This window comes from Electrona antarctica, assembly GCF_951216825.1.
Source record: "Electrona antarctica genome assembly, chromosome: 17".
NCBI lineage: Eukaryota > Metazoa > Chordata > Actinopteri > Myctophiformes > Myctophidae > Electrona > Electrona antarctica.
Window position 1 is genome coordinate 39,133,194 of NC_136798.1, and position 144,179 is coordinate 39,277,372.

General features: G+C 44.3%; 4 protein-coding genes and 1 long non-coding RNA gene across 9 annotated transcripts in view; 4 read left to right on the forward strand and 1 right to left on the reverse strand.

Annotated features, from left to right (window-relative positions):
• The first annotated feature begins 3,410 nt into the window (after positions 1-3,410).
• Positions 3,411-6,853, forward strand: LOC306941352 (nuclear factor 7, brain-like). Of its 2 annotated transcripts, none has more exons than XM_079526775.1 (2): positions 3,411-3,542; positions 4,617-6,853. In XM_079526775.1, the coding sequence occupies exon 2, from the start codon at positions 4,803-4,805 to the stop codon at positions 6,249-6,251; it is 1,449 nt and encodes a 482-aa protein (XP_079382901.1). In that variant the 5' UTR covers positions 3,411-3,542; positions 4,617-4,802; the 3' UTR covers positions 6,252-6,853. The 2 variants fall into 2 exon arrangements, with proteins under 2 accessions (XP_079382901.1, XP_079382902.1); XM_079526776.1 differs by lacking the exon at positions 3,411-3,542 and adding an exon at positions 3,792-3,896.
• A 3,034-nt stretch (positions 6,854-9,887) lies between these two features.
• On the forward strand, positions 9,888-62,468 carry cep170bb (centrosomal protein 170Bb). The gene is made up of 26 exons (XM_079526076.1): positions 9,888-10,060; positions 17,347-17,484; positions 20,428-20,517; positions 20,995-21,073; positions 21,608-21,666; positions 24,277-24,391; positions 25,252-25,341; positions 26,853-27,181; positions 28,869-29,040; positions 30,605-31,044; positions 33,397-33,468; positions 34,777-35,379; positions 38,024-38,182; positions 39,400-39,511; positions 41,418-41,783; positions 43,536-43,745; positions 44,666-44,883; positions 46,673-46,840; positions 47,609-48,464; positions 49,826-50,057; positions 50,608-50,737; positions 55,099-55,230; positions 57,169-57,257; positions 59,413-59,506; positions 59,617-59,668; positions 61,941-62,468. Exons 2-26 carry the CDS (start codon positions 17,380-17,382, stop codon positions 62,153-62,155), a joined length of 5,187 nt encoding a protein of 1,728 aa, XP_079382202.1. The 5' UTR covers positions 9,888-10,060; positions 17,347-17,379; the 3' UTR covers positions 62,156-62,468.
• Positions 62,469-69,596: 7,128 nt separating this feature from the next.
• LOC306941194 lies at positions 69,597-78,564 on the forward strand. Of its 4 annotated transcripts, none has more exons than XR_013792102.1 (8): positions 69,597-69,614; positions 69,758-69,821; positions 70,676-70,782; positions 71,282-71,412; positions 73,257-73,406; positions 75,014-75,130; positions 75,529-75,623; positions 77,283-78,564. It is a non-coding gene; the product is annotated as an uncharacterized lncRNA (long non-coding RNA). The 4 variants fall into 4 exon arrangements; XR_013792104.1 differs by having other exon boundaries at positions 69,601-69,614; positions 69,758-69,847; XR_013792105.1 differs by having other exon boundaries at positions 69,601-69,614; positions 69,758-69,847; positions 71,292-71,412.
• A 45,535-nt stretch (positions 78,565-124,099) lies between these two features.
• LOC306941111 (cdc42 effector protein 2-like) lies at positions 124,100-133,143 on the forward strand (the record flags this gene model as incomplete). Its single annotated transcript, XM_079526426.1, has 3 exons — positions 124,100-124,343; positions 131,464-131,740; positions 132,751-133,143. Exons 2-3 carry the CDS (start codon positions 131,558-131,560, stop codon positions 133,141-133,143), a joined length of 576 nt encoding a protein of 191 aa, XP_079382552.1. The 5' UTR covers positions 124,100-124,343; positions 131,464-131,557.
• A 9,988-nt stretch (positions 133,144-143,131) lies between these two features.
• The window catches only part of LOC306940884 (NADH dehydrogenase [ubiquinone] iron-sulfur protein 2, mitochondrial-like), a gene marked incomplete at both ends in the record, with an annotated part of 1,392 nt that continues 344 nt past the window's right edge, over positions 143,132-144,179 (reverse strand). Inside the window, one exon of the mRNA XM_079526132.1 lies at positions 143,132-144,179. This exon is cut by the window's right edge and continues 344 nt beyond it. Within this exon, the coding sequence (XP_079382258.1) occupies positions 143,132-144,179 (1,048 nt within the window).

A 144,179-nucleotide genomic window follows, 5' to 3' on the forward strand; every position in this document is an offset into this window, starting at 1 on the left:
GTGTTTTATTCACACACATGTTTCACAGACTGGCATGGCTTAGGGTTGGCGACAGAGTACAGCATCTTGCAATGGGTCTGGTCCACAAGATTCGATACTCCACCAAGATACCCATGTACCTGTCTAGATACTTCCTTAATGTTAACGAAGTCCACACCCACAACACCAGAGGGAGTGCAACGAACCATGTACAACCCAGATTCGGCACAAACAAGGGACTAAATTATTTTCGCTCCTATGCCACCAAAATGTGGAACGCCCTACCAACAGTCATTAAGACATGCGAATCCCTTGACTCCTTCAAAACCGCTCTCAAAGGGCACCTACGGATGGCTGCAATTCGAAACATGGCCCCCGTAAAATCTGAATCCCCCCCACCGCCCCCCCCTTTTCCCCTCACTGTATATGTTTCTTTTCCCTTTTTACCTCCATTATGATGAATTCCTGTTCTGTTCTTTGTCTATATAGAAGTGTCTATTTGTACGTCTCTAAATGTTTTGATGAATTGAACATGGTGGACCCTGTTGTAAACAAGTGTAATGCTTAATTGGGTCGTCCACTCACAGTTAACAGCCTTTGTATTGAGTTTGTGCTTGAAATGTACTATAATTCTGCAAACTGTTAATAAAATCAATGCCTCATCAAATAAACTAGGCTAAAGGAGCTATGATACACATCTTCACAAACTTCATAGGTTGCAAAAAGGATTCTGCAGGATGGATTGCACATTGATTGGTCTGCTCAGGCTGCCCTTTATCAAGTTTAAATTTAAATTAATTATGTTGTTTGGCGCGCAGCTACGGGTGGGCCTTAGAGAGATGGATCACCCATCGATTTTTCAAAAGAAAAATAATTATATATATATATATATTTTTTTTTATATAAATACATAAGTTTCATAATGTCTTTCTTTCTTTCAGTAAATATGTTTTTGTTGTGTTTTTTACATGATCATCTTGCTTAATATGAATAAACAGGCTGTCGGTTCTTTTTCACTAATGTGCCTATAGACAAGCCTTTTTAAGACCCAGGTTTTTGGCCTAGACTATAGTCCAAGAGGAGAATTAGCAAGAGAGGCCAACTTTGCTTTACTTCCTGTATCTGCGTGAGGTGGGCGGTAACATTATTAGGAGACAGGAAGAATGTTGGAGTCTATTCATTTCCAATGGGAGAGTGAATGTGAACACAGCTTCTGAACCATTCCTTAACTCCATGGTCACTGAACTAAATACTGGACCAAATCATCACAAGGCACACAATATTTACAAGATATTCATAGTAAAATGGCTTCTTTTAGCGAGACAAATCAGGAGAAAATCTACTTTGTTAATGACATTTCTTTATCCCAGCAACAAACTCTCGCGAGATTTGAGATGAGTCCGGAAGCCTCTCTCTGTCCATCTGCAATTTCACGGACAACACATAGGGGGCTCTGACCCCATATTTAAGATGATAATATGTGAATATTATAATGTGAAATGAATGGACATATTTAAAACGATTAGAAATGATCCTTATGTGCCCAAATTAGAGCTGGCATACTTGGTCTGCATATTGAGACAGGCAGATATGTAGGCACGGTTGAGGAGGATAGATTATGTAGTCTGTGTGATCTAAAGGAAATTTTTATTGTCCATTCTACACTCTATTAGGGAGAGACTTTTTAATGAGATAGATCCAAATCATGAATTTATATGGTTGGAGGACTTCGAGAAACTAAAACTCAAAAGTACACCTTGTCAGTTGTTTTCAATGTACTGTTAAGTGTTAAATGACTTGTCAGTGTTGTTGTCTTCTTCTTCTATCGGGTTTCATGGCGGTCAGCAAACCTAAATGGTGCATTACCGCCACCTACTAGACTGAGTGTGGAAATAGTGTTGTTGTCAGGGGGAGGGTGGAGGTCGGGGAGAAGCAAACCACGCCTACTATATTTAGGAGACCATTTGTAGGCTTTGTGTACCATTTCGCCTCTAGTGGCTCCAATGAAGTTGGCCCATCTTCATACATAACCATCTTTGCTATAGTCTATACTATAGACTACGGCCCAATCCCAATCCACTCCCTTGCTGACTCAATGAGCCCTCACTGATAGCTGCGCGTTCATGTGAAGTCTGCGAGGGCTTGAGGGATGTCCCATTTGAAATCGGTAAGTCAGTGAGGGCTCAGCCCGCCCCTTTATGTGCCCTTTGCCAAAGTCAGCATCGATGCTGACTTTAGCTGACTTTGGCAAAGAAATTACCCACAGTTCATAGCGTTACCAGGGGAATGAGGGGGATCCTCCGAACGTCAATCATTTAAGTATGCAAATTAGTTATTTACCGTGGTTAGAATGTCAACAAACACAATAGTGCTTTCTCACTGTTCTCAAAGGGAGACGGAATGGAAGGATAGGCTATATATTTAATAACAATAATAATAATAAGGGAAACATGATGAGAAATGACTAATGAGCAAAGTAAAATAATATGGTGTTGGAATGTATGATCATTAATTGCCTGTATATATATATCACTGTATGTATATTTATATATATACCTTTATTGAGAGCATGTGACCTGATACCGGTCACGTGATCATGTGATCTGTATATAAGGAAGTGAGAATAAACACACTGCTCTCTCAGCCATGGTCTAAGAAGCAAAGGCACATCTGCTCTCTGAGTCTCTTTATTGTCCTCCGTCATGTTTCCGGCTAGCTCTGGGTTGTTGTTTGTTTGACGCTATACGCTAGCTTTGTTTAACATATGGAAATGCAATTTATGATGAATATTATATATGAATATTACAATCACACAGGAAAGTGTATTTATGAAACTAATAATAAAACGACATAAATAGACATGATAGACATGTCATGCATGTAGGCACTGGCTGTGAATAAGGACAGGTTTTATAAAGTGATGCAAAGTGTCATGAATGGCGGACTCATCTTCAAAGTGCTGTCCCATTCCTTTCACAACAATTTGGAGCCCTTGCAGCCTCTATGCCTTTATGTGGCAGCGGTGGCCGAACGGATAGCGGCGCGGTCTTGATACCGGAAGGTTCCTAGTTCGAATCAGCCGTCCGACACGTTAAAATTACCACCGCTGAAGTGCCCTTGAACAAGGCATTGAACCACTACGATGAAATGTGTTCTATGAGCAGGGCCTGGCTGGAAACAAGTTCTTGAGCTTAGCCCAGATACCCTGGGTAAATATAGATTTCATTTCATTTCATTTCTCACCCTCAAGCACTTATACAGCTGACGTCACTAAAGTCAATGAGGGTTCAGGGCTTGAGGGAGGCAATTGGGATTGGGCCTACTAACAACTTGCATGATCGCATCCTATAGACTCTATCCCCCTTTTTGAAACCGTCTCCTCGGCACTCGCCCTACACACTTGCCCTCACGCGAGGCTGCGCCATATTAAGTGTCGTCCTAAACCAAGCAGCCTTGAGTGGAAGTGGCTTATAAGGCCCTCAAGAGCGAGTCTGTGCCGATCTAGACTTGATTGCCTTGTGCAGCCCTGCTCTCTGTCCGCATGGAAACCACGACCTACAAATGTAAGTACCACCACAAATAAATGATAAATAAACTGCTCCTAAACAATCTTCATCTGATGCAGAATAGACAACGCTCCAACTGATGTTCACAAGGGCTCTTTATTTACCCCACCGTGAAAAAACTATAAATGAAACCACACAAACAAAACAACTTTGAACACAATGAACACCATGGATGTATATGACATATGACATGTCATTTTTGACAGTCACGCTGTATTTCCTTTTTCCATATTAATGAAATCCACATGTCACACAAACGCAAATGCAATGCAATATAACGCGGTGACAATACTGTGAATTATGCTTTTCTAAATCTTCCAAAGTTCCGACGCCTCAGCAGTCAGCAACAAGGTATTTGGAATGGATTGGAAGCTTGTTTTGTGATTTTTCCACGTTGATGCTTTAGTTTCAAACAAAGGCTATTTATTTCTGCAGCTTGAAGAGATACGTTAGTGTGTGTGTGTGACGTGTGTGTGTGTGTGTGTGACGGGGACTGTAAACACTAAACGCCACAACTACGAGAGAGAGAGATTTCTTACTTAGTGACAATTGAGTCTGCATTTTCGCCACTCCTCCGACAGGCGTGCATGCATGTGTGTGAGACAGTATTTGAAGCGTTCCAGCGGGTCTGTCTTGTTAATGTTAACTAAAGCCGGTAAAAATAAGAACTGCCTGGCTGTCACTCTGGGGGTAATATAACCCGAAATACGCCAAATAAATAAATAAATAAATAATCGGCCCACCTAGCCATAGCGAGGCCCATCTAGAATCGCATTTCTGGCTGCGCCTCTATCAGCCACTTTCATTTTATTTGCCCTGTAAAACTTGTTTGGTGATGATGGCCTGTCGTTCAGGCCTTTCACATTGAAATTGACCAATGATGTTTTCTAAACTGGAGGAGAGGTGTGAGGAGAGGTGGGAGGACACACCGGTGAATGCCTTTAAGATAAAACCTGATCTGTTCAACAGATAGTGTATCTGTTGTCTATTCTGCATCAGATGAAGATTGTTTAGGAGCAGTTTATTTGAATATAAAACTTCTGAATATAAAAGCCTCTTTCACCTTTTCAGACCAAGCACACAACTTGCACTGCACTGCTACAGTGAGGGAGGAAACGGTCTCTCTGCAACTACAGGAGGCAATACTGAACCCAGACCACTGGAACCTGCTGCTTCTCAGTGAAAATAAACTCCAGGGAATTGTCTACAGGACGGACCTTTACCACCACTGTGTTTGTAGCGTAACCCAGAGTCTAAATGGCTTCCAACAAGTCATCTTTTTCAGAGGAAGATTTTTCCTGTCCTGTGTGCCGTGACGTCTTTAAAGATCCAGTTGTCCTGACGTGTAGCCACAGCTTCTGCAAAGCATGTCTGCAGGAATGGTGGAGAGAGAAGGGAACAAAGGAATGTCCTGTTTGTAAGAAAATAAATAAGAAGAAATCTCCACCCTGTAACCTGGCTCTGAAGAACCTGTGTGAGGCCTTCATACAGCAGAGACCTCCAAAGCGTCAGAGAACTTCATCAGGGTCTGAAGATCATCTCTGCGGTCTGCATGCTGAGAAACTCAAACTGTTCTGTCTGGAATGTCAACAGCCAGTGTGTGTCGTGTGCCTTCATTCAGAAAACCACACCGACCACTGTTTCAGACCCATCGATGAAGCTGCACTGGAGCACAAGGAGGAAGTCCAGAAAGCACTGAAGCCTTTACAGGAGAAACTGGAGATATTTAATGACGTTAAAGCAGAAAGTGACGAAACAGCAGAACACATTAAGCTCCAGGTCAGACACACAGAGAGGCAGATTAAAGAACAGTTTAAGACTCTTCATCAGTTTCTACAATATGAAGAAGAGGCCAGCATCGCTGCCCTGAGGGAGGAAGAGCAGCAGAAGAGTAAGATGATGAAGGAGAAGACTGAGGGTCAGAACAGAGACATATTAACCCTTTCAAGCACAATCAGAGCCATAGAGAAGGAGCTGAAAGCTGAACACATCTCATTCCTGCAGAACTACAAGACCACAATGGAAAGAGTCCAGTTGACACTGCAGGACCCACAGCCGGTCTCGGGACCACTGATAGATGTGGCCAAACACCTGGGCAACCTGACCTTCAGAGTCTGGAACAAGATGAAAGACATTGTCTCCTACACTCCTGTCATTCTGGACCCCAACACTGCACATCCAGTATACACTCTGTCTGATGATCTGACCAGCTGCGTGAGATTGGGAGAATATCAGGACCTTCCAGACAACCAAGAGAGGTTTGACCGTATTTCCTTCGTCGTGGGTTCTGAGGGCTTTAACTCAGGGACTCACAGCTGGACGGTTGAGGTTGGAGACAACACAGGCTGGTTAGTGGGTGTGTTAGCCGAGTCTTACCTGAGGAAAGGGAACAATTGGGGTCCAAACTGGGAAATAGGGCTCTGTAAAGGCAAATGTGAATACGTTGCAAGTTCTTCGGAAGAAGATATGGAAGAAGAGATGCTCTCATTGAAGCAGAAACCTCAGAGGATCAGAGTCCAGCTGGACTGGGATGAAGGAAAGCTGTCATTCTATGACCCTGATACTAACACACACATACACACCTACACATACACCTTCACCGAAACACTATTTCCATTCATTGCCAATTGTCATACTGTGCAGTGTGTGCACCCTCTGAAGATGTCACCTGGGAAGATCAGTGTAACTGTGGAACAATGCAGTTAGAGATGATGATGATAAGACGAGTCTTATCATCATCAGGGTGAATATTATGTTGTGGGTGATTATTTTGTTGTGGTCAAATGACAGTCACATCAACTCACATTTAATGACGATGAGCACTCATTTGCTGGTGCTACTTTTATGAATGGTACAGCCAAAATGTTCAAAATGTTGAGAGGCCTTAAATGTGTAGGCCTATAGGTGTCTTTTATAATTTAGGGGAATGAGGAAATAGCCAGCACAGAATGTCCCTTTCACATGGTTTGACCTCTCACAGTCTTTTAGGCCTTAGGGCACTTTTACCCAAACACTGGCCCATTTGTGGGCCGCAGACACATTTAGTATGGGTCCCTTTATTGTTTTGTCTCCTACATTTTGTGAAATGACAGTCGCATCAACAAGTGTTTACTATAAAGCAGTGATTTTTCAAACTTTTCACGTCAAGGACCCCCAAATGTATTTGACCATGGACCTCCATCTTAAAATATGTTGTGCCTTGAAGCGAAGATTTATGTTTATATAAAAAACAATTCAACATTTTTCAAAAACGTTTTTTATGTATATTTTTTCAATAATGTGGATTAAACTTTGATGTGAACTTTGAATTCTTGCCTGATGGTTTCTGTGTCGTGAGTGTCTGAGTCACTGAACGTTACATAAAGAGTTAAAATGTATGACGGATGGACACCAGCTGACTGAGCTGAGGACTTATGGCTCTGAACAGATCAACCGCTAGTCTCCTTTAATTTGTCTTCTAATACAAAAAATGCTGTAGCCTACCAGGTTTTGTGATGTTATCAGTAAATGATAGGCATCATCAATAAGGGTAACATTCTTGCCATCTGCACCATATAAGATATAGATAGATATACAATATCACTAGTAAATCCCTTGAGTAGCAGCAACTCCTTTTAAAGGAAGGGTCCCCATGCTGACTTACAAAGGTAATAGAGCATGCACATCCACTCTAGCCCAGGTGCTGGACAAATAAATAGAGTCCACAACACTGGTAATATACACTGGTAATAACTCTAACTTTATTAATTCAACGTTTCGATCACTGAGATGTTCTTCACTGAAGAACACCCCCTTCACTGAAGAATCTTCAGGGATCCAGTGATCAAAACGATGAATTAATATACCAGTGGTTATTCCTTACCAGTGTTGCGGACTCTATTTCTTTCTCCTCATGATGCCATTCCTATATGAGTTCTTATTGAATGATTTACAACTCAATGGTAAACCTGTATAGACCAATCAATGATAAATAAGCCAGCATCTATGCATAGCTCATTCATTACAAACACAACTCACATTTAATGACAATGAGCACTCATTTGCAGGTGCTACTTTTCTGAATGGTACAGCCAAAATGTTCAAAATGTTGAGAGGCCTTAAATGTGTAGGCCTATAGGTGTCTTTTATAATTTAGGGGAATGAGGAAAAAACCTCTCACAGTCTTTTAGGGCTTTGGGCACTTTTACCCAAACACTGGCCCATTTGTGGGCCACAGACACATTTAGTATGGGTCCCTTTATTGTTTTGTCTCCTACATTTTGTTTTTCATTCATTTATTTTATTTAAATTTATATTCCCCCCCAGTAATTTCATGAAGAAAAAAAATGAAGAAATTCCCTAAATTAGAAAACAAATGTTTAAGAAGTAGGCTATAGTGATAATAGCCGATCTACAAGTTCACAACACGTCGCAAAGCGCGGCCCTGGTCACAGCTATGCAGGTTTAAGTGTATTCACTTAACACTTCAGTCACATGCAGTGAACTTTTGTATGCTGTGTGTGCACTCCTCGTCCCAGCCCAGCATGAATTCTGTACTGGCCATATATGGAGGGTGTCTTGAGTGTACAGGGTTTGACGAGGTCAGATCAACTTATGGAATGTCAGAACAGGTCAGCTCCATATATCGTGGAGATCTAAGGGTGGCAGCGGGGGCAGTGTCTTGAGTGTACAGGGTTTGATGAGGGCCCAGGTAGGGCCGGGCCTTAATTTTTGGGCCTGTTGAGAACTCTAGTTTTTGCCGGCTGCCGGGCACAGCTGCATTAATAACTTTGGGGCAGGCCCTTCTAGAGTTTAAATTGACAGGTATCAGTCAAAAGGGAGACATCAAATGGATGGGGAAGGATCAACATCCATATATGGAGATCTAAGGGTTTGAGGTCAGCTGTAGAGTTGCTGGCCAATTGATGACATCAGGGATCTCCAAATATGGGCCTAATTGCGACAGCAAGTCGCATTTACTATGACATCAGGGATCTCTGGTGATGTCACGAGACATATGGGCACCGGGCTTTCCCATGTTTGAGGATTTTGAGTGATACACTGACTGATGGACAAAAATGTACGATTTCATAGTAAGACGGAGCATGTGGTTTTGACAGAAGTAGCCTACCTGTGATGTCATTTCTCTATATTATTTTTGATCTATTTTTTTGAGTGGTGCAAACCACTCCAACAACCAGCTTTGTTTGTACCTGTGTATGTGTGTACCTGTACGTGGGGCCCAAAAGAATGAGCATGGTTACTATGGTCACTGACATTGTCAGACCACAGCTGATCAGGCTATATAAGACCTTGCACCACTCAGTTCACATGGGTGTGATTTTTATTAGTAGGCTTGATTGATTGATTGAAAATTTTATTAACAGTTTGCAGAATTACAGTACATTTCAAGCACAAACTCAATACAAAGGCTGTTAACTGTGAGTGGACGACCCAATTAAGCATTACACTTGTTTACAACAGGGTCCACCATGTTCAATTCATCAAAACATTTAGAGACGTACAAATAGACACTTCTATATAGACAAAGAACAGTACAGGAATTCATTATAATGGAGGTAAAAAGGGAAAAGAAACATACAGTGAGGGGAAAAAGGGGGGGGGCGGTGGGGGGGGATTCAGATTTTACGGGGGCCAGTTTCGAATTGCAGCCATCCGTAGGTGCCCTTTGAGAGCGGTTTTGAAGGAGTCAAGGGATTCGCATGTCTTAATGACTGTTGGTAGGGCGTTCCACATTTTGGTGGCATAGGATGCATTGGAATGATAGATTATACATTAAAAAGCGAGTAAAGCGACTCAAAGGTTATTATTTTGTGTATTATTATTGGTCAGGTGCTGCTACTGTTGCGTCACAACCTGAGTCTGACACAAGAACCGTTTAGTTCTACTATGACCGGAAATAAAGCTGTCCTGTTTTCAAAATTAAGGCTTTATTTATTTGTGTATTTGTATTTATTTGTAATGGGGTGTATGGGATTTCAAACATGGCTTCATTACCGTATGTTGCGTGCATTTTCACACATCGTCGAATTACTATATGCACGTTATTTATTTAAAACTTGTAACATGTAAAATTTGATTTTACGTGCAGATTTATTTATTCATTTGTTCATTTGTCTTGCGGTGTATGCGTGGGGATACAAACATGGTTTCATTATGTCGTGTGCATTGTCGAATTTAGTAAACCCGAAATTACTATGCATATTATTTATTTCAAACGTTGTGAGTTGCAGGTAGATTTTACTTTGAAGGCAGTGAGCGGAAGCATCACACGTGTTCGGCGTGTGACTTGATGACGGCACCGCTGGATGAACGAACGAACCTCTCAGATTCATCAGCATCCACCCGAGGCTGCCAGACGGGAAAAATAACCAGCGGACGAGAAGAACAGTTTATTATGGAGAATAGATTACAATGACCGTTATGAAACCGTTATAATGGTGTCCACCACGGCGCGCTGGACAGACGCGGCGGGGGAACAGCGTTGATCTCCCGGTTTTGGATCCGAACTGGAGGTAAGGCTTCCCCGGGAGGGAGGGAGAGAGAGAGACAGACCCGCACATCACTGGGGCGTGGATGGGAGGGTGGATGGAAGCCCCCCCGAACCATAGCCGATTTGCAAGCCCTCAACCCGTCGCTTCCGCGACGCGTTGAGGGCTTGCAGATCGGCTATGGCTCGGCTGCGTGGTAACGTAGTACGGCGACATGACGGTGACTGAATGGGAGCTTAATTTTCTATGTCTAATTGGAGGAGAATGTTATATTTATTGATGGAGACCATGTTAGTGTGTCTTGTTACTCTGTATGGGCTGTTGCTCTTTTTATAGACGCCGATTTATAGCAGGCAGGGCAGGCCTGATCTCTCTCTCTCTCTCTCTCTCTCTCTCTCTCTCTCTCTCTCCTCTCATCTCTTGTCGCTCCACACTGAATAGATTATTTTAAAAAGACTTGATCATGTACATGGATGATGATGATGATGATGATGAAACATGTTACTTATTATTAAAGGTGTCAGGTGTGAATGAGTGGATCGATTGAATGAATGGACAGTTGGACACATTCAGGTTGAAAGATATCATTATGCCCAGCCTGTCAGATAGGCCTATAGCTGTTTCAACTGCACCTGCCTATTAATGTAACTACATTATATTATATGACTGTATCTATATATAGACTATCATGTATGCATGTATGTATGTATGTATGTATGTATGTATGTATGTATGTATGTATGTATGTATGTATGTATATGTGTCTGCACATGCTGGGGTTCTCATAGTGTCTACTATAGCAGACATTAGTGTAAAAAAAGTTAAAAACACAACAGATACACTACAAAGACTCTTTTTACAAAGACCAAAGGACAGACACAAACCACTGACACAAACCACAAGGGCCTTATGTAGTGCTTGTAGTAGGAGGCTCATGTCTGGATAAGAGTGTCTGCTCTGCTAAAATGCCTCATTGTAAATTTATGGTCGATGTAAATTGCAAAATAGGCACCCGTCCCTACGTGACCCTAAATGACTTTGTAGCAGATTGCTGTTAGAATGTTCTTCTTTTGGTTTGTTGATTAAATAGCATTCAGTGTATTGTTGTTTTAATAGTGTGTGTGTGTTAATGTTGTCAGGTGAGACGGGTGACATGGGCTCAACATGTCTGGACATTTGATGTCATCTCACAAGATGATTATAACCTCTGTCTCTTCAACATCTCTTGTCATCTCTCATTCAGTCACAATGTCTATGCCGTCCATTTCAGAATTAAATCCAGATTAGGGCTCATTAAGCTTCAGTGAATCAGAAAATAGATTTTCATATCAAGAAGAAAGGTTCAGATTATAGACAGCTAGGCGCTTATACTACACTGCTCTGTGGAAATGCAACATCATATACAGTTAACAATACATCTACTGATGCACAAACTTGGACACATCATCAGTGTTGTTTCCTGGAATCTTTGGGTGTTTTAGGGACACTGTCTTCGAGTCCAGGCGACCCGGCCAAGGCTGATCAGAACTGGCATGTGTCCAAGTGGCATGCTACAGCCCCCACTGTCTCTGTCCAAGTGGCATGCTACACTACAGCCCCCACTGTCTCTGCCCTGTTTCCAAGTGGCATGCTACAGCCCCACTGTCTCTGTCCAAGTGGCATGCTACACTACAGCCCCCACTGTCTCTGCCCTGTTTCCAAGTGGCATGCTACAGCCCCACTGTCTCTGTCCAAGTGGCATGCTACACTACAGCCCCCACTGTCTCTGCCCTGTTTCCAAGTGGCATGCTACAGCCCCACTGTCTCTGCCCTGTTTCCAAGTGGCATGCTACAGCCCCCACTGTCTCTGTCCTGTGTCCAAGTGGCATGCTACACTACAGCCCCCACTGTCTCTGCCCTGTTTCCAAGTGGCATGCTACAGCCCCCACTGTCTCTGTCCTGTGTCCAAGTGGCATGCTACAGCCCCCACTGTCTCTGTCCTGTGTCCAAGTGGCATGCTACACTACAGCCCCCACTGTCTCTGCCCTGTGTCCAAGTGGCATGCTAATGCCCCCACTGTCTCTGTCCTGTGTCCAAGTGGCATGCTACACTACAGCCCCCACTGTCTGTCCTGTGTCCAAGTGGCATGCTACTGCCCCCACTGTCTGTCCTGTGTCCAAGTGGCATGCTACACTACAGCCCCCACTGTCTCTGTCCTGTGTCCAAGTGGCATGCTACACTACAGCCCCCACTGTCTCTGCCCTGTGTCCAAGTGGCATGCTACTGCCCCCACTGTCTCTGTCCTGTGTCCAAGTGGCATGCTATACAGCCCCCACTGTCTCTGTCCTGTGTCCTAGTGGCATGCTACTGCCCCCACTGTCTCTGTCCTGTGTCCAAGTGGCATGCTACACTACAGCCCCCACTGTCTCTGCGCTGTGTCCAAGTGGCATGCTACAGCCCCCACTGTCTCTGTCCTGTGTCCAAGTGGCATGCTACACTACAGCCCCCACTGTCTCTGTCCTGTGTCCAAGTGGCATGCTACACTACTGCCCCCACTGTCTCTGTCCTGTGTCCAAGTGGCATGCTACTGCCCCCACTGTCTGTCCTGTGTCCAAGTGGCATGCTACACTACTGCCCCCACTGTCTCTGTCCTGTGTCCAAGTGGCATGCTACACTACTGCCCCCACTGTCTCTGTCCTGTGTCCAAGTGGCATGCTACTGCCCCCACTGTCTGTCCTGTGTCCAAGTGGCATGCTACACTACAGCCCCCACTGTCTCTGTCCTGTGTCCAAGTGGCATGCTACACTACAGCCCCCACTGTCTCTGCCCTGTGTCCAAGTGGCATGCTACTGCCCCCACTGTCTCTGTCCTGTGTCCAAGTGGCATGCTATACAGCCCCCACTGTCTCTGTCCTGTGTCCTAGTGGCATGCTACTGCCCCCACTGTCTCTGTCCTGTGTCCAAGTGGCATGCTATACAGCCCCCACTGTCTCTGTCCTGTGTCCTAGTGGCATGCTACAGCCCCCACTGTCGCTGTCCTGTGTCCTAGTGGCGTGCTACACTACAGCCCCCACTGTCTCTGTCCTGTGTCCTAGTGGCATGCTACAGCCCCCACTGTCTCTGTCCTGTGTCCAAGTGGCATGCTACACTACAGCCCCCACTGTCTCTGCTCTGTGTCCAAGTGGCATGCTACAGCCCCCACTGTCTCTGTCCTGTGTCCAAGTGGCATGCTACACTACAGCCCCCACTGTCTCTGTCCTGTGTCCAAGTGGCATGCTACACTACTGCCCCCACTGTCTCTGTCCTGTGTCCAAGTGGCATGCTACACTACAGCCCCCACTGTCTGTCTTGTGTCCAAGTGGCATGCTACTGCCCCCACTGTCTGTCCTGTGTCCAAGTGGCATGCTACACTACTGCCCCCACTGTCTCTGTCCTGTGTCCAAGTGGCATGCTACAGCCCCCACTGTCTCTGTCCTGTGTCCAAGTGGCATGCTACTGCCCCCACTGTCTCTGTCCTGTGTCCAAGTGGCATGCTACACTACTGCCCCCACTGTCTCTGTCCTGTGTCCAAGTGGCATGCTATACAGCCCCCACTGTCTCTGTCCTGTGTCCTAGTGGCATGCTACTGCCCCCACTGTCTCTGTCCTGTGTCCAAGTGGCATGCTATACAGCCCCCACTGTCTCTGTCCTGTGTCCTAGTGGCATGCTACAGCCCCCACTGTCGCTGTCCTGTGTCCTAGTGGCGTGCTACACTACAGCCCCCACTGTCTCTGTCCTGTGTCCTAGTGGCGTGCTACACTACAGCCCCCACTGTCTCTGTCCTGTGTCCTAGTGGCATGCTACAGCCCCCACTGTCTCTGTCCTGTGTCCAAGTGGCATGCTACACTACAGCCCCCACTGTCTCTGTCCTGTGTCCTAGTGGCGTGCTACACTACAGCCCCCACTGTCTCTGTTATGTGTCCAAGTGGCATGCTACACTACAGCCCCCACTGTCTCTGTCCTGTGTCCAAGTGGCATGCTACACTACAGCCCCCACTGTCTCTGTCCTGTGTCCAAGTGGCATGCTACAGCCCCCACTGTCTCTGTTATGTGTCCAAGTGGCATGCTACACTACAGCCCCCACTGTCTCTGTCCTGTGTCCAAGTGGCATGCTACACTACAGCCCCCACTGTCTGTCCTGTGTCCAAGTGGCATGCTACAGGCAGCCCCCACTGTCTCTGTCCTGTGTCCAAGTGGCATGCTACAGGCAGCCCCCACTGTCTCTGTCCTGTGTCCAAGTGGCATGCTACAGCCCCCACTGTCTCTGTTATGTGTCCAAGTGGCATGCTACACTACAGCCCCCACTGTCTCTGTCCTGTGTCCAAGTGGCATGCTACAGGCAGCCCCCACTGTCTCTGTCCTGTGTCCAAGTGGCATGCTACACTACAGCCCCCACTGTCTCTGTCCTGTGTCCAAGTGGCATGCTACACTACTGCCCCCACTGTCTCTGTCCTGTGTCCAAGTGGCATGCTACACTACAGCCCCCACTGTCTGTCCTGTGTCCAAGTGGCATGCTACTGCCCCCACTGTCTGTCCTGTGTCCAAGTGGCATGCTACACTACTGCCCCCACTGTCCCTGTCCTGTGTCCAAGTGGCATGCTACAGCCCCCACTGTCTCTGTCCTGTGTCCAAGTGGCATGCTACACTACAGCCCCCACTGTCTCTGTCCTGTGTCCAAGTGGCATGCTACACTACTGCCCCCACTGTCTCTGTCCTGTGTCCAAGTGGCATGCTATACAGCCCCCACTGTCTCTGTCCTGTGTCCTAGTGGCATGCTACTGCCCCCACTGTCTCTGTCCTGTGTCCAAGTGGCATGCTATACAGCCCCACTGTCTCTGTCCTGTGTCCTAGTGGCATGCTACAGCCCCCACTGTCGCTGTCCTGTGTCCTAGTGGCGTGCTACACTACAGCCCCCACTGTCTCTGTCCTGTGTCCTAGTGGCGTGCTACACTACAGCCCCCACTGTCTCTGTCCTGTGTCCAAGTGGCATGCTACACTACAGCCCCCACTGTCTCTGTCCTGTGTCCTAGTGGCGTGCTACACTACAGCCCCCACTGTCTCTGTCCTGTGTCCTAGTGGCGTGCTACACTACAGCCCCCACTGTCTCTGTCCTGTGTCCAAGTGGCATGCTACAGGCAGCCCCCACTGTCTCTGTTATGTGTCCAAGTGGCATGCTACACTACAGCCCCCACTGTCTCTGTCCTGTGTCAAAGTGGCATGCTACACTACAGCCCCCACTGTCTCTGTTATGTGTCCAAGTGGCATGCTACAGGCAGCCCCCACTGTCTCTGTCCTGTGTCCAAGTGGCATGCTACACTACAGCCCCACTGTCTGTCCTCTGTCCAAGTGGCATGCTACAGCCCCCCACTGTCTCTAGGGCAGCATAGAGACAGTCAGTGGGGAAGATGGCTGATGAGATGTTAGGACACTAGGATGCTCCAGGCTCTGTTGGTTGTCTCCGGGCCTGGCTCCTCCTTCGTCTGACCAAAAGTGCAGAATCCTTCTGCATGTGCGTTGTGTCGCCTGACAGGAAATGGGAGGAGAGATATGGGGAGTGATACACGGCAAAGGTCTTCGGGATCGGGAGTCGAACCAGCAACATGCTGTCAGGATTAGCAGCCTAGGTGACCGGACCGCCAGGTCGGCCCGGGCCACTGATAGTGATATTTTATCTCCTACCAGGACCTCTAGTACTGGTGGTTTTATCTCCTACCAGGACCTCTAGTACTGGTGGTTTCATCTCCTACCAGGACCTCTAGTACTGCTGGCTTTATCTCCTACCAGGACCTGTAGTACTACTGGTTTTATCTCCTACCAGGACCTCTAGTACTGCTGGCTTTATCTCCTACCAGGACCTGTATTACTGGTGGTTTTATCTCTTACCAGGACCTGTAGTACTGGTGGTTTTATCGCCTACCAGGACCTGTAGTACTGGTTTTTATCTCCTACCAGGACCTCCAGTACTGCTGGATTTCTATTTGACCATACGGCCCGGCTCGCTGACTCTGAGCCGGGCGTGGAATGCGAGCACCCAGTGGGCCACTTTTGGTAAGCAGAACTGGCGCTGCGGGATGAACCGAACGCCGGGTTTAGGCACCCGATGCCGACGCTCATCAGACCCCGCAAAAGGTGTTGGTTGATATAGACAGCAGGACGGTGGTGAATGAGTGGATCGATTGAATGAACGGAGTCAATGGACAGTTGGACACATTCAGGTTGAAAGATATTATGTTCAGCCTGTCAGATAGGCCTATAGGTGTTTCAACTGCATGGGCAATAGATAGATTCCTATCCTATCCTGCCTATTAATGTAACTACATAATGTTATATGACTGTATCTATATATAGACGTGTGTGTGTGTGTGTGTGTGTGTGTGTGTGTGTGTGTGTGCGTGTGCGTGTGTGCGCGTGCGTGCACGTACGTGCTGGGGTTCTCATAGTGTCTACTATAGCAGACATTAGTGTAAATAAAAATCACACCCGTGTGAACTGAGTGGTGTACGGTTTTATATAGCATGATCAGCTGTGGTCTGACGTAATGTCTGACGTAATGAAATCATTATTATTATATAAGGTAAGGTATTATATAGCCTGATCATCTCTGATCTGACGTAATGAAATCACACCTGGATGTGATTTCACAACTGGCTTTTTTTGTGCAGAGAAAATGACCACGGTTGCTACGGTCATCCAGTTCACCCGGGTGTGATTTAATTACGTCAGAAATTATTTTGAACATAGCAACCATGCTCATTTTTTTCTGCACACAAAAGCCAGTTGTAGGAGTGGTTTACACCACTCAAAAATAAAATAAGTTAAAAACATAATAGCTACACTACAGTGCAAAAACAGACAAAGACCAAAGGACAGATAGGCTAACAATGTTGACACAAACCACAAGGGCCTTATGTAGTGCTTGTAGTAGGAGGCTCATGTCTGGATAAGAGTGTCTGCTCTGCTAAAATGCCTCATTGTAAATGTATGGTCGATGTAAATTGCAAAATAGGCACCCTACGTGACCCTAAATGACTTTGTAGCAGATTGCTGTTAGAATGGTCTTCTTTTGGTTTGTTGATTAAATAGCATTCAGTGTATTGTTGTTTTAATAGTGTGCGTGTGTTAATGTTGTCAGAGAAGGATGACACGGGCTCAACATGGCTAGACATGTGATGTCATCACACAAGATGATTATAACCTCTCTCTCTTCAACATGCTTGTAGTAGGAGGTTCACGGGGCCTCTAACATGAGACGTAAACCCCTGTCAGTCAAACCCCTGCCCTACGTTTTCCCAGGATGCTCTGGGCTTTCCCAGGAGGATTGTGAAGATGAGCGTCACTTCCTGGTTCCTGGTGAGCAGCTCGGGGACGCGACACCGCCTCCCCAGAGAGCTCATCTTCGTGGGCCGCGAAGACTGCGAGCTCATGCTGCAGGTGAGACCTAAAGCAGTGGGGTCTGGGGACCCCCAGGGGTCCTTGAGAGAGTACCAGGGGGTCCCCTGGTACATTATAGTTTGGAACCAAATGGCCACTTATGGGTCTGTAGCCCTGAGAGTGTGCAAATGGACCCTATAACGGGTCCATTTGGTTCCATTTGTACACTCTCAGAGTTAAATGTGGCTGTGGCTGTGGCTCAGGAGGTAGAGCAGGTCGTCCAATGATCCATGGGTCGGAGGTTTGAATCCCGGCTCCTCCTGTCTACATGTCGAAGTGTCCTTGGGCAAGACACTGAACCCCAAATTGCTCCCGATGTGCTGGTTGGTACCTTGCATGGCTTCCGCTGCAATCGGTGTATGAATGTGTGTGTGAATGGGTGAATGTAATGCACAATCTATGTAAAGCGCCTTGGATAAAGGCGCTATATAAATGCACCATTTACCATTTACCATTTCAATTAACATTGATTTTGCTATATAAATTGGGTGTCCCAGAGATAAAAATGCCATTAAATGGGGGCCCGTAGACTAATGCATGTCAAACTGAGGGCTCCTTTAAATGAAACGGGTTGAGAATCACTGCTACGGCCGTAAAAATCGTCTCTTATGGAGGGTCCCTGGCATATCTCTTCAAATCAATTTGGGGGTCTTTGACATGAAAAAGTTAGGGAACCACTGACTGACCTAAAGCAGTGGTTGTCAACGTTTTAGGCCCGGGTCACCCCCATAAACAACCTTTTTAGGCCTGGGTCACCCCCATAAACAACCTTTTCAGTCCCGGGTCACCCCCATAAACAACCTTTTTAGGCCCGGGTCACCCCCATAAACAACCTTTTCAGGCCCGGGTCACCCCCATAAACAACCTTTTTAGGCCCGGGTCACCCCCATAAACAACCTTTTCAGGCCCGGGTCACCCCCATAAACAACCTTTTTAGGCCCGGGTCACCCCCATAAACAACCTTTTTAGGCCCGGGTAACCCCATAAACAACATTTTCAGGCCCGGGTCACCCCCATAAACAACCTTTTAACCCATTTTGGGCGGGAACCCCTTTTGGTGTTAGCATTATGTCATGCTTTAGCTATTGAAAAATAGCAGATCTACAAGCTCATAGTGCGCCACCGAGTGGCGCGCTACGAGCTTGTAGGTCTGCTATTTTTGAAAAATCGAAGAACGACTGACATAGTAACATAGCTTTTTCAGAAAACTGTCATTTTCAAACAGACATTTTTAGAATCTGATCTCAGGTCAAAATGGGTTAATTCACGGCACCTCTGAATTACATTGGTCCGACCTCCCGTTCTAGGTCCCCAGTCAGACCATTAAAGGACCACTTCACCACTTTTCAACTTCTCTTCCTATAATTGGTCCTAACTATCATTCATGATAAAATACCACCATTTTTTTCTACTCAGTCTGTGTCTCATAGGAAGGCTGTGCTCAGTTCAGAAACCCGTCCACCAGTGACATCATCGATGGTGAATCCAAGCTAATAGAAACGGCAGGCTTTCTTTTCCTGAAAAGTTGCAATGCAAAAGTTGAAGCCATCGTTCTCACGATGATACAAATCTAAATATATTTTAAAACAAATCTTGTTTTAAAAAAAATCTGCCTAATGATGATGTCACTGGTGGACGGGTGTCCGAACTGCCCAAAGCCCTCCTATGAGACACAGACTGAGTAGGAAAAAATGGTGGTGTTTTATCATGAACATTAGTGAGGACCTATTATATGAAGAGATGTTGAAAAGTGGTGAAGTGGTCCTTTAACCTCACAGGAAGCCACGGATTAGTTGTAACCTGGCCACGCAGGTCTGATTAACAGGGATGTCTGACTTATGGGCATTCCCCTTTTATAGCACCTTGCATTTATGTTTGATGCATTTGATGTTTAAATGGTAAATGGTGCATTCATGTAGCGCTTTACAGAGATTGTGCATTACATTATGGTGGCGGTGGCTCAGGGGTAGAGTGGCTGGATGGTAACCGCAAGGTTGCTAGTTCAAAGCGCCTTGGATAAAGGTGCTATATAAATGCACCATTTATATTCACACACCGATGCCGGAGGAGACCATGCAAGGCACCAACCTGCACATCAGGAGCAAACACACCCTAATTGAATTAATGTCTTGCTCAAGGACACTTCGACACTAACTCTGGGGGAGCCCTGGTTTGAACTGGGAACCTTACCATCCAGTCACTCTACCCCTGAGCCACTGCAACTGTTTATTATGTTTCATATAGCGCTAAATACAAATAATGTATTTTATCGTTTGACCACTTGAGCCCTAGCGTCATTCTGGGGGGGGGGGGGGGGGAGTGGCAAGTGGGGAACGTTCACCAACAATAGCAGATCTACAAGCTCGCAACGCATTACAATGTGTTGTGAGCTTGTAGAATTGGTGCAGATTGAAAACAACTCAAGTACAGTGGAACTTGTTTTATTAACCCATTCAGGACAGGAACCCCTTTTGGTGTTTTAAGCATTATGTTATACTTTAGCTATTGAAAAAATAGCAGATCTACAAGCTCATAGCGCAGCACAGAGTGCCGCGCTACGAGCTTGTAGATCTTTTTAGAAGACAATTTTGTTGAATCAGTTCTCATTTATAAATGGGTTAAGTATAGGCCTACATGGTCTGAAGTGGTTGAACTGAAGTGATATCGATTAATTCAGAATTAGAGTATTCTGTCAGCACCCCTGGACTTGTGTTACGGCACTCACTTTGAGAAACCCTGGTCACTAGTCTGCGTCACACGCCACAGCTTCTCTGCTCACTTCCATTGTCTGTCTGTCTGTCTGTCTGTCTGTCTGTCTGTCTGTCTGTCTGTCTGTCTGTCTGTCTGTCTGTCTGTCTGTCTGTCTGTCTGTCTGTCTGTCTGTCTGTCTGTCTGTCTGTCTGTCTGTCTGTCTGTCTGTCTGTCTGTCTGTCTGTCTCTCAGTCTCGCAGTGTGGACAAGCAGCATGCTGTCATCAACTACAACCCTTCCACCGACGAGCACCTCGTCAAAGACCTGGGCAGCCTCAACGGGGTGAGACACCTTAACTTAACACAGCTGAACACCCGTGATAATACCTTAACACACCTATGAACACACCTGAACAAACATGTACATACTCTTAACTGGATTCAGGTATCTTCAGACGTCTTTAGGTATAGTTAGGGCCGATTCATACTCCTTTTTTTACCGCTGTAGTGCCGAAATGATTTCGGCTCGTCGGAAATTTTCAGTAGCACCGAAGAGCTGACTTTAGGACGGTACCCGCCCCCCAGAACCTCAAATGACGTCACATTGTAGGCTCTACAGTACAGAGCCGAACCGACTTTTATTCGTCTCTAAAATAGGAGTATGAATCGCACCTTAGAGTCTAACTGTATACCTAAAGACACCTGAACATACCTGAATCCACCTGTACATACACCTAAACTGGATACTACTACTACTACTACTAACTACTAATATTTTTTTTATTTTTTTATGTGTTTCCTGTTGTGTGTTTTGTTGCAGACATTTGTGAATGACCTACGTATTCCTGACCAGACCTACATCACCCTGAAACTGTCCGACATCATCCGCTTTGGATATGATATCCTTCTTCTGCTTCATACTGCTTTCTATAGCTTCATAGTGCTTTCTATAGCTTCATAGTCCTTTCTATAGCTTTATACTGTTTTCTATAGCTTCATACTGCTTTCTATAGCTTCATAGTGCTTTCTATAGCTTTATACTGTTTTCTATTGCATTATACTGCATTATACTACTTTATACTGCTTTCTACTGGCTTATACCGCCTTGCAGTATATTACTTTGTACTGAAAGACATTATGACTGTGTCCAGCAGGTGGCACTATATTTCCATTATGAACTGGGGTCGTAACCACTTTAACTCTGGCATTCCAATTGGGGGAAATTAATATGTCACTATACTATTTGCAAAATAATAGTGAAAATCGCCGATGAACAGTCTCACAACAGGTCACTATGCAACACACTGTGAGCTTGTAGATTGGGTATTTTTTGTCACGTGACACTGTTGTTTGTATGCGTCAAATATGATCAGAGAAGTGGTGTTTTTAACCCCATGGCGTCAGTGGTTTTCTCCTTAACTTCTCGTGTTCACATTCTCATGTCTATGTTCTGGAGAAAAACACACACAAGGTCCCAGAGGAGGCACTCAAGGTGTGTGTGTGTGTGTGTGTGTGACTGTGTGTGTGTGTGTATGTGACTGTGCGTGTGTGCGTGCACGTGCGTGCATGCCAAAATGTGGGGGATTTATTTTTAATACTATTTTTGTGAATTGTAAGGCAAAACACTGACAACACAGAAAAGACGGCCACAGCAAAGCCAGCCACCCTTACCTGATTCGGATGTGAGAGACAGTGCAATGATGGCAGCGAAATAAATAACCATATATTCATGAAAAAATAAATATATATTATAAAATATACATTTCTGCATCAGGCAAGTGTCAAAGTCAAAGTCATACGATTAGTCACAGACGTTGCCGCAGTGAAATTTGTTTCCCGCATTTGACCCATCTCTTGGAACGGTGAGCCGCAGCGTGCGCCGCGCTCGGGAATCATTCGTTGATTTTTTTTGCGGCTTACGCCTTTTATTGTTTTTTTTTTAAGGGACAGACGGTAGGCTGACAATAAACGGGAGAGAGATGGGGGAAGACATGCAGTAAAGGCCGTGTCGGGCTCGGGAGTCGAACCCGCGGCACACTGCGACTGGATTACCAGTCGGGTGCCCAGACGGTTACGCCACCGCCTGGGCCTCATTCGTTGATTTGACCCCCCAATCCAACCCATTGATGCTGAGTGCCAAGCAGGGAGGCATTGGGTCCCATTTTTACAGTCTTTGGTATGACCCGGCCAGGGGATCGAACGGTCCCCGACCTCCCAGTTTCAGGGCGGACACTCTAACCACAAGGCCACTGCAAGGCCACTGCAAGGCCACTGCGGGGCTATAGCAGTGAAGGTTTTGCTGGCCCTGACGGCCCACCGCTGCCTAATTGTCCCCTAATAGATGGCATTCTTCATTCTGAGACATCCTCTTCTTAACATTGATGATTGACAACGTAGGCTTATTCAACTTCAACTTCATGATTTGGACATGGACTCAACTGTTCACTCTTTGTTTTCAATCCTTTTTAAAAAATATATATCCCAAAGATCCAGCTGTTTTAACCCATTTTGGGCGGGAACCCCTTTTGGTGTTAGCATTATGTTATGCTTTAGCTATTGAAAAATAGCAGATCTACAAGCTCATAGCGCGCCACCGAGTGGCGCGCTATAAGCTTGTAGGTCTGCTATTTTTGAAAAATCGAAGAACGACTGACATTATAAAAACATAGCTTTTTCAGAAAACTGTCAGGATTTGGAAGACATTTTTAGAATCTGATCTCGGGTCAAAATGGGTTAAATCCGACTGTCGCGTTTCCTAATCCCTTCCGTATTCCCATGAACACGGTGTGCTGGTCGTCATGACGACGCAGAGCGTTTGTCAGGAAGTAACATGCATAAGAGGCGCGTATATCTTTTCTACGTCCGAGCATAGACGTGGTAACGCCCCGCCTGCTTCTGATTGGCCTAGCGACACTGCCAGCCTTACCGGAGTTTCCTCAGAGGTGGAAGATGCATGCTGGATAGCAGTGGCGTGCACAGACATTTAGAGGGGCAGGTGCTCAAGTTAAAAAAGGGCACCTTGTGCAGCGCGTGGAACCGGCCGGTTGCCTTAATCCATTTTGGGCGGGAACCCCTTTTGGTGTTAGCATTATGTTATGCTTTAGCTATTGAAAAATAGCAGATCTACAAGCTCATAGCGCGCCACCGAGTGGCGCGCTACGAGCTTGTAGGTCTGCTATTTTTGAAAAATCAAAAAAAAAAAAGAGAAATAAATGTTTTTTTTTTTGTTTTTTTTTCAAAAGGGCACATTGCCAAAAGGGCAGGGGGTGCTCTAGCACCCCCTAGTGTCTATCTGTGCACGCCACTGCTGGATAGTCTGCCGGGAGGTTTTCTTTTCACAGATAAGTAAGCCTGGGGCCGAGGCTACGGGGTTACTCCGTGGTGGGAAATAAATAAATAATACAAGTACGATATAATACAAGAGAATGACAGCTTGGCACGCGCGCGACAGTAACTTTTATTTTTGTAGAAGAGGCAAACTAATATTGTTTGTTTATGCCGTTGGCCTGTTTATTTGTATACATGTGTAAACATTATTGTACTGTAAAAAGGTCTCTTTTCCCTTGATCTTTATCTTTTTTGAGTATAATCGTATTAGTTTACTATAATTAGATTAATACACGATTATCAACACTAACAAGGCTCGCAAGGCAACAACAGACACGATGTGAGCCTTGTGGATTAGTTGTTTTTGTTTGGTACGCATCACCAAGATCAACGAGAGTGTTGCTGTCATCGTTGTGCATTTTGATTTGTTAACCCCTCAACCCATGAAACTGAGTACGTCCGGACCACCCCCTCGTGTGTGCGTGTGCGCGCACGCGCGTGCGTGCGTGCGTGCGCAGTTTCAATGTATGTATTGAAGGATATTATTTGGATATTCTACTGTTAGATATGTTCTTGGTTTACTTATGGTCCTATAGATGACTATTTCTATGCGTTCGAGCGAGGTATTACCTTACATGTTGTCCGTGCTTACTGTAAATCACTCTGGATTAAGAGCGTCTGCTAAAGGCCTGAATTGTAAATTGTCTAAAGTGTGTACATGTGTGTGTGTGTGGGGTGTGTGTGTGTGTGTGTGTGCGCGCGCGCGTGTGTTCAGCATGAGAAATACACCAGCCAGTTGCAGATGAGTCTGAGAGCATCGGAGACAAAGAGGAGTGATGAAGATCAACTCAGACTGGACAAAACCGAACGAAACAAACCTCTGACCCAAGGTAACGTAACACACTACTACACTATAGAGACCTAACCCACTGGACCTCATTTATCAAAGTGGTGTAGACCAACGCTTTTTCATGTCTAGGTCCATTATGTATTTATTGGGCATTTGAGCCACGTACCACCATTTGTTGAGATTTAGCCTCTCAGACCCAAAACAAAATAATATTTTTATCGTTGGATGAGATTTTGTCCCCAATTCCTTATTGCCGTATTGATGTTGGTACCATAGGAGAGATAACAGGCACACGATGATCAAAATAACAATTAGTTTACATTCTCTAGACTTCTTGTAAATTTAGTAATGCAGATGTTTAACAATAATCTAACTATTGAGAGCATAACATGAAACCAAAATGGACCCGTAAGTGTCCATTTTGGTTTCATTTTACACCCTCAAGAGTTAAAGATCACGAAGGGTCTATTTGGTTAACAACTTTCCATCATTTAGCTGAGGACCACCTGGAATCCCCTCAAGGACCACTGGTTGAAAACCACTAGTGTAGACCAATTTTCTTTTGCGTATGGCGAAATCGCTGCAAATGTTGGCATTGTATCGTTCCAACGCGACTTTGACTTTTGACGTACCTCACGCCAAAGATCACGCCTGGTCGGCAGCTAGTGTAGGAGTTGTCTTGTCGTAGACGAGCGGAGCAGCATTGTCTGACCATTGTATATTAATATATTATAACTTCCATTTTAAAAAGTGTGTGTGTGTGTGTGTGTGTGTGTGTGTGTGTGTGTGTGTGTGTGTGTGTGTGTGTGTGTGTGTGTGTGTGTGTGTGTGTGTGTGTGTGTGTGTGTGTGTGTGTGTGTGTGTGTGTGTGTGTGTGTGTGTGTGTGTGTGTGTGTGCAGAGCCTCCAGCGACGCGGCCCACTCCGCTGTATGGTCAGCCATCATGGTGGGGAGAAGCAGATGCTGATAAACTAGACGCCAATCAAACAGGTAACATTGTTGTCGTTTTAGATTAAAAAAAATGGCTTCTAAACAGTTTTCAGAGAAACCTTTCATGTCCTTTCATGTCAGTGGTTCTCAACCTTTTCCATGTCAAGGACCCCCCGAATTATCTCTATTTGGCCGCCGACCCCCATCTGAAAATATGTTGTTCCAGGGACCCCCAAGAAGCAAAGATTTGAGTTAAAAAACGTTTGCTCTGAAAGAATATATATTCAATGATTTGTACCACGATTTTTCAAAAATAGCAGATCTACAAGCTCGTAGCGAGGCACTGAGTATTTCATTTACCGTTACCGTTAGCTGTTTTTAGCATCTGTCGCTAGACTCCAGTGGCTCCCATGGTGTGACGTCATCGAATATCCCCAAAATCTCCCCGTACACTGAAGCATCCTTAGGGGCACAGATTGAGATAAAGGACGATGTTTAGAGCTTAACACTTAGGCCGCTATCATTTATTGAAAAATTAGGATCTAATTCACGCCAGCATTTTTTAAATTTGAGCTCTTATTTTGAAAAGCTCCCATTTCCGGTCCATGAGCAGTAGTCATAACCTTGGAATCTACACGGAGCTAGGCAGGCCTTGTTTACAATCTGAATCCAGCCCGGAGCTCTGGAGAGCTCTACATCGTCAGATCTGTGCCGTCAAAGAAACGCTGTTTTGACCAAAATGCCATCTGGGACAAGGAATAGGAGATACAGGCGATTGAAAGAAATGGATAGAATGGATTCTTATGGCGACGACGATCTAAGATGGGCGATCCAGTGCTGTGCTAACAACACAGCTAGCTAACCGGCTAACGTGAGTAGCATTTTGGCTCGAGCAATCAAACGCGCTATAAAAGCTCAATTGCCGAAGGCCGTCGGCAATGGCGTTAAGCGTCGGTATCAAAATTAGGCGTCAATTGACTTTAATCGTCGGCAATGGCGCTGAAAGTATTAATAAAACTTTAATCCGACCTCGCTGTTTACATTGAGAGATGACTCTCTGGAGTGGAGCTATGACTCGTTAACCTCGCCTCACCAGGCTTTCCACCTCGGAGGAAAGCCTGGTCTCTGTTCCAAAAGTGCTGTGTGAAACAGGTCTGGAACGGATGATATCGCTACGTCATGTTGTAGTATTGTTTTGTTGTCATCAGGCAGGAACAATCAAACGGAACTTCCTTTCCCTCAAACCGGAAGAATAACAATAAAAGCTCTCGTGGGGGGGGGGGGGGGGGGGGGGGGGGGGGGGGTGGAAGGAAGTTCCGGAAGATTGCTGACTACAAAACAATACTACAACATGACGTAACGATATCATCCGCTCCCGACCGGTTCATGAACCCGAAATGGAATGGTGCCCAGGCTAATGACTCATCACACAATCGCTTCCGGTTCAACGAGGCTCAACGAGGCTGTCTAAAAAAAGTGTCATGCTATTGCATTTTCCTGGAACTGGTTCTGAGTGGAGCCATCTGGTGGCGGCATGTAATCAGTGAATTGTTTTATTTGTTATTACCTAGACATCCAGAAGGAGGCGGACTTGGGCGGTTGCCATGGCAGCTACAACAGAGAGCCCAGCTACTTTGAGATTCCCACCAAAGACCTGCAGCCGCCGCACCGCCCCGAGACCCCGCCCCTCGCGAGGGCGGAGCTTCACGAGATCCCCACCAAAGACACGGACCCGGCGCCCGCCCCGCCCCCCGCCCTGCCTGCCCCGACGCCGCCCGTGGTCCAAAGCCACGCCTCCTTCACCATCGAGTTTGACGACCTGACGCCCGGCAAGATGAAGATCAAGGACCACGTCACCAAGTTCTCCTCGCGCCAACAACGCAGGATGCACTCTCCCAAGGTTAGGATATCATGTTTGTAATGTAATTGCGACTGCAGGTCCGCATTTACTATGAAAGCGTACATTTCCCGTCAGTCACTCAATATCCCCATGTATGGGAATGCCCCCATATATGGTGCCCAGGTCTTATGACATCACGTGACATCGGTGCCCAGGTCTTGTGACATCACGTGACATCAATTCATCAGGGATGCCATAGTAAATGCGACCTGCTGTCGCAAATTAAGCCCATATATGGAGATCCCTGATGTCATGAATATTGGCCAGCAACTCTACATCTGCCCTCAAACCCTTAGATCTCCATATATGGATACCTGTTCTGACATTCCATGTGTTGATCCTTCCCCATCCAGCCTTCCTCTTCGATGTCTCCCTTTTGACTGATACCTGACGGAAAATACCCCCTTAGATAGCACTTTTTGTAGACTTAGATAGCATTTGATACAGACTTATAGCATGTTATGTAGACAGCACTAGAATTGCATTGTATGTAGTCATAGCACTTCATAGTACATACATACTACATACATACTATGCTATACTATGTATAGTATAGTATATATGTATAGTTTATATGTATAGTTTCATTATATAGATATTCCACTGTTACGTTCTTAGCTTACGCATTTTTTCATGATAACTACTTTTTATGTATGTGATGTACTGCCATGCTTTTTGTTCTTGCTTATTGTAAATCGCTCTGGATTAAGAGCGTCTGCTAAATGCCTAAATTGTAAGTAATTAGTGCAGCCGCGCCCGGCAGCAGGCGAAAACTAGAGTTCTCAACAGGACTGGAAATTAAGGCCCGGCCCTCAATGTCAAACCCTGTACCAGTGATGTAAATAGGATTTCAATGTAATGAGTCCCGGGATGCAGGGATGGTCTTTTAGATGAGTCCCAGGGACATTTTATGAGTCCCACTTCAATGACGTTAGGAGTCATATTTTGCCATTTTTACAAATTGCAGCATTTAACTCCCATTTCATTTTATATGGTTATAATGTGGTTATATTCATGTAGAAAACAGAAGAAAAAAATATTATTATAACTAAAGCTAGCAAAACGATGCAGAGGTCGTTGTTTTATTGCGTCCCTTAACTATACTGCTTTTTGGGATGCAAAATGCACCCTATTTTAATCTCTGCTGTACACTCAAGAGAATGTCCCCTCCACCACCCTTAGATCTCCATATTTGGAGCTGACATTCCATATGTTGATCTGACCTCATCAAACCCTGTACACTCAAGACATGCTCCTTATATGGTCAGTACAGAATTGATCTGACCCCCCCATGCCAAAGCGCCAGCGCTCGCCCAGCAGTCTGACGTCAACGAGGCGGATGCGTGCACGCGACCTCAGGCGTCTTAAGGCTCATTCATAGTCTGGATTTTCGGTGGTGAGGTGACCACCGGAGCTGAAATAACGTTGAGCGGTGGTGAGTAAAAACAGAGAGAAGGGCTGGAGCGGTGGCGGTGGTTTGCTCTTCACCGCGACTCGTGACGTCATGTTGTAGTTCGGTGGTCACCTAACCACCGAAAATCCAGACTATGAATGAGCCTTTAGGCTTCTCGCCCTTAGGCGTCTCACTGGCTTAATCATTTCACTAGTTTGAGTTAACTACAATTACTACAATACTATTACTACAATACTATTTCATTAGTTTTAATTAACTACAATGACCTTGCAGGCTCCGTCCACCAGAGGCATGGGTGCCACCCCCAGCGAGGTGATGTCATCACAGAGCAAGGTGGTCGATTGGCTGGTGCACAGTGATGTCAGCATGATGAGGAGGCGGCCTACGTGCGACGACGTTTACAGCACCAAGAGTGACCTGGAGGTCAACATCAAGACACTCAAAGGTCAAGTTCATTCACATGATCACATCACACTTTAATGTCACATCACCGTTTTTCGTAAACTCATGCTTTTTCCCTTCCATGCTTTCTGTTTAGTACAACCAGTTTTCATTTGGTTTAGCCAGAGCCATAGAGTAATAGACAGAGTTACGACAACTCTGTTCACTTCATGGGGCCAGTCCAATGGCGGCTCTCCTACATAGACTTCTATTGAATGGGGACAACCGCAAGTTTACGGAATGCATTGGAGTCTATGGGCTCCCGCGAGTACATGAACCACGTTTTCTGCCCCCTCAATGTCGTAACTCTGTCTTACTCTATGGCTCTGGGTTTAGCCATAGTCTTTTTAATAACATTCTATTTGGTTTTAGTCATCTGGAATGTATCCCACTTCGGACCGCTACGTTGCCCTCACACCTGCTAGTATACCTACCATAACCAGATGCTATGTGGTTGTGTTGCTAGGTAGACATAACTACCACTATGACAACATAAACAAACTACATCACCATGACAACATACACAAACTACATCGCCATGACAACATAAACAAACTACATCACCATGACAACATAAAGAAACTACGTCACTATGACAACATAAACATCTACGGCCACGTCACTATGACAACACAACCATAAACAAACCAGCCCAATATATTGGCATGCCCAAATATGGGCACATACTGATGACACCAGGGATCTCCATATATGGGCATAAAAGGGATGCAGGTAGACGGACAATTTGTTGATTGATTTGTTTGGGTCTGATGTCATGCTGACACAGTTAGTTTAGATGACCAGTCGACCACGCACACACCATATTTGGGCGTAGCTGCAGTGAACTCTATATACGGTGATGGCTGAGTCACAGTGACATCAGCGGGATGACGGTGACATAAGCAATACATCTCTCTGACGTCACACTAGCACAGCGACCGACTATCTTTCGACAGAGAAGAAAGGCAGAACTGAAACGTCTTACGAAGAAATGGCTACCATGGAGCATACATTCAAGCTGAGCGACGCTCTGGAGCACTCGAAGATGTTTCTCTCACACCTTCAGAAGAATGGTCCATTCCCCACGTTCCTCTCTGGGGAATTACCAGACGATCGCCGACTCCATTCGGCCGTCGGTGAGGAGCTACCGAGGCTCGGCGGAGTCCCTGCGGTCCTCCCTGGAGGCCGAGGCCAGGAGGGTGAAGAAGACGTCGTCGTCACTGCTCATGTGACCATGGCTCAGTCATAACCATATATGGATTTGCAAATGCAGCTACGCCCAAATATGGAGTGTGTTGTCTAACATGAATGTGTCGTCATGGCATCAGTCGCAAACAAATCAGTCAGCTCCATATATGGGCACAAAAGGGAAAACATACTTCATATAAGGGCATATACTTATTGACACATCACTATGAGAACATAAACAAACTAGTCACCATGACAACATAAACAAACAAACCACGGCCACGTCACCATGACAACATAAACTACGCCACCATGACAAGATACTATGGGGTTCTGTTGCTAAGATACCATAACCATATGCTATGTGGTTGTGTTGCTAGGTAGCCACCATGAGGATGGAACCCAGAGCGACTCCGAAGACACTGCCCTGCTCAACGGCAAGAAAAGCAAGTCCCACCATCACCCCTCCCACTCGCAGCACTCCATCCAATCGGAGCCTTTTTCTGAGCCGTCGCAGCAGCAGCAGCAGGCGGTCCAATCGGAGACGGGCTCGCAGAAGGTCGTCCAGCCCGCTCGCTATTCGCCGCCCGTGACTACGCCCACCTCCTCGGCCCCTGCAGAGAGGCCGCTGAGCGAGCACAGCCCCCATCCTCCTCGCAGCCCGCAGGGGGGCGTCGACACGGAGGCCCCGGCCCCGCCCCCCGAACACCTGAGCCAGCAGGCGTTCATCATCGAGTTCCTAGACGACAACCCTCGCAAGAAACGCTCGCAGTCCTTCACCCATAACCCCGCCCACGCCGACAACTACTCCACCCTGAAGGTGCGTAATAGGGCCATAACCCCGCCCACACGACAACTAGGTGCGTATAGGGCCATAACCCCGCCCACACGACAACTACTCCACCCTGAAGGTGTGTATAGGGCCATAACCCCGCCCACACCGACAACTACTCCACCCTGAAGGTGTATAGGGCCATAACCCCGCCCACGCCGACAACTACTCCACCCTGAAGGTGTGTATAGGGCCATAACCCCGCCCACGCTGACAACTACTCCACCCTGAAGGTGCGTAATAGGGCCATAACCCCGCCCACACCAACAACTAGGTGTATAGGGCCATAACCCCGCCCACACCAACAACTACTCCACCCTGAAGGTGTGTATAGGGCCATAACACCGCCCACACCAACAACTACTCCACCCTGAAGGTGTGTCTAGGGCCATAACACCGCCCACACCAACAACTACTCCACCCTGAAGGTGTGTATAGGGCCATAACCCCGCCCACACCAACAACTACTCCACCCTGAAGGTGTGTATAGGGCCATAACACCGCCCACACCAACAACTACTCCACCCTGAAGGTGTGTCTAGGGCCATAACACCGCCCACACCAACAACTACTCCACCCTGAAGGTGTGTATAGGGCCATAACCCCGCCCACACCAACAACTACTCCACCCTGAAGGTGTGTATAGGGCCATAACACCGCCCACACCAACAACTACTCCACCCTGAAGGTGTGTCTAGGGCCATAACACCGCCCACACCAACAACTACTCCACCCTGAAGGTGTGTATAGGGCCATAACACCGCCCACACCAACAACTACTCCACCCTGAAGGTGTGTATAGGGCCATAACCCCGCCCACACCAACAACTACTCCACCCTGAAGGTGTGTATAGGGCCATAACCCCGCCCACACCAACAACTACTCCACCCTGAAGGTGTGTATAGGGCCATAACACCGCCCACACCAACAACTACTCCACCCTGAAGGTGTGTATAGGGCCATAACACCGCCCACACCAACAACTACTCCACCCTGAAGGTGTGTATAGGGCCATAACACCGCCCACACCAACAACTACTCCACCCTGAAGGTGTGTATAGGGCCAAAACCCCGCCCACACCAACAACTACTCCACCCTGAAGGTGTGTATAGGGCCATAACCCCGCCCACACCAACAACTACTCCACCCTGAAGGTGCCCCAGTGGTTCCCAAACGTTTTAGACCGTGACCCAAAAGAGAAAGTTGATGCTTCCCCCGAGACCCAAACTAGTGAAAATAGCCGATCTACAAGCTCCCAACGCGTCACTTCGCGACGCGTTGGGAGCTTGTAGATATGCTAATTTGTGGAATTTATTTTCTTTTTCTTTTGTTCCTTCATGAAATCACTGAAAAAAAATATCTTTGGATTAGTTTTTAATTCATGAAATATGTTCCTTTTTTGGGAACATAAAAAAAAAAAAAAAAAAAAAAAAAACGTTTTGAAATGATATTAATTAAAAACCAAAAGTTCGGAAACAAACGATAAGGGGACCCATCACAATGTGTCCAGCAGGACCCACCACATGTATCCTGCCAGGCAGTGTTTGGGAAACAGTGGTATAGGCCTAAACCCCGCCCACATGATTGAATGTTACAGTATGATTGGAAAACCAGTCAGATTGAATTTGATCTGTGTAATCAACACTAGAGGGCGATGCAAGCCAAGGCATCTCATTCTCCGTTATGTGACAAGACCTGCGGTGAATGAACTAACCTGAGGTCCCCAGTTCAAATTTGATTATTTTGGGGGTCCTGACGGTATACCCGTTGACCGTTATTGCGTAATCGCCTGATAGCAATTATTAAACTATTACAATTATTTAACCCATTTTGACCTGAGATCAGATTCTAAAAATGTCTTCTACATCCTGACAGTTTTCTGAAAAAGCTATGTTTCTATGTCAGTCGTTCTTCGATTTTTCAAAAATAGCAGACCTACAAGCTCGTAGCGCGCCACTCGGTGGCGCGCTATGAGCTTGGCTTTACAATGGAAAACTATTTCTTATCATACACGCTCTCAATATTATTTGATGCTTGAGACCATACATACCTCCACTACATCTGGAAAATCTGCTTTCAAGTGCGCTGCCTCACACACTTGGAACACCTTACAGACTTCACTAAGTTATTCGTCATATCCGCCCTGTGCAATATTTGCTTTAACAATGCCTAGATGGCAAAACAGAAATATAATTGTCATCTATATGTTCCTAATGTTTGACGCAAAAACCATAAATACAATTAAATCATTAATCGCCATTATTTGTCACAACGGTGTCAATACAAATGATTTTGACAGCCCTAATTAGCATCTGTCTTGTTCCAACCCAACCTGAAGGCCAAACTGGAGAGGAGGAAGGGAGGGGAGAGGCCTGTCTCCATGCACGCACACATCCCTCCGACACAGCAGGTAAACTGTCTACTCTACGCAGTGGTTTTCAACCATTTTGATACCAGGGCCCACTATTTATTCAGCATTTGAGCCACGGACCACCATTTGATGACATTTAGCCACACATTACATGCTGTTTAACCCATTCAGGCCTGACGTCGAAATTTCTAAAATGTCTTCTAAATCCTGACAGTCTTCTGTCAGGATTTGCGCCACATTTTCACGATTTTTTTCAAAAATAGCAGACCTACAAGCTTGTAGAGCACCACTCGTGGCGCGCTATGAGCTAAATTATAACATAATGTTTAAAACGCCAAAAGGGGTTCCCGCCCAAAATGGGTTAAGAGAGATAACAGGCAAACGTTGACCAAAATAACAATTCTTCTACAGTACATTGTCTAATTGTGTAGACTTCTTGTAAATTAAGTCATTCAGATGTTTAACAATAACATATCTAAGGGTCCATTTGGTTACCAACTCTCCATAATTTAGCTGGGGACCACCTGGAAACCCCTGCTATTTGCACGTTCTGTTCACATATTATGATAGAATATTTTATCCTTTGAAAAATCTCAAACATTATTGCGATTGTCAATGTTAGATTGAAGTTATCGCTATTATTATACTATTATTGTCTCCACCACGCCAAGGGCATGGGGGGACTATGTTTTGCACCCTGACCGTCTGTCTGTTACCAGCTCAACTCTGGCACCGTTGGCCCAGTCGCTACGCAACTGTGCACACACACACTCCCTGGATGCCAATTCCGAACCTCTGCCCCACATTTTCCAGATCGGCCTGTCATAGCGCTACCAAGAGGCAGATTATTTTTTGCAAAACACGTGGTTTGCTATTAATCCTACCAGCTATAAACTCTGGCACCGTTTCCCCGGTCGCGACGAAACAGTGCGCACACACACACTCGCTGGATGCCAATTCCGAACCTCTGCCCTAAATTGTGTTCCGTACGCTTTTTTGGAAAATAATCTTCCTCCTAGTATAATCACGATTATGTTATAGGGGGGGGAAAAATCACGTCACTCCGGATTTTTACCCATTCTGGACGGGAACCCTATACTTTAGCGAATGAAAAATAGCAGATCTACACTCTGCTATTTTTGTAAAATCGTGAAAATGTGTGCAAATCTTTGAATATATATTCATTCCCAGTGAACGCTTTGAATTCAAATCTTTGCTTTGAATTCAAAACAACATATTTTGAGATTGGGGTCCCACATGAAAAAGTTTGAAAACCACTGATGGAAACATCTCAGGTCTCAGTCCTAAATGGGTAAAGCTGTGCTTCTGCCCCCCCCCCCCCCCCAGGTAACGGTTCCTTTGAAGGGCCAGGGGCCCGGCGGCGGCCCCCAGCGCTCCAGCTCCCTGAAGCGGGAGAAGGAGAAGACGACTGAGGCCGACGGCTCCTCCTCCTCCTCGCGGTCCTCCTCCTCCATCGTGGTCAGGCCATTCGGCAGCGTGGGCAAGAAGTCCAAGCTGGCCCAGGAGTTTGCCGCCGAGTTTCTCCTGGCGGACTGTGGTGGTCCGGCGGGAGACCGCGCCTCCCCTCCGCCCATGTCGGCTCCGCCCGTCATGATGTCACCCTCCCGGACCCTCCTCCCCTCCCCCCAGGAACCCCCGGCTCCGCCTCTCTCCGCCTCCTACCCCTCCTCCCCCCTCCTCCAGCCCGTCCCGTGCCACATCATCGCCGCCCCGGCGGCCGCCGCCGCCCCTTACCAGACCCCCTCCTCGCCCGCATGCCACATGCCCCACCCCCTGGAACTCCTGGCGGGAGACCACCCCGCGGCCTCCCCGCCCCAGCGGGCGGCGAGGAACGAGGAAGACGACAGTTTGAGCGACGCCGGGACGTACACCATCGAGACGGAGAGCCAGGACAAAGAGGTGGAGGATGCGCGGAGCATGATAGACCAGGTCAGACCCCCTCTGTACAAGACACTACTAGCATGATAGACCAGGTCAGACCCCCTCTGTAGAATACACTACTAACATGATAGACCAGGTCAGACCCCTTCTGTACGAGACACTACTAACATGATAGACCAGGTCAGACCCCCTCTGTACAAGACACTACTAGCATGATAGACCAGGTCAGACCCCCTCTGTACGAGACACTACTAGCATGATAGACCAGGTCAGACCCCCTCTGTACGAGACACTACTAACATGATAGACCAGTTCAGACCCCCTCTGTAGAAGACACTACTAACATGATAGACCAGGTCAGACCCCCTCTGTAGAAGACACTACTAACATGATATACCAGGTCAGACCCCCTCTGTACAAGACACTACTAACATGATAGACCAGGTCAGACCCCCTCTGTAGAAGACACTACTAGCATGATAGACCAGGTCAGACCCCCTCTGTACGAGACACTACTAGCATGATAGACCAGGTCAGACCCCCTCTGTAGAAGACACTACTAGCATGATAGACCAGGTCAGACCCCCTCTGTAGAAGACAATAGCGACTTTAAGGAATGACGGTTTACAGGACGGCTCCGCTAGGCGGAAGTACAGCTGCTATGACGTGACCGCCGTAGCAGTCAAAATCGTTAAGCAAACAGCCGTCGGCGACGGGTTCCCATCCCTTTTTGGTTCCCATGGTGACGCGTCTATGCAGTTAATAATAATAATAATAATAATAATAATAATAATGCATTGTTGTCGCTTCTCTGACGATGCAGAGCTCGCGGCAAGAGCTGGCATTCAACATGATCCGGTAAGATTGTAAGATCTTACTTTTGGACAGTTTGGTGAACAGTGAATTAGTAGACTAAAGTGTAATTAGCAGAGCTCATACAAACAACGCGTCCAAAGCACTCAAATCACTCGAGCAAGCAGGTTTATGTATCGAGCACTGATCCGTTTCCGCTTGCCGGAGCGGACTGCCGTAGCCGTCGTTGCTTAAAGTCCCTACTACTAAAATGATACACCAGGTCAGACCCTCTCTGTACAAGAGACTACTAAAATACACTGCTGGTATAATGTCTTGGACCCAGCTATTTGTTTTCTATTAACTGCTATTATTGAAATGTAACTATATACTAGATATATTGGCCTAGCGTATTAAAATACATAACCAACGAATGGCTAATACAAGTTCAAAAGGACAGAGTTCAAAAGGACAATGACAACCACTGCACTGCAATCACGAAGGACGTTTCCTGGAAGCCTACTGTAGAATCAACATGCAGTGGTACAAAGTGACTCTGTTAGTATAGCAATATAGCAGTAATATAGCTGCCCTATAGTTCCATAATCCACAAGTGCTATGCATGGTTCCTTCTTCCCGTAGTCAGACAACTATTAAAACAGTCTCCGAATGCTATACAGTGTCTGGAACTACACCTCCCATTAATGCTATACAGTGTCTGGAACTACACCTCCCATTAATGCTATACAGTGTCTGGAACTACACCTCCCATTAAACAGTCTCCGAATGCTATACAGTGTCTGGAACTACACCTCCCATTAATGCTATACAGTGTCTGGAACTACACCTCCCATTAAACAGTCTCCGAATGCTATACAGTGTCTGGAACTACACCTCCCATTAAACAGTCTCCGAATGCTATACAGTGTCTGGAACTACACCTCCCATTAATGCTATACAGTGTCTGGAACTACACCTCCCATTAAACAGTCTCCGAATGCTATACAGTGTCTGGAACTACACCTCCCATTAAACAGTCTCCGAATGCTATACAGTGTCTGGAACTACACCTCCCATTAAACAGTCTCCGAATGCTATACAGTGTCTGGAACTACACCTCCCATTAAACAGTCTCCGAATGCTATACAGTGTCTGGAACTACACCTCCCATTAATGCTATACAGTGTCTGGAACTACACCTCCCATTAAACAGTCTCCGAATGCTATACAGTGTCTGGAACTACACCTCCCATTAAACAGTCTCCGAATGCTATACAGTGTCTGGAACTACACCTCCCATTAAACCCGAGACAGGAAGTTGGCGTCTGCTCATTTCCTTTCACAAAAAATATATATTATACATACAAATACATTAGCTATGTTAGAAATAGCTTTACATTACATTGTTTCCATTTCTGCTAAGCAGCAAGCTACATATGCTGAGGTGATTTTTCGATTCATATTAGGACAAATTCGCACTGCTGTAAAGACGGAACGGAAGCGGGGAGGGAGGTGTCTCTTCCGCTTTATCGCGTACTCATTTTCAGAGCTTCCGTGCTGTACGACCGAAAGCATAAAAAATTGCGGGAGGCAACAGTCTGGCTTGCGTGACTATCCTTCCTTCCTCCCTTCCTTCCTTTCCTTGATGCGATAACATCCATACTGTTTTCCTGTGTCCCTGTGGCCGTGTCCTGTGTCCCTGTGGCTGTGTGTCCTCATGCGTACGTCATTTCCTGTCCCTTTCCCGTCTCCCCGTGTCACCTGGCTTTGTGTGTCCTCATGCATTACATCCTGTCCCGTTTCCCCCCATGTGTCACGGCGGCTGTGTCGTCATGCACGCGTCCCCGTGTCCCCCGTGTCCCCCCGTGTCCTCTCATGCATGCTGTGTCCCCACATGCAGGTGTTTGGTGTGCTGGACAGTCCAGAGTACAGCGGGGCTAGTAACCCTGCGACAGCGGCGTCGGCCTATAGGCCTGTAATAATGGACGCAGAGCAGGGTTACTTCTGTGTGGATTCTAAGCATGGCTTTAACCCGGCTGCACCCACCAGCCCCATGCAGGTAATCACTCCCCTTACACCCCCTTTTTGATTTGATTTGAGCTGGAAGTAATGCAACATGCTGCAGTTCTCATTTAAAGCCCAGGAGAAGAAGAGAAAATAAAGTAAATTCCACCCTCGCCAATGGGAATTTGACCAGAGTTTACACTTGGTTTTTATTACCAAGTAAACCTTTTCATAAAGAAACTGGGGCTACGAGGCTATCAAGGCAGGGGAAAAAACAAAGTTTGAGCAAAGCTGTAGCTTACAAGTAAAGGGCTTCCCCTGTATGGGTCCTAGTGTGCCTTCTCATATCAGATATTGACGAGCCTTAAGGATTGGTCGAGGTGACACTAGTGTAATCCGCGAGTGGTGTATGAGGTCGAGCAAAAAAAGATGGAGAGTCAAGTACCTTGTAGCAGGTATCGCCCACGGGTTCAAGGAAGAGATAAAGTCCAAGTCAACTTGTCCCTGGTGTAGCCCCCCTTGCCCTTCCGCGGGCGTTGTAGGGGGTTGAGCAATTTTGTGACTAAACGGACCATTACGGTTCTGTAACTCTGAGAGTATACACATGGAACCAAACGAACCCGTACGGGTCTGTAACTCTGACTTGCATATCGTTGCTGTCGGGAGGAAACCACCTAACTCCATTTTTTAGGTTTTTGTTTTTATTTCTTCTTTTTTTTTTGCATAAATCAGTGCTATACTTTACGTCTGTGTGTTGTTTCGATAATATTTAACCAATGAAAAGTAGTAAAAAGCGCTTCGGACAAAACCTCTAACCTCCATTGGACCCTCAAACTGTCTGCTAAAGCAACTAACTCCACCACCTCTCCCCCTCTCATGCAAGTACTTGACAATACACAACACTAACTTTGATGAGGCAGTATTGCTTTGTTTTAAAAATATACAGGTTTTCTTAATTTCCTGAAAAATGTTTTGGAGTTAGGTGGTTTCTTCCCGACAGCAGAGATCGATATACATATTCGTAGCGCTTCACTTCGTGCTATGCCACAAGCTTGTGGATATGCTATTATATATATTAAAAAAAAGAAAGCATTTTTTTAAAACTCAAATCCTTGCTTCTGGGGCTTTCTGGAACAACATTATGTTGACATGGGGGTCGTCGGACAAATACAGAAGTTTCTTAATGGGTTAAAGCGAATCACCCCCAATCATCCTAGGAATGAAAGCGGTCGAGTCCCACTGCTGTAGTCTTGTGGATGTGTTTACCACCAGGTGCCAGTGAACCCTGCAGCGATGGAGGGACCCAAGTGGGTTTCCCGCTGGGCCAGCCTGGCAGACAGCTATGAGCCTGGCAGTACACCCCCACAGGAAGAGCTCCTAGACGGTGAGTGTGTACTAGTACTAGTAATATACTGCGACCGTGGCTCAAGAGGTAGAGCAGGTCGTCCAATGATCCATGGGCCGGCGGTTCGAATCCCGGTTCCTCCTGTCTACATGTCGAAGTGTCCTTGGGCAAGACACTGAACCCCAAATTGCTCCCGATGTGCTGGTTGGTACCTTGCATGGTTTCCGCCGCAATCGGTGTATGAATGTGTGCGTGGATGGGTGAATGTAATGCACAATCGATGTAAAGCGCCTTGGATAAAGGCGCTATATAAATGCACCATTTACCATTTAATACTGTAATATGCACAGATGTTACTCTGCTTTTACTTGAGTTTTGTAATTCTTCAATACCACTTCTCTACAGTGGAGGCATAAATGTCTTGTCTCTTAGTGCCCAAGACGTCTATGGACGTCTTTGGTATTACCGCACGGGCAGAAAAAGAAGGAAAAAAAAATATATATATATATATATTTTTATTTTATTTTTTATTTTTTTCATTAAAAAAAATCAAAAAAATCAAAACTGATTTTTTTTTGTTTAATACGTGGTGCCAAAGTTTGTGTTTTCGCCATTGAGAATGCATTTGGCGTTTAAATTAAATAACTCAGAAACTATAAAACATTTCAAAGTAAAAAGTTCCAGCATGTGTCTCCACAGTCAGCTGAATTATAAAAAATGTGAATGGATTTTCTAGGTGAAAATGTGCTCTCAATGTGTTAATTACTAGACTAGATTTTCAAATCTATTCTTATATTGAGCTGATCAGAGCGATGGTCACCGAGTTATGGCCACTTGAAATGTTAAGACAATGCTGTGACAATGCTGTGACACACTGTGCCTGTGCTGGGGACCACAAGTGTCCCCTGGTGTCAGTATTGTCATGGTTTGACTGAACAGTGCTTGTGCCAATGGACCGACCCACCATTCGCAATGTCCAACGCGGCAACTTGTGCGCTCGGCGGTGTCTCTCGTGGCTCAAGTTGCATGAGACGGCGCACCTCCATCATGGTTTAACCCATTTTTAGGCCTGACCTCGAAATTTAAAAAAAATCTTCTAAATCCTCTAGTTTTATGAAATAAATATTTTCACGATTTTTCAAAAATAGCAGACCCACAAGCTCGTAGCGCGCCGCTATGAGCTTGTAGATCTGCTATTTTTCAATAGCTACATTATAACATAATGTTTAAAACACCAAAAGGGGTTCCCGCCCAAAATGGGTTAAAACTGTACTTGGTGGGGGGGTCGGACCATTTACTCAAACGCGAAGGCAATTCAGCACTCGCTTCCGGTCAAAAATGTTAAATTATATTATATTTATATCAAAACCACGGGGTGCTAAAGACATGTATAGGCGTCTTTTGGTCTTTTTTATTGATATAAAAAAAAGTATATATATATATTTTTTTTTTGGTTGGCCTCTCCAATTCTGCACCGAACCCCTTGTTGTTTTGCGCGTGCGCACTGCCGTTCACTTCCTTGTTTACGGCTCCAAAATAATGGCTCGTAACTCCAGGCGGTTTAGAGTCCCAAAATATAAGAAAAACAGGCTAAAGAACTCTTTTGTACACAAGTCTGTTCTGCTTTTAAACCAAAATCGGTAAACCAAGAGGATATGTTCTATTGTTCTTGTTCCTGTCTGCTTCTGTGATGTGTGTCCTGTAATGTACCTTGTGTATTGTATTGTGTATGTCCTGTCTGTATCTTGGACGCAAAGCAAATTTCAGTGAAAGCTGACAATAAAGTTGTATCGTATCGTATCGTATTTCTTACTTTTGTATCTCGTTTGGAATATTAACTAATAATTCGGCAAAAAAGAGTCGAGCCATTCAGGACCCTGATGATTCATGACCGTAAAACCCACATGGACACAGATGTTAACACCGTGTCATTCCCGCGTCACAGACTCTCATTTCCTGAGCGGCTCCGTGGCGAGCCGCGGCTACGACACCTCCGAGTCGGAGTCCCAGCAGGGCCACGCCGGCTCCCGCACCCGACGCCTCTTGCCCCAAGTCCCGCCGCCGCCGCCGCCCCCTGCTGGGGACAAGTCGGATAGCCCCGCCCCCTGCATCCTGATTCGCCACGAGCCTTGCCTGGCCCACGAGTCGTCGTCGTCGGATGGCGGTGGCGGCTTTGGTCCGCCCCGCCCCCAGGACTCGTCGGCCCAGCGTCTGTACGTCCAGGACGACGTGGACCCGGACAGTCTGAGCGACGCCAGCCGATCCGACGACAGCTCGCTGCGGGAGAAAGCCTGCAAAAGCCACGCCAAAGGTTCCACATTTTCTTTCTTTTTTATACAAAAAATTAAATAGAGTAGCCTGCAAAAGCCACACCAAAGGTTCCACTTTTCTTTTGTTTTAATACAAATAAAATAGAGTAGCCTGCAAAAGCCACACCAAAGGTTCCACTTTTCTTTTGTTTTAATACAAATAAAATAGAGTAGCCTGCAAAAGCCACACCAAAGGTTCAACTTTTTCTTTCTTTTTTATACAAAAAATAAAATAGAGTAGCCTGCAAATTCCACACTAGGCATGCCACGGTATACCGAATTTCGGTAATACCGCGACAGGAAAAGCCACGGTGTTGATACCGTGAGATTCCCGAGCTGACGGTATTTTAATACAGCGTCGGTGGGCTGCGCATGCTGCGCATATGCAGTGCAACTCCACTCGCAGACTAAGGCAAAACATTTATTTTCACCACACAGCTGCAGTAGATTGAAAAGTTGCTTCCTACCTTTGAGTTAGTGTTGCTGAAAGACACCCAGATCCAATTGTATATTCCATATTTCCATATGTAGCCTACTATGTGTGAAGTTGTGAACTGTCAACACGGCACACAGAGTTGTGATCATGCGCAGTTGAGATTACGCACTAGCTCTGCTGCAGCGAGCAGGGTACAAAACGGCCATTAGGGGGAGCCATAGTACAGTGAAATACAGTGGGGAATAGTTATTGATTAATTGATTGAATACTTTATTGGCAAATGTAATCAGTATAGGGTACAGTCAAACACATGTCCAAAGGGATCACTGAAAAAAGTCCTTGCAGTCTTGTTTCCATTCAGGTCCTGGCTAATCAATTCATAATCATGACAAGTCACATGACAAATAACAAAATTATCATAAAAGGTAAAAATACAAAATAATATATGTAGGCCTACAGGTTGGGGAACAAAGAAGGGCTTATAAGGAGGTAGGGGTAGTCACTATACATAGGTGGGGGGGGGGGGCAATCTTTTTTTATTTTGTATTATATATAAATACCGTGGAATACCGAGGTATAGGTTATCAATACCGGCACCGTACCGTACTGTAAAATATCATACCGTGGCATGCCTATTCCACACCAAAGGTTCCCCTTTTTTTATATATATAAAAATAAAATAGAGTAGCCTGCAAAAGCCACACCAAAGTTTCCACTTTTCTTTTTTTTTAATACAAATAAAATAGAGTAGCCTGCAAAAGCCACACCAAAGGTTCCACTTTTCTTTTTTTTAATACAAATAAAATAGAGTAGCCTGCAAAAGCCACACCAAAGCTTTTTTTTCTTTTTTTTAATAAAAATAAGTAGCCAATTATTTTTACCTCCTTTTTCTCACCCAATTCAGTCGTTACGCCAATTAATTGCCCAAACACATTTCTGTGTTAACTTGTCACTGCTGTTGTAGCCTTGGAAACCCAGACGTTTTTTTATTTCCAAGGAGAAAAAAAAAGTCTGGAGCCGAGTCCACTTCAATTCGGCATACAGTAGCGCAAACGTCAATCACTCTCTGCTGATTTCTGATCGTCTGCACCTTTGTTAAATTGACACACACATACACACACTCCTCTCTCTCTCTGTCGCTCTAATTAATTAGTCTCATGTCACGCAGCTGCGTCTACTGGTAAAAGATCCTGAAAGTGTTACGGGACAATAATCATGTCTTAGTCCAAATGACTAAGACTGACTAAATCTAAAAAATGCCTGCCAAAAACAACACTGTACCCCACTGTATATGTCTGTCTGTCGGTTTTCTACGCAGGTTCCACCTCTGCCGCCGACACCGGCGCCAGTTCTCCTGAAGCCCCGCCCCCCTCCACCTGCTTCTACATCGGCTCCGAGGACGGTCCGGGGAAAGCCGAGCGCGCCTACAGTCCGGTTCTGTCCGACAGGGGGCGGGACCCGCCGTCTAAGACCCCGCCCACCACCGTGCTGATCCGACACCTGAGTGGCCACGAGCCTCGGAGGACAGGTGACCCCATATGGATTCAGAACTAACGAAATAACACTTTTTTTTTTTTTTAATTGATTGAATACTTTATATTATTCAGAAATGTACGTGTCAAGAAGCATGAGCTCCGTTCGGGGCTCTCCCCAGGTTGGCAGAGGGAGAGTAGCGCCCAGGATTACAGCTGAGCTTATAGGCAATTGGCACCGGGTGAAAGATCGTGGGAAAACAATGTATTAGTTAAAATAAAATAAATGTAAACGGCACGTGGTACAGTCAGACATTAACGATATAAAGGACAACACAAAAAAGTACCCGGGACTTGTTTCCATTGTGGTCCTATGTATTCAATTCATCAGCATAGCATAAAGAAATAACACCATTATACTTGACGATGTAGGGCCTTCGTCCTACTCCCCTCGCCCAACACTCCCTGCTGACAGGCTCCACCCCCAACCCCATAGGAGTATGTGCAATGACCGATATCACCCTCCCCGCCCCGGCCTCCCTACCCACCGAACACATTCCGGTTATTTAACCCATTTAGGCCTGACGTCGAAATTTCAAAAATGTCTTCTAAATCCTGACAGTTTTCTGAAAAACCCATGTTTCTATGTCAGTGGTTCTCAAACATTTTCATGTCAAGGACCTCCAAATATAGTATATGACATTGGCCTGCCGACCCCCATCTGAAAATATGTTGTTCCATGGACCCCCCAGAAGCAAATATTTGAGTAAAAAACTCGCTCTGTAACAATATATATTCAAAGATTTCAGGCACATTTTCACGATTTTTCAAAAATAGCAGACCTACAAGTTCGTGCCGCGCTATGAGCTTGTAGATCTGCTATTTTTCAACAGCTAAAGTATAACAATGCCTAAAACACCAAAAGGGGTTCCCGCCCCAAAATAGGTTAAAATTAATCTAGCTTTAATCCCAGCAGGTGTCAAACCCAACAGCTCCGCCCCCAACCTGCGGACCGCTCGGGAGAAGGAGGAGTCCGCTGCTGCTGCTGCGGCGGCGGCGGCGGCGTCTTCCTTCGTGAGACAGGAGAGTTTCACCAAGGAGCGTCCCAGCGACTCGGCCCAGATCAAGAGACTACCTCACATCTCCAGCCAGCCCTCCTTCAGGGACATGGAGCACAGGAGAGAGGCTGCCCAGGTAGGGACAGGGAGACACGGGGTCATCACCATGCTGGCTCGTGGTGGACATTTTTGTCAAAATTCAAGTTTTGTGGGGGGCACGGTGGCACAGTCTGGTAGTGCTGTCGCCTCACAGCTAGAAGGTCCTGGGTTCTATTCCCGCTCGGGACGCTGTGGGCGCTGGCGGCGTGTCCTCTCCTCCGCGTCATCAGTGCCCATACCCGAGGCGGGGGTTGGCGAAAGGGCCTTTCTGTGTGGAGTTTGCATGTTCTCCCCGTGTCGGGTAGGTACCCTCACAAAAAACATGCAGTAATACTGGTCTCTAGTCTAAACTGCCTCCCCCTGGCCAGCCGGGGCGCCCGATGGAGGGGAAAGGAACTGGTTGGAATAACGTGTTCCTACCAGGAATGTCCAACCAGGGAAACTCCCCCCTGTCAGGTGTAAAGGAGCGACTTGGACACTCGTGCATTAAGGAAGCATGAGTTCAAGTCCGTTGCTCTTCCCAGGTTGGCGGAGGGTGTGTAGAGCCCAGGATCACATTAGATAATTGACAGGGGTGAAAAATGGGTTACAAAATCGTGGGATAAAAAATATATTAAAAAAAAAAATACTATACAATACTATCACCGGAAACACATACAGAGCTAGCCCTGAATGACCATAACACTTAACAGGTGTGTAACTCTGCCGCATTAACCGTGATTTGTGACATGTAATACATTTAAGTAATATTACACGAGAGGGGGTGGTTTAACGTCATTAATGCACTTCTGCGTTGCTTTCGGAACTCGCCCGCATCGCTGATTTTTTGTTTTTTTTTAATGACAGGTGTAGTCACTACGACCACAAATGTCCCAAGAAACTAGCTTGCCTAGCCACCGAGTTTGCTGCATCCTGGGAGAACAGAGTAGCTGAATTCTTTGTTTTGATTAGGTGTGGCTCGTTTGAACCACGGCTAGAAGCTGTTTCAACCAATCAGATTGCTTCCTCGAAACGACCTGTTGTCTAATTGGGGTCATCCCTATGTTCCCCAGGTTCTATGTTCCCCAGGTTCTATGTTCCCCACTTACCTTAGGGTTTAGGGTTAGCGTTAGGTTTCTGGTTTAAGGACTTCAGTGTTTTGTACAGTACTATACAATTGTATAAGTACAGAACAAAGAATGTTTGTTTTTGCCATCTTTGTTGAAGAGTCTGAGCAATTAAGTTTTAGTTTATTTTATGCCAGTGTTATTTTTTTGTTGGCTAAGACTAGATAGTTTAAGTAGCCTAGGCAGGCCTAAAGTTCAATGGATTGTTCAAAGACTGAGCTTAAATCAGAATGTGCTACTAAAAGTAACACTAAGACCAAGTTGCTAAAATACTTTTAGTCTTACTAGAATTACTAGGTTAGGTTTCTGGTTTAGGTTTAGGTTTACTTTTTTGCATGGTGGGGAACATAGAACCTGGGGAACATAGGTATACGCTCCCGTATAATTTCCTTTGGTCCCCATCAAGGGGCCAGTGAGGCTATTCAACGTTGAAGCTCTGGGCCCTAGTGGTAGGAGGAGGGACTACAGGCGGACCCGTGGATTCATGACCGGGAAACCCCGTGCAGCTGGGCTTTAACATTGTGTCGTGACGTAGGACCATCACTCCAACGTCACCCCGGACCTCAAATTTGAGGAGGGACTTCCGGCAGTCTTCCGGGTGCTTCAAAACGCCACTGAGCAACTTCCACTGACATGAATAGCTGGGGGGGCGGAGCGTCGCGCCAGTTCAGTCTCTATCCTTTTATATACTCTATGGTCCCCATGCCTTCCGCCCTGCAGGAAGCACAGCCCTTACCGAGTGAGGCCGAGGGCCTGGCCTCCCTGGAAGCCAAGCTCCGTTCCTCCTCTTCTGCTCCTCGCGGCTCAAAGAAAGGAGGTCCTTCCAGCCGCGTGGACGACTCCCTGTCCGGAGAGTCGGACGTGGACACGGCCAGCACCGTCAGCCAGGTTGATTTCATTTCATTTTTATTTAGCACTGTATGATAAGGAAAAAGATACGCCTGCACAGTGATTATCTGCTCGGTACATGAGTTTATCTTTAATAAACTGCTCATGTACCGAGCAGGTAAATCATGTCCACTGGCCTACGCACCTGTTCTTATACGCCTTATCTCTAGGTGTGCGAAAGCTTGTTTCTTCATTTAGCACTGTATAAAAACAATACAAGAAAATAAAAAAGGGAAAGTGCTAGGAGGAGGCAAGAAGACCAAAGGGCTTCTACGAGGCCTCTACCTAATACAAAGATTTAGAACATGATGTGTAATAGAATTTCCGAAAGACATGATTGCAGTAGATAGATACTTTTTTTAAATTTACATGTACACATTCATTATCTAAGACATGATTAGAGAAGAGATCATACAAACAAAATAAGGGATCTGGTCAATCAGAACATCCTTCAATTTGTTCTAAGAAAGCTGTACACAAGTTGAGTATTTGTCCCAAAGTGTAGTACCTCTGTAATTAATGGAAAACTGATCATGACTAGTATGATAAAGGGGGGGGGGGGGGGGGGGTGAAGATGTGTAGCCTGTCTAGTGTTGTATTTGTGTGTTTGAGAATTTGCTTGAAAGTAATTACTAAAAGGCTTGGGAATGGAGTTCGGTGGTACTGTATATGTTTAAGCTTGTAAATAAAAAAAATGTAATTTTTTTTATTTGCATTGATTGTGTTGATCTGGCAGACCGTAAGTAATTTTAGCTTTTTGAAAACCAGGTGAGCAACAAGAACGCCCCGGCGGCGTCCAAGAAGCGCCCGGCGGCCATCCTCAGCGGGCTGCAGAAGGAGAAGTCCTCGTCCAGTCCGTCCATCCAGGAGAAGGGCCGGCAGCTCACGGCCCGCGAGCGCCTGTCGGAGAAACGACGGAGCCAGGCGGCGGCGCCGCCCGCCGCCGGTGCTTCGTCCTCCTCCTCCTCTTCCTCCAAGGCGGAGGCGGCCAAGAGGTTCCAGATGCGCCGCAGCGCGGGGAACCGCGGCTCTCTGGACCTGTCGGAGGGCCAGCAGCAGCAGCAGGGCGCCGGTTCCGGCCCGCAATGGACCGACGCCGCGTCCTCGGACCACGAGACGGGCTCGCGGCCGTCCAGCCGGAGCAAGAAGCTGATCGCTCCTCTGCAGAAGGAAGACAACGGCAAGAGCGGCAAGACGGCCGCTCAGCAGGTCCTGACCCGGTCGAACAGCCTCTCGGCGCCCCGGCCCACCCGCGCCTCCATGCTGCGGCGGGCCCGCCTGGGTGAGGCCTCCGACAACGAGGGCGCCGAGACGGACCGGGCGTCCCAGAACTCGGACCACGCCGCCTCGGCTCCCTCCAAAGTGTCGGCGGAAGGGAAGAAGCTGTCCAGGCTGGACATCCTGGCCATGCCCCGGAAGCGAACCGGGTCCTTCACGGGCCCCAGCGACACCGAGTCCTCGTCGGGCCGCCCCGCACACTCCGGACGCACGTCGGAACCGGTGGCCCCGACCAGGAAGACCTCTGTGGGTGACGCCAAGCAGGCCGGGACTAAAACCACCGGAGCCGCAGGGAAACAGCCTCTGACCAGAACCAAGTCCACTGGAGTCAAGTACCCTGCTACCAGTAAGTTACTGCTTGTCCAATATCGATATTTAACCCATTCAGGACGGGAACACCTTTTGGTGTTTTAAGCATTATGGCCTACTTTAGCTATTAAAAAATAGCAGATCTACAAGCTCGTAGCACAGCACCGAGTGCCACACTACGATCTTGTAGATCTGCTATTTTTGAAAAATCGTGAAAATGTGGCGCAAATCTTTGAATATACATTCTTTCAGAGTGAACGTTTTTAACTCAAATCTTTGCTTCATGGGGGGTCCCTGGAACAACATATTTTGAGATGGGGGTCAGCGGCCAAATACATATAATTCTGGCGCTTGAGAACCACTGATATAGACATTTTCAGAAAAGTGTCAGGATTTAGAAGACATTTATAGAATCGACCTCAGGTCTAAATTGGTTAATGACTTTACACCGGACATCACTTCACGGACCCGTTAGACTCGATAAGCCCAAACTCATTAAACCCCTAGAAACCACTGGGAATAGAACCAGTGTTAACACTGCCAGTGTTAATGCCTTGCTCATTCATTTCGGCAGCCAGCCACATGAAGATATTTGTAGCTGCCACAAAATATGCAAAGCCAAGATCCAAGTTGAGCCGTCTTCAACTGCAGCTACAAAGCTGCAAAACCACAAAAAGACTTGTTCAACCATTTCCACTCTCTTCACACAATTCCTAAACAAATTATTTCAGCAATTTCCAAATTATTTTCAGACACTTTTTAACCCCAGGCTTTATATTTTCCTTTATGTTCTTCTCGCTCGCTTGAACCAAAGAGCGTGTTGATAAACTCTTAAACACAGATGCAGCTCTCGGACTGGGCCGTGGCTCAGCGGTCCAGGCACCTTGGCTGGTAATCCAGTCTGGCAGTGTGCCGCGGGTTCGACTCCCGATCCCGACGGCCTTTACTGGCAGCGGTGGCCGAACGGATAGCGGCGCGGTCTTGATACCGGAAGGTTCCTAGTTCGAATCAGCCGTCCGACATGTTAAAATTACCACCGCTGAAGTGCCCTTGAACAAGGCATTGAACCACTACGATGAAATGTGTTCTATGAGCAGGGCCTGGCTGGAAACAAGTTCTTGAGCTTAGCCCAGATACCCTGGGTAAATATAGATTTCATTTCATTTCATTTCACTGCATGTCTTCCCCCCATCTCTCTCCCCATTTCCTGTCAGCCTACTGTCTGTCCCTCCATAAAATATATAAAATAAAGGCGAAAGCCACAAAAAAAAACATAAAAAAATTTTAAAAAAAGAGAGATGCAGCTCTCCGTATATTTTGTAGCTGCCAGTGTGAACGCAACGCAAGTCCTTGTTCAGTCCGTTGACGTGTGTTTTGTCTATGGTTTTGTCCCGTCAGCTTCTCGTCGGAGACACAAAGGTCCGGACTCCTCTTCGTCCTCTGAGGAGGAGTATGAGCGGCCGTCCGGGACTCCTAAACACAAGCGCTCCTCCCAGCAGCCCCCCTCCTCCTCCTCTCAGGCCTCGCGCGCACAGCGCTCCAAGTCCGTCTCCGTGGAAACGGAGGACGAGGGCCAGAACGACGCGGACCCCTACCAGAACTGGTCCACGCACAGCGCGGAGATCGCCAAGTAAGACAAAACACGCGCATGTGCACACACACGCACACACACACACACACACACACACACACACACACACACACACACACACACACACACACACACACACACACACGGTGATAAGAACTAGAAAACCTCCATCTGGAGGCATGCCCTACTGTTGCTGCTGCTAAGTAGGAAGGCAGAGTACCGTACCTGGGGGACAGGGCTGCTGCCCCCTCCCTCTCGAATGCACTCCCCAAACACCTCAAAAACACCTAAAAAATCTCCCCTCCTCTCCTACCTTCAAAACCTCACTCAAAAGGTCTTCAAAGTTAGCTTTTCCCAGCTGAGGTCTATACTAACATAAGATGTCTCCCCAACCTATGCTTAACCATTTTGTGTTTTCTAATCTAGCACTTTTTTTTGTGTTCCTTCCTTTCTTTATTTTCCGTATTTAACATTTTTGAAAAATCTTCGATTTCGAAGCCATTAGAATCGGTCTCAGGTCTCTGTGTGTCTGTGTGTCTGCGTGTGTGTTTGTGCGTGCGTGCGTGCGTGCGTGCGTGTGCATCGCCAGGCTCAGTCAGGACCTCGCTAAGGACCTGGCCATCCTGGCCAGGGAGATCCACGATGTAGCAGGGGACTCTCCCGGGACCCCGCCCACCCCCAGCCCCACCCCCGCATCCAGCATGTCTGCCAGGGAGGAGGTGAGTCACCATCCCTACCATCAGTACCATGTCTGTCTGCCAGGGAGGAGGTGAGTCACCATCCCTACCATCAGTACCATGTCTGTCTGCCAGGGAGGAGGTGAGTCACCATCCCTACCATCAGTACCATGTCTGTCTGCCAGGGAGGAGGTGAGTCACCATCCCTACCATCAGTACCATGTCTGTCTGCCAGGGAGGAGGTGAGTCACCATCCCTACCATCAGTACCATGTCTGTCTGCCAGGGAGGAGGTGAGTCACCATCCCTACCATCAGTACCATGTCTGTCTGACAGGGAGGAGGTGAGTCACCATCCCTACCATCAGTACCATGTCTGTCTGCCAGGGAGGAGGTGAGTCACTATCCCTACCATCAGTACCATGTCTGTCTGCCAGGGTGGAGGTGAGTCACCATCCCTACCATCAGTACCATGTCTGTCTGCCAGGGAGGAGGTGAGTCACTATCCCTACCATCAGTACCATGTCTGTCTGCCAGGGTGGAGGTGAGTCACCATCCCTACCATCAGTACCATGTCTGTCTGCCAGGGAGGAGGTGAGTTCCACTGCAGCATCCCTACCATCAGTACCATGTCTGTCTGTCTGTCTGTCAGGGTTAAGGTGAGTCACTACAGCATCCCTACCATCAGTACCATGTCTGTCTGTCAGGGTTAAGGTGAGTCACTACAGCATCCCTACCATCAGTACCATGTCTGTCTGTCAGGGTTAAGGTGAGTCACTACAGCATCCCTACCATCAGTACCATGTCTGTCTGTCAGGGTTAAGGTGAGTCACTACAGCATCCCTACCATCAGTACCATGTCTGCCAGGGTGGAGGTGAGTCACTACATCAAACATTGCGTCGGGACCCATTTGTGGGTCGCAGACACATTGTTATGGGTCCCCTTATTTATTTGTGTTTCCTACATTTGGTTTTTATTCATTATTTCAAAAACATTTTCAAAAAAGCAAAACTTTTCATGAATAAAAACAAAATGTAATGATTTTTTCAATAATTTGATTACTGAAAAAAAAATTAAATTAAAGAAAAATCTAAGAAATTCCATAAATTAGAACAAATATGTAAGAAGTAGTGAACAATAGCCGATCTACAAGCTCACATCTTGTAGATATTTTGGCGAATCGATTTGTGTAGAGTTAAGTATAATAAGAGCGTACCAAATGTGCTCTTTACAGGTCTGGTTTATCAAGTATAATGTATAAAGGTTTCAAGATCTACTGAATTTGCAGCTAATACATCCTAGACTGTAGCCTGGCATGGCCACTGTTTTTGCACTGGCAGATTCGTCTGGTTTCCAGGCTAGTATGGACCATTTCACCATGAATTAAAATCTCTGCGATGCCTTCTTCTTCTTCTTCATCTTCTTCATCTTCTTCTTCTTCTTCGTCTTCGTCTTCTTCTTCTTCTTCTTCTTCTTCTTCGTCTTCTTCTTCTTCGTCTTCTTCTTCTTCTTCGTCTTCTTCTTCTTCTTCTTCTTCTTCTTCTTCTTCTTCTTCTTCTTCTTCTTCTTCGTCTTCGTCTTCGTCTTCTTCTTCTTCTTCTTCTTCTTCTTCTTCTTCTTCTTCTTCTTCTTCTTCTTCTTCTTCTTCTTCTTCTTCTTCTTCTTCTCAAAACTCACAACTCACAACCATTGGCCAAAGGGTGGCACTATAGCAATCAATTGAAAATGCAAACGGGCATGACTCATGCCCTGTTTTAGCCATCGTCATGGAACCTCGATACACATATGCGTCTCCTCATGGAACCTCGATACACATGTGCGTCTCCTCATGGAACCTCGATACACACATGCGTCTCCTCATGGAACCTCGATACACATATGCGTCTCCTCATGGAACCTCGATACACATATGCGTCTCCTCATGCCGAACAACTTTCATGGGTAATGCGTTTGATGTTTCATTTCATGAATTGGGTTATAATAAGTTTGGGTTAGTTGAATAAGTATAAATGCTGCAGGCTGTATGGTCTCCATGCTTGGACACTCATGTCTCTCTCTCTCTCTCTCTCTCTCTCTCTCTCTCTCTCTCTCTCTCTCTCTCTCTCTTTGTCGTCCTGTACAATGCGACTGTCTCTCTCTCTCTCTCTCTCTCTCTCTCTCTCTCTCTCTCTCTCTCTCTCTCTCTCTCTCTCTCTCTCTCTCTCTCTCTCTCCCTGTACAGAGAGCATTTCCATTCTGTCCCACCAGGTCTCCACCCTCTCAGGTCTCTTGTCTCACACTTCCATCTGTGTCCTGCTCCAAAAAAGAAAACACGTTTGGTGGAATCAAACGCACCTCCTTTCAAACATCGTACCACTCCTGTAAAAAGGGCAGAACATTTAATTGGCCCCTGATCGACAAGCTCACGACGCGTCGCGGCACGACTCGTCATGAGCTCGTAGATCTGCCCATTTTGTGCGACGGTGTTGCTGACTTTTGACTTTTTTTAGAAGCCTCACCGGCCTTTTGAAAAGAGTACGGGCTCCATTTCCGTCACCGCTAAACCCCTTATCCTTAAACTTCTTTTCCTTTTTTTTTTTTTACTATTTTGAAAAAAAAAATTTAATAGTTCAACTAGCCAATCTACATTGACACGCTGTGAGCTTGTAGACTGGCCATTTTAACTATTCAATAATGTTTTGCAAAATAGTAAAGTTTAGGGATAACGGATAAGGGGTGACGAAAATGGAGCCCAAAGTGTTTAGGACATGTGCGTCCACCTCCTGCCAATGTGTTTCCCTAATTGTCTCCTTCCCACTGACTGGCTATGATCCCTCACTGCCCCCCCCCCCCCCCCACCCCCCATCACCGATCCTAACACTCCTCCCACTCCCCTGGTGGTGTTGGATTTGCCTTCGCCCTGTTTGATTGGTCAGGTCATGTATCAGCCGTTTTTTTTTTTTTTTTTGAATGGCAACTGTCACGTTGATCTAACCAGCTTGGAATCCCAGCACCACTAAAACTCACTGCATAATTATATATTATACACACCTGTTCCTCACTTACTGCATGCTGATGGCGGGTGCATGTGCCCGGGGTCAACAACGCACAATGTAACCTGTACCGTGTCCTTGGGGGTTATTCATAACGTTTTAGTTAACTAAAAACGATAAGCCTTTTCTGTGTGTGTGTGTGTGTGTGTGTACAGTAAGCTGACAGGAAATGGGGGGGGGGGGGGGAGATGTGGAGTGATAAGCAGCAAAGGTCGTCGGGATCGGAAACACGCGACACGCTGTCAGGCTTACTGTATTATAGGATTAACAGACCTATAGGTGCCCGGACCGCTTGTTATTTGTTTTAATGTTGTGTTAATTGTTATTAATGTCGGATAATCTAACAATAAACTGCTATTATCAACAGTTATATAGTTGTATTAACACAAAGTAAGGGCCTTAAAACCTATGCATTAATGCGCATTTACTAGGGATGCATAATATTGATATTTTGTCCAGTTATCTGCATGGTCAAATCGACCGGTACCGCAATCCAAGTTTCCAGTTTACCGTAAACCTGTAATACATTAGCTGTGATTCTGGGTGCAGATGCAGACCTCTAATAAACAGTGCTTTGTTATTACCTGACTTATTAGGCCTACTGAGGCACATGTTAGTTCAAACAATGTAAATGTGGTGTTTTGTTTTTCTTAAATGGACACTTCACCCTTTTTGCAAAAACATAAATGTTAATGACGTTTAGACGATTTTCTACACTTTCCTGGTGGTCTTTATGTGCGTAATATGTGCTTTTAGATATTTTACATTTTAGCAGTGAGCCCAGTGTCTCTGATGTCATCGACACTGGGCTCACTTGCTTCCTGGAGTACAATTCCCATAATGCTTTGGTGCACTGCTCCTCCTTGTGGATAGGGGGAGGGCTGTCTTACTGAGACAACATGTAGTCCAGGAAGGAAGTGAGCCCAGTGTCCATGACATCAGAGACACTGGGGGGCTCACTGCTAACGTCTAAAATAAAAAATCGTATACAATTGGGGTGGTTGTATAGTTTGTCTCCCTGCTCTTCCATTGAGACATTTAGATTGTGTCAAAGGTGTCTCACCTAGACACAGGATCTGATACAAATGTTGACTTGATGGTCAATATACAATTTATCCCCTGAGAAAGCAGGCGGGCTCTTAGCTCAATGGTAAAAAAAAAAAAAAATCAGCATGACATCATCAATGGCATCAACCAATCATGATATAGTGTGATAAAAAGCAGTTTTCTATTTATTTTTATTTTTATTAATAACCCCCTCTGTGTGAGTGGCGCACACACACACACACACACACACACACACACACACACACACACACACACAAACGCACACAACATGGCGGAGCGTGTTTTCACTCTATTCTCTTTGCAGCTGGTCCAGCGTATTCCTGAGGCCAGCTTAAACTACCAGAAGGTTCCACCCGGTTCCACCGCCGTTCTGGACCCAAACATGAATGAACCGGAGACCGGTTCTATGCCCCGACGCCCCTGGAACCGAGAAGAGGTCACTGTCTCAGCCTCTTATTCATTTAGGGCCCTATCTTGCGCGCCACCTTATCTCTAAATGTCTTTGCCATTTTTTACTATTTTGAAAAACAATTTAAAACTGTTCAAACAGCCAATCTACAAGCTCACAATATGTCGATAGACACAAATAGACAAAAATAGTAAAATGTGGCTAATAAGTTTAGGGGTAAGGTGGCGCGCAAGATATGGCCCCTTGTCCACAAGTCTGTGACAGCGTACAAGCATTTGCAAACTACAAACTAAAATTAACTTAATGGACACTACAGTAAGTGGTTTGGCTGATTGGCAGCGACACACAAGTCAAACAAAGTGATGTGAACTGGAGGTGCAGTTAGTTTTGGTCTGCTGGGAACTACAAAAGTCAACACGTTCTCACACCCGGGGCGTATACTGCGCTGATGAGTCTGCAAAAACCTTCACCAAGCGTCAGACCTTTGACGTGGCCCGGCTTCCCATGGCGTGGCGCATTTTGATGAGGACGAAATGATTCGCGATTCCAAACCTGTCGGTGTGACACTCATCACACAGGAGTCTTTGCTTTCACATCAACCTATCATGAGCTGGGATTGAGGAGAGAGAAGGGAACCGGTGACCGCTTGCTAATCCCATGGACCAAGATTCTGTTTCGGCTTCACCCAGCTGATGGCTGTGATGAGTGCTCAGGGCGAGCTGGTAGGGGTTAAGGCCTATTCATAGTCTGGATTTTCGGTGGTGAGGTGACCACCGCTCCGGTGGTGAGGTGACCACCGGAGCTGTAACAACGTGGAGCGGTGGTGAGTAAAAACAGAGAGAAGGGCTGGGGAGAGCGGTGGTTTGCTCGTCACCGCGGCTCCGTGACCTCATGTTGTAGTTGCGGTGGTCACCTCACCACCGATAAATCAGACTATGAATAACGCTTTACGTGCCTTGCTCAGAGACACGTCGAAAAGCTTGACCATGAACGGGTGGCGAACCGGTGACCTCTTGATTACCAAATAACGCATGAACGCACTTCATGTGAAATGGGGAAAAAAGCCACGTGACAGGGAAGCCCCGTTGCGTCAAACTATCTGACGCTTGGGTCAGATTTGGCCCAATTAACCTGTCGCCATATTTACGTCCTGGGAGTGACGATGTGTAGCAGAAGTCCATGGTTCAACGTGAAGTGTTGGGCGCAACAGTCAGACAGACGGTAGTGCATGCTCTTTGTTCTCCTGCAGTAGAACATGTTGTTTTTACCCAGGATTGTTTTTGTTTTTGTTTTTTTTGCGGGAGATAACCGGTTCCGTCCCCATCCCCCTCACGCACACACACCAGCCGCCCGGCTGTTGGCGTGCCTGCTTTGTTGTCGAGTGATTTCCAAAAGCCATGCATTTTGTTGTAGCTCGTATATGTAGGATGTTAAACCCATTAAGACCCGAGGCCGATTCTACAAGTGTCTTCCAAACCCTAACAGTGTTCTGAAAAACGCATTTACTGTTTTGTTAGACAGTAGTAATCACACTTATTCCACGTCAAAAGACCCCCACAATTATATGTATCTGGCCACCAACCCCCATCTCCAAATGGTTTGTTACAGGGACCCCTAGAAGCAAAGTTAAAGATATTCGCTTTCAAAATATATATTTGTAGTCAAAGATTTGAGCACATTTTTTGCCATTTTTCAACAATAGCAGATCTACAAGCATGAGCTTGTAGATCTGCTATTTTTGAACAGCCAAAGTATAAAATTAGGTTACAAATCTAACATGACACAGATGCTTTCCCGGGTCTTAATGGGTTACGTTGAGATAAAACAAGCGCTCCTCTTCCCCAGCTATCCTTGTTAGAACAATATATCCCACTGCAATGCATCCATGTGAACGGAGCTATAGCGTAAATGTAATGATTTGCCACTGTGGGTTGGCTTGACGCGTCTAACCCCTCCTCCTTCCAGGTGATTCTGGATAACCTGATGTTGAACCCGGTGTCGCAGCTGTCCCAGGCCATCAGGGAGAACACTGAACAACTGGCTGACAAAATGAAGTAAGACTTCACGACAGAAAAATAGGACGTGACAATGTACACAGTCTCAACTTCTCTCAATTTCCTTAACCCATTTAGGCCTGACGTCTAAATTAAAAAAAAGTCTTCTAAATCATGACAATTTTCTGAAAAACCTCATGTTTCTATATCAGTGGTTCTCAATATTTCATGTCAAGAACCCCAAAAAATATATGTAACTAGAAAAAGTGCCCTTCTGGGCACAGGTCTCCACCAGGAGGATAGGACTGTGTGAGATGTTTGACAAAATGTTTAGGAGTAATATAATGTTTGCCTTTGATGGCAATTGGATGATTTGAGGCATTTTGTTCCAAAAATGTGTTTTGCAAAAATCAACCTATTGGTGGCGCTATAACAGGCCAATGTGAAAAGGGTGGGATATATTCCTCAGCCTAGTAAGAAAATGTGTGAAAGATTTCACGTAAATTGCATGCTGCGTTCATGATTTGAGGCTTTTGTTGAAAACGGGGCAATCTTGCAAACTGTGAAAGCCAATTATAGCCAATTAGGATGGAATATGAAATATCTGACAGATCCGACTTGAGCACATGACCATAGAGATACTGTGTAAAAAAATGTGTTTTACAAAAGTCGGCCTCCTGGTGGCGCTATAAAAGGCAGATGTGGAAATTGCAGGTCAAAGGTTTGTCCTTGGCCTCTAGGGAGTGTGCATGCAACGTTTCACGCAGATCGGTGCAGTTTTAGGTAAAAAATGTGAAAAGCTGCCTCATGGTGGCGCTATAACAGGCCGTTCTGGAAAATGGCATCGTTGGCATCCAGGGAGTGTGTGTGCAAAGTTTGGCATCGACCGGGTTAACGGTGCCGGAGATTAGCTGTTCACAGACGGATGAAAGGACGGACGGACACACACGCGGACGGACGGACGGAGTGCAAAACATACTCTCTCCCCATGCCTTCGGCCTGGTGGAGACAATAAGCCACGAGCCCCCATCTGAAAATATGTTGTTCCAGGGACGCCCCAGAAGCAAATATTTGATTTAAAAACGTTCGCTCTGATATTCAGAGATTTGCGCCACATTTTCACGATTTTTCAAAAAATAGCAGATCTACAAGCTCATAGCGCGGCACTTGGTGCCGCGCTATGAGCTATTTTTCAATAGCTAAAGTATAACATAATGCTTAAAACACCTACAGGGGTTCCCGTCCAGAATGGGTTAACCACTTACATGAGCCCTAGTTCAAGGTTGTACTTGTTGTTACATCTTGTGTACATGGTACATGAGAGTAAGGCCCAAACCACATGGGGCGCCAATGCACCATGCAACTCCTTGCAACCAAAATGTTTGCGAGTAGACCCATTGGTGTGGGGTTTTGGCCATTGAATTGAACCAGTTAAATCACTTGGAGTCGACGTGCAACAGGACATATCACACCGCTGGGACGAGCGCTGAAACTGTCTCGTCCCGTCTCGACCCTTTTGGTGTGGTTTGGGCTTAAAACATATTTGTGTTTGGCTTCCGTACAATGCAGCAGCATAGATAACAACATCAAACGGCACACACAGCAAACACAGCAAAACAAAGGGATAGAATAAAGTGCAAGAAAGAGTACAAAAATCACACCTGTGTGAACTAAGTGGTGTAAGGTCTTATATAGCCTGTCTGACGTAATGAAATCATGTCTGACGTAATGAAATCACACCCGGGTGAACAGGGTGAACATAGCAACCATGCTCATTTTTTCTGCACAGACTAACAAAGCCAGTTGTAGGAGTGGTTTACACCACTCAAAAATCATGTCTGACGTAATGAAATCACACCCGGGTGAACATAGCAACCATGCTAATTTTTTCTACACAGACTAACAAAGCCAGTTGTAGGAGTGGTTTATACCACTCAAAAAAGAGTAACATGCCTTCCCTGTAGTAGCAAGGTTAGGTGAACTTTTTGTGAACTCCTATCCATATGACAAATAGTGCAAAACACATCACTCGTCTCTCTCCCCCCCCCCCCCCCCCCCCCCCCAACAAGAGCAGGGTCATTGAGGGTTAGAATGACTGTCCCATGGGTCACTAACCCATCCCCGCTATCAAACTCTCGTTGAGCAAGGCACTACTCCTGCACCACTGCTAGATGTAATATATTGTACTTGCGTTAACCGTTACGTGTCCTTTCAGGGTTTTGTTCCATAACAAGATGGAGGTCTGGGAGGAGATTGAGGCCAAAATCAACACGGAGAATGAAGTCCCCATTCTGAAGACCTCCAACAAGGTCGGAACTGAAGTGACGGCATTGTGTCATTGTGTCATTGTGTTTGTGTCAGTATATCACTTCATCACAGTCTTTATAATGCAATGAATTGTCTTGTGTTGTCTTAACAGGAAATCAGCTCCATTCTCAAAGAGCTGAGGAGAGTCCAGAGGCAGCTAGAAGGTGAATACAATTCACCAGTTCAAAATAATTCAATAGAGTTCAATAGAATCCAATGGAGTTGGATATAATTCAATAGAATCGAATAGAGTTCAGTAGAATGCCCAACCACAAATAGAAACTTGACACGTTTTTAATAGCATTTTGTTAGAGGAACACTTCACCCATTTTCAACCTTATCTTCGTATAATTGTTACTAGGCTTTCTAGGAACCCCAATATAATGAAAATATATTGCTCGACCGGGCCTCTGGGTACGCCAATTTTGATTGGCTCCCACAAGGTTTATCAGAGGAGTTGGATTGGAACAAATTGACAGGTGTTGACAGTAGATACCTTGATGAACATATTGGTGAAGAAAGTTATTGGTGAACATGTATTTTAAATGCTAAGAACATTGGCATAATAATACATTGTACAAATGTGATTATATTGTAATGGCAGCATTTATTTGCATAGCAACATGACACAGGTACATGTGCTCACTTTAAGCATAGTTCCATTGTGATCCTTGACCCTATAATAACAAAGGTCTGGACATCTTATTTGTTCAGTTTTGGCTGAGGTATAGTGGAAATGTATTATTTTGATTACGGCGGCAATAATTTGCATAAAACTTTTTAAAAACACTGATTTAAATGTATATTTCCAGGGGGTGCTTGAAAGCCCCTTTTTCTGACTCTACTATAAAACATCCACGTCCCAGACCCCCTTTCTGGCTCCCAAACTGTGGAACAAACCCCCTATTGCAGTTAGAACTGCTAGTGCTGCCAACTGGATGTTCCATATTCGAATGAATATTCACATGTAAAAAATAAAAGAATAATCAAATGTATTAAATTAAGATTCAAATTAAAAAAATAACAATAGAATTGCTGTGTGAGTTCTGGCGAGACTCTGTGCCATGTAAACTAAAATATTATACAAAAACTAGGCTATTAAGATAATTATGAATCATTCATTTGATCTCGCAAGACTCAAGTGAGCGCATTTCTCAGCACCAACCACGGCACATACAGGACCGGACCATATAGATAAAGAAAGAGAAAGTTTTACAGCATATTAGGCTGCAATATCATATTCATATTAAAATCATATACATTCGACATTCTAAATCATTCGAAATTCGTTCGAATCCATGTGGTGTTTTAAAAGGAATATTTTAATGTCATTTTTGGCCAATTCTGGCAGCATTAAGAACTGCAGACTCACTCCCAATCTCCCGCTGTAATCTGAAGACTCAGCTCTTCAACATCCACCTCAGCCTGTAGCCTACTTGTCCTAACCTTGACTTTGACCTTGCAGGCTTATGCAAAGGCTAAAATGTAATTGAGATAGCATGTTATGTAGACAGCATGGAAAAGGAAGCCAGTCCGCACACTGTTCTTGAGCTCCCAGGATACTGTATTTGAATGTGGACAGCATGTACAGATTATTTATTTTCTTGTTTGTATTATTCTGTGTAGACAGTGTCTGCTCAATGCCTAAATGGTACATTGTAATTGTAAGGAGACACATACTGAGTAAACGGAATAATAATAATAATAATAATAATAAAACTTTATTTGTATAGCACCTTTCATGACATGAAATGCAGCTCAAAGTGCTTTACACAAAAAAGAAAAGAAAGGCAGGGCATAAACAATACAGTGAGGACATGAATAACATTTTTTAAAAAGACAAATAAATCAATTAAAAGCAAGGGTGTAGAAGTGCGTTATGAGCTGAGCTTTAAAAATGTCTACAGAGGCTGCCTGTCGAAGGTACAGTGGGAGTTTGTTCCACGCCGTCGGCCCGTAGAAGCAAAAAGCTGCTTCCCCGGAATGGGCTCTATTATGCACACAGAATAACTCTTCCTTCTTCCGGGGCCCTTCCCTACTTCCTTCACAGGTGTTACCGATGCAACTAATTAAGGCTCTGTTCCATTTAGTGTACAGTGATTCTCAGACGTTTTAATTCCAATGGAACCATTTGTGCACTCTCAGAGTTACACACCCGTACGGGGCCATTTGGAGCCCACTCAACACGTTGAGAGAGACCCACTGGTGTAGCAGAGTGTTTCCAGCGAGCCAACCCGTACAATGGCAGCACCCTGACTTGGATGGACCAGAATGGAACAGAGCCTTCATTAGTATCATCGGTAACGCCTGTGAAGGAAGTAGGGATATGGGCCCAAGTCCTTTCCAAAATGGCGTGTGTGCATATAGAGCCTATTGGTGGAATCCCAGTTGTAGCGGTGTGACTGTACTGACATGTGAATACATTTCTCGCTGCAGTCATAAACAGCATCGTGGAGCCCCAGCCTCGGCCCGTCTCCAAGGAGAAGAAACAGCCAGGGCAGAGCAGCCGGGCCCCAGGGGGGGCCCGCGCCGCTCCTTCCAACGCCCCTGGGGGGGCCACGGGGGCCCACGCCAGTCCCTCCAACGCCAACGAAAACGCCAAGAGATCGCCCCGAGGAGGAGCTAATAACAGAGGCCAACACATGGCCTAATAGCCGCACAAGCATACTCTGGTCTGCAGAGGACAAACACACCAGGTTCATGATGACGGTAGCAACAATACTTCTACCATGAATGTCACTAAAAACTCTCTTCTACGACAGGCCGACCCTGTATCGGACGGTGTTTGTTTCATTATATATAGTATATCGTCGCTGGCGGGCGGAAACCTTTGTACAGGTCTTAACCCGTTTAGACATGAGACCAGATTCTACAAATGTCTAGTAAAGCATGACGGTTTTCTGAAAAACCTGTGTTTCTGTATCAGTGGTTCAATGTCAAGGACCCCAGAAATGATCTGTAATTGGCCACCGACCTAACCTGACTCCGCCAGATGGGGCAGCAGAGAGTACACTGGGTTCCCCCCTCCTGCTCCCATCTGGGAACTCTCAGGCAGACTTGATGCACAAAACGGCCTGGCTAATCAGCAGCAGCTTCTAGCAGCTTCTAGCAGCAGCTTCTAGCTTCTAGCTGCTGCTGATTGGCCAGGCCGTTTTGTGCCGGGCATCAAGTCTGCCTGAGAGTTCCCAGATGGGAGCAGGAGGGGGGAACCCAGTGTACTCTCTGCTGCCCCATCTGGCGGAGTCAGGTTACCACCGACCCCCATATGAAAATATGTGGTTCCAGGGACCCCCCCCAGAAGGAAAGATTTAAGTTAATAACATTCGGGGTTTTTTAAATCAAATCTTTGCTTCTGAGGGGGTCCCTGGAACAACATATTTTCAGATGGGGGGGTCAATTACATATAGTTGTTGGGGTGACATGAAATAGTTTGAGAACCACTGACATAGAAACGTAGGTTTTTCAGAAAACTGTCAGGATTTAGAAGACATTTTGTAGAATCTGGTCTCAGTCTCAACGGGATAAATATGAAGATTACAAGGTTTCTGCCTGACAGCAGTATGATACGACATGATACATGACAATGATGTAGCAACTGTACCCTGATGTTCGTCCGTGGCTATCTTCCGGTGTTGTGATGGGCTCTATATATGTTTACATACAGACATACAGTATCAGAATAATCATCCATAATGTGCTTATTACAGTCTTATTCCTTCTTGAATAAGCCGCCGCTGCCGCCACGTTTCCTGTGGCTTTGTGTCAATCTCCGCTTCCTGCTGTACGCTAACAGAAAAGTGTCGGTTACCGTGGTAACTTAGTCACAGTGTTGATTTCGTCCGCTAAAACTATGACGACAAACGTTCGTCGACTACCTTTTTTTTCACTGGGGAAAACTGATGACGACTAAAACTATGACTAAATATATTGACATTTCGCCAACAAATACAAACGATCGGAAAAAACGATGGAGAAACGCAGCTAAAAAACCTGAAAAACGAGCTCAGTGTGCAGGGACCTTCAGTCTACTAAAACTAGACACTAAAACATTTCAGGTGACTAAAAAGTGACTAAAACCAAATGAAGTTTCTTTCCAAAGACCATGTGACTAAACTGAAGTCAAACTTTGCTGTCAAAATCAACACTGCTTAGTCGTTTACTTGCTCGTTGAGCGGGTCGGGCGATGGCCGCAGGGGCGCCTCGTTTTGCTTGTAGACCTGCTGTTTGCGCGACACCATCGTACGACGAAATATAAACCCGGGGGGCAACATTAAATAGCCTATGATAACATTAATCCAGTTGTTGGTATATATATATATATATAGAAAAATTAAACAAAACCTGGAACTGAATACTTGAGTTGAGTACGAATGGGATTTTGTAGCATAATGTAAATGTAGCCACGTGATGACTATGTTATTATTAATTATGACGCTGTCGTTTATATCGCCTTGGCACTGAACGAAAACGAAAACACTTACAACCGCTTCCATATCGCACAAAGATCCTCAGTAACATTTAGGCTGAAATATGAAACTGAAGTTTGCAACTATTTACTCGCTCTGCCAGTAGTACAGTTAGTGGATTGTGTACAATATAAATAATCTTGATGACGTGTTTGATTTGTGCTTTGATAATCTGTTTGATCAGAACCGTGGAGATATGATTAGAGGAAATATGAATCATCATATGTCATTTTTTGTTATTTTTCTCCCCCCCCCCCCCCCCCCCCTCTCTCATGCGTCTGATTGTAGGTTTGATGTTGATTGTTACGAGTCGAGAATGTCCCACAATCATGTCTGTCGAAGTGAAAACTATAACTCAAAGCCTTCTGAAAACAGGATTAATGCGGTTATTTCATGAAACGAATTACAATCTACTCTTTAGATTGCTCTCACACGTTTGTGAGGTTGGAATCAGACGTTTTTTCTCTGAGGAGACACAAATGTACGCGAAGGGTTTGAACCCACAACCATATCCTCCCGGTCTAAAGTTGTAAACCTTTAAACTTCACCAGAGTAATGTATCCTTTATTTTGTTTCAATTACTTGTATTTATTTTCCAAGTGTTAATTATGCTTCAGCTTGTGTGTGTGTGTGTGTGTGCGTGTGTGCGTGTGCGTGTGCGTGTGTGTGTGTGTGTGTGTGTGTGTGTGTGTGTGTGTGTGTGTGTGTGTGTGTGTGTGTGTGTGTGCGTGTGTGCGTGTGCGTGTGTGTGTGTGTGTGTGTGTGTGTATGTATTTATCTCACAGTGGATGTTCAGTCACCAAATGTGCACTTTTTTTTCTTTCTTCAGTTGAGGGAAACCTTGTCAATATGAATGAATTTATGTATTTATTTATTTATGTATTTATTTATTTATTTGTGTTTGTTTGTTTGTTTATTCATTGTATTTTCTACAACCAACGGGAATGTAACTGTGTTTACTGTGATTCAATCGCCTACACCCCAGAACGGGCATCTGATTGGCTAACGCGTTGTGATGATGATGATGATGATGATGATGCAACTGCTGCTGCTAGAGGTGATTGGTGTTTGACTTGATTTGTGTTGCTATTATTATTATTATTATTTGTATGGAATTATATCTTCCAGGGTTACAATTCATGAATAGTACATTTTCTCCGTCATTTACAGTGTACATCACCATATTATTTGTAATAAACTGATTTCATGCAGGCAACAAGTGGCTATGGTTATTTACTGGGGGTGAATGTCTGTCTGTCTAATGCCTATCAAAGTGGGGTTCCTTGAAATGAACAATTGAGAATCAATCACTGCTATAGAACCACACCATAGAAATATTCTCCTGTATTTGTGGCATGTCTTCAATTGGGGGTCTGGGGGTTTGTATGAATTTGCAGACACAACTTGTCAGTCAGCAGTGAAACTGCAGGCACATTCATCTTTGTTGTGTATCGACCGTGGTGGAAAAAAGTACTCGCATGTTTTACTTAAAGGAGCATTCAGTGATTTGGGTGATTTGGAAAACCACCCAGTCCGCCCCGGTAACAAAATGTGCACATGCACGCTCTACAGTGCAACAGGCCAACATCATGTGCACCAAGACCCGCCCCCACTCGATCATGATTGGAGGAAGGCCCCTCTCATCCTGATTGGATGAAGGCTTTGCCACCCGCCACCAAAACTGAAACTAGGGTTTTTTGACCCCAGGGGCTCACTGGGGACAGGGAGGAGCTCCTTATATGGTCAGCACACTCTATAGTAGGGAGGATTATCCAGAAAAAAATAAAAAATAAGTGATATTTGAATGAAGTAAAATCACTGAATCCTCCTTTAACCCATTTCTGTATCGGTGGTTCTCAAACATTTTCATGTCACAAGGACCCCGAAAATTACCCCCCATCTGAAAATATGTTGTTCCAGGGATGCCCTCCCAGAAGCAAAGATTTGAGTTGAAAGTGTTTCCTGTGAAAGAATATATATTCAAAGATGTGTGCCACATTTTCACGATTTTTCAAAAATAGCAGACCTACAAGCTCGAAGCGTGGCACTCGGTGCCGCGCTATGAGCTTGTAGATCTGCTATTTTTGAATATAACATAATGCTTAAAACACCAAAAGGGGTTCCCGCCCAAAATGGGTTAAGTACAAGTATCAATCCTGCACTGTATTCTCTGTTGCAATAAATAGTATGGGATTCAAAATGTAGCCTTTGGGTAAAGGTACAAAATTATTGGCATACAAATGTAGGCCTACTTAAGTGTCCCATTTCAAGTTTTCAAATCTTTTGAAAATAGCAGATTGGCTATTTTCAAATGGCCAACATGTACAGGGCTGAAGTGTAAGTGCATATACACTGAGACAGGGGTGGTGTGTCTCACCATACATAAATGGATTGTCTACTCATTTCTGTGAAGGTCTGAGGAAGTGCTTTGGCCCGAAACGTTAACCACATTTAAGTGAAGATATGTCTGGGAGCAAAAAGTGGTGTGCGTACCTTTTTATTCTTTATTTTCAAACCCCTCCAAAAAGTGGTGTGCGTACCTTTTTATTCTTCATTTTCAAACCCCTCAACTCTTTACTTTTAATCCAGAAGAACAACTGCAAAATTCCAACTTAACTGCACAAATGTCCACAAATCTTCAGTAAATTGTTTTCTCGGTAAATGTCCACAGATGTCCGTTAACATCCCGTAATCAGGGAATTAACCGGGAAAAAACCATTTGGCATTAATGCCCGTTTTTGCCTACTTTCACCCTGTGAAAGAAGACTGTGTAGTGTCGGGTAGCAAGTAAAAGTACAGTTTACTGAGTTAGGATGCTGCCTACATGATCTGGAGGTCGTGGGTTCAAACCCCACTCAACTCTTTATTGTGACGCTTTCCTTTCCACACTGACTTCAAGTAGCACGGAAATTCCAGCTCCAAATTCCAACCCAGTGGATAAATCAGATGATATCCGTAGAATACCTAGTAGAAGTGTGACTACTTTTACACGGCGACCATCTCCAGATAAAACGTTGCGTTCTCATTTTTTATTGACCCTTTACACGAGAACGCACACTTTATGAAAACGCCAAATAGACCAGTCACCCACGTACAAGAAGAAGAACCCCTTCACGCAACCCTATCAGGGTTTTGCTTCCAGAACACAACATGGTTGTGGCCGTCGCTCGCTGCCTGATTTCTACTAACGCATCGAGGTGACAGACAGGCTGTCAGGCAGCCCAGAGCATGCAGGCAGAGCACGTACGCCACGGGATGGTTATATATTTTATAATACATTAGGCTACATAAACGAAGGCTTGTTCAGGAACTCCATTATATCATATACAGTATGGCTCTGCATCAATGTAATAAACATATGCTGTGAGCCAACGTGAGCCACGATGTCATACGTTTTCAGATTCACCGTTTTGCCTGTTTACATGGAGAAGGGATAAAACGGCATTCTCAAAGATTTCCACTCTGGGAGGTGGTTTCACTTTGTTGCGTTTTCACCTCCTAAAAACACCTTTCTCGTCTAAATGGACCCCAGCAAACGATACTTGCCGTTTTCTATGAACACCATTCTCGTGTAAAAACCACCTTAGTAAGAGGGTGCTGGTTAAAATCACCAACACGAGAACCCCCTCTAAAACGAGATGGGCTATCTCAAGGGGCTATCCTCTAAATTAAATATATAACACGTAGAGGCGGGGGAGGGGCAGTGGATGATGGGGGGAGAGTCGAGTGGGGGGTCAGGGAGAGTCAAAGTCGTACGATTTGTCACACATGTTACCGCAGTGAAATTTGTTCTCCGCATTTGACCCATCTCTTGGAGCGGTGAGCCGCAGCCAAGGAGCGGTGAGCTGCAGCCGTGCCGCACTCGGGAATCATTTGATTAGTAGATTTGACCCCCCAATCCAACCCATTGATGCTGACTGCCAAGCAGGGAGGCATTGGGTCCCATTTTTACAGCCGACCAGGGATCGAACCCCAACCTCCCAGTTTCAGGGCGGACAATCTAACCACAAGGCCACGGTCTGGTCCTAGTAGGTCATGGTAGACACCTCTGACCTACTCTAACTACTCTCCCTCTACCTGACCCTGTAAATGGATCTTCGAAATGTGTCATAGTTTTAGAAATATAGTGCTTTCAAATTTGAGAAATTTATAATGGGGCTCAATGGCAGATTTTGGCACGCACCTCAAAAAATCCCTTTCACCTAGAAACTCTATTCACACTTTTTATAATTCAGCTTACTGTGGAAACACATGCTGGAACTTTCTACTTTGAAATGTTTTGTAGTTTCTGAGTTATTTAACTTTAACGCCCAATGGCAATAGCACAAACTTTGGCATGCTACTAGTCCTACATACTTACACCTAGAAACCCCATTCATTACTATTTAGGTTAATCTTACGGTGGACATGTTTGCCTGAAAATTAATATTTGAAATGTTTCATAGTTTTCAAAATATAGTGCTTTCAAATTACTACCAGTATACTAAAACTATGAAACATTTCAAAGATTCATTTTCAGGCAAACATGTCCTCCGTAAGATGATCATTTTAAAGTTGGAATGTGGTTTCTAGGTGTAAGTATGCGTAATGCGTAATGCACATTACATAACGCAATATATTACGTAATATATTACCGAAATGCGGTAAAGCGTAATATAATACATTACTTAACAACAAATCTGTAATATATTATGAAAATCTGTCTGTCTGTCTCACTGTCTGTCTCGTTGCCTGTGTCTCTGTCTTGTGACAATGTGATAAGTGCAGAAGTTAAATAATTACTTATTTTCTATAATTTGTCATCAAATTATTTATTGGCTTCCATAAATTCAAGGAATACATTTTAATCCTATGTTAACTGTCCATAGCGGAGTAGGATGGGGTAGGTCTACCGTCTACACCAGGGGTTCCCAAACTGTGGTGCGCCTTCTTAGGGGGAGCGTGACATGAAAAGGGTAATGTCGGTTTTATGGTGTTATTTAGCACAAACGGCAAAATCTGGTAAACCACTGTTGTAAGGATGTATAGAGCAGCTGCGGGAGTATATGCAGCTGCATGTCTCTCAGTGCAGTGACATTCTCTGATTATTTGCCTAAATCATATTAAAAACTGTATCGTGTGTGTGTGTGTGTGTGTCTGTGTGTGTGTGTGTGTGTGTGCGTGTGCGTGTGTGTGTGTGTGTGCGTGTGCGTGTGTGTGAGTGTGTGCGTGTGTGTGCGTGTGTGTGTGTGTGTGTGTGCGTGTGCATGCACTACCCTCTGTAGTTTGAAATCTTTCTGGGGCTGTACATCTGCATGCACTGCTGTCACATTAACCTAACCCTAACCCCTAACCCACGTACAAAAGTATTGGCATACAAAAGTACTTAAGTCCCAAAAGTAAAAGTACTCATTGTGCAGAATGTCCCATTTCAAGTTTTCAAATGTATAAAAACCTTTTGAAAATAGCAGCTGTACAAGCTCACAATGTGTCGCATTGCGAGCTTGTAGATCGGCTATTTTCAAATAGTCAAAATGTATGTGGGAATCCAGGTGAATGGTGCACCTACTTCACCTGACCTAGTCACATGACCAGCAGAAAGTACAAAAGTCTTGTTCCTCCTAGTAGAGAGCCATTTTGACTTAGTGTCAGGAGAAAGCACATGGTAGGCCTTGTTTGTTGCGGCTAATGGCTTTTGTTTGGTTGAGCACATGCCACTGTTAGCCATATTGTTCATTTGTGCACTTTAGTCTCTTTCCATATTGTCTTGTTTGACCTTATTCAAATGTATGTATTTGTTTATTTCAGTCTTCAATTGATTTGACGACAAATTAAGTGATCTGCTGCTGTGTCTAGAGACCTGGAGATACTGGTAAAACAGTATACATTTTATGCACTGTATGCATCTGTATTTCAATCCAGTTTTAGTTTTGTAACACTACTGTCTTTTCTTTTAGCTGTGGTGTTGATGTCCCCCCTGCCCTTTGTTAGGATATTGTGCTCTGGGGCAGCAGAGGGTTTCACATAATACATATCATTCCACATCCTGCACACATGGTTTGTTTATTTTGTTGGCACTGCCTCTACGTCACAACGTTGGAGGCCGGCCACTGAAGGTACGACGTCATAAATGGACGTCATCACAACGGGACGGGACAACGCGGAAATGTTTGGACAGCATGGTGGTTCGTGAGTGAAGCGAGTGTTGTGACGACTCTACTTAATAACGACCCAGACATACGGAGGCCACAACTCAACTGCACTGGACCAGAAGATAAGCGACGGATGGATAGCGCTGTCCTACGGAGGCTTATAGTTCACAGGTGGGTTGAGAGTAGTGGAGCTTCGCGTATTGGGAAAGGTTATTAAGTTGAGTCCTCACAACACTCGCTTCACTCACGAACCACCATGCTGTCCAAACATTTCCGCGTTCTCCCGTCTCCCGTCCCGGAGGCAGCCCTGGAGAGGCACCATCAGACATTGAAGAATATGATTAGGACCTACTGTGTGGAAGACCCAGGTGTTTGGGATAGGTGATTGGGATAGAGGTATCCCTTTTCTGCTATTTGTAGCAAGGGATGCAGTAAATGAGTCAACGGGCTTTAGTCCGTTTGAACTGGTGTTTGGACATGAAGTAAGGGGACCGTTGAAGTTGGTAAAAGAGAAATGTCTTGGGCAGGAGGCAGAGGTGGATGTTCACCTCTGGACCCTTGGATTATGTTTCAGAGTCCAGACTGAGGGCAGCCTGTGGGATTGCGGGAGAGCATTTGAGGGGTGCCCAAGAGAAAATGAAGGCTACATATGACCAGACAGTCCAGACACGCAGTTTTAAGGTGGGGGGACAGTGTGTTGGTACTGTTGCCTATTAGGGGAGATCCCCTGCATGCTCGGTTTAGTGGACCCTATGTAATTGGTGAGATCAATAACACTCCGGATAGACGTAAGAAGAAAAGGTTGTGTCACATAAATATGTTGAAGTTGTATCATGGTCGGGATGAAGGTGGCATAGTCATTATCTCGTATAATATATTTGCCCTGCCCCTACTACAAAAACATTATGTTTTGAACATTGACATTCCTTGCAAGAAGATGAATACACCTGCATAATTGCAATCCTTTAGTTTGTCTTCTAGTACACCTAGCCCTCATCGAAAGGAACTCTTCCATGTATAATTTATTTTAGAACACGCGTATATGCCAGGCTTTGCCAGCGTTTACCTAATCAATTCTAACTTGACAATCAAAAAGGTTAGCATTATTCAACAAGAGTTCAAGGTGAATGTGATATCGGTATCTTTTAACTTTTTTTTCCTTTTTTTTTTTGTACGGGAGTATGGAACAGTTTATGGTCTTCGCTACTCCTGCACAAACGGACAGAGCAATGACCCACTGCGCGAACAGTGCACCAAGGACCCACTGCGCAGACAGACTGGACGACCCAGGATGGATGGAGAAACATCACAGTGAGTATAACTCGGTACCCCCTGCTCTCTAAACACTTAGCATCATATTTTATATTTAGTGGTGGAAGAATTAAGTACTCGGATGTTAACCCATTCAGGACGGGAACCCGCTACAAGCTTGTAGATCTGCTATTTTTTTTTAATGGTGAATGTGGTGCAAATCTTTGTATGTGTATAATCTTTCAGAGCGAACATTTTTAATTCAAATCTTTGCTTCTGGGGCGGTTCTAGCTCCTTTCGGGACCCTCGGTTACCTTTTCTGAATTTTGGACGGCGGTACCCTAGGGTCCCTCATCGGTTATTCCACTCTCCATAGGACGCAGATTTACCTACTCTCTGTTCACGGAGACCTGCTCGGTCGCTTGAGTATTGGTGAGATGTTTCAAAGATGCATACAACAGCTTTAGGAGACCGCAGAAACGTGTGCGAAAAGGTGCTAATCGGAGTTGCTGTTAAGTTTTTAGAAATTTTGCTTCGCTGAACTTCTCTCTCTTCCATGACTTCCTTGTTGACTTCCCATTGTACCGCCTCCCGCACCGAGACTGGCTAGCTGCACGTCCTAGTTACTGCCTCTGATTGGCCGACCGCGTACATGCAGGATGTTTTTAATGCTGTTGTGTTGTGGGAGGCGGGACATGGGAAGTTGGGAAGAGAGAATTTCAGAGAAGCCAAAACTTAAAAAAAAGATTAAAAATACTTATCGGCAACTCAGATTAGCGCCTTTTTGCACACGTTTCTGCGGTCTCCTAAAGCTGTTATATGCATCTTTGAAACATCTCACCAACACTCAAGCGACCGAGCAGGTCTCCGTGAACAGAGAGTAGGTAAATCTGCGTCCTATGGAGGGTGGATTAACGGATGAGGGACCCTAGGGTACCGCCGTCCAAAATTCAGAAAAGGTAACCGAGGGTCCCGAAAGGGGCTCGGGTGGTTCCTGGAACAACATATTTTCAGATGGGGGTCGGCGGCCAAATACATATAATCTTTGGGGTCCTTGACATGCAATAGTTTGAGAACCATTGACATAGAAACACGTTTTTCAGAAAACGGTTTGATTTAGATGCCTTTTTTTTCTTTTTTACAATCGGCCTCAAGTCTAAATGGGTTAAGTAAAAGTGGCAGTTCAATTAGGGTCACGGCCTGAAAGGTTTAAACTGTTGACATGCATATAACCACTTAAGCCCTATATACGTTGGCTAATTGAAAATAGCCCATCTACAAGCTCCCAACGTGTCACTTTGTGAGCTTGTACATCTGTTATGTTCAAAGGATTTTAAGAACATGATACATTTGAAAACTTCTTAAACTGGACATTCTGCCCAATTAGTACTTTTACTTTAAGTATATTTTGGTGCCAATACTTTGTACTTTTACTGAAGTAATTCTTGAATACCAAACCAGACTATGTATACGATTGGGTATACTGATACGTTTACTTAAGTACAAACTGCGAGTACTTCCTCCTTTTCTTGAAAATACATTGAGCTGTGAGTACTACAAGATTACAAAAGGCATAATTCGTCGAAAGTCGAGGGGGAACATTTTTTTTTTCATTTGTTTTCCCCATCATTTTTACATAATTCAAACTGTAGGATTGGTTATTGTCACGGACAGAAGTCATTCTTTATTTCCCTTTGCAACTGCATCGGAGTACTTCATTTATAATCTGTCAGCTGTGTACTTTTGATGTGCGCAAGTTCTCTGTGCTCTCAGCGGTGTCCCACTAATTGACTGGCTGAAGTTGAATTGCGCCGTCAGAGAAAAATACATAAGCGTGCAAACTTTATCCCCAAACTGTATCCCCCCCCCCCATGCTGACAGTGACTGTCCTGTTTCTGTTTTAGCTTTACGTGCGGGACGCATGAATCTCTTCTTCGCCAGTCCGTGCGGGTTGTTTATGCACTGCATGGCTCAGAAAAGAAAAGGATAGTATCGAGCTGTTGTCAGAGGAGGAGGAGAAGGAAGACATGTTGTTCACGTCGTGAATGTTCAAGGTAATAGCAGATTGTATTCTGATGATGTGCCAACTGTTGCTGGCTGCTATGACCTATGTCTTCTATTGTGTTCTGAAGGTTGCTGCTGTGCCACTAGTGTTAATGTTATATTTTGTATTGTGTTCTTATGGCTGGCCGCTGCTGCACTGCGCGTTCTATTGCGTTCTCTTTTCTGGTCTCTGTGCCAGTGTGCCTACACTGTTTAGTGTTTCTATTACATTTTTATGTTTTGATAATCAGCACCTTGACATAGATACATACACTGTGTGTTGCCTAGCTAGTGTATGTCTTTCTAATGGGTTTCTGTGACATATTGGAGAGGCCATATTGGAGTGGCCCCGTTTCACAAGCTCCGTATTTGAGCACACTCACGCACCCCCACCAGCCCCCTGTTAAAGTATTCCCGGGGATCCCCCCCCCCCAACATAAAACGAAGCATCGACTCAACTTCGACTTCACTATCTGACAAGTAGACTGGGAAAAATCTCAACTCTGTAATGCCCTACTGCAGATCAGCTTCCACCAACTTCTTCTAATACTACCTCCTAATATACCACCTTCTTCTAATACCACCTTCTTCTAATACCACCTTCTTCTAACATGTCCTTCTAACACCACCTCCTAACACCACCTCCTTCCATGTTGGTGGAAGCTGATCTGCAGAAGATATATGATGATGTGAATTCACTCACTCCCACTGGTACCAGCACCTGCCTTCTATGCAGGGGACTTCAATTCCCAATACCAGGATTGGAGTTACAGCCAAACATCATCAAATGCAGTGACACAGAGCCAATGGGCCTCTAACGACAACACACTACTGTTTTGACCCAAAAAGAAGCTTCCCCTCTGCACAATGGAACACCCATAGCAACCCAGACTTTGCAGTGTGTGAATAATGGAAATGCGTCAGTACCTCAGTCAAGTGCAGTATCTTGAGGTGTTTGATATCGCTATAACATTGTCTTGCTATTTTCCATTTTGAACCGCTCCGGTTGCTGTGCACTGTTGCTAGGGCCCCACCTGCACCGTGTCTGTATGACCAACCACATTAGCTTCTGTTTTTTTTTTCTCTGAAACTAATGCGCTGATTTAGCATCCAAGATGGAAGCCAAAAGCAGACATGCGTCATAGTGGAATAGCCTGAAATCACCAGCACCCAAGCGCCATACCACTTTTGTCCAGAAGGCGGCACTCATTGTGTTTACAGCCAACGTGAGTGGCCTAACATTATGGTGGGCCTGTCCCCGACTAAGGATTTGTATAGTCGAAATTAATATGAATAAATTAGCTGTTAGTCGACTGAACCCCCCGATAGTCGACTATTCGACTAATCGAGGTCAGCCCTACATTATGGTAATTGTTATGGTCGGGCCAAGTCTCGGGCTGGCCTAGTTGGGGTAGGGTAGGGCCGGGCCTTTATTATCAGGCCTGTTGAGAACTGTCTCCCACTCCCCTCCTCCCCTTTCTCCTCCCCTCTCCTCTTCTCCTCCTCCCCTTGGTTATGTGGGTTCGTTTCCCATCAGTGCGATTGTTATTAACACTGTACAGACTCACGGTCCAGTAAGGCCTGCCACTAACTCATCATCCGGGGAGCCACTCCCCAGAGTTTATTTTTGTCTCCCACTCTGCAGTTCCATGGACTTGTATTATGGACCCCCCCAGCTGCCTATCAAGAGTGTGACCGTGGACCTGGCCTCCTCACAGAGCAAGACCATATCATAGTACACTACATTATTATACCACTTCTGACATCACTGTGGCGACATGTTGTCATCGCATGTAACAGGCATTATTTATGTGGCGACACGTGGGTGAATGTCATTGCTCGTAACGGCTTATATTAATGGAATGTGTGTAAAATGTAATGGCGTGCACTGGCATAGGTTTATGGCGACACTTGGGTGAACTTGAATGTTTTGCGTGTAGCAGGCATATGTAGGCCTATGTGGCGACACGTGGGTGAAACTTTATCATGAAAAAAATAAACAAGTGTACGTCTCACAGATGAGGCATAGCTTGTCCACAGGTATTTCCAGTGTGTTTGTCTTCGTCTTGTCCTGCACACATCTGACAAGCCCCTTACATCAGGTATCATATGTGACTCTTCCCTTTGCATCAGGTATCATCTGCTTGACTCTTCCCGGCACCCACAACCTCTGTGGCACTGAATCGTCCATAATCATAACGTCTGCTGTTGCCAGGTTCTACTTAAAGGTATATTCAGTGATTTCACTTAATTTAAATATCTAATTTTTTTCCTCCCTACTATAGAGTGCACTGACCATATAAGGAGTTCCCCCCTGTCCCCAGTTAACCCCTGAGGTCAAAACACATTTAGGTTTTGTTTTTAGCTATAGGGCCCAGCCTTCATCCAATCAGGATGAGAGGGGCCTTCCTCCAATCATGATCGAGCGGGGGAGCACCTTGGTGCACATGCTGTTGGCCTGTTGCACGTCCTCCCACTGTAGAGTGTGTGCATGTGCACATGTTACCGGGGCGGACCGGGTTTTTTTCCAAATCACCCAAATCCCTGAATGCTCCTTTAATCCAAGTGATTTTTTTGTGGCTCTCAACAAGATACTTCACTTTCACCCTTCAGCATGTATGAGTCTTCTTTTGTGCAGCTCAAGTGGCATGACTGAGGTGCTGACATATTTCCATTGCTGACCCATGGCAAAGGCCAGGTCGGGGTTGGCAACCCCAAACCTTGTGTTGGGAATTGAAGTCCCCTGTATATATTATGGCAGGTGCAAATACCAGCAGGAGTGAATTAATTTACAATATAATGTCTTCTGCAGATCAGCTTCCACCAACTTCTTCTAATACCACCTCCTTCTAATACCACCTCCTAACACGTCCTTCTAACACCACCTCCTTCCATGTTGGTGGAACCTGATCTGCAGAAGACGGGGTCCGACATGCAGGAACAACGGTCGGACTACCGCTCAAACTGTGCTGCTCCCGCGCTTGCGGTTATGTTTAGATTGGGGTTACAGCCAAACATCAAATGGAGTGACACAGAGCTAATGGGCCTCCAACGCCAACACACTACTGTTTGACACAAAAGAAGCTTCCCCTCTGCACAATGGAACACCCATACCAACCCAAAGCTGGCCTTTGCCGTGGGTCAGCAATGGAAATGCGTCACTACCTCAGTCATGCCACTTGAACTGTTCACAAAAGACTTGAATACACACTGAAGGGTGAAAAAGTGCAGTATCTTGTTAAATTCTTGAGGCATTTGATATCACTATAACATTGTCTTGCTATTTTCCTTTTTTTTAACCGCTCCGGTTGCTGTGGACCGTTGCTAGGGCCCCACCCACACTGTCTGTATGACCAACCACATTTTAGTCGTGGCCTTTGCACGCTTTTTTCTCTGAAACTAATGCACCAAGATGGAAGCCAGAAGTGGACACGCATCATAGTGGAATAGCCTGAAATCACCAGCACCCAAGTGCCATACCACTTTCTTTCGTCCAGCAGGCGGCAGTCATTGTGTTTTAACAGCCAACGTGAGTTACATAAATCCTTTATTTCGGCGATAAGGCCGTTCTCTCACACACTCACTCAGTATATTGAACCATCTAGTGGCCTAACATTATGGAAATTGATATGGTCGGGCCGAGCCTCGGGCCGGCCCAGTTAGTGTAGGGCCGGGCCTTAATTTTCAGGCCTGTTGAGAACTCTGTCTCCCCCTTCCCCTCTCCATCCCCATCCCCTCCTGCATTTTCTCTTCCCCTCTCCTCTTCTCCTCCCCTTGGTTGTGTGCGTTCGTTTCCCATTAGTGTGATTGTCATTAACACTGTACAGACTCACGGTCCAGTAAGGCCTGCCACTCCCCGGAGTTTATTTTTGTCTCCCACTCTGCAGTTCCATGCACTTGTATGATGGACCCCCAGCTGCCTATCAAGAGTGTGACTGTGGTCCAGGCTTCTTCTGAGAGCCTTCACTGAGCCTATCAAGAGTGACTGTGGACCTGGCCTCCTCACAGAGCATGACCATGGAATGCTACCATATCATAGTACACCACAACACTGTATCTTAACATTATTATACCACTTAATATGATCTGACATCATTGTGGCAATATATTGGTGAATGTCCTCACTGGTAGCAGGCATTATGTATGTAGGGTGAATGTCATTGCTCCTAACGGCTTAGGTACAGTATGTGACTCTTCCCTTTGCATCAGGTATTATCTGCTTGACTCTTCCCGACACCCACAAGCTCGCTGGCACTGAATCGTCCATAGTCATGGACGTTGCCAGGTTCTTCTTAAATCCGAGTGCATTTTTGTGGCTCTTGAAGCAAGTGACTTCCAAAACAAGTCAACAAGATACTGCACTTTTTCACCCTTCAGCATGTATATGAGACTTATTTTGTGAACAGCTCAAGTGGCATGACTGAGGTGCTGATATATTTCCATTGCTGACCCACAGCAAAAGGCCAAGTTCCATCATGCAGAGAATAAACTTGGGGGCTCTTTTGGGTCAAACAGTAGTGTGTTGGTGTTAGAGGCCCATGGACTCTGTCTCATTTAATAATGTTTGGCTGTGACCCCAAACCTTGTGTTGGGAATTGAATTCCCCTGTATATATGGCAGGTGCAAGTAGATCAGCTTCCACCAACTTCTAATACCACCTCCTAATACTACCACCTAACACCACCTCCTAACACGTCCTTCTTACACCACCTCCTTCCATGTTTGTGGAAGCTGATCTGCAAAAGATATAGCCTATGATGAGAATTCACTCACTCCCACTGGTACCAACCCAGACCTGGCCTTTGCCGTGTGTCAGCAATGGAAATGCCACTTGAACTGTTCACAAAATACTTGTATACACGCTGAAGGGTGAAAAGTGCAGCATCTCATTGACTTGTTTTGGAAGAGATGGGTGAGTACCTCTCTCTGCTTCAAGTGCCACAAGTGGACTCGAATAAAGAAGCCCCGTTTGTGTTGTCCCCATCCAGTTATGCATAACAAATATTTCAGGGTCTATCACTTGTGATATTTATGTCGCCTGATTAACCCCTGGTCTCTGTCCCTACTATATTAAGTTGTAAAACTGTGGAATAATGTTTCAGTCATGGAATAACGCTATGTCAAGCCTGGATCTGTAACATATTTTCATTGAGAATCAATTTATATAAATTCCCCTAAACTTTATAATTCGTTGTGGTCTGAATTCCTGCGTCTTCCAATTACTTTTTAAGGGTCTTTTACCAAGGTGTTTTATCCATTGCCTGGATTGTGTTCAAAGGGTTTTTCTAGGATTGGCTAAGGTGACTAAAGGATTTTATTTAAAGGGTATGTGAAATACCCCTTAGATAAAATCCTTTAGTCAGTCATTTGTGAAAGGTAATGTATAGTTGCATACCGATTCATTTGGTATCATTCAACGTCCCCTCAAAGGTTTATCCATTGTGCTATCTAAAATTGACAGCTCACTATATTTGACAACTAGGCCTAAGGTTTTTGAAAATGTTTCTTTTAGGATAATTTCTTTGGGGTTTTTCCATTACATTTTTCTGGTGGTCTGGACATATTTTAATTTAATGTCCTGGTTCAGACTTGCATTATTCACTTATAAATATAAAATAAAAACATTCTCATCATAATGGTAAATTAGAACCATCTCTCCCTTTGATGTTTTGCTGTAACCCTCTTCACAGAGTCTATCAAGAGTGTGACTATGGACTCTGCCTCCTCACAGTCCAACCATGCACTGCTACTATATATTACACCACTACACAGAGCATGACCATGGACTGCTACCATGTTATATTACACCACTACACTGTGTTTTTTCTTAACATTCTTATTCCACTATATATTATCTGACATTGTTATACTATATATTATCTTACACCATTACATGTATTATTTACGTGTATTTGCCAATTTCCTCTCTGTCTCTCCTTGTCTCTATTTTTCTCTTTCTCTCCCCCACACGATCGTGGCAGATGGCTGCCCACCCTAGAGTCGGGTTCTGCTTGATGTTTCTTCTAAATTCCAATACCCCAAATCTCGGCCACTTGCTCACTCACACTTGGGCCCAATCCCAATCCACTCCCTTGCTGACTCAATGAGCCCTCACTGACTTAGCTGCGCGTTCATGTGAAGTCTGCGAGGGCTTGAGGGATGTCCCATTTGAAATCGGTAAATCAGTGAGGGCTCAGCCCCGCCCCTTTATGTGCCCTTTGCCAAAGTCAGCATCGATGCTGACTTTAGCTGACTTTGGCAAAGAAATTACCCACAGTTCATAGCGTTACCAGGGGAATGAGGGGGATCCTCCGAACGTCATTCATTTAAGTATGCAAATTAGTTATGTACCGCGGTTAGAATGTCGTCAAACACAATAGTGCTTTCTCACTGTTCTCAAAGGGAGACGGAATGGAAGGATAGGCTATATATTTAATAACAATAATAATAATAAGGGAAACATGATGAGAAATGACTAATGAGCAAAGTAAAATAATATGGAAATGCAATTTATGATGAATATTATTATATATGAATATTACAACCCCTATCACACAGGAAAGTGTATTTATGAAACTAATAATAAAACGACATAAATAGACATGATAGACATGTCATGCATGTAGGCACTGGCTGTGAATAAGGACAGGTTTTATAAAGTGATGCAAAGTGTCATGAATGGCGGACTCATCTTCAAAGTGCTGTCCCATTCCTTTCACAACAATTTGGAGCCCTTGCAGCCTCTCACCCTCAAGCACTTATACAGCTGACGTCACTAAAGTCAATGAGGGTTCAGGGCTCAGGGCTTGAGGAAGGCAATTGGGATTGGGCCTTGGTCACTCCAGCATGGTGGTGTTACGGTGAAATTGGTGACCTGCTGAAATATGTGACCACTAACTTTTTGGAGATCTTTAAATACAAGGCCTAAATACCACTAGGTTTTTAACTGCTGATAAATGAACCATAACAATTTACATTCAGACACTGACATTATGTGATTGTCTACACGATTATCACATAATTCAGCAGGTCACCAATTTAATGGTAACACCACCATGCTGGAGTGAGATTTTGAGGTATTGGAATTTGGCTACAGGTGTTTTTTATGTGAAATGTAGATTATTGTGTGAGGGGATTGGACTATGTTCAAAAGGACATTTGAGGTTTTGGTGGTATGGGATAAAGTTTTTATTTTTGTTGCTTCCTCTTGCCTCTCGTAAAGTATCTTTGGGTACTCAGAAAGGTGCTATATATGTGAGATATTGTTGCGACAATAGATCGCATTTACTATGAAAACCTGCATCTCCCGTCCGTTAGTCACCCACGCATCCATACTTATGCATGTCGGGAGCGACGGTGTTGTAGGACTAATGCTTGTCAGCCTGATAGTATGTCTAACAAATGTATGCACCCCAGATATCACAATCACATTGCACAATTTGTAGTTGTTTTGCTTACAGTGTAAGCACCTGTCCAGTGTCCACAGGAGACTTTTCTAAAATATGTTAACACTATGTTCTACAACATAACATCAAAATCACACACAAAAACAAGCAGACATAATCATTCAGGTAACCAGTTAGTGAAATTCCGAGAATAAATAAAACTTGAATGAATGAATGAATATTTTCTGAGTAATTAAACTCATTTTAAGTGTTGTCAAGAAATACAATATATAGAAAAAACACAAATACATCAGAAGATCAGGGAAAGAAAAAACAAAAGGCATACATGTGAATTACATCTAAAAACAGTTGCATATTTTGGGGGTTTGTATGCTCACCAAGGTTTTAAAATGACTCAGGGGTACCAATGTGGTCAATTTTAATTACGTTGTTTGCAGGTCATTCCATGTATTAGGGCAAGAAAGTACTAGTGCCGAAGCAGACAACCCGCAACACTCCAGGTTAGAATAAAGTTATTACGGTGCAAGGCTCGAATATACAAGTTGAAATGAAGAAAATGCCAGCACTCATTGTATGTCCTTTTGATATGAATTTATTTACCTCTGACGTTGATAACGAACGCGTTTCGGCCTGTGTGGCCTTCGTCAGCGTTATGACAAGATAACAGGAAGTGAGGTCTTTATATATGTGAGATACAATCAACAGTAATTAAAGACAGGTGTCACCTGTTATCCTCTTGCACAGTATCAAAGACTAATTATAGTACCAAGACAGGATACACAATCATAATACTATAAATAAAAGTATAAATAGATATAATAAAATATGAATACATCACAAAGAGCTATCATACTGAATATGGGGCCTGCCCCTAAAGTGCCTGGGATGTTAATAGACAAAACAGACAATGCTGAACTCACACCTTGAGTCTATGCTTTTTAAACTCATTAGAAATGTATAAAGACAATAAATATGGAAAAACATTAAATATATATAAAGAAGAGAGACCATTGGAATCCAGACCACTCATATCTGTTCTAGGGGGCCACATCTACCAAGTTCAGAGTTAACTTTTGGTACCTTGAATTTGGGGAAAATTACTTCAGGATTCAGAGTCCCTTTTCACGAAAGATGAGATGTATTTAGGACAATTTCCAAGCATGGCTTTATACAAGAACGAGTGCCAATGTAGTTCTCGTCTCTCTGTTAGGGAGGACCATCCAACCTTGTTATATAAGATACAATGGTGTCTAGGCCGGGATTTAAGAGTGGATGCTGCTGCATGTCTATAGATTATGTCTCCATAATCCATGACAGACAGGAACACTTCCTCAACTACCCTCTTTGTGCTAATGACAGGAAAGCTGGCTTTATTTCTATATAAAAAGCCAATTTTCTGTTGCAATTCATGAGCAAGGACCTCTACATGGTGTTTAAAAGTAAGTCTCATCAATCCAAATACCAAGATCTTTATACTCTGTGACTCTTTCGATATCAGCTCCATTCATAGAAGATATGCGAATGTCATTATAGGAGATACTTTGGCTGTGGAGAACAACATAACTTTTGTTTTGCTGATGTTCAGCCGAACGCATCAGCAGATGTGCTCTCCCCCCTATCCAAGCCCTGTACGATGTACGCTGTGTCAGCAAAGCTCGAGGAATAATGAAGGACCCAAGTCATCCCAACCGCAGTCTGTTTGAGATGCTACCACATGGGAAGCGGTTTCGCAGTCTCAAAGCCACTGGAAATAGACTGCAAAAAAGCTTCTTTCCCCGAACAATCAGATACATGAACGAACTGATAAGAACCAAAGCGTATCAGGGAAAAGGAAAACGCTAGCACCCCCCGCACCTTTTGCCCTTTGCCCTCGCACTATTGAGCTCAAATTGCACCTCTCTAAAACTTTTTTGTTGTATATTTATATTGAACATAGTCTACTGTGAAGTTAAAAAAGAAAATAATAATAATAATAAAAGAATACTAAAATAATAATAATTGTCCTACTACAAGGAAAACATGCACATGTACATATGATACTCTTTTTCTACACTTGTTTGCTCTTTTTTGCACTCTATATTCTATTTTGTTTGCTGTGTTTTGCTGTTTTGATGTATTATATTTTTGCTTTTTCACTCTATATTCTATTTTGTTTGCTGTGTTTTGCTGTTTTGACGTCGTATTATATTTTTGCTGCTGCATTGTCTGAAGGAAGCCAAACAAAAATAAGTTTTACTCTTATGTACCTGTACACAAGATGTAACAATAAAGCACAACCTTGAACCTTGAACCTTCAACATCAATCTGAGACCAATAAGGGCATCCTGGAGAAAGTTGTAGGTTTTCTATTGCGACTTGTATAGAGTCTGCTGTACAATAAATTACTGTCATCTGCATAGAGATGACAGCTACAGTTATTTAAAGATGAGGTGATATTATTTATATACATACTAAAAAGGATTGAGCCCAGTATTGATCCTTGTGGGACACCTTTTGAAATGGTTAAAAACTCAGACTGGGTTTTTGCCGTTTTCACACATTGATGTCTTTCTGACAGGTAGCTTTGGAACCAACTGCAGACATTTGTGTCTAAAGCAAGCTTTTGATAAATCTACAAATAGAGCAGCACTTTGCATTTTTGTTTATCTAGGGCTGATGCTAAATCATTTCCAACTAAGTTGGTGGCTGAGATTGTGCTGTGTTTCTCTCTAAAGTAGGATTGATGCGGGTTTAGGACAGCTGTGAGGTGACAGTGCTACCTTTACCAACTGCGCCAGGGTTGGGAAACATTCGTCTACCAAGAGGGGGAAGAAGAAAAAGAGGAGAAAAGGAGAAAGAAGGAGAAAACTAATGTGGAAAGGATGAAAAACGCAACAGGCCAGGGTTTTTATGCATCTCACAAGTGTACTTTATACACGATAGATTAATGAAAATTGTCAATTTTAGGTATGCTTGGTGAGGATCCAAAAGTCAAGGCTGGTTGTGGGTTTGATTCCCACCTACGCCTTGGAAAAAAACAACGCAATGAATAAACAAAAACATCCTTATTGTTTTAACCATCTAAATGGACCAAATGGACCATCACCTAACCAATTTGTACTACTTGTACTGTAGTTGTACTGTTGAGGGGTGCTATTCCTTCCTATGTCCATCTTTTAGGGTCTATGTAAACACAAACATTGAAAACAAAAGTGTGTAAACAAAGTGAGGGCACAAATTGTGATTGGCCAGAATGAGATGATGTATGATGATGTATTATAATAAGAGCTTGCAAAGAGATTGCCTTGTTTGCCTTGTTTGGTGGTGGGTGGAGCTAATACTAATTTGGCACACCTGGGGCTATATAAGCCTAGTAGGAGCCACACATACATGCTTTTCTCACTGAGGTTGTGTTTGATGTTGATGCATTATTCGTAAGTTTGCTTGTTTACCAGAATGTCCAGCAGTACTACACCTCCCAGCCTCCGGCCCCCCAGCAGTATGTCTCACCCCAGCCGGTCTCCTCCTCCTTTGCCTCGCCCCATCAGCCGGCCTCCTACGCCTCCCAGCAGCCGACCTCCTACAGTTCGCTTCAGCAGCCGACCTCCTACAGTTCGCTTCAGCAGCCAGCCTCCTACAGTTCGCTTCAGCAGCCGGCCTCCTACGCTTTGCTTCAGCAGCCGGCCTCCTACGCTTTGCTTCAGCAGCCGGCCTCCTATGCTTTGCTTCAGCAGCCGGCCTGCCCCTCCTACGCTTCGCTTCAGCAGCCGCCGGCCTCCTCCTCCTACACCTCCCAGCAGCCGCCGGTCTCCTCCTCCTACACCTCGCCCAAGCAGCCGGCCTCCTCCCAGACAACAGCCCATCAGCCTCCAGTCCAGCGCTACCCGGCCAAGCCCCAAGCCCGACTTAAAGCCAAGCCGTACCCAGTGCATCCTCCGTCACCTCTACCCAGCGGTTAGTGGTTCCTCCATAGACCTCCCCAGACAGAGCGCACCCTGCACCACCCCCATCGCTGCTGCACGTCCAGACGCACCCAGTGCCATCCCCATCTCTGCAGCACATCCATGCACACCCAGCACCTCCTCTGCAGCAGTCGTGGTCCTTAACTCCCCACCAACACCGGTTCCCTGACTGGACCCATCCCCCTGGTCGGCCCCCAGACCTTCATCCGAGGTGGCTCTGCCACCAGACCTGGGTTGTGAGCTCTCATGGGGCGGCTAAGGATAGACATTGCCAGTATAGCCAGCCCCAAATCGACATGGGGCAGTGGCAATTTGTTTTTGGTTTGTTTTCTGTGTCTTGTTATCAAATACAGTAGATATTTGATGGAGCGGCTGTAGAAAGCAGAAAGCCCCACCACTCTTTAGCTGAGAGTGGTGGTGTGAGTCTGTGAGAGCAGATTGACTTGTTTGCTTTTTTTGGTGGTGGGTGGAGCTAATACTAATTTGGCACACCTGGGGCTATTTAAGCCTAGTAGGAGGCTAGGAGCCACAGAAACCTTTGCTTTTCTCACTGGAGAGGTGCTGGGGGACACCACAGCTATCCTGTGTTTGATGTTGATGCATTATTCGTAAGTTTGCTCCTTGTTTACCAGAACGTCCTTTTTAGTATTTGATTTGTTTAAGTTTGTTTATAGTTTGAATTGTTATGCCTAAGTTAGTTTGTACCTTCGTTTGGCTTATAAGTCTGATTATGCCTTTGTTTTTGTTTTTTTGCACTATACTGATTGTTACCCATTTCCTTTCTTGTCAGTTAAAATGATCATTCATCATCACTTCCATCTTGTCCATCATCATTCTCACCATGTTCAAATCACCTGTATAAACTACATGAATAAACTGCTGTGAAACTTCAAGCCAGTCTGGTCCTGGTGCTCTAATAGGCACACTAGTGTAGATATTTTGTCGTTTTTCCATGATTTTCTATTTTTTTGAAATCCTCCCAAATCATGAAAAACGACAGACTATAATCTGTCTTCCGGAACCATGAACTATAGCACTCGTTTTTTCATTGTTTTAATTTTTTTTGAAATCCTCAAATCATGAAAAACGAAAGACTATAGTCTGTCTTCCGAAACCATGAACTATAGCATGTCGTTTTTTTCATGAATTTCAAATTTTTTAATATTTTTTTTTGAAATCCTCCAAAATCATGAAAAACGAAAGACTATAGTTTGTCTTCCGAAACCATGAACTATAGCATGTCGTTTTTTCATGATTTTACATTTTTTTTGAAATCCTCAAATCATGAAAAACGATGGACTATAGTCTGTCTTCCGAAACCATGAACTATAGCATGTCGTTTTTTCATGATTTAAATTTTTTTGAAATCCTCAAATCATGAAAAACGACAGACTATAGTCTGTCTTCCGAAACCATGAACTGTCGTTTTTTCATGATTTTTAATTTTTTGGAAATCCTCCCGACAGACTGTATAGTCTGTCTTCCGAAACCATGAACTATAGCATGTCGTTTTTTCATGAATTTCATTTTTTTTTTAAATCCTCCAAAATCATGAAAAACGACAGACTATAGTCTGTCTTCCAAAAACATGAACTATAGCATGTCGTTTTTTCATGAATTTCAATTTTTTAAATACATTTTTTTGAAATCCTCCAAAATCATGAAAAACGATAGACTATAGTCTGTCTTCCGAAACCATGAACTATAGCATGTAGTTTTTTCATGATTTTCAATTTTTTTGAAATCCTCAAATCATGAAAAACGACAGACTATAGTCTGTCTTCCGAAACCATGAACTATAGCATGTAGTTTTTTCATGATTTTCAATGTTTTTTTAAATTCTCCTTTTTGCTCTTTCTTGTTATATTTTTCCTCTTTCTGTAAAGCACTTTCAACTGCACTCGTTGTCTGAAGTCTGAAGTCTTTACTTTCAAGACCAATTTCCAGTAGAACAAAACAAACAACCAAGCAGTGTGAATTGTCTGGAACCAGTGGCTCAGTGTGTTAGAACACTGGCCACATGATCGGGAGATGGTGAGTTCAAACCCCACTCATGTCTTTATTTGAACCAGTGGACCAGTGTGTTAGAACACTGGCCACATGACCGGGACATGGTGAGTTCAAACTCAAATCTTTACTTTCAAGACTAATTTCAGGAGAAGAAAACAAACATTGCCAAACATTGCCAAAGTCCGACCATTTCTGTCCCAAAATGATACTGAAAAACTCATTCACTGTTTATCACCAGCAGGCTTGATTATTGTAATGCTCTCCCCGCGTGCTGACAAAGACCAAACGTAGAGCACACATTACACCAATTTTAAAGTCCCTGCATTGGTTGCCTATACATTCTAGAATAGATTTTAAAAATCTTTTCCTTGTTTTTAAAACATTGAATGGAAATGCACCTGCCTATTTCTCAGAAATGCTTCCTAAGTATGTGCCCGGCAGACCCCTTAGATCCTCTAGTGCTGGTCTCCTAGAGATTCCAGAGACAAACAAATATGGTGAAGCCGCCTTTAGCTACTATCCCCCTGTGCTGTGGAAAAGCCAGCCAAGGGATCTACGGTTCTCTGAATCTGTGGACATTTTTAAACGAAATCTTAAGACACACCTCTTTAGCATTGCTTTTACTTAAATCATTGCATGTCCGTTTGTAATGGCAAATTTAGAATGTAAATTATACTATTATTAATATTAAAGTATTACCTTGCCTTCCATTCAGTCAAATAGGATGGACTATCACCAATATGCATTCGAACTAAACTACAACTGTCAACCTGACAGCTGTAGTCTCCAAGCCAGGATAAACTGTCAGCTAAGGTGTTACTATTACCTATTTGTGGGTGTTGGTCAACAATCAGAATAGCAACGATGGCTTCCTGTCAGCACAGAAAGGAGACTACCAACTACAGCTGTCAATCTGACAGCTGGAGTTCCCATGCTCACGAGACCATTGTCAATAAAAGTGTTACTAATAGTGTGCTCTCATCTTAGGGCGCTTGGAATAGTTTGTTTCCTGCGTGCTTAACTCCGACCATAAACGGAAATGTTATATCACCACCTGTTATTGATTGTCTATTTCCTGTTGTATACTGGGGCTTGCCTGACAATAAAAGGGGGTTGTATGTCATTGATGAGGAGACTTGGGGAGAATGGAGACGAAGTCATGTTGCCATTTGACTGTACTGAGGACCTACTGAGAACTTCAAATAAAGAATGATGACAATGCCTGAACCTCGATGCTGTGTCCTGCTTCCGATGCTTTCTGCTTCTCACAAATAGTGAGACCAAATCCTCCCTTAACACTGTTTTAGTCGCTCCTTTTGTTTTTGCTATTACTATGTAGTTGATGCTCTCTTGTTATGTTTTTGCTCTTTCTTGTTATATTTTTGCTCTTTCTGTAAAGCACTTTGAACTGCACTCGTTGTCTGAATTGTGCTATACAAATAAAGATTGATTGATTGATTGATTGATTGATTGATTGATGGTGGGTTCAAACCCCACTGAAGTCTTTACTTTCAAGACCAATTTACAGTAGAACAAAACAAACAAAAAAGCAGTGTGAATTGTTTGGAACCAGTGACTCGGTGTGTTAGAAAGCTGGCCAGATGATCGGGAGATGGTGAGTTCAAACCCCACTCAAGTCTTTACTTTCAAGACCGATTTGAGAAGAAGAAAACAAACAGCAGGCTTGATTATTGTAATGCTCTCCTGTCTGGCTTACCCCAAAAACTATTGTTTTTTTTGCACTACTGATTGTTACCCGTTTTCTTTCTTGTCAACCCAACCCTAGTTGTCTTATACCAGATTGGTTACCAGATGGTACCAGAACAAAACAAACAAAAAAGCAATGTGGATTGTCTGGAACCAGTGGGTCAGTGTGTTAGGACGCTGCCACATGATCGGGAGATGGTGAGTTCAAACCCCACTCAAGTCTTTACTTTCAAGACCGATTTCAGGAGAAGAAAACAAACAAAAAAGCAGTGTGAATTGTCTGGACCCAGTGGGGCAGTGTGTTAGGACGCTGCCACATGATCGGGAGATGGTGAGTTCAAACCCCATCTAGTCTTTACTTTCAAGACCGATTTGAGAAGAAGAAAACAAACAGCAGGCTTGATTATTGTAATGCTTTCCTGTCTGGCTTACCCAAAACAACTATTGTTTTTTTTGCACTACTGATTGTTACCCGTTTTCTTTCTTGTCAGTTAAAATCATCATTCATCATCACTTCCATCTTGTCCATCACCTAACCCTAACCCTAACCCCAACCCTAGTTGTCTGGTACCAGATTGGTTACCAGATGGTACCAGAACAAAACAAACAAAAAAGCAATTTGGATTGTCTGGAACCAGTGGCTTAGTGTGTTAGGACGCTGCCACATGATTGGGAGATGGTGAGTTCAAACCCCACTCAAGTCTTTACTTTCAAGACCGATTTCAGAAGAAGAAAACAAACAGAAAAGCAGTGTGAATTGTCTGGACCCAGTGGGACAGTGTGTTAGAATGCTGCCACATGATGGGGAGATGGTGAGTTCAAACCCCACTCAAGTCTTTACTTTCAAGACCGATTTCAGAAGAAGAAAACCAACACAAAAGCAGTGTGAATTGTCTGGGCCCAATGGCTCAGTGTGTTAGGACGCTGCCACATGATCGGGAGATGGTGAGTTCAAACCCTACTCAAGTCTTTACTTTCAAGACCGATTTCAGAAGAAGAAAACCAACAAAAAAGCAGTGTGAATTGTCTCGACCCAGTGGCTCACTGTGTTAGGACGTTGCCACATGATCTGGAGATGGTGAGTTCAAACCCCACTCAAGTCTTTACTTTCAAGACCGATTTCAGAAGAAGAAAACAAACAAAAAAGCTGTGTGAATTGTCTGGACCCAGTGGGACAGTGTGTTAGGACGCTGCCACATGATCGGGAGATGGTGAGTTCAAAACCCACTGAAGTCTTTACTTTCAAAACCGATTTCCGAAGAAGAAAACCAACAAAAAAGCAGTGTGAATTGTCTGGACCCAATGGCTCAGTGTGTTACGACGCTGCCACATGATCGGGAGATGGTGAGTTCAAAACCCACTGAAGTCTTTACTTTCAAAACCGATTTCCGAAGAAGAAAACCAACAAAAAAGCAGTGTGAATTGTCTGGACCCAGTGGCTCAGTGTGTTAGCACGCTGCCACATGATCGGGAGATGGTGAGTTCAAACCCCACTCAAGTTCAAACCAAAAAATAAAGGTCCAGGGTGCAATCCCACCCCAGTCTTTACTGTGACACTTTGCTTTCCACACTAACATCAAGTAGCACAGAAAAGCTGTGTTGTAGTAACCAGCAGTTAGCTCAGCGTGATGAGAGGCTGTCCTTGGGAGCCACAGGTCCAGCGTTCAAATCCCACATTAGTCATAACTCTGACACTTTGCTTTGCACACTGATTTCCAGAAGGACAACTTTAAAGCAGCCCAGAAATTCACCATTATTGTGTGCCGGTAAGTGGCCCAACGGATAAGTCAGATGATATCCGTAGTATACCTAGTAGAAGTGTGCCGGTTCAAACCCGACATACTCCTAGTAGGCGGTGATGGTTCAAATCACTGACACCTAGAGTAGGTGTGGCCCAGTGGATAAATCAGATGATATCTGTAGACTACCTAGTAGAAGTATGCCGGCCGACATACTCCTAGTAGGATGGTGCTAGTTCAAATCACCAACACCTACAGTAGGTAGGAGTGTGTGCAGTTAAGTGGCCTGGTGGATAAATCAGATAATATCCATAGAATACCTAGTAGAAGTCTGCCGGTTCAAACCTGACATAGGATGGTGCTGGTTCAAATCACCATCACCTAGAGTAGGTAGGACCGTGTGCCGTTAATTGGCCTGGTGGATAAATCAGATAATATCCGTAGAATACCTAGTGGGATGGTGCTGGTTCAAATCACCATCACCTAGAGTAGGTAGGACCGTGTGCCGTTAATTGGCCCGGTGGATAAATCAGATAATATCCGTAGAATACCTAGTAGGATGGTGCTGGTTCAAATCACCATCACCTAGAGTACGTAGGGGGTCAGGTAAGAGTATGTAGGGGCAGAGTAGGTTGAGGTGTAGATAGGGGGAGAGTAGGTGAGGGTTGGTCAGTTAGGGGGAGGAGTAGGTGAGGGGGGAGGCATGCAGGGGCATAGTAGGCGAGGGGGGCCAGGCAGGGGGAGAGTAGGCGAGGGGGAGGCCAGGCGAGGTGGAGAGTAGGCGAGGGGGTGGCAGGCAGGGGGAGAGTAGGCGAGGGGGGCCAGGCAGGGGGGGAGTAGGAGAGGAGGGAGGCCAGGCAGGGGGAGAGTAGGAGAGGGCGGAGGCCAGGCAGGGGGAGAGTAGGCGAGGGGGAGGCCAGGCAGGGGCAGAGTAGGAGAGGGGCGAGGCCAGGCAGGGGGAAGAGTAGGAGAGGGGGAGTCCAGGCAGGGGGAGAGTAGGAGAGTAGGAGAGGGGGGAGGCCAGGCAGGGGGAGAGTAGGCGAGGGGGGCCAGGCAGGGGGAGAGTAGGAGAGGGCGAGGAGAGGCAAGGGGGAGAGTAGGAGAGGGGGGAGGCCAGGCAGGGGGAGAGTAGGCGAGGGGGAGGCCAGGTGAGGTGGAGAGTAGGCGAGGGGGTGGCAGGCAGGGGGAGAGTAGGTGAGGGGGGAGGCGGGCGGAGGCCAGGCAGTGGGAGAGTAGGCGAGGGAGTTGGGCAGGGAGAGAGTAGGCAGGGGGCGGTCTTAATATTTTTTTATTTTTATAATTTTCTAAATTTAATTTAGAAAAAATTCAAAAAATAAAAATAAAAAAATATTTATTATTTAAATTATTTAGTAATTATAAAAATAAATCAGTAAGCCTCCCCCCTCTCCTACTCTCCCCCTGCCTGGCCTCCCCCCTCGCCTACTCTCCCCCTGCCTGGCCTCCCCCCTCGCCTACTCTCCCCCTGCCTGGCCTCCCCCCTCTCCTACTCTCCCCCCTGCCTGGCCTCCCTCCTCTCCTACTCTCCCCCTGTCTGGCCCCCCTCGCACCTACTCTCCCCCTGCCTGCCACCCCCTCTCCTACTCTCGCCCTGCCTGGCCTCCCCCCTCTCCTACTCTCCCCCTGCCTGGCCTCCCCCCTCGCCTACTCTCCCCCTGCCTGGCCTCCCCCCTCGCCTACTCGAACCCTGCCTGGCCTCCCCCCTCTCCTACTCTCCCCCTGCCTGGCCTCCCTCCTCTCCTACTCTCCCCCTGTCTGGCCCCCCTCGCACCTACTCTCCCCCTGCCTGCCACCCCCTCTCCTACTCTCCCCCTGCCTGGCCTCCCTCCTCTCCTACTCTCCCCCTGTCTGGCCCCCCTCGCACCTACTCTCCCCCTGCCTGCCAGCCCATCGCCTACTCTCCCCCTGCCTGCCCCCCCCCCTCGCCTACTCTCCACCTCACCTGCCCCCCCCACCTCGCCTAATCTCCCCATACTTGACCAACCTCACCTACTCCTCCCCCTAACTGACCAACCCTTGCCTACTCTCCACCTATCTACACCTCAACCTACTCTGCCCCTACATACTCTTACCTGACCCCCTACCTACTCTAGGTGATGGTGATTTGAACCAGCACCATCCTACTAGGTATTCTATGGATATTATCTGATTTATCCACTGGGCCAATTAACGGCACACGGTCCTACCTACTCTAGGTGATGGTGATTTGAACCAGCACCATCCCACTAGGTATTCTATGGATATTATCTGATTTATCCACGGGCCAATTAACAGCACACGGTCCTACCTACTCTAGGTGATGGTGATTGAAACCAGCACCATCCTATGTTGGGTTTGAACCGGCAGACTTCTACTAGGTATTCTATGGATATTATCTGATTTATCCACCAGGCCACTTAACTGCACACACTCCTACCTACTGTAGGTGTTGGTGATTTGAACTAGCACCATCCTACTAGGAGTATGTCGGCCGGCATACTTCTACTAGGTAGTCTACAGATATCATCTGATTTATCCACAGGGCCACACCTACTCTAGGTGTCGGTGATTTGAACCATCACCGCCTACTATGAGTAAGTCGGGTTTGAACCGGCACACTTCTACTAGGTATTCTACGGATATCATCTGACTTATCCGTTGGGCCACTTACCGGCACACAATCATGGTGAATTTCTGGGCTGCTTTAAAGTTGTCCTTCTGGAAATCAGTGTGCAAAGCAAAGTGTCAGAGTTATGACTAATGTGGGATTTGAACCCTGGACCTGTGGCTCCCAAGGACAGCCTCTCATCACGCTGAGCTAACTGCTGGTTACTACAACACAGCTTTTCTGTGCTACTTGATGTTAGTGTGGAAAGCAAAGTGTCACAGTAAAGACTGGGGTGGGATTGCACCCTGGACCTTTATTTTTTGGTTTGAACTTGAGTGGGGTTTGAACTCACCATCTCCCGATCATGTGGCAGCGTGCTAACACACTGAGCCACTGGGTCCAGACAATTCACACTGCTTTTTTGTTGGTTTTCTTCTTCTGAAATCGGTCTTGAAAGTAAAGACTTGAGTGGGGTTTGAACTCACCATCTCCCGATCATGTGGCAGCGTCCTAACACACTGAGCCACTGGGTCGAGACAATTCACACTGCTTTTTTTTGGTTTTCTTCTTCTGAAATCGGTCTTGAAAGTAAAGACTTGAGTGGGGTTTGATCTCACCATCTCCTGATCATGAGGAAGCGTCCTAACACACTGAGCCATTGGGTCCAGACAATTCACATTGCTTTTTTGTTGGTTTTCTTCTTCTGAAATCGGTCTTGAAAGTAAAGACTTGAGTGGGGTTTGAACTCACCATCTCCCGATCATGTGGCAGCATTCTAACACACTGTCCCACTGGGTCCAGAGAATTCACACAGCATTTTTGTTGGTTTTCTTCTCCTGAAATCGGTCTTGAAAGTAAAGACTTGAGTGGGGTTTGAACTCACCATCCCCCGATCATGTGGCAGCGTCCTAACACACTGTCCCACTGGGTCCAGACAATTCACACTGCTTTTTTGTTTGTTTTCTTCTCCTGAAATCGGTCTTGAAAGTAAAGACTTGAATGGGGTTTGAACTCACCATCTCCCGATCATGTGGCAGCGTCCTAACACACTGAGCCACTGGGTCGAGACAATTCACACTGCTTTCTTTTGGTTTTCTTCTTCTGAATTCGGTCTTGAAAGTAAAGACTTGAGTGGGGTTTGATCTCACCATCTCCTGATCATGAGGCAGCGTCCTAACACACTGAGCCATTGGGTCCAGACAATTCACACTGCTTTTTTGTTGGTTTTCTTCTTTTGAAATCGGTCTTGAAAGTAAAGACTTGAGTGGGGTTTGAACTCACCATCTCCCGATCATGTGGCAGCATTCTAACACACTGTCCCACTGGGTCCAGAGAATTCACACAGCTTTTTTGTTGGTTTTCTTCTCCTGAAATCGGTCTTGAAAGTAAAGACTTGAGTGGGGTTTGAACTCACCATCTCCCGATCATGTGGCAGCGTCCTAACACACTGTCCCACTGGGTCCAGACAATTCACACTGCTTTTTTGTTTGTTTTCTTCTCCTGAAATCGGTCTTGAAAGTAAAGACTTGAGTGGGGTTTGAACTCACCATCTCCCGATCATGTGGCAGCGTCCTAACACACTGAGACACTGGTTCCAGACAATCCACGTTGCTTTTTTGTTTGTTTTGTTCTGGTACCATCTGGTAAGCAATCTGGTACCAGACAACAAGGGTTGGGGTTAGGGTTAGGGTTAGGGTTAGGGTTAGGGTTAGGGTTAGGGCTAGGTGATGGACAAGATGGAAGTGATGATGAATGATGATTTTAAACAAGAAAGAAAACTGGTAACAATCAGTAGTGCAAAAAAAACAATAGTTTTTTGGGGTAAGCCAGACAGGAAAGCATTACAATAATCAAGCCTGCTGTTTGTTTTCTTCTTCTCAAATCGGTCTTGAAAGTAAAGACTTGAGTGGGGTTTGAACTCACCATCTCCCGATCATGTGGCCAGCTTTCTAACACACCGAGTCACTGGTTCCAAACAATTCACACTGCTTTTTTGTTTGTTTTGTTCTACTGTAAATTGGTCTTGAAAGTAAAGACTTCAGTGGGGTTTGAACCCACCATCAATCAATCAATCAATCAATCAATCAATCTTTATTTTTATAGCACATTTCAGACAACGAGTGCAGTTCAAAGTGCTTTAAAGAAAGAGCAAAAATATAACAAGAAAGAGCAAAAACATAACAAGAGAGCATCAACTACATAGTAATAGCAAAAACAAAAGGAGCGACTAAAACAGGAAACGGACATGCAAAAGTAAAAGCAATGCTAAAGAGGTGTGTCTTAAGATTTCGTTTAAAAATGTCCACAGATTCAGAGAACCGTAGATCTCTTGCTGTTAAGCACAGGGGGATAGTAGCTAAAGGCGGCTTCTCCATATTTGTTTGTCTCTGGAATCTCTAGGAGACCAGCACTAGAGGATCTAAGGGGTCTGCCGGGCATATACTTAGGAAGCAGTTCTGAGAAATAGGCAGTTGCATTTCCATTCAATGTTTTAAAAACAAGGAAAAGATTTTTAAAATCTATTCTAGAATGTATAGGCAACCAATGCAGGGACTTTAAAATTGGTGTAATGTGTGCTCTACGTTTGGTCTTTGTCAGCACGCGGGGAGAGCATTACAATAATCAAGCCTGCTGGTGATAAACAGTGAATGAGTTTTTCAGTATCATTTTGGGACAGAAATGGTCAGACTTTGGCAATGTTTTGTTTGTTGTCTTCTCCTGAAATTAGTCTTGAAAGTAAAGATTTGAGTGGAGTTTGACCTCACCATGTCCCGATCATGTGGCCAGTGTTCTAACACACTGGTCCACTGGTTCAAGTAAAGACATGAGTGGGGTTTGAACTCACCATCTCCCGATCATGTGACCAGTGTTCTAACACACTGAGCCACTGGTTCCAGACAATTCACACTGCTTGGTTGTTTGTTTTGTTCTACTGGAAATTGGTCTTGAAAGTAAAGACTTCAGACTTCAGACAACGAGTGCAGTTCAAAGTGCTTTACAGAAAGAGGAAAAATATAACAAGAAAGAGCAAAAAGGAGGATTTAAAAAAAAAAACGACATGCTATAGTTCATGGTTTCGGAAGACAGACTATAGTGTATCGTTTTTCATGATTTTGGAGGATTTAAAAAAAAAAACTATTTAAAAAAATTGAAATTCATGAAAAAACGACATGCTATAGTTCATGGTTTCGGAAGACAGACTATAGTCTGTCGTTTTTCATGATTTGAGGATGTCACATTTTTACATTAGAAAATGTACTACAGAGAAAAAAAACGTGTAAATGCTAATGTTAAAGACACCACTATTTACCGGAAGTGGGCGTGGAAAGCGGGCTGTGAGATAGGCCTATTGGCACATCCGGCATCCGGTCACATGCCTTCAGTATAAAGGTATATATATATAATAAAGGTATATATATAAATACACATACAACAATATACATATATACACAGGCAATTAATGATCATCACAATACATTCCAACATCCCCACTTGATCGTGAATTTGGTACACATAGAAATAACAAAAAAAATAACCCTTGAAAGAGAAAAAAAAAAAAAAAACGTTGGACTGTATGTTATTCTCCAAACATGAAACCCTCAAAATTGCTCAACTGACACAGCTTGGCTGGTTTTGTCATAACATCGGCAACCATTTGTTCAGTTGGACAATACTCGAGAATCACTTTACCATCATTGACAGTTGATCTTACAAAGTGGTATCTTATGTCAATATGTTTTGACCTCTGTCTCTGTACAGGATTTTTAGCTAACGCTATTGTACCTTGATTGTCCTCGTAAATCTTTGGCTGCATGTAAAGAAATCCATCAATACATTGTAACAATTGAATCAAATACAAACACTCTTGTAGAGTTGCCGCTAAAGCCATGTACTCAGCTTCACAAGTTGAAAGTGCTACGGTGTATTGCTTTTTAGACCTCCATGAAATCAAAGGGCCCTCTGGGTTTAGGCTGACACAATAACCACTAGTGCTACGTCTGTCACTTGCATCCTCTGCCCAGTTTGCATCACTATATGCTATCAAGCCTAGTTCCTCACATTTCCTATAGCATAAGGATTTTTCCCTGGTTCCCTTCAGATATCTCAGCACATGTTTCACTGTGATCCACTGCTCTTCTGTTGGTTTAGAAAAATATTGTGAAAGTTTTCCCACTACAAAACTCAGATCTGGCCTGGTACAAGTAGTCAAGTATATTAGACTACCCACAACTTCCCTGTATTTTCTCACATCCCCCAATGACTCACTGCTGTCAGTGTAGTTCAGTTTTGCCTCACAGGGTGTTGTTCTTGGCTTGCAGTCCTGCATGTCAAATCTAGTCAATATTTTGTCAACATATTTCCTTTGTGACATAGTCACATAATGTTCACCTTGTTCAAAATCAATACCAATGAAATGTTTCAATTTGCCTAAGTCTTTCATTCTGAATTTTGCTGTAAGCATTTCTTTGACATCAATCATCACATTGTCATCACTTGCTGCAATTATTATATCATCGACCCAAAATAAAATGAATACCTTTTGATCCTTCATTTCCCTTGTGTAAACACAATAATCAACTGGGGGTTCTGAATAAATTGATTTTTAGTTAAAAAATCATGCAACATCTTGTTCCAATTTCTCCCTGATTGTTTTAAACCATACAAAGATTTATTTAGTTTACACACCAGCATGTCCCCATTCTCAGATGTAACTTCATATCCCTCTGGTTGTCTCATGTAAATCTCAAAATCTATTGGTGCATGCAAATAGGCCGTTTTGACGTCCATTTGGTGTAAGATCATATTCTCTTGTGCTGCCTTTTGCATCAATACCCTCACACTAGTCTGGTTTGCCGTTGGTGAAAAAGTCTCTTCATAATCCACACCTGGTTTTTGATTGAAACCTTTGGCTACATAACGTGCCTTGAATTGTTTAGATTCATCTGCATTTGTTTTTAAAGCATACACCCATCTACCCCCCACTATTTCTTTGCCTTCTGGCAGTTTAGTCAGGGTAAACGTGTCATTTTCCTTTAGTGATTCAATTTCCTCATCCATAGCTCTTGCCCATAACTTAGAGTCAGGTGATGCCATTGCCTGCTTTACTGTGTGTGGCACATCACAAATGACTCTATAACAATAATCAAAGGTTATGTCATCTAGGTCATCAGATTTTACTTGACACTCATAATCCTTTAAATACTGAGGTGGTTTCACTTTTCTTCTGGGATATGTTGCACTCTGGCCACTGTCACCTGCCTGAGCACTGACCAAATCATCCATCTCCCCTGCTTCTTGTTCCTGTATCTCACTGGTTTGGCCATCTTCACCTGCCTGAACATTTGCCAAATCACTCATTTCAACCACAACCTCTTGTTCTTGTGTCTCGTTAGTTTCCCTATCTTCAGGGAGGTGGTTTACAGTCCTTCCCCCACTGCAATCATCATCCCAATCTGTTTGGGTCTGAATCTCAATGACATTCCTTTGAATGAACTTTACCAATCTGTGCTTAGTTACCTTCCCAGTGTCAGGATAAAACACTAAATAGGCTGGGCTATTTTTTTATCATATCCTACAAATATCCCTTTTTCACATCGTGAATCCAACTTTTTCTTATTTTGTTTATATGCATAGCATGGGGACCCAAAAGTTCTCATTCTTGAAAGGTTTGGCCTCTTTCCTGTCAGCATGTAATATGGGGTCCGTCCTACACGCTTATTGAAACATCTATTTCGGATAACAGCAGCCGTCATTACCGCATATGTCCACAATTCCCTTGGTAATTTGCACTCAATCAGCATACATCTGGCCATCTCAAACAGCGTTCGCCAATTTCTTTCAGCTGTCCCATTCTGATGGGGTGAGTATGGAGCTGAGGTCTCATGTCTAATGGACTTTCCGCTTAACAATGCCTGAAAGTGACCAGAAGTATACTCAGTACCATTATCCGAACGAATACACTTAATTTTCCCATAGGGTGAAACATCGGCAATGTACTTCTCTGTAGCTTGGACTGTGTCACTCTTAGATTTCAAGAAATAAACAAAAGTAGCTCCTGAATAGTCGTCAGTAAATGCTAAAGCATATTTGAATCAGTCTTTAGCCGTTGGATCAATTGGTCCAGATAAATCAGTGTGTACAAGTTCTAGTGCTGCTTTAGCTCTTTGGTCTGGTTCTCTATTTCGGCTCTGAGCAAATTTACCTTCTATACACACATCGCATGACAACTTGGAAATATCAACCTTGCCTTTAATTTCCATACCATCAGTTACATTCTGCAGTTTTAACACATCTTCGTAGTTGCAATGTCCCAGAATCTCATGCCACGTCTTGATGTCATAGCACCCATGACATTCATCAACATCAATACTCTCATCAACGGTGTTTACATAAAACAACCTGTCATGTACCTTAATGTCAAATGTCGTGCCGTCTCTCTGGATAAACTTGTTCTGTCCCTCTTTGAAGATGAATGTGGCTCCATTTGATGTTGCTGCGTTGACTGAGAAAATGTCTTGGGGAAAGGATGGAACATACAGCGCCCCCTTCAGCATCGTTTCCACCTCTCGACCCTTGGTATCTCTCAGGTAAAACACTGCAGTACCTCTCTTCAGCGCTACGCCAGAGGCCCTCACTCCATCAGCCATCTCCAGAACATTCCTCCGTGGCTCGAAATTCTCATCGAAGTTTCGAAACTTCTTCACGTCGGTCACAATATGTGACGTAGCCCCGGTGTCGACCATCAGCCCTCTGCTCAGAGTATTACTCCGACAAAGTCTCTGCTTCGGTCTCCCCCCGCGCCGTCCGAGTCGCGGTTCACCTGGCCCACCCCGAAAGCGAACGTGTGCTCCTCTTCATCCTGCGTCACCTTGACGTTGTCTTTTCGTCTTCTCCGTCTACAGTTGGTGTCGTTATGTGTTGGACTTCTGCAAAGACTGCACCACTGTCTCTGTTCTGTCTGACCAGCAGCATCTCCGCACTCAAACGATTTGTGCCCCCTCTGGCCGCAATTATAACAGGACAGTCTGTCTTTTCGTCTTCTCCGTCTACAGTTGGTGTCGTTATGTGTTGGACTTCTGCAAAGACTGCACCACTGTCTCTGTTCTCTCTGACCAGCAGCATCTCCGCACTCAAACGATTTGTGCCCCCTCTGGCCGCAACTATAACAGGACAGTCTCATGTCGTTGTCCTTGCTTCCTAGTCTCATCACGCCGTCATCCCCGGAACTGCTACTGAACCTTTCAGTGATCTCGTAACTCCTCAGTTTGGCCTTAAAGTCGGCAAAGGTGATCCTGTCGTCACTTTGTGTGATGTGGATGGAAAATGGCTTATACGATTCTGGCAGCCCCTTCAGAACCATAGCTGTTAGCAAGCCATCACTCAAAGTCTCTTCCGCATTCCTCAGTGCCGTGATCAAAGTTCATTTCATCTCCGTCAAAACGAATTCGGCTCCATTGGCTACTGTTGTTTGTAATACTGGGCTCCATGACCTGTTAAATCAAGCTAGCGCATATCACGTCAAATCAACAGTAGTCCTGAGCTAGCCGGAATACATTCTAACAGAGGATGAACAAATTGACACAGAGAATAGATATGCCTTTGCTCTTTAGTCCATGGCCGAGAGCGAGTGTGTTTATTTCACGTCATTATATACACGCCAGACACAATTGGCACATCCGGCATCCGATCACATGCCTTCAGTATAAAGGTATATATATATAATAAAGGTATATATATAAATACACATACAACAATATACATATATACACGAGCAATTAATGATCATCACAATACATTCCAACAAAAATCATGAAAAAACAACATGCTATAGTTCATGGTTTCGGAAGACAGACTATAGTCCATCGTTTTTCATGATTTGAGGATTTCAAAAAAAAAAATTAAAAAATTGAAATTCATGAAAAATTGACATGCTATAGTTCATGGTTTCGGAAGACAGACTATAGTCTGTCGTTTTTCATGATTTGGAGGATTTCAAAATAATTAAAATCATGAATATAGTTCATGGTTCCGGAAGACAGATTATAGTCTGTCGTTTTTCATGATTTGGAGGATTTCAAAAAAATAGAAAATCGTGAAAAAACGACATGCTATGGTTTCGGAAAATCCTTGACAATGTATGCCTACTGAAAAATATCTACACTAGTGTGCCTATTAGAGCACCAGGACCAGACTGGCTTGAAGTTTCACAGCAGTTTATTCATGTAGTTTATACAGGTGATTTGAACATGGTGAGAATGATGATGGACAAGATGGAAGTGATGATGAATGATAATTTTAACTGACAAGAAAGGAAATGGATAACAATCAGTATAGTGCAAAAAAACAAAAACAAAGGCATAATCAGACTTATAAGCCAAACAAAGGTACAAACTAACTTAGGCATAACAATTCAAACTATAAACAAACTTAAACAAATCAAATACTAAAAAGGACGTTCTGGTAAACAAGGAGCAAACTTACGAATAATGCATCAACATCAAACACAGGATAGCTTTGGTGTCCCCCAGCACCTCTCCAGTGAGAAAAGCAAATGTTTGTGTGGCTCCTACTAGGCTTATATAGCCCCAGGTGTGCCAAATTAGTATTAGCTCCACCCACCACCAAACAAGGCAAACAAATCTGGCCCCATCTGGCGGAGTCAGGTTAGCTTTCTACAGCCGCTCCATCAAATATCTACTGTATTTGATAACAAGACACAGAAAACAAATTGCCACTGCCCCATGTCGATTTGGGGCTGGCTATACTGGCAATGTCTATCCTTAGCCGCCCCATGAGAGCTCACAACCCAGGTCTGGTGGCAGAGCCACCTCGGATGAAGGTCTGGGGGCCGACCAGGGGGATGGGTCCAGTCAGGGAACCGGTGTTGGTGGGGAGTTAAGGACCACGACTGCTGCAGAGGAGGTGCTGGGTGTGCATGGATGTGCTGCAGAGATGGGGATGGCACTGGGTGCATCTGGACGTGCAGCAGCGATGGGGGTGGTGCAGGGTGCGCTCTGTCTGGGGAGGTCTCTGGAGGCACCACTAAGAGGGTACTCAGGGGAGGCGTGGTAGGAGCCTGGAAAGGAGCTGGTGGTGGACAGGGCTCTGGTTGAGCAGGCACTACTTGGAGTGGAGGCATGGGAATGCCTGGAGATTAACCGCTGGGTAGAGGTGACGGAGGATGCACTGGGTACGGCTTGGCTTTAAGTCGGGCTGGGGGCTGGGCCAGGTAGCGCTGGACTGGAGGCTGATGGGCTGTTGTCTGGGAGGAGGCCGGCTGCTGGGGCGAGGTGTAGGAGGAGGAGACCGGCGGCTGCTGGGAGGTGTAGGAGGAGGAGGCCGGCGGCTGCTGAAGCGAAGCGTAGGAGGGGCAGGCCGGCTGCTGAAGCAAAGCATAGGAGGCCGGCTGCTGAAGCAAAGCGTAGGAGGCCGGCTGCTGAAGCGAACTGTAGGAGGCTGGCTGCTGAAGCGAACTGTAGGAGGCCGGCTGCTGGGAGGCGTAGGAGGCCGGCTGATGGGGCGAGGCAAAGGAGGAGGAGACCGGCTGGGGTGAGGCATACTGCTGGGGGGCCGGAGGCTGGGAGGTGTAGTACTGCTGGACATTCTGGTAAACAAGCAAACTTACGAATAATGCATCAACATCAAACACAGGATAGCTGTGGTGTCCCCCAGCACCTCCTCAGTGAGAAAAGCAAATGTATGTGTGGCTCCTACTAGGCTTATATAGCCCCAGGTGTGCCAAATTAGTATTAGCTCCACCCACCACCAAACAAGGCAAACAAGGCAATATCTTTGCAAGCTCTTATTATAATAGATCATCATACATCATCTCATTCTGGCCAATCACAATTTGTGCCCTCACTTTTGTCTTCAATGTTTGTGTTTACACACTTTTGTTTTCAATGTTTGTGTTTACATAGACCCTAAAAGCTGGACATAGGAGGGAATAGCACCCCTCAACAATAGTACAAATTGGTTAGGTGATGGTCCATTTAGATGGTTAAAACAATAAGGATGTTTTTGTTTATTCATTGCATTGTTTTTTTCCAAGGTGTAGGTGGGAATCAAACCCACAACCAGCCTTGACTTTTGGATCCTCACCAAGCATACCTAAAATTGACAATTTTCATTAATCTATCGCGTATAAAGTACACTTTGTGAGATGCATAAAAACACTGGCCTGTTGCGTTTTTCATCCTTTCCACATTAGTTTTCTCCTTCTTTCTCCTTTTCTCCTCTTTTTTCTCCTTCCCCCTCTTGGTAGACGAATGTTTCCCAACCCTGGCGCAGTTGGTAAAGGTAGCACTGTCACCTCACAGCTGGAAGGTCCCAGGTTCGATTCCCGCTGGGGATGCTGGGGGCGTGTTCCCCTGTCAGGTGAAAAGAACAGACAGACAGACAGACAGACAGACAGACAGACAGACATTTTAACCATCTATTTATGTCCACACAAAGGATATGCATACAAGGACACAAATATTATATAGGTGCATTAGAGCAAAATCATGTGTTTTCATGATACAATAGGCATGTCACTCAGTACTATATGGGTATAAGTAACAGCGTCTCCACAATATATGACGGCTGCCAATTATAGCAGAGACACCACAATACTTTGCCAGCCTTTTTGCCTCCTTTTTGGGCATCCCAAGTTGTTGGAACCCTCTAACAACCAGTCTGTGCGTATGCCCTATAGGCTGCCAAATATAAACACAAATAGTCTGCACCTATAGCCCAGCTCTGAGATGTTATGTAGAAAGTATTTTATGATCTTGGTCATAAAGGCTTCCACTAGGCTATGGTCAAAGGTGCAGGCTATCTCTAATACAGACACTTATCTGGACTCTTCATCAACCACAACAATATCTGGTGTATTAGCTGTCAGAGATGTAAAGGTACCTGGGTTATCACAGAGTTGGAGCATGAATGAAATGACCCTGGAATGTTTGTACATTCTCACTGAAGATGCATGATATTTTGATATGTCCTTTGCTATGAGTTCCATTATTCTATCATGGCGTGCTATGTACATTCCTTTGTATGCATAACAGCCGTTCAAGATGTGTGACAGTGTTTCAGTGTTTCAGTTTATGTGGCGTGGTGCAAACAATGAGGGACCTGAGTTGTGGGGAACCAGATGGAGAGATTGAGTCTGGTGGGAAGGACTTGTAGTCTGGCTTTAACTGTGAATGTGATAATGTCCTCATTGAGTGCAGTGTTCTTAATGAATGTGTGTGATACAGAGTGATCAGCATAGGGAAGACATGCAAGTTTCCCTTGGAGTTTTAGTCCAGTCCAGTGTTGTTGTTGTTGGTGTACATCCATGAGGACTCGTCTGGCACCTGTAGCTGTTAGCAGGTGACTGTGTCCAGCATAGGTGACCGTTGCCCTGACCTGGGTGAGTTATAATGTCCTCTGAGACCCTCACAGTCTGAGTTAGACCGCACCCACTCCAGGGACACTCCAGTGCGGACACAGAGGTCATTTAGGTCTGGTCAGTCCGACCAAACCCCAAAGCCAGGGGAACGGGTGTCCAGTTTCCCGCTGGGTTTCCTCCCGAAGCCAAGAAAGTGTGGCTCTAACTCCCTGGCCAGTGGGACCTTATGCCTCCTTATATCCAGGAACAGGGAGGATCGAGCCAGATCCCTAACATCCTTGTTGTCGTTGTTCAACATTTTTAGGAGGTGAGAAATCCTCATGCTGCTCATCCATTCCATGTTTGGGACGCTGTAGTTTATGAAAAAAATATCAATCAAACCAATTCCACATTTTAGAGGCAGAGCGGTAGAATGACAACTTTCCCATGTTTGTTCTAGGGTGGTTGCCAGATCATGGTCTCTCTCTCTCTGGTGTTGTGGCTGTGGCTGTCACTCGCTGTGGAGAAGTAGTTTGACAGGTATGAGGGGTACTGAGGGCACCGTCCCTTTGACCATCGTATTGATAATGATGTGATATTTGCTTTACCCTAACCCGAGCCATCCCAAACAAGCAAAATATCAGATCGACAAGGTTGTCAATCGGCTATTTTCAGCAGAAAAGGCTTTCCTCACAACAACAGAAAACTAGAAATACACTAGAACAGAGGTGCCCACACTTTTTTGACTTGAGAACTACTTTCAAAATGACAAGCTCAACTAGATCTACCCACCAAAGAAATGTTATCCAATTGCTGAAAATAGTTAAACAATGTCCTTGAGTGGGCTTACATATAAGACTGTTACATATAAGACTAACGCACTTGGAATGGGAAATACAGAGGGAACATTTTTTTTTACATTTAAATAATATATTTGTAGGGGCATGTCATGTGGTCTACCTGCACAGGCTTTATGATCTACTGGTAGATGAGACATGATTTTAATTTCCACTTTCAACCTGTGTCCTGTAATGTGTTTTGTACACTACAAGCTATTGACACCAGGAAGTCGACTGGAGAGGACAGACTTGATCCAAATGTTCTTAAACTTGCGGCACCCTTAATATTTGAACAAATAACGCATATATTTAATCTCTCTAGCTATCAGGCACATTCCCCATCTCCTGGAAAACGGCCCATGTAACCCACCTGCATAAAGGAGGAGATAGAGGCGATTTAAACAACTACAGACCAATCTCCAAGCTATCCTGTTTAGCTAAAATGATGGAATCCCTGGTAAACAACCATGTTAAAACATTTCTCTCAGAACACTCTGTCCTAAACCCGCAGCAATCCTACTTTAGAGAGAAACACAGCACAATCTCAGCCACCAACTTAGTTGGAAATGATTTAGCATCAGCCCTAGATAAACAAAAATGCAAAGTGCTGCTCTATTTGTAGATTTATCAAAAGCTTTTGATACTGTCCATCGTTCCCTTCTGTTGCAGAGATTACACAGTATTGCTTTTGACACAAATGTCTGCAGTTGGTTCCAAAGTCAGAAAGACATCAATATGTGAAAACGGCAAATACCCAGTCTGAGTTTTTAACCATTTCAAAAGGTGTCCCACAAGGATCAATACTGGGCTCAATCCTTTTTAGTATGTATAGAAATAATATCACCTCATCTTTAAATAACTGTAGCTGTCATCTCTATGCAGATGACAGTAATTTATTGTACAGCAGACTCTATACAAGTCGCAATAGAAAACCTACAACTTTCTCCAGGATGCCCTTATTGGTCTCAGATTGATGTTGAACATCAGCAAAACAAAAGTTGTTCTCCACAGCCAAAGTATCTCCTATAATGACATTTGCATATCTTCTATGAATGGAGCTGATATCGAAAGAGTCACAGTATAAGAGTATAAAGATCTTGGTATTTGGATTGATGAGACTTACTTTTAAACACCATGTAGAGGTCCTTGCTCATGAATTGCAACAGAAAATTGGCTTTTTATATAGAAATAAAGCCAGCTTTCCTGTCATTAGCACAAAGAGGGTAGTTGAGGAAGTGTTCCTGTCTGTCTTGGATTATGAGACATAATCTATAGACATGCAGCAGCATCCACTCTTAAATCCCGGCCTAGACACCATTGTATCTTATATAACAAGGTCGGATGGTCCTCCCTGACAGAGAGACGAGAACTACATTGGCACTCGTTCTTGTATAAAGCCATGCTTGGAGATTGTCCTAAATACATCTCATCTTTCGTGAAAAGGGACTCCTGAAGTAATTTCCCCAAATTCAAGGTACCAAAAGTTAACTCTGAACTTGGTAGATGTGGCCCCCTAGAACAGATATGAGTGGTCTGGATTCCAATGGTCTCTCTTCTTTATGTAGAGTTTAAAAAGCATAGACTCAAGGTGTGAGTTCAGCATTGTCTGTTTTGTCTATTAACATCCCAGGCACTTTAGGGGCAGGCCCCATATTCAGTATGATAGCTCTTTGTGATGTATTCATATTTTATTATTATATCTATTTATACTCTATAGTATTATGATTGTTTATCCTGTCTTGGTACTATAATTAGTCTTTGATACTGTGCAAGAGGATAACAGGTGACACCTGTCTTTAATTACTGTTGATTGTATCTCACATATAAAGACCTCACTTCCTGTTATCTTGTCATAACGCTGACGAAGGCCACACAGGCTGAAACGCGTTCGTTATCAACGTCAGAGGTAAATAAATTCATATCAAAAGGACATACGAGTGCTGGCATTTTCTTCATTTCAACTTGTATATTCGAGCCTTGCACCGTAATAACTTTATTCTAACCTGGAGTGTTGCGGGTTGTCTGCTTCGGCAGTACTTTCTTGCCCATAATACATGGAATGACCTGCAAACAACGTAATTAAAATTGACCACATTGGTACCCCTGAGTCATTTTAAAACCTTGGTGAGCATACAAACCCCCAAAATATGCAACTGTTTTTAGATGTAATTCACATGTATGCCTTTTGTTTTTTCTTTCCCTGATCTTCTGCTAGTGTATTGTGCTGTTTTTTCTATATATTGTATTTCTTGACAACACTTAAAATGAGTTTAATTACTCAGAAAATATTCATTCATTCATTCAAGTTTTATTTATTCTCGGAATTTCACTAACTGGTTACCTGAATGATTATGTCTGCTTGTTTTTGTGTGTGATTTTGATGTTGTGTTGTAGAACATAGTGTTAACATATTTTAGAAAAGTCTCCTGTGGACACTGGACAGGTGCTTACACTGTAAGCAAAACAACTACAAATTGTGCAATGTGATTGTGATATCTGGGGTGCATACATTTGTTAGACATACGATCAGGCTGACAAGCATTAGTCCTACAACACCGTCGCTCCCGGCATGCATATACAGTATGGATGCGTGGGTGACGGACGGGAGATGCAGGTTTTCATAGTAAATGCGACCTATGGTCGTAACAATATCTCACATATATAGCGCCTTTCTAAATAGTGCAGGAACAAAAGCCCCAAAAGTTGACTATACCCCTCCCCGAGGTATAACAAAACGGGACATAGTTTTTTCATATCTTTAGGATGTCCCGTTCATGAAATGGATTGTCCCGAGATTTACTTATACTGCAAAAGTCTTAAAATTGATCCATGAAGTGACTCACCACATAGGCAATAAAAAACGCCTATCTGAAAGAGAGAGTTCCAAGTAAATCCTCTGTCATTTTTTACCTGCTGTTTGTTTTTACATCATACTTGCACAAATTGTCTACAGGTAGTGTGCCTACATCCCAGAACAATCAGAATGCCAATATTTGGTTCTAATGTGAATCAGCAGCCTTTTATATAAGGCCTTAAATAGGCGGAAAAGTTTACTTTTCTGACATTCACTTGTAATTTTGGTCCTACTATTTATCAACAAAATGTGACATTGTTTTTTCATATCTTTAAGATGTCCTCTTCATGAAATGGATGGTCAGAAGTTTTACTTTTACTGCAAAAGTCATTAAATCCATCCATGAAGTGATCCCCACTGAAATAAACGCCTACCCCCCACCACACACACACACACACACACACACACACACACACACTTTATATATTTTTATGTTTACATGGAAATTAGAATGTATTATTTTACTGTCCAATGACACAGGCCAAGTTATTGTGGAACATCCTAGTTGGATATTTCTGATGTGAAATGGCACAAGGGACCCCCACAAAAAGTCCACCCCAAAATGGTGCCCTTTTCTGGGGGTTGGGCACCTTCCCCCTCAGTGCTCCCTGCCCCCAGGATGCCAATATTTGGTTCTATTGTGAATAAGCAACCGTTTATATAAGGCCTTATTGTGACCGCAGGTCGCGTTTACTATGAAATCGTAATCATTTTTGTCCGTCAGTCAGTGTAACACTCTAAAGCCCCAATATATGGTGCCCAGGTCTCATAACATCACGTGGCATCGGAGATCCCTGATGTCATAGTAAATACAACCTGATGTCGCAATTAAGCCCATACAGTATATGGAGATCCCTGATGTATCAATATTGGCCAGCAACTCTACATCTGACCTCAAACCGCGCCCGGCAGTCGGCGAAAACTAGAGTTCTCAACAGGCCTGAAAATGAAGGCCCAGCTCATGGGCCCTCATCAAACCCTTTACACTCAAGACACTGCCCCCGCTGCCACCCTTAGCTCTATATGGAGCTGACCTGTTCTGACATTCCATATGTTGATCTGACCTCATCAAACCCTGTACACTCAAGACATGCTCCATATATGGCCAGTACAGAATTCATTCCATATGTTGATCTTACCCCCCATGCCAAAGCGCCAGCGCTCGCCCAGCAGTCACCCAGGTGGATGCGTGCACGTCACCTCGCCCTTTATGACGCGGTCGCTTCTCACCCTCAGGCGTCTTACTGGTTATAAGTGGATCGATCTATCTATCTATCTATCTATCTATCTATCTATCTATCCAACTAACAGTTTTCTTTTCAAGAGTTACTTCTAAATGTTCTAATCCTGATCTAATACTGTAAAAGGCCTATACAAACTTAATAACAGGAAATATATTTTGATGCCATGTTTTTAGTTTACTCACATTCATGTGGAATCTAAGGATGTTTCTGTCTTGAGCCTATGCCTCAAAACAGCTGGAATGACAAAATATTGTTATATAAGGCAACATTGTTGTATGCTAGATGTATAGGTGTGAGTGAGGCCTAACGTCTTCTATGGTACTACTTATCAATCAGCAGCTTATTCTCAATGTCATCTTGAGCATTGTGGGGGGAACTGACTGACTGGGGCCAAATTGGTTTCCATAAGCTGCTGATTGTTGATTATTCATTAATAATGGCACACACGGGGGCACGGTGGCACAGTTGGTAGTGCTGTCGCCTCACAGCTAGAAGGTCCTGGGTTCGATTCCCGCTTGGGGCGCTGTGGGTGCTGGCGGCGTGTTTCCTCCTCCGCATCATCAGTGCCCATACCCGAGGCGGGGTTGGCGAAAGGGGCTTTCTGTGTGGAGTTTGCATGTTCTCCCCGAAAAACATGCAGTAATCCTGGTCTCTAAACTGCCTCCCCCTGGCCAGCCGGGGTGCCTGATGGAGGGGAAAGGAACTGGTTGGAATAACGTGTTCCTTCCACGCGCTACGTCCAACCAGGGAAACTCCCACTGTCAGGTGTAAAGGAGCAACTTGGACACTCAGGCATGAAGGAAGCATGAGTTCAAGTCCGTTGCTCTCCCCATGTCCCCCATATATGGGGACTAGGTTGGCGGAGGGTGTGTAGAGCCCAGGATCACATTAGATAATTGACACAGGGGTGAAAAATGGGTTACAAAATCGTGGGATAAAAATTATTTAAAAAAAAACAAGAATGGCACACACAAAGCTGTGAATTCTACAGCATTAAACCATACTGCATTTAGGCTATATGGACCTATAGAATACAACATCAATAATGTGTCATTCTTGATGCTTTCAGGTGTAGCGATATTAGGTCCATCTGAGAATAATAGATTCTATATGAATATGAAGTGGCTGGGTAAAAACATATTGTCTCCACCAGGACGAAAGGCATGGCATCTCTATGTTTTTCACCCTGTCTGTCCGTCCGCGTGTGACCGTCATCTGTACAATAAAGAAACAGTTCTTTCAGATTTTTCATATTCCATCCTGACTGGCTAAGATTGACTTCCAGCCCACAATAACCTGTAATTGGTCTGGCGGAGACCTGTACTCTTGAGTGTAACACCTATGATTCTAACCCAGAGTGCCTATAAAACCCTAGCCTGGCTAATAAGCCAGACTCAAATTGCCAGAGGCAATTGTTTTTGACAACGGCTGATTGTTTCTGGCTTATTAGCCAGGCTAATAAAACCCTGCTCATGTACGGTAGACACTACTGTCTACAGACACCTGTAGACACTGGGGTCACTGTATGCACTTTTTTTGGTGCAAAAAGTTAATTGAAGAATTGCATGACTTTTGCATTCAAAGTAAATAGATTGATGGTTGATACTGCAGTTTCTATGCTTTTGGCTATTTCTGCCTCTAATAAGGCCTTATATTAAAGCCTGCTGATTCACTATAGAACCAAATATTGGCATTTAGGTTGCTTTAGGATGTACCTGACTAGACCATCTGTGCAAGCATGACATAAAACCAACCATGCAGCAGGTAGAAAATGACTTGGATCTCCCTCTTTCATGATTGAGGCGTTTTTTCATTATGTGGTGAGTCACTTCATGGATTAATTTCATGACTTTTGCAGTAAAAGTAAAACTTGGGACAATCCATTTCATGAAGGGGACATCCTAAAGATATGAAAAAACTATGTCCCATTTAGTTCTAACCCTGATAAAGAGTAGGACAAGTGAATGTTGCTCAGAAAAGTTAACTTTTTGCTATTTCCGCCTATTTAATACCTTATATAAAAGGCTGCTGATTCACAATAGAACCAGATATTGGCATTCTGATTGTGCTGGGATGTAGGCACACTACCTGTAGACCATCTGTGCAAGTATGATGTAAAAACAATCAGCAGGTAGAAAATGACAGAGGATTTACTTGGAACTCCCTCTTTTAGGATAGGCGTTTTTTGCCTATGTGGTGAGTCACTTCATGGATTAATTTCATGACTTTTGCAGTAAAAGTAAATCTCGGGACAATCCATTTCATGAAGGGGACATCCTAAAGATATGAAAAAACGTTGTCCCGTTTTGTTATACCTCGGGGAGGGGTACCTCAAAAACTAAGCCTCTTTTAGAGGGTTTTTTCCTGCACTAGTGCAGGAACAAAAGCCCCAAAAGTTGACTATACCCCTCCCCGAGGTATAACAAAACGGGACATAGTTTTTTCATATCTTTAGGATGTCCCGTTCATGAAATGGATTGTCCCGAGATTTACTTATACTGCAAAAGTCTTAAAATTGATCCATGAAGTGACTCACCACATAGGCAATAAAAAACGCCTATCTGAAAGAGAGAGTTCCAAGTAAATCCTCTGTCATTTTTTACCTGCTGTTTGTTTTTACATCATACTTGCACAAATTGTCTACAGGTAGTGTGCCTACATCCCAGAACAATCAGAATGCCAATATTTGGTTCTAATGTGAATCAGCAGCCTTTTATATAAGGCCTTAAATAGGCGGAAAAGTTTACTTTTCTGACATTCACTTGTAATTTTGGTCCTACTATTTATCAACAAAATGTGACATTGTTTTTTCATATCTTTAAGATGTCCTCTTCATGAAATGGATGGTCAGAAGTTTTACTTTTACTGCAAAAGTCATTAAATCCATCCATGAAGTGATCCCCACTGAAATAAACGCCTACCCCCCACCACACACACACACACACACACACACACACACACACACACTTTATATATTTTTATGTTTACATGGAAATTAGAATGTATTATTTTACTGTCCAATGACACAGGCCAAGTTATTGTGGAACATCCTAGTTGGATATTTCTGATGTGAAATGGCACAAGGGACCCCCACAAAAAGTCCACCCCAAAATGGTGCCCTTTTCTGGGGGTTGGGCACCTTCCCCCTCAGTGCTCCCTGCCCCCAGGATGCCAATATTTGGTTCTATTGTGAATAAGCAACCGTTTATATAAGGCCTTATTGTGACCGCAGGTCGCGTTTACTATGAAATCGTAATCATTTTTGTCCGTCAGTCAGTGTAACACTCTAAAGCCCCAATATATGGTGCCCAGGTCTCATAACATCACGTGGCATCGGAGATCCCTGATGTCATAGTAAATACAACCTGATGTCGCAATTAAGCCCATACAGTATATGGAGATCCCTGATGTATCAATATTGGCCAGCAACTCTACATCTGACCTCAAACCGCGCCCGGCAGTCGGCGAAAACTAGAGTTCTCAACAGGCCTGAAAATGAAGGCCCAGCTCATGGGCCCTCATCAAACCCTTTACACTCAAGACACTGCCCCCGCTGCCACCCTTAGCTCTATATGGAGCTGACCTGTTCTGACATTCCATATGTTGATCTGACCTCATCAAACCCTGTACACTCAAGACATGCTCCATATATGGCCAGTACAGAATTCATTCCATATGTTGATCTTACCCCCCATGCCAAAGCGCCAGCGCTCGCCCAGCAGTCACCCAGGTGGATGCGTGCACGTCACCTCGCCCTTTATGACGCGGTCGCTTCTCACCCTCAGGCGTCTTACTGGTTATAAGTGGATCGATCTATCTATCTATCTATCTATCTATCTATCTATCTATCTATCCAACTAACAGTTTTCTTTTCAAGAGTTACTTCTAAATGTTCTAATCCTGATCTAATACTGTAAAAGGCCTATACAAACTTAATAACAGGAAATATATTTTGATGCCATGTTTTTAGTTTACTCACATTCATGTGGAATCTAAGGATGTTTCTGTCTTGAGCCTATGCCTCAAAACAGCTGGAATGACAAAATATTGTTATATAAGGCAACATTGTTGTATGCTAGATGTATAGGTGTGAGTGAGGCCTAACGTCTTCTATGGTACTACTTATCAATCAGCAGCTTATTCTCAATGTCATCTTGAGCATTGTGGGGGGAACTGACTGACTGGGGCCAAATTGGTTTCCATAAGCTGCTGATTGTTGATTATTCATTAATAATGGCACACACGGGGGCACGGTGGCACAGTTGGTAGTGCTGTCGCCTCACAGCTAGAAGGTCCTGGGTTCGATTCCCGCTTGGGGCGCTGTGGGTGCTGGCGGCGTGTTTCCTCCTCCGCATCATCAGTGCCCATACCCGAGGCGGGGTTGGCGAAAGGGGCTTTCTGTGTGGAGTTTGCATGTTCTCCCCGAAAAACATGCAGTAATCCTGGTCTCTAAACTGCCTCCCCCTGGCCAGCCGGGGTGCCTGATGGAGGGGAAAGGAACTGGTTGGAATAACGTGTTCCTTCCACGCGCTACGTCCAACCAGGGAAACTCCCACTGTCAGGTGTAAAGGAGCAACTTGGACACTCAGGCATGAAGGAAGCATGAGTTCAAGTCCGTTGCTCTCCCCATGTCCCCCATATATGGGGACTAGGTTGGCGGAGGGTGTGTAGAGCCCAGGATCACATTAGATAATTGACACAGGGGTGAAAAATGGGTTACAAAATCGTGGGATAAAAATTATTTAAAAAAAAACAAGAATGGCACACACAAAGCTGTGAATTCTACAGCATTAAACCATACTGCATTTAGGCTATATGGACCTATAGAATACAACATCAATAATGTGTCATTCTTGATGCTTTCAGGTGTAGCGATATTAGGTCCATCTGAGAATAATAGATTCTATATGAATATGAAGTGGCTGGGTAAAAACATATTGTCTCCACCAGGACGAAAGGCATGGCATCTCTATGTTTTTCACCCTGTCTGTCCGTCCGCGTGTGACCGTCATCTGTACAATAAAGAAACAGTTCTTTCAGATTTTTCATATTCCATCCTGACTGGCTAAGATTGACTTCCAGCCCACAATAACCTGTAATTGGTCTGGCGGAGACCTGTACTCTTGAGTGTAACACCTATGATTCTAACCCAGAGTGCCTATAAAACCCTAGCCTGGCTAATAAGCCAGACTCAAATTGCCAGAGGCAATTGTTTTTGACAACGGCTGATTGTTTCTGGCTTATTAGCCAGGCTAATAAAACCCTGCTCATGTACGGTAGACACTACTGTCTACAGACACCTGTAGACACTGGGGTCACTGTATGCACTTTTTTTGGTGCAAAAAGTTAATTGAAGAATTGCATGACTTTTGCATTCAAAGTAAATAGATTGATGGTTGATACTGCAGTTTCTATGCTTTTGGCTATTTCTGCCTCTAATAAGGCCTTATATTAAAGCCTGCTGATTCACTATAGAACCAAATATTGGCATTTAGGTTGCTTTAGGATGTACCTGACTAGACCATCTGTGCAAGCATGACATAAAACCAACCATGCAGCAGGTAGAAAATGACTTGGATCTCCCTCTTTCATGATTGAGGCGTTTTTTCATTATGTGGTGAGTCACTTCATGGATTAATTTCATGACTTTTGCAGTAAAAGTAAAACTTGGGACAATCCATTTCATGAAGGGGACATCCTAAAGATATGAAAAAACTATGTCCCATTTAGTTCTAACCCTGATAAAGAGTAGGACAAGTGAATGTTGCTCAGAAAAGTTAACTTTTTGCTATTTCCGCCTATTTAATACCTTATATAAAAGGCTGCTGATTCACAATAGAACCAGATATTGGCATTCTGATTGTGCTGGGATGTAGGCACACTACCTGTAGACCATCTGTGCAAGTATGATGTAAAAACAATCAGCAGGTAGAAAATGACAGAGGATTTACTTGGAACTCCCTCTTTTAGGATAGGCGTTTTTTGCCTATGTGGTGAGTCACTTCATGGATTAATTTCATGACTTTTGCAGTAAAAGTAAATCTCGGGACAATCCATTTCATGAAGGGGACATCCTAAAGATATGAAAAAACGTTGTCCCGTTTTGTTATACCTCGGGGAGGGGTACCTCAAAAACTAAGCCTCTTTTAGAGGGTTTTTTCCTGCACTAAAATACCCAAAGATGCTTTACGAGAGGCAGGAGGAAGCAACAAAAATAAAAACTTTATCCCATACCACCAAAAACTCAAATGTCCTTTTGAACAGTCCAATCCCCTCACACAATAGTCCACATTTCACATAAAAAAACACCTGTAGCCAATTCCAATACCTCAAAATCTCACTCCAGCATGGTGGTGTTACCATTAAATTGGTGACCTTGTATTTAAAGATCTCCATAAAGTTGTGTGAAGTCCACAAGATCGATGGTCACATATTTCAGCAGACCTGATGAAGATCGGATAGATCGAAACGTTGTCAGATTTTTCAATAAAGAACGTCTTTCTTATACCCATGGTGTGCGGGCTCCATCCAAATCCTACTGAAGTTTCTTTAGCCCAGCACCCAACCTGTTGATGTGCGTGTTCTACGTCCGCTCACATATTTCAGCAGGTCACCAATTGCACCGTAACACCACCATGCTGGAGTGACTTGGGGTATTGGAATTTAGAAGAAACATCAAGCAGAACCCGACTCTAGGGTGGGCAGCCATCTGCCACGATCGTGTCGGGGGAGAGAAAGAGAGAGAAAAATAGAGACAAGGCGAGACAGAGGAAATTGGCAAACACACGTAAATAAACGTAATAGTGTAAGATAATATATAGTGGAATGAGTATGTTAAGATAAAATACAGTGTAGTGGTGTAATACAACATGGTAGCACTAGCAGTCCATGGTCATGCTCTGTGTAGTGGTGTAATATATGGTAGCAGTGCATGTTTGGGGTGTGAGGAGGCAGAGTCCATAGTCACACTCTTGATAGGCTCTGTGAAGAGGGTTACAGCAAATAAAAACATCAAATGGAGAGACGGTGATGGTTCTAATTTTACCATTATGAGAATGTTTTTATTTTGTGAATAATGCAAGTCTGAACCAGGACATTAAATTAAAATATGTCCAGACCACCAGAAAAATGTAATGGAAAAACCCCAAAGACATTATCCTAAAAGAAACATTTACAAAAACCTTAGGCCTAGTTGTCAAATATAGTGAGCTGTCAATTTTAGATAGCACAATGGATAAACCTTTGAGGGGCCGTTGAAAGATACCAAATGAATCGGTATGCAACTATACATTACCTTTCACAAATGACGGACTAAAGGATTTTATTTAAGGGGTATTTCACATATCCTTTAAATAAAATCCTTTAGTCACCTTAGCCAATCCTAGAAAAACCCTTTGAATATGTAGTATATTGATACCCCATATACACATAATACACTTAATATTATGTAGTCTATATCCCAGATAACTCTAGACAGCCTGAGAGTCTATGTGTTACCCATTTTCTCCTTCCCTTTGTTGAGACAAATAGGCCTGCTCTGATGTGATGTATAGGCAACATGTCGGTATACCAAGTCACAAATACACATACTGCAGAAACACCTGGATTGCATCCACATCACAATGTTATGTTATGCCATGTATTTCCCATTGCATAGTAATGAGTTGTTGTTTAGATATAGGTTTACCTATGTCATGTTTAAAAGTAAGGCTATGTTCTTAAGACGTGGTTTGAGCTTTGGAGGAACCACTGATGCGAGGGCCGAATTGATAGGTCAAAGAGGTCATACGGTTCCCAGATCCGTTCGACCACCTATCAATAGGTCTCACACTGCCTTTGTCTAAAGTTCTTTTGAGTTGGATTATTCACACATACCATATAGGAGAGAAACTCACACACACACACACACACACACACACACACACACACACACACACACACACACACACACACACACACACACACACACACACACACACACACACACACACACACACACACACACACACACACACACACACACACACACACACACACACACACACACACACACACTTTCAGTCATTCACTCACACGCACCCACACACACTCTCAGTCATTCACTCACTCACAGACACATACTCCCATGCACACACACGCACATGGTTCACATGCATTTAGTGCATGGGACGAGACACCCCATATAGTATAAAAAGCACCTCGTGTTAGTTGGACGGGGCTTCTCAGAGAACATTTTCCTGTTTAGTCATGATTTGGAATGCTTATTGATGTCCTGTAATAAACTCTAAATTGGAAAGAAAGGACATTGCCTGGACTGCCTCTTGTTTGTATAACCTGCCTGGTATATATATCCACCTATTATCAACACTCAATTTACTACAAACACAATCCAGGCAATGGATAAAACACCTTGGTAAAAGACCCTTAAAAGGTAATTGGAAGACGCAGGAATTCAGACCACACCGAATTATAAAGTTTAGGGGAATTTATATAAATTGATTCTCAGTGAAAAGATGTTACAGATCCAGGCTTGACATAGCGTTATTCCATGACTGTATCACAACATTATTCCACAGTTTTACAACTTAATATAGTAGGGACAGCTAGACCAGGGGGTTAATCAGGTGACATAAATATCATAAGTGATAGGCCCTGAAATATTTGTTATGCATAACTGGATAGGGACAACACAAACGGGGCTTTTTTTAATCAGAGTCCACTTTTGTGGCACTTGAAGCAGATCTCTTCCAAAACAAGTCAATGAGATACTGCACTTTTCATCCTTCAGCATATTAAAGTATTTTGTGAACAGTTCAAGTGGCATGACTGAGGTACCGATGCATTTCCATTGCTGACACACGGCAAAGGCCAGGTCTGGGTTGGTACCAGTGGGAGTGAGTGAATTCACATCATAGGCTATATCTTTTGCAGATCAGCTTCCACAAACATGGAAGGAGGTGGTGTAAGAAGGACGTGTTAGGAGGTGGTGTTAGGTGGTAGTATTAGTAGGTGGTATTAGAAGTTGGTGGAAGCTGATCTACTTGCACCTGCCATATATACACAGGGGAATTCAATTCCCAACACAAGGTTTGGGGTCACAGCCAAACGTTATTAAATGAGACAGAGTCCATGGGCCTCTAACACCAACACACTACTGTTTGACCCAAAAGAGCCCCCAAGTTTATTCTCTGCATGATGGAACTTGGCCTTTTGCTGTGGGTCAGCAATGGAAATATATCAGCACCTCAGTCATGCCACTTGAGCTGTTCACAAAATAAGTCTCATATACATGCTGAAGGGTGAAAAAGTGCAGTATCTTGTTGACTTGTTTTGGAAGTCACTTGCTTCAAGAGCCACAAAAATGCACTTGGATTTAAGAAGAACCTGGCAACGGCAGACGTTATGACTATGGACGATTCAGTGCCAGCGAGTTTGTGGGTGTCGGGAAGAGTCAAGCAGATAATACCTGATGCAAAGGGAAGAGTCACATACTGTACCTAAGCCGTTACGAGCAATGACATTCACCCTACATACATACTGCCTGCTACAAGTGAGGACATTCACCAACATATTGCCACAATGATGTCAGATCATATGAAGTGGTATAATAATGAAAAATAAACAAAATACAGTGTTGTTGTGTACTGATGATATGGTAGCAGTCCATGGTCATGCTCTGTGAGGAGGCCAGGTCCACAGTCACACTCTTGATAGGCTCAGTGAAGGCTCTGTGAAGAAGCCTGGTCCACAGTCACACTCTTGATAGGCAGCTGGTGGTCCATAATACAAGTCCATGGAACTGCAGCGTGTGAGACAAAAATAAACACCGGGGAGTGGCTCCCCGGATGATGAGTTAGTGGCAGGCCTTACTGGACAGTGATTCTGTACAATGTTTATTTATTTGACAGGGACAATGCTCATTAATAACATGTCAGTTTTCACATCCATGTAAATGGGCCAGAGTTAGCCAAAAGGTAGTTTACATCTGTAGTCCCTGAGTAGGCTCTTAAAAATGATAAAACTATTCATACAAAAACACATACAATACAAGCGTTAATAACAATCGCACTGATTGGAAATGAACCCACACAACCAAGGGGGGGAGGAGAGGAGAAAATGGAGGGGGAGAAATAAAATAAATTACATGTATATAGAGCAAAGGTCTGACAGAGATACTACCCAGAGCAAGCAATCTTACAGGCAAATACATAATGATATAATTGTGAATACAATTATATATTATCTGACATCATTGATATACCATAACACAATGTTGTCATGGTAAAGTGTATTTGACACTTATGTAGTAAAGCAGACACGTTTGTCGTTAACCATACACTGTACTTTCTTTTAATATTTATACATATATTTTCTAAATTTCACACGTCTTCTGCAGATCAGCTTCCACCACATAATGGAAGGAGGTGGTGTTAGGAGGTGGTGTTAGAAAGAGGTGGTGTTAGAAGGAGGTGGTGTTAGAAGGAAATGGTAGAGGAGATGGTGGAAGCTGATCTGCAGAAGACACTACCGCTTTTACCTGCACGTGCTATCTATACAAGAGACTCTCATTCCCAACACAAGGATTAGGGTTACAGCTAAACTTCAAATGGAGAGACACTGATCCAATAAATAAACTTTTTCCTGAAAACATTAAACGTTAGTTTCCGTCTCACAGATGAGGCATAACTTTGTCCACAGGTCTTTCCAGTGTGCTCGTCTTGGCCTGCACACAATTGACACAAATGACCAGACCCTTTCCTCAGGTATCATCTGTGTGACTCTAGAGTAGCACTATAGTATCTATGCATAGTTTCATTATATAGAAATTAGGTTCTTAGCTTACATATGATACTGGATGACTATTTCCAGGCAGGCACTCTGTTGCTGGCTCCATGATGAGGCCTGGTCCACGTTCACACTCTTGAGGCAGCTGGGGGTCCATAGTAGAAGTCCATGGACCTGCAGAGTGGGAGACATACAAACTCCGGGGAGTGGCTCCCCGGACGATGAGTTAGTGGCAGGCCTTACTGGACCGTGAGTCTGTACAGTATTAACAACCGCACTGATGGGAAACACACAACCAAGAAGGGGGGAGAGGAGAAAAGGGAGGGGGTGGGGAATATGCCCCCCACCCCCAGGTTAAAAAAAAAAACTTTAATAACCTCCTCCCTTTTCTGCATCATATCTTGGGGATCAGTCCCCAAGACACTTTACATGTAGAGCAAAGGACCGACAGATACTAGCCAGAGCAAGCAATTTTACAGGCAAATACATTACAATATAATGATATAATTATGGTATATCAATGTCAGATTATAATATATATTTATTGTATTCACAACAAAAGGTTTTGATGATAACGTTTATTTGACACTTATGTAGTAAAACAGACACATTCAATGTTAACCATACATGTCTTTCTTTTCATTTTTTACATATATTTTCTAAATGTCACATATCACAGATCAGCTTCCACCACATAATGGAAGGAGGTGGTGTTAGAAGGAGGTGGTGTTAGGTGGTGTTAGAAGGAGGTGGTAGAGGAGGTGGTGGAAGCTGATCTGCAGAAGACACGGAAATGTGAATTCACTCACTACCGCTTTTACCTGCACGTGCTATCTATACAAGGGACTATCATTCCCAACACAAGGATTAGGGTTACAGCTAAACATCAAATGGAGAGACACTGATCCAATAAATAAAACTTTTTCATGAAAACATTGTTTCCGTCTCACAGATGAGGCATAACCTGTCCACAGGTATTTCCAGTGTGCTTGTCTTGGCCTGCACACAAATGACCAGACCCTTTCCTCAGGTACCATCTGTGTGACTCTAGACATGCAGTAGCACTATAGTATCTATGCATAGTTTCATTATATAGAAACGGTTAGGTTCTTAGCTTACATATGATACTTGATGACTTTTTCCAGGCAGGCAGGCAGGCACTCTGTTGCTGGCTCCATGAAGAGGCCTGGTCCACGGCCACACTCTTGAGGCAGCTGGGGATCCATAATAGAAGTCCATGGATCTGCAGAGTGGGAGACAAACTCCGGGGAGTGTCTCCCCGGACGATGAGTTAGTGGCAGGCCTTACTGGACCGTGAGTCTGTACAGTGTTAACAACCGCACTGATGGGAAACACACAACCAAGAAGGGGGGTGGGGGTGGAGGAGAGGAGAAAAGGGAAGAGGGGGTGGGGAATATGCCCCCCCGCCCCAGGTTAAAAAAAAACTTTAATAACCTCCTCCCTTTTCTGCATCATACCGATCAGTCCCCAAGACACTTTACTTGTAGAGCAAAGGACCGACAGAGATACTAGCCAGAGCAAGCAATTTTACAGGCAAATACATTACAATATAATGATATAATTGTGAATACAATATATATTATCTGACATTGATATACCATAACAAAAGGTTTATGATAAAGTTTGAGACTTAGGCCATGTAGTAAAGCAGACACGTTCAACGTTAACCATACATGTCTTTCTTTTCTTTCTTTTTTACATATATTTTCTAAATTTCACATGTCTTCTGCAGATCAGCTTCCACCACATAATGGAAGGAGGTGGTGTTAGAAGGAGGTGGTGTTAGAAGGAAATGGTAGAGGAGGTGGTGGAAGCTGATCTGCAGAAGACACACGGAAATGTGAATTCACTCACTATCGCTTTTACCTGCACGTGCTATCTATACAAGGGACTCTCATTCCCAACACAAGGATTAGGGTTACAGCTAAACATCAAATGGAGAGACACTGATCCAATAAATAAACTTTTTCATGAAAACATTAAACGTTAGTTTCCATCTACCTGTAGGTATTTCCAGTGTGCTTGTCTCTGTTGCAGGCAGGCATGCTTGCTCTGAAAAGACGTGGCAGTCAATGAGTTCACGTCTTCATTCGCGTTCACATTTACAAAGGCTCAACTTATGCAACTTAGATAGCATTTTACGTAGACACTAGACATACAGTAGCACTATAATATCTACAGTATGCATAGTTTCATTATATAGACATTTCAATGGTTAGGTTCTTAGCTTACATGGGATACTTACAGGCATCACCTACACAGAATTTCTTGACAGAAAGTAGCTCATAACATGTCTACGGTGGATTTTTATGAAACAAAAGCTTGGCAGATTGAAAGAGGATAATTCAAGCATGGCCTAGAGCTACAATGTTGGAGAGTTTAACGTTGTTTAATACAAGCAGATCGCTAACGCAAATGGGACGAATGGGGAGTCAATGGACGGTAGAGTTCATCCCATTGTAAAAAAATCTAGAGTTGCAAATTGCGGCTAAAGCAAAGCAAAGCAAAGTTCTTTGTTTACCCAGGGTGAATGGACTAAGCTCGAGATGCTTGTTTACAGCCAGACCCTGCTCATAGAACATTTCATGGTAGGGGTTCAATGCCTTGCTCAAGGGCACTTCAGCGCAGTGGTAATTTTAACGTGCCGGTCCGGGGATTCGAACTGGCGACCTTCCGATAACAAGACCGCTCCGCAAACCGTTCGGCCACCGCTGGGGGGTTAACATAGTCGTACACACCAATAAAACCCAAAGGTCCCACAGTGCAGTCCCAAGGAAAGCCATGTGCAGCAGGGCAGACCACCTTTAACAAGGTTACACTGTAACAGAAGGGAGAGAAAACAATTAAAACAAGCCAGTATGAAAACTCAAATACAACAGCACAATCAATGTGAGTGCAAGGGCAGGGGGGACATCAACATCAACACAGCTAAAATAAAAGACAGTAGTGTTACTGGTAAAACAGTATACATTTCATGCACTGTATGCATCTGTATTTCAATCCAGTTTTAGTTTTGTATCTCCAGGTCTCTAGACACAGCATCAGAGCACTTAATTTGTGGTCAAATCATTTGAAGACTGAAATAAACAAATACATTTGAATAAGGTCAAACAAGACACAGACTAAAGTGCAAAAATGAACAATATGGCCAACAGTGGCATGTGCTCAACCAAACAGAAGCCATTAGCCGCAACAAACAAGGCCTACCATGTGCTTTCTCCTTCAGCCTGGCTGCAGGAAATGAGAGCAAAGTTAAAATGTCTCTCTACTAGGAGGAACAAGACTTTTGTACTTCCTGCTGGTCATGTGACTAGGTCAGGTGCAGTAGGTGCACCATTCACCTGGATTCCCACATACATTTTGACTATATTTGAAAATAATCCGGATGATTCTTCCTGCCCAAAACAATACTACACTTTTGTAACACAGACCAGACTTTCCTCTGAGGTGGAAAGCCTGGTGAGGCAAGGTTAGGTCTACCTGCACAACCTTAGTGATCTACTAGTAGACCGCGATCTATAGCCTACCTTTTGGGCAGCCCTGGTCTATAGGGGGACACTGGGGACACACACTGTGTGTGGGTATAGTAGTATACTACCAGTGTACCCCCAGTGTCCCCCCAAACAGTTCCAGGAAGTGACTCCTGCTCGATAGGCTGCAACTTGCATCTTCGTGACTCTACTGTACACACACACACACACACACACACACACACACACACACACACACATACACACATAGCAGAATAACTCACAACCTCAGCCTGATGGCCTCAAAAGTGCAATATCTGCCCCGAGCCATAGGCCTATGTGGTGGTTAAGTGGTTAAGCTTTCCACGTGGGATACCCAGGGGTGTTCCGCACGCACGCACACACACACGCACGCACACACACACACACACACACACACACACACACACACACACACACACACACACACACACACACAGAAGAGCTAGGGGGTGTGGCTTGAGATCATTCCAGGTAACCCCACCTCTTAAGAGCCACAGGTAAGGTTGTGTGTGTGTGTGTGTGTGTGTGTGTGTGTGTGTGTGTGTGTGTGTGTGTGTGTGTGTGTGTGTGTGTGTGTGTGTGTGTGTGTGTGTGTGTGTGTGTGTGTGTGTGTGTGTGTGTGTGTGTGTGTGTGTGTGTGTGTGTGTGTGTGTGTGTGTGTGTGTGTACGCATGGGTGAAAACTATTAGTCAAACACACACCAGGAAATAAAACGTCTGGGTTTCCGAGGCTAAACACACACAGACAGACACACACACACAGGTGTATACAGGAGCATACATAATACTGGACAAAATGGTGTGCTGAAGTACTCAGTACTCAGTGGATTATACTACTGCTGGAGTGGATCGTTTATATCCTGGACATACAGCTGGGTGTAACTCAACAGCAGACACTGTCTACGCGGATTCAGACACAAACCTGTACAGGTATGTATGGCCAGCATTCTGATGCGCTTAAGCTAAGTAAAATACTACTGTAACTACTACTACTACTATTACTACTACTACTATACTACTACTACTACTACTACTACTACTACTATAAATAATAATAATAATAATGTGTTGCTTGATAATGCTAATGATGTGTGGCTTTATAGTAGGACGAAGTAGGACATTAATTTATGAAAATGAAACAAGCTAAGAAGCTAAAATATGGATATACTGTACAAAGTTTGTGTCCGACAGCAACACATAATAATCAGTTGGATGTGACGCCTTGTAAGTTTGAAGAGCTATTACTATATTTAAAAATGTCCTCAAGTATAGCCTACACGTACTGTGTGCGTGCGTGCGTGCGTGCGTGCGTGCGTGCGTCCTTATGATAGAGTCTATGTCCCATATTAAACTGTTGTCTTTTTTTTCTTTTTTTCTTTACAAAGGACATAGTTCAGGCATGACATAATTGACATATTTATTGCCAAAGATGTGTCACCCATATTTAAATCCTCTGATGTGCATTACGAAGATTCCCGTGTGGCACATGTCATGCATAATACATGCACATACCACATGTATGACTTGTATATGTAATACATGCACATACCACATGTATACTGTATCACATAACGACAAATACACCGGATGTCATTGTGAGTGAGGAGTTTTTCTATTGGAAGTTGGCTGTGCTTTTCATTCAAGTTTGGAGAAAGCTTTACTCCTTTACTAAACTAGTAAAATACCAACCATTAGTACAAGCCATTATTACAGGTACATCTAGGCTATACGCGTCAGCTCATTGTTTTTATATTTGGCAGCTTGGGCCATGTCCACAGGCTGGTGGTCAGAGGCTTGAGGATTATGGGGTTGTCCAAGTGTAAGGCAAAGCAGCTTGCAACATACTGTTCAATCTCCTCCATTATAGGCAGTCGGTCTATTTGGAGGAGAATGTGCTTTCTGTACCCATGATTTTTCTCCGGTGTTGGTAATATGACAGTGACCAATGTTGACTGTGAATACGTTCATGTGCATGTGTTGCTTATTCCATTCAGGACGGTCTACAAGCTCGTAGCGCAGTACCGAGTGCCCCGCTACACGAGCTTGTAGATGTGCTATTTTAGAAAAATTGTGAAAATGTGGTACAAATCTTTGAATATATATTATTTCACGGCAAACGCTTATAACTCAAATCTTTGCTTCTGGTCGTCCATGGAACAACATATTTTGAGGTGGGGGTCTGCGACCAAATACATATCATTCTGGGGGTCCTTGACATGAAATGTGAGAACAACTGACATAGAAACATTGGTTTTTCAGAAAACTGCCTTTAAAAAAAAAAGATCGGCCTAAGGCAGGGGTTCTCAACCCGTGGGTCGCGACCCCTCGGGGGGTCGCCAAATTATTTGAGGGGGTCCCCAAATTATTTTCAAAAAAAAAAAAAAAAAAAGAATTTTCAAAAATAGCAGACCTACAAGCTCGTAGCGCGCCACTCGGTGGCGCGCTATGAGCTTGTAGATCTGCTATTTTTCAATAGCTAAATTATAACAATGCTTAAAACACCAAAAGGGGTTCCCGCCCCAAAATGGTTTAAGGTTATTGTAGCAGTCAATTTATATTGGGGGTCGGGAGGGGGCGGGGCGGGGGTCCCGATACATTGCCAAAGCATTTCCGGGGGTCCCCGGCCAAAAACGTTGAGAACCCCTGGCCTAAGGTCTAAATGGGTTCAATTCTGTGCATTTAGTTTGGATTCAGGAACCGAGACACAATGTTGTTCAGAGTGTGTGGGACATCAGAAGCAACTGAAAAATGTTTGTGCCTTCGATAAAGCATTGATATTCTATTTTATATGTGGACTCAGATAAGGAAATTGGTGTGTGTGTGTGCATGTGTGCATGTGTGCGTGTGTGTGCGTGCGTGCGTGCGTGCGTGCGTTGCGTGCGTGCGTGCTTGCGTGTGCGAGGGCTTTACAAGCACGCCACGACAGAATAGTCCTAACAAAGGCCATATCTAAACATGTTACACTGTCTGTAAGAATGTACAAACATTCCTGTGTCAAACCTTCCATGTTTCAACTCTGTACTGAAAATCCTGAAATGTTTGCACATCTCCCTGCTAACACACCAGATGTTATTGTTGTCAATGAAGAGAACAGATCACTTTTCATTCTTGAAGTGGCCTGCACCTTTGATTCTAGCTTAGAGGAAGCCTTTATGACCAAAGTCATTAAATACCAGCCGCTCCTCCAGACCATCATAGAGCTAGGCTACAGGTGCAATCTACTTGTGTTTATCTTCGGCAGCGTAGGACATGTACATAGTTTGGTTGTAAGAGGCTTCCAACAACTTGGGATGCCAAAAAAAGCAGCTAAACGGCCTGCGGAATTCTGTGAAATCTCTTCTACTATTGGTGGCCGCCAAATATGGCGAAGACGCTGTTACTTGTACCCCTGAAGGGTGTGTGGGTATTTGGGGTGCAGTACTTAGTTTAGACAGTTTTTGGTTTAGACTAGTCATTGGTTAGACCAGTCAATAGTCCTACAACTACAACCTCAAACCCTCACCCGTGACTAGTCTAAACTAAGTATGCACCCCGGTATTTGTCCGGGATTTGCTGATTGCATTCTGTACAGCGCCTTGTCAATATTTGTGTCCTTGTATTGTATCACTTATGTGGACATAAATAAATGATTAAAATGTGTAAATAATAACTACAGTGGACCCATTAATTGGAACACAGACAGTGATGATATGTAAAAAGCATCACAAGGTGTAACCATAAGGAAAGGTAAATAAATATAATATTACAGCACACTGTATGTTTTAATCAAATATAATTATTAGCATGTGACAAAAAATAGTTTGTTTAAAACAACATTTGGTTTGACCTTGTTTACATGAAATGAATGACTTTTAAATCAGACGGTGTCTGTCTGTCTGTCTGTCTGTCTGTCTGTCTGTCTGCCTGCCTGCCTGCCTGCCTGCCTGCCCGCCCGCCCGCCCGCCCCGCCCCCCCTCTCTCTCTCACTCTCTCTCTCATTGTGTTGTGGTGTAACTCTACCTGTCTAAAGGAATGTGGTCTAAGCCACTATCAGATATCCATCTAGCAGAGACGGAGAGGGTGACATAGTTTGTCCTGATTTATAATGAAGGCATGGCCTACTGTAGCAGACCTGCTGAAACTCTCAGAGTTACGGACCCATAAGGGTCCATTTGGTTCCATAGTATACATTATCAGAGTTACATACCCGTAAGGGTCCATTTTGTTCTATTTGTACACTCAGTGTTTCTTGTTCATAAAACACAGACAAATCCTGGTCTCTAAACTGCCTCCCCCTGGCCAGCCAGGGCGCCTGATGGAGGGGAAAGGAACAGGTTGGAATAACGTGTTCCTTCCACGCGCTACGTCCAACCAGGGAAACTCCCCCCTGTCAGGTGTAAAGGAGCAACTTGGACACTCAGGCATGAAGGAAGTCCGTTGCTCTCCCCATGTCCCCCATATATGGGGACTAGGCTGGCGGAGGGTGTATAGAGCGCAGGATCACATTAGATAATTGACACAGGGGTGAAAAATGGGTTACAAAATCGTGGGATAAAAAATATATTAAGAAAAATAAATAAAACACAGACAAATTTAAAAAGAAAATGCCATTACTTTATTACTACTTTACCAATCTCAGAACCCATCGTCAAAGAATTATGGAAAAACAGTCAATAGTCTACTATCATTTACTACTGACAGCATTCTAATAAACAGCAGTCTGTCTGACCAGTTCACCCAGTAAAAAACAGGATGAAAAAAACTGAATGAATGAATGAATGAATGAAATGAAATGAAATGATTACTATATTTACCCAGGGTATCTGGGCTAAGCTCAAGAACTTGTTTCCAGCCAGGCCCTGCTCATAGAACATTTCATCGTAGTGGTTCAATGCCTTGTTCAAGGGCACTTCAGCGGTGGTAATTTTAACGTGTCGGACCGCTGATTCGAACTGGCGACCTTCCGGTATCAAGACCGCTCCGCAATCCGTTCGGCCACCGCTGCCACAATGAATGAATGAATGAATGAGTAAATGAATGAATGGATGAATGATCGAACGAACGAACGAACGAACTGTATTCTTTGAAATGTAATTGAAATGGAATAATGGAGAAAAACATCTGAAAGATACACTTTCATCAAACAACTCCAGGGATAATGTGTACTGATTTGTGTGAGTTGGACTAAATATGTAATCTGTAAAATGTGTGTTTCGATGAAAAAAATGCTGGTGACCTGCCAAAATAATGTGACCATCTTGTGGACTTTGCACATAACTTACATGTGGCCTAAATACCACAAGGTTGAACTCTGCTAATGAATAAACCTCAATGATCTATAAATTCGGACACTGGTGTTAAAGGGACACTTCACCCTTTTTGCAAACAAATATATGTTAATGACGTTTAAAAGATTTAGAACACTTTCCTGTTTTTTTTTATGTGTAATGTGGTTTTAGATATTTTAGATTTTAGCAGTGAGCCCAGTGTCTCTGATGTCATGGACACTGGGCTCATTTACTTCCTGGACTACATGTTGTCTCAGTAAGACAGCCCTCTCCCTATCCACAAGGAGGAGCAGTGCACCAAAGCATTATGGGAATTGTAGTCCAGGAAGTAAGTGAGCCCAGTGTCCATGACATCAGAGACACTGGGCTCACTGCTAAAATCTAAAATAACTAAAACCACATATTGCACACATTCACCATGGGGGGCTGTGTGTGTCACAATGATTGACATAGGAAACACAGGTGCAACAAGCCAGGTTGATGGTTTGGAAGGTATGGGCACAGGCTAGAGATCACACGGTTTTTACCGTCTCATTTTATTTTGCATGAAGAAAACTGCTGTAATACCTAATCTGTTGAATAAATGGGAACCTCACCCTACAGCAGTCAATGCCTGGACATTATAATTCGAACGCGTCAAAAACGGTTTCTATATAGGCTACAGTACATGCATGTGCCCAGCCGAGTGGCAAAGTTTGTTTGAGCTTGCCACTACACTACATTAACATATATGTTTTTGCAAAAAGGGTGAAGTGTCCCTTTAAGTGATGTCTACACGATTGTCACATATTTCAGCAGGTCACCAATTTCACCGTAACACCACCATGACCGAGTGTGAGTGAGCGAGTGGCCGAGATTTTGGGTATTGGAATGTAGCTCTAGTGTGTGCGTACTGCCGCGGGGCTCATATCCCATCGATGACGAGGAGAATGTGACACTGGTATGGAATGTCAGCCATGATGTGTTTACACAGTGATACCGGATGAGCAGGTTCCTGTTCCAACCCATTGGCAACACTCATTCATCCAGGAATGTCAGGATTATGTCATGACAATGAAATGTTGACAATGGCTGGCATTATTGCATTATTCATTCCTTGAAACATTCACCTCTGAGACACAAATCGGAGAGTGTATAGGACAGTATAGGACAGCTGAGAGGGAGACGGTGTAGGAGAGATAGACGGTATAGCTGAGAGGGAGACAGTATAAGAGAGACAAACAGTAGGACAGCTGAGAGGGAGACAGTGTAGGAGAGACAGACAGTAGCACAGCTGAGAGGGAGACAGTGTAGGAGAGATAGACAGTATAGCTGAGAAGAAGACATTGTAGGAGAGATATAGCTGAGAGGAAGACAGTGTAGGAGAGACAGACAGTAGCACAGCTGAGAGGGAGACAGTGTAGGAGAGACAGACAGTAGCACAGCTGAGAGGGAGACAGTGTAGGAGAGACAAACAGTAGGACAGCTGAGAGGGAGACAATGTAGGAGAGACAGACAGTGGGACAGCTGAGAGGGAGATGGTGTAGGAGAGACAGACAGTAGCACAGCTGAGAGGGAGACAGTGTAGGAGAGACAGACAGTAGGAACGTGCAATTTTCAAAATAAAGCATACAATAATTACATTGGTAGATATAGGAATATTGCTTAGAATCTACATTTACAATGCTGCGATACCTGCTGAAGAGCTGATTGTCTGTTCTGAATACCAGACGACTCGCCCCTTTACCAACTCGCCCCCGCGAAATGTGTTAATGTGGTTAACAGTTAATTTAGTATTTCCCTCCCTCTCTGAAATCTGAAATTATCTTGTATACAGATTTATTTGATTGTATAGTAGTTGATCTCTATACTCTGTAAAATTAAGAAAGAATAACATGAGACAGAGATGGTGACTGCTTAATTAAGTTAATTTAGGACCTTCTAGCAGTTAATTTCGTTTTATTAAACACATTTCTTCCATGTAGCCCATGTTTTGTAATGTCATCATCATGCTATTATGCCCGTGGATATACAGAGTGAATGATACATTAATATGATAATACGCCTACGCGGAAGGGTTGACTCCCACGTTTAGATCAGTGCAGCCCATGCGTAAATCCAGGCTTTCATTTTTCGCGCAGACGAAATGAAAGCCTGGGTATCGAGGCTACTGGTGCTGGGACTCTGGTGCAACGCACAGGTCCTGGGCCTGGTGAGAGCAGGAGTGGACCTGGTGAGACGTAGGAGGGGCCCGGACAGGAGACAACCCACAGAGCCTAGTCCTTCCTTGCTCCGGAAAGTGTACCTCCCAGCCCTGGCAGAGTAGTTCTGGAGTAGTTCCAACGGATTGTGTGGCCCTGGTTTTGCCCTAGTGGGACTGATTGAGGGTAGCTACCGGGACGTAAGTCGGGACTTGATCACCCCGGCTGGGTCGCCTGAGTGAGGGGTATGATGTTGGTAGACCCAAAACCCCGTTGACCTCACTCAGGATACATCACTGAGGATACGTCCCAGGTGCATCCATGCGATGTATTTTTAGTTACCAACCTGAATTATGTTTATTTACAGCTAGATAGAGCAGTGGGGCGAGATGGAAAAGGGGCGACCATACCTGTTACCTCTGTTCTATGGGAAAGGGTTTCTGTACACTATGGTATCTTTTGCCTTTATTACAAAGAAAAAAATGAATCCACAGGAAACGCTTTTCAAAAACAAATAGGCCTACAGACTCAATTATAGATACCCCCCTCTTGTCAATGTGTGACCCCACCTTTGTCCTAACATTTTTGCTATTTCTGTTGCAGACTCACAGTCTTCAGTGGAATCACACGTGCATACACACACGCACGCTCACGCACGCACGCACGGACGGACGGACGGACGGACGCACAGAGCAGTATGCCTCTGAAGACGTTCACCTACGTGAAGACAGCCAGCCTGCGTTGGTCCAGGAAGACCAAGGGCAGAGAGCGGCTGTCCGTCAACATGATCAGCCTGCCTCTGGGGGACTTCAAACACCTGTCCCACATCGGCCTGGACGCAAAGGGACACCACAGCTTCGGGGACCTGTCCGCTTTCCAGGTATAGTGACAGAATACGTATGGTTTTTTGAGTGGTGTAAACCACTCCTACAACTGGCTTTGTTTGTGCAGAAAAAATGAGCATGGTTGCTATGTTCACCCTGTTCACCCGGGTGTGATTTCATTACATCAGACATGATTTCATTACGTCAGACAGGCTATATTACACCACTCAGTTCACACGGGTGTGATTTTTATAGGGACGTCGCACTAGCTATAGCTCCATCCATGGCGTTTGAAGATTTCGTCACTCATGGCGTAAATCGTTTGCCAGCCAAATCTATGGACAAATCTAATGGTTGTTTATGGCACTAAATGACAACGTGTAATACGTCATGTGGCCGATAGGAATGCATCTTGTAAATAATTTGGTTTCATACAAGAAACAATAGCCAGGATGGATGAAGAAAATAAACATACCGGGAGGGCATGCTAAACATTAAAAAGTCCATATTCTTGGCTGCCAAAATGTCTATGGACCCCCCCCCCCCCCCAGTGACATAGGCCTAAATACCCCTCACTTCACACAAGTGCGATTTCTTATTTATTTCTCCTATAAATCACACTCATGTGAAGTGAGGGGCGCTCTTATAATCATACATCATCCTAAATCATCATACATCACATTCCGTGCTCAGCCAATCAACTCATCGCTATGGGGTACAAACATTGCTCAGCCAATCAAATCATCGCTATGGGGTACACACATTGCTCAGCCAATCAACTCATCGCTATGGGGTACACACATTGCTCAGCCAATCAAATCATCGCTATTGGGTACATAATAGCGCCTCTCAAAAATGGTAACTTTAAAGATATTTTAAAGCTAAGCTTAAAGACTCAACTTTCATGATTTTTCAAAAAATAGCAGATCTACAAGCTCATATGAGCTTGTACTGTAGATCAATGTCAATGTGTTAAGAAAAATGTTCCAATTCTAGTTTTCGTTGTTTTAATTTTGTTAGTGAGTTTAACTCTAAACACCTGGCACTCCTCCCTCCCCCCATGCAGAACCACCAGGACCTCCTGCAGTCGGCGCCTGCCAAACCCCCGCGCCTCCTTCCCGCCACCGAGGAGGTGCAGAGACGAGCATTTCCTCCTGGACACAGGAAGTCCCACTCCCTGCCTCTGCTGGACGATCTGGAGCTGGACGTCCGGGAGAAGATCCTTCCTCCGCCTCCTCCTCCTCCTCACAGAGGAGACGGGAGGAGCCAGGAGGAGGAAGGAGAAGAGGGAGGACTGAGGATGAAGTCAGAGCTAACCCATAATGCATCTCACCAGGACAAGGAGCCTACCCATAATGCATCTCGCCAGGACGAGGAGGAGCCTTGTTGTGCGTTGAGTTTTGACCTGGGACCGTCCATCTTGGACGATGTGCTCCAGGTGATGGACAGACATCAGTAAGGACTTAGGGAAATAAATATATATATTTTGTATAATAGCTCATTTCTTTTCAGGGGAGAAAATGTCTCACAATATACAAAAATGCACAAACAAACAAATGCATTTACACAAAAATGAAATGAAACAGTGCTGTCAAACTGGTTCATGATATCTATGAAATCTATAAAAAGGTTTAATCTGCAACACAATTTTATAATGTGTAGCGTGGGTGTCCCTGCTTCATCTATATGTTTTCTTTATCAGTATACAGGAATCTGCCCTTGCTAACAAATCGAACAATTTGATTCCATTTGTGCACTCAGAGTAAGAGGATTTAATACAAAAAATAATAAAACTTTATATACTTTAATAAATGCAGCTCAAGGTGCTTTATAGCAGTGGTTTTCAACCCTTTTCACATCATGGCCCATTGTTTATTCAGCATTCAGCCACAGCCGGGGCAACTGTGGCTCAAGAGGTAGAGCAGGTCATCCAATGATCCATGGGTCGGCGGTTCGAATCCCGGCTCCTCCTGTCTACATGTCGAAGTGTCCTTGGGCAAGACACTGAACCCCAAATTGCTCCCGATGTGCTGGTTGGTACCTTGCATGGCTTCTGCCGCAATCGGTGTATGAATGTGTGTGTGAATGGGTGAATGTAATGCACAATCTATGTAAAGCGCCTTGGATAAAGGCACTATATAAATGCACCATTTTTTTTTACCAGCATTTGAGCCACGGACAACCATTTGAAGACATTTAGCCAGACCCTATTTGAAGGGAAGACCTCCGCACACTCGACTTACTAATAAGTCGAGTGTGTGTCGGCGACAAAGCAGCAGACTGCAGACACGTTTTGTCCAAAATGCAACGTTGTTCCGAAACGTTGCATTTTGGACATTAAATAAAAAGCTCTTGAACCAGCAAGGGACAGTGTGCGGGTCTCCCTCCCTCTCTCAGCCTCTCAGACACAAAACAAAATATGTTTTGTTATTGTTGGAGAAAATGTCCACAATTTCATGCTGTATTGATGTTGGTACCATTAGGAGGGATAACAGGCAAACGTTGATCAAAATAACAATTCATCTACATTCTCTAATTGGGTAACGTCTTGTAAATTAAGTAATGCAGATGTTTAACAATAATTGAACTCTCTTTCATTTTACGCTCTCAAGAGTTAAAGATCAATAAGGGTCCATTTGATTACCAACTCTCCATCATATAGCTGGGGACCACCTGGAATCCCTTCAAGGACCACAGGTGGTCCCCAGACCACTGGTTGAAAACCACTGCTTTATTCGGTATTTAAGTCCGACGTCATTTTGTAGTCCTACGTTCCGTCTGGGTCCAAGTGGCACCAGCTCCCGTCCGCTTCTCATTGTAAATAGCAATATGTAAACATGTGAATCTTTTTACAATGACGTTTTTTCAGAAAGGAAGCCATTGAGGGTTAAAAAGTGTCCATGACAAAGACAATATGTGGAGACAATAAAGAGTATTATCATTATTATTGAAGGTGGTAACAGTCCTTTGCTCAGTATAATATGTTGGGGGTATATTTAGAATGTGTGCAGGGTTGAGTATGTTGAATATAGTTTGCATTAATACGATCTCTAATGGAGGATTTAGTTGACACAATGAAATAAAATGGCGATAGTATTCATTGTGGGGCAGATGGCCTGTCACAGCCAGATTTGGGAGAGCAGTAGCTTTGTTGTTGCAAGGAAAGCGGTAAAATTAGACTTTCTTGGTTGTCTCAGGGCCGATTCATACTCCTATTTTAGAGCCAGGCTAAGATACTGAATAGCGTGCTAGTATGCTATGAAGCCAAGTCTTGCCTAACCAACTTCAGATGCAATACACACCTCCGAACGCAGCTTGAGTCACACCACAAACAGGCGCACACGCACACGCCCACGCGCACAGCACACACACACACACACACACACACACACACACACACACACACACACACACACACACACACACACACACACAAACTTGTTTGTTCAGATACCTGCTGAAGAAAATCCATAAAAGTGAAGAGCCTCTTAAAGTACGCATCCTCTTAAACAGGAAGGAAGCGTTTTTTTCTTGTTACAGCAGAAACTCGGTTTAGATCCATCTATGGTTAAAGGAGCACTTCACCCATTTTCCACCTTATATTCGTTCTCAATTCGTTCCTCTCAAATGCTCATTACACAACAGGTAATTCCGACGAAGACCCACAAAGCAATCTGATTGGTTGAAATAGCCAACTATCCGTGCTTCAAACCAGCATGATGGCACACGTAGCCCTGGGCCTAATCACATTTAATAAATCACTCCGCACCTGATCAGACCATATTATGGCACAGCTGCGCGCCTGCGCCACACTGTCCTATTAGCCTACTGGAGAGAAACCCAAAAACAACGAGCACCGGGAGAACAACAACCAGTACCATGCGGCCCGTTCATTTTGATTTCTACAAGTTCACAAGGCGTTGCCACTGCGATGCTTTGTAAGCTTGTAGATCAGTTATTTTGGCTACACGACATGGTCGTACGGCGGAGAATATCTTGAATTAACTCTCTCACTGCACCAGGCCGGCTTTGACAACTCAGCCATGTTGATTGGTGAGACGGATAGGTGATTGGTGAGGTGCGCATCACTGTCATGCCAATAATCATGGTAAAGCACACCCTCTCCCTTAATTATAAGATTGCACCATTTCTGTCTTCTCACTCTGTATCTCATTGGTGGCTTGTGGACAGTTCAGAAACCTGTCTACCAATGGCATCAATGGGGATTCCAAAGTAATAGAAATGACGGTACATAATGTTTCTTCCTGGAATGTTGGTATAATAACAAAATGAAATAAAAAAAAATAAATCTTGTTTGAAATGTCCAAACCTGCCTACCGATGCCGTCACTGGTAGGTAGGCAAGTGTCTGAACTGTCCACAGCCGTCCTCTGATAGGCAAGTGTCTGAACTGTCCACAGCCGTCCTCTGAGACACAACAGAGTGCGATACGTATAGTGAGGACCATTTATATGAAGTTTAAAAGTGGGTGAAGTGCAAAGCTTTGAAAGTGAAACTGTAAATGGTTAAATGAGTGTGTGCTGTGTGAATATTATTGAACCAATTATAGGTATTAAGAAGAGCTTGGGACAAAATAATAAGTACTTTGCATTCATTGGAACATAAGACTATTTTATGTTTTACCATTTTCTGAAAAGTAACAGTTTTGGACATGTTTCTTCGTGTCACGACAGCGATGATATCACATTGTATAGTAATATAGTATGATTGTTGAATGTTACTTTCAGCTCTTTTGAAGCAAAACGGAACAATTCTCAATTTTCTCATGCATATATATATATATATATATAATTGGTATAAATGACTAATGCTCATTATAATATGGTGCCATACTGCCATTTGTGTCTACCCCATCTGTGTCTCAGAGAATTGAGGACTGTGGACAGTTCAGAAACCTGCCAGTGCCAATGCAGTTCTGGCTGTAGCTCAGGAGGTAGAGCAGGTTGTCCAATGATCCATGGGTCGGCAGTTCGAATCCTGGCTCCTCCTGTCTATCTGTCGAAGTGTCCTTGGGCAAGACACTGAACCCCAAATTGCTCCCGAGCTTCTGCCGCAATTGGTGTGTGAATGGGTGAATGTAAAGCGCCTTGGATAAAGGCACTACAGGTATATAAATGCACCATTTACCATTTTCGGTGCATGGGGAATCCAAGCTAATAGAAACTGCAGGCTTTCTATTCCAGGAAAGTTAGCATAATGAAAATCTAAATAAGACACTTGAAATCTTGTTTAAAAATAATTAAAAAAAAGATCTGCCTAACAATGATGTCACTGTAGTGGTAGGCTGTTCACAGCTCTCCTATGAGACTGTAATTTCTACCATATTATCTTTAGCATCAGGGTCCGGGAGGATGGATCAATTATATGAAGATAGGTTCAAAAGGGGTGAAGTCGTTGTGTAATTGTTTATTTTGCCCTTTGTCTTAATGCTCTTAATGTTTTCTTTGTAAATCACTTTTCTGTGCTGTATCCTGCAAATAAACATGCATCGATAAAGAGACTGTTCTGATTTCTTAAAAAAAATAAAATAAAGCTAAATGTTTCAATCAATAACTACTCTTGACTAAAGTCAAGTGGGATATGTGCTTAAAACGCAACGTTTATTGTTGTTAAAACAAGAAAGTTGTGCTTAATATGCCATTAAATATTCCACACACAGTTTCAATTGCCTGTTACAGTACTAATGACAACACTGCCCCCCTGTGGACGTGACTTGCCTTTTTCCAGAACAACAAACAAAGATCCAGAGCAGACTGTACCTCCTCAAGTCCTTCAGTATGTTGTAGGCCATTGAAAATGTTTTGCCAGTCTGTAGTAGCCGGTGCCGTGTCATTGTTCCAAGTTCCGACAGCACCCCCAACCCTAACCCTAACCGCACATGAAGCCACACAGTCGGAATAATGGGATGTTGGAATTATAAGGCAGTCCCTTAGTAGTAGTAGCCAGCATTTTGTTTTATGCAGTGGTATATGCTGGCATCAGGGCCTGGGAGCTGAACAAGCTCAATATAATCACAGAGAAGGCTTAGCTCTGTTAGCTCTTAGTTAATGGAAGTGATGCTTTTGCGTTAACCAGGTCTAGCGCTACCATCACTCACTCAACCCCCTATATCTACTTGTACGTATTGTAGCTTATGTTTTCATGAACAGTGTTCAACTGTTGCACAGTCCTTCATTGTTATGTTCCTTTAATTACTCCATTCCTCTTCAAAAGATCTTATGTGTCTGGCTGTTGGCATCCTTTGATTTCGTTTCAGCACTGGACAGCTCCAGTTCATTTGTTTTATGTCATTTTTTTGGCTAAGAAAAGGAATGCTTTTCTACTGATAAATAAAGGAACATAATTAGATACAGTAGCTATCATGGCAGAGCGTGTAGCGCAAAATTCAACAATCACCACGGTGTGAGACTGTATGGTGTGTAGACTGTATGGATATCTTTTACTTAAGTACTGTACTTAAGTACAATTTTGAGGTATTTGTAGCCTACTTTAATTGACTATTTCCAATTTCCAGTACTTTCACTTCTACTCCACTACATCTCAGAGCCAACATTTTTACTTTTACTACAATTATTTGAAAACTTAGTTACTAGTTACTTTGGCGATTTAAATTTTGATTCGAAAACATACATTAACCACTTAAAGGACCACTTCACCACTTTCCAACCTATCTTCATATAATAGGTCCTCACTAATAATCATGATAAAAGGGCACAATTTTCTTCTACTCAGTCTGTGTCTCATAGGAGGGCTGTGGGCACTTTAGAAACCCGCCCACCAGTGACATCATCGTTCGGCAGATCTTTTTTTAAACAATATTTTTTTACAAAAAGGTTTAGATTTGTATTATCGTGAGAACGATGGCTTCCATTTTCGCATTGCAACTTTTCAGGACTAGAAAGCATGCCGTTTCTATTAGCTTGGATTCCCCATCGATGATGTCACTGGTGGACAGGTTTCTGATCTGCCCACAGCCCTCCTATGAGACACAGACTGAGTAGAAAAAAATGGTGCCATTTTATCATGATTATTAGTGAGGACCTATTGTATGAAGATAGGTTGAAAAGTGGTGAAGTGGTTCTTTAACCCCTATACATTTCGGCCATTTGAAAAAAGCCGATCTACAAGCTCACAATGCGTCGCAAACGCATTGTGAGCTTGTAGATCTGCTATTTTCAAAAGATTTTGTACAGTTTGAACTTGTGAAATGGGACATTCTGCAACATGAGTACTTCTACTTTTTAAGTACATTTTAATGCAAATACTTTTGTACTTTTACTCAAGTACATTTTCAATTCCGTACTTTTACTTGTAACGAAGTAGTTCTAAATTGCAGTATTGGTACTTTTACTTAAGTAAAACAATTGAGTACTTTTTCCACCACTGATGGATATAGAGTTATAAGGATGCTGTTCGAGGAGAAGGCGAGCCCAAATTAATAACGATATGTTCTCTGCAACTTCTACATGTCACGGAGAACAGGGAGGTAGGCTATTTATTTAATGTTGCCTAAATTAAGTGATATGTGTCGGTTAAAACAACATGTTTTTTGTTAAAAGGATACATCACTATATTCTGATAGTAATCACTGCTATAGAGTGTTTGTTCAGTAACAGTACTTACTCTCCCTGTCTCTCCAGCTCTTTAATAAACAGTATACATTTTCAGGTAGGTAACAGTATTGATTGATTGATTGATTGAAATATTTATTAACAGTTTGCAGAATTACAGTACATTTCGAGCACAAACTCAATACAAAGGCTGTTAACTGTGAGTGGACGACCCAATTAAGCATTACACTTGTTTACAACAGGGTCCACCATGTTCAATTCATCAAAACATTTAGAGACGTACAAATAGACACTTCTATATAGACAAAGAACAGAACAGGAATTCATCATAATGGAGGTAAAAAGGGAAAAGAAACATATAGAGTGAGGGAAAAAGGGGGGGGTATACATGTCCAGCCAATCAGGAGAGAGTAACCTAATTTCAGCTTTTAAATTTAATCAGCTAAATGTACTAATTTATATAGTGTTCCAGTTCCAATAATGTCTGCTCGTTCCTGTGTTATCACTTACAATTCCACTTGTTTAATCTGTATCTCTATCCTGATTGGATACAAGTGGTATCCCGACCTGAAAATGCATTTTCTGTTTAATAGAAAGCTGGAGAGACATGGAGACTCCTGGTGCTGAACACAATAGAGCTTTTTAACACTTATTTTAACCAAATACAATAATTGTCCTTAAAATCACTACTTTATACTGATGCTGCTCATTTGGAACAAACACACCCTGAATTAATTATAATCCACCTGAACGGATATGTAGGTGCTATTCACATTAACATTCACGCAGAAAGATGCAGTGCACAATAGGCTACTCTGCAACTTCCGCATTGGCGTTGCAACGGTTGAGACAGATTTGTCATTCAGGCCATGCAGTGGACAGCAAAGCCCGCTGGCTGATAACTCCTACAGACTCTTACATAAAGTTATGTCATCTGTATTGCTAGAACTGACCAAAGTTATACCTGGAGTTTATTACCGGTATGCAGACGTCCCCTTTACTTGTTTTAATGTTAACATTATAGATTTTGCTGTGGCTTGCAACAATGGATATTAAATGAATAGCCCACATATGTTGGATGAAACTAATATGATAATCCTACAGTATATATTGCCATCACTGTGTATAGCGCGCATAAACAAAAAGAACATGCTTTTAGAACATGCTTAAAAGATTGATGAGTGTGTAACTGCTAGAGACTAGCAGAGTCTTGAGTCTTGCATGAGATACATTTTGATATTGATATATTTACAGGAATGTATTTATTATGACAGAGAGATGGAGAGAGGGTACGTTTAAGGGTAGGTTTAAAGGGTCACCCAAAATCACCTTTTCTTAGATTTTAACATAAATCATTGCATCCTTTGTGATAGGGAGCAATGTTAAAATGGTGCATTATGGTAAATGGTGCATTTATTGTGCATTACATTCACCCATTTTTACACACACATTCACACACCGATGCCGGAGGAAACCATGCAAGGCACCGATCTGCAATTAGGGGTTCAGGAGTCTTAATCAAGGACACTTCAACACTAACTCTGGGGGAGCCCGGGATCGAACTGGGAACCTTGCGGTCACTCTACACCTGAGCCACAATGTTATTTGTTTGTTCATAGGCTTCTGGTTTAAGAGCTTTCTGCTGTTTCTGTAGCTATTTCCATGTTCGATTTCTGCGCGTGACGTAGGCATATCTAATTCATATTCATGTTTGTTTTGTATAGATTTGTATTAGGGGGGGCGTGGTTTCCCTGTTCTTTCATTGTTGACGAGGGACCATCAAGAGACTCCGACTGGCACCACTTCAAGTGGTTTCGTGGTTTTCTGAACAGTGAACAGCGGCTAGTAGTTTTTGTTGAGTGGTGTAAACCACTCCTACAACTGGCTTTTTTGTGCAGAAAAAATGAGCATGGTTGCTATGTTCAGCAACCATGCTCATTTTTTCTGCACAAAAAAAGCCAGTTGTGAAATCACATCCGGGTGTGATTTCATTACGACAGATCAGAGCTGATCAGGCTATATAATACCTTACCTTATATAATACCTCACATCGGACAAAAACTCCAGCTGAATCAACTTCATGGTCACAAATCATCACATCAGAAGACGACCCTACCTAGCCAAAGATCTTTAAAGACGGTGGGAAGCCCAATAGACGAGACGCAAGACAAAGTTTTGTTCAACACCAAGAGAATATTAGATCACGGCTGCTCTTTGCCGAGACAGACCCTCCTGACCAGACCCGAAGACGACCCTACCAGAATCAGACCTGAAGGCCATTCATTCTTTGAGACCTTTGAAACCAAAGATCTTTAAAGACGGTGGGAAGCCCAATAGACGAGACGCAAGACAAAGTCTTGTTCAACACCAAGAGAATATTAGATCACGGCTGCTCTTTACCAAGACAGACCCTCCTGACCAGACCACAGCTCATAGCTGATTAGGCTATATAATATCTTACGTTATATAATACCGTACACCAGACAAACACCCCAGCTGAATCAACTGCATGGTCACAGATCATTTTCAAGGAAAAGAACATCAGAAGACGATACTTTCCATTCACATAAAATGAAACAACATAAAATTGACGACCCAACATAAATCAGAAGACGACCCTACCAGAATCAGACCTGAAGGCCATTCAGTCTTTGAGACCCTTGAAGCCAAAGACCACAGCTGATCATGCTATATAAAACCTTACACCACTCAGTTCACACGGGTGTGATTTTTCAAGTACAAGTCGTTTCTTCAAATTTAGTGATATATATTATAGAAGTCATGCTGAACAGCGACACACTCATAAGTAGGTTGTGCACCAGGGAGCTCCGCTCCGTGTCCTAGCCAAATGTGCCTCACAGCACGGCAGGACATAATTATACCCTGGATACTAATCTCTGACAACATATGTGTTTTAGGGGTAAATTATGCCATCATGTTGCAAAATCTGTATTCTTTTTACACCTGCAACAGCTAGTTTTAATTTGTCTCAGAGTCCTCTCAGCAGGGAGGTTCTGTGACGTAAAGTCTATGGACTTGATGACCATGCTGTCTTGTGCATAGGTTCAAATGTAATTTAGATGGTCAGAAGTTTGTTCACATCCTATATTTCAATTTACACATTTTGAATTTTTGGGCGGTGCTAACCGTGTGGCATTGTGTGTGGCTCCTGTACTCCCAATCCCTAAATTCTCGTACTCGACCAGTGACGGCTTGTCTTCCTACCTGTGCTCCAACACGCTGGGCAAGGCCTACGCTGTAGAGTGTATCGGCAGAAGTAGCGGGATTTTGGAGGAAGTACCGCTCAAGGAAATTACGTTGACACTTTACAAATCTATTGACATTCTCCGTGAAGTGTTGTATCCGGGGGAAAGACACCTTACGGTTGTTGCGGCCGATACACTCTCTTAGGTTGTGACAAGGCATTTCTCCTCACAGATTAGTTAAGGCCTATTCATAGTCCAGTTTTCAGTGAAGAAGTGACCACCGGAAACTACAATATGACATCACTTTGCAGTGGTCACTACTCACACAACACATCTCTTTGTTTTTACTTACCTCTTCACCGAAAACTGGACTATGAATAGGCCTAAGGCTGGGCTAGTGCTCTAATTGTATGAATTTGTAACAGTGATGGGCCTCATCTTCCCTGATGTCCTCATACTGTGTGTAGTCACCTAAGCTCCTTCAATCTCATGTAATCAAATATGACATCAGTTTTGCCCAAATATGGAGTTCCACGTGACTCCAAACTTGACCTCCAAGTACTTTGGTCAAAATTACCAGGTAACCATGGCAACCTGATATCAACAGGCTTCCATAGATAGAGGAATTAACGGATATAAGCACAGAAGCCTTAACGGTCAACTTCTCCAAACACGATATCCTGAGTGCCAATGATGGCCACCACGTCAGCAAGCATGTGTCCCCTGGCCATCTTATCCAGGCCCGCCAAATGGGCGAATCCGGGCGCTTTGATCTTGCACCGGTACGGTCTGTTGGAGCCGTCCGACACCAGGTAGACACCGAACTCGCCCTTCGGCGCCTCCACGGCCGTGTACGTCGACCCGGGAGGGACCTGGTAGCCCTCCGTGTACAGCTTGAAGTGGTGGATCAGAGACTCCATGTCGGTCTTCATCTCGGACCTCTTGGGCGGGGCCACCTTGGCGTCGTCCACCTTGATCTCTCCCTCCGGCATGCTGTTGAGGGCCTGGAGCACGATGCGCAGACTCTGCCTCATCTCCTCCATGCGGCACAGGTACCGGTCGTAGCAGTCGCCTCGGCTCCCGATGGGGACGTCGAATTCCACCTCGTCGTACGTGTCGTAGGGCTGGGACTTCCTCAGGTCCCACTTGATGCCCGAGCCCCTCAGCATCACGCCGCTGAAGCCGTAGTTGAGCGCCTCCTCGGCGGTGACCACCCCGATGTCCACCGTGCGGTTCTTCCAGATGCGGTTGTGGGTCAGCATCTCCTCCACCTCGTCGACGCGGAGGGAGAAGTTCCTGCACCACGCGTAGATGTCATCCATCAGGCCCAGGGGCAGGTCCTGGTGGACGCCGCCGGGCCTCACGTAGGCGGCGTGCATCCTGGCTCCGGACACCCGCTCGTAGAACTCCATCATCTTCTCCCTCTCCTCGAACAGCCAGAAGAACGGCGTCATGGCGCCGATGTCCAGGGCATGCGTGGTGACGGCCATGATGTGGTTCAGGATGCGCGTCAGCTCGCCGTACAGCACCCGGATCCACTGTGCCCGCAGCGGGGCTCGGATGCCGAGCAGCTTCTCCACGGCCAGGGCGTAGGCCTGCTCGTTGCACATCATGGACACGTAGTCCAGGCGGTCAAAGTACGGCAGCGCCTGCAGGTAGGTCTTGTGCTCGATGAGCTTCTCGGTGCCGCGGTGGAGC

Excerpts from the sequence above, each read along its gene's own strand:
- LOC306941352 (XM_079526775.1), top strand. The coding sequence starts at position 4,803 with ATGGCTTCCAACAAGTCATCTTTTTCAGAGGAAGATTTTTCCTGTCCT.
- cep170bb (XM_079526076.1), top strand. The coding sequence starts at position 17,380 with ATGAGCGTCACTTCCTGGTTCCTGGTGAGCAGCTCGGGGACGCGACAC. Across the intron at positions 48,465-49,825 it reads AGTCAAGTACCCTGCTACCA|CTTCTCGTCGGAGACACAAA; the intron begins GTAAGTTACTGC and ends TTGTCCCGTCAG. Across the intron at positions 50,058-50,607 it reads CACAGCGCGGAGATCGCCAA|GCTCAGTCAGGACCTCGCTA; the intron begins GTAAGACAAAAC and ends GTGCATCGCCAG.